General features: G+C 41.9%; 2 protein-coding genes across 2 annotated transcripts; both read right to left on the reverse strand.

Annotated features, from left to right (window-relative positions):
• Nucleotides 1–653: 653 nt before the first annotated feature.
• On the reverse strand, nt 654–21767 carry LOC142079781 (collagen alpha-1(XIV) chain-like). Its single transcript, XM_075144528.1, has 8 exons — nt 21711–21767; nt 20746–20858; nt 20280–20401; nt 14448–14564; nt 13142–13285; nt 9737–9823; nt 2411–2443; nt 654–778 (listed from the first exon to the last, which is right to left on the reverse strand). The coding sequence occupies exons 1-8, from the start codon at nt 21765–21767 to the stop codon at nt 654–656; spliced, it is 798 nt and encodes a 265-aa protein (XP_075000629.1).
• Nucleotides 21768–44915: 23148 nt separating this feature from the next.
• DEPTOR (DEP domain containing MTOR interacting protein) lies at nt 44916–121128 on the reverse strand. Its single transcript, XM_075141231.1, has 10 exons — nt 120879–121128; nt 120593–120688; nt 92909–93087; nt 90750–90873; nt 84814–84992; nt 70974–71159; nt 70218–70352; nt 67063–67133; nt 66293–66397; nt 44916–46453 (listed from the first exon to the last, which is right to left on the reverse strand). The coding sequence occupies exons 2-10, from the start codon at nt 120676–120678 to the stop codon at nt 46325–46327; spliced, it is 1194 nt and encodes a 397-aa protein (XP_074997332.1). The 5' UTR covers nt 120679–120688; nt 120879–121128; the 3' UTR covers nt 44916–46324.
• Nucleotides 121129–121896: the final 768 nt, after the last annotated feature.

Below are 121896 nucleotides of genomic sequence, written 5' to 3' on the forward strand. Positions count from 1 at the left end.
AAGTAGTAGTCAAAGGATACAAAAGCTTAGCTATGTCCTCCAGAGGAATTCATCTGATGAACTCCTGGAATAAGCATTGATCATCTACAGCACAATGAGCTAAACTTTCCAGACAGTAAAGGGGAGTTTACCCAAGAATTTCCTTGCAACAGAGTCCTCCTGTAAGTCCTCCAGTGACTAACAAAGAATTTCTAATGTACAAAGCTCTGTACGGAGGCTTACAGGTTTATAGACTAGCTTGGAAACTTAATGGTTGCCTCTCATCAAATTCTACCTTCTGAGAAGCAGAGAAACCAAGATGGCTTGGATGGGGTACCCTAAATTCATATGTCAAAGAAAGCAATGGTATATTCTGACATATCTACTTCATCTCCTGTTTTTATACAGATATTTGCATCACCTGAAGTTGAGAAAGAAGATGGTGTCCATGAGGAGTCATATAGAAGAAGAATGGAAAGCCACCACTCGCATGGCACAAGTTAAAAAATAGTCACTGTCAAAAAAACCCACGCTCCGCTAACCTAGCACGGTTGGGGGCCTGCTGATAGGATTGCTGGGCAGGTTCTAAGTGGAGTCCAGAGCAGAGATCTTTTAGCACCACATCAGGATGGTGATCTGACCAGCAGTGAAACCACCAGACTGACTGCAGGCATTTAAGTGAGAGTCCTATTGGCAAAGATCAGACGGTCAGGTGCTGCTTTCACGATCATGGATCGTCTGCTTGGGCTAAAGTTGGGCAGAACAAAGCCAAGAGAGTCCAAAGCCAAAGTGACAGAGTCTGAAACCAAAATAGGTCTATAAAATTATTCCTGAACTAAGCAGCTTCAGAGTGGTCAGAACAGTGTGGTGAGGAAAGCATAATTATAAGTGCTTGCCAAAGCTTTGTGGTGGTCCAAAATGTTCTGAGAATGCTGCAGCATGGTCCAAGCATTCCCAAGTCTTCTCAAGGGAGGCATGGGGATCTGAGGCCACTCCCCTAAAGAAGTATAGATAATAGATTCATGTTTATGTTCATATTACCTTTAATTGATTAGCAAATGCTAGAACAAGCAGGTATACACCACACACACAAGACCTATTCAGGTCAAAGGACTGCATGTCACTGCATGCCACACAATTTTTGGTAAAGATTACTAAAATGTCAAGATGGTAAGCACAGAACTCAAAAGTACACTGAAAAAAAAGCAGTCCTGAAGTAACATAACAGCCTACATAGAACATGTGTCCTCAGCTCTGAGGAAGTTAAATGACAGCAAATATGCATCTTGTTTCATACATGATAAGGTAATCCATCCACATTCCCCTACAGACACTGCAAAGATGAAATATTCAAGTCTCAGTATGATGTATATACATCTTTTAGGGAAATGTAGACAGCCTACCATTTAGACAAATGCAATCAATAGTTCTAAACTTCACTGTACTTTTTGATGCAGACTTCAATTTACACATGTCCAAAAATGAGCCCTATCATACTGAAGTACTCCACAATGTTTAAAGAGCTTACCATATCTCCAAAGTAGGAAATGCATCTGTCTCTATTCTACAGCATCTAAGAAACTGATGCTAAAGACTAAAGGCCAGGGTTATGTCTACACTTTGTAATGGAGGATAAGGTAGAAGTCCTTGAGCTAGCTAGTTCTGAGCAGGCTAGGGCATTCACAGGGAGAGTGCTGTACTAGATAATATAGCTGCACTGCTATCAGTTTTGTAGAAAACTTGGTTGCATCCAGTTCAAGCAACCCTTCGATATTATAGTGCACTGCGTTGGAACAAAAAAAAAAAAAAGTAAGCAGAAACTTTAATTAAAAAAAAACACCACTGATCAGCAAATACTAATCATGAAATTATCAAAAGACACAAGATACCTCCCTGGTGACCTTGTGCTTTACCTATTATGCAGCCTCAGGCCAAGTAGTTCAGTGTTTGCTTCTTGTATAAGTACAGCATAGACCCAGAAACTAAACATTAATTACAGGGGTCTCATCTTGCTGGTATCTTCCAAGATCAGCAACACTTTTTTATAACTTTTACTCACATTTTTATAACTTGTACTTACTTCATAACATGGTCTGTTCGTGGTTCAGACTGGTGGGAGCTACTGCTTAGGGGGTAACGAGACTTACGGGGTACAGGAAAGAGTATCTGGGGATTGTACAAGATTTATTATGATATGTTTAGGGGCGGAACCAAAGGCAATGAAAGGGAGGGATCAAGGTAGTTTGGGGAGAAACAAGCATGGGAAAATAGAAAGATAAAGGGATAAAGGTGGCCAGTTACATCTACACAGGTGGCCAGTTAGTACTTGTTTGGCCAAGCCCTGTGCTTGATCACCCCAGACCTATTGAGACTAGCATGCTCAGTCTTGCTACTGGTTGGGTCTGGGGCCATGGAGCTGGGGCAACCCTACCTGCTTCTACTGGGCTACAGGATTCAGTGATCCCTAACATAAGACAAAAAAGAAATCATATTGACAGTGGAAAAGCCAAGTACTTTCCAATAAACTTTGCTTTTACCCTCAGATTGCAAAAGCAGATTAATGTGCAAAAGCTGAGAAGATAAGGACTGTTTAGGAAGAACAGAATGGCACTGGGGAAAAATGCCCACACAACATAGTTAGGATCTCTTTCTTCTGATTGCTCATAACACAAGAGCTAAAGTGCTTTCCAGAAAGCTCAGGGAAACACTGTTAGTAAGCCCAATTATAGGTTGCATAAAGACATAGTTAATGAGTTCCATAGCCTAGGAGTTCAGTGAGTAATAAAAAAATAGAAAAATGTCATGACTAAAACCAACATTTGCAGTTACATTAGCCAGGATGAAGTGAGTAAAACTATGAAACACAGCCAACAGAGCAGAAGTTCAAAAGGTATTCATTCCTGTGGCTTAGTCAAATACCTCACAGCACTCATTTCACACTGTCTAGTAATACTTACTGAAGCATCTGACATTAAATAAACAGACAAGTTAATAAATTAGATAATTAGCCTCTTCTGCTGAATAGTATTTTAATATACCTCTCTGCAGATTTTTTCCTACTCTGCTTAAACCGTGCCATTCAACAGCTACAGAGTGAATGTCAAAGCTTATTTGCATCAAAGGTGATGGCAGTATTGGAAGAAGAAAGCAAATCAGTGTATTTTTCAAGTTTACTGCACCTCTCATTTCTATCACTATCCGAAAACTGATGTGACCTCACTGCAAGAGTTATAACAGAAACCTCAGATATGTATACCACATCATTTTGAGGAATGATATGCCTTTTGCATTATCTGATAGTGTGCATAGCACTGGAAGAAAAAATATTATGAAAAAAAAAATTCAGAAACATTTACTTTGAAAGATTGTAGAAATAATGTAAACAATAACATCACTAATAATGTAAAATACATTGGGAAGACAAAAAAAAAAGTCAAAAACTATCTCACTGCAAAACAAAATAACTTTGGATATGTCTACACAGTTTTTGCAGGCAGCTGAGAACTCCACGTATTTTCTAGACATAGACCAGGAAGCTAAAAGTTATGTTCACAAGAAAAACTACAAAAGAGACAGCACCAAAGAGACATTGGTTCTGCATGATTCAGAGCACTGGCAGAGCACCTGCAGAAAGAAACTGCAGGCATCCTTATTCCTATTAATACTTAGAAGGTAAGTATCACATGACAGATGGCTTCAGATTTCTTTCTAGGAGACTTTGTGATACTGAACACTGAAAGTGCCAAAAACTTGAAATTTAGTACAATACAACCAAAATCTCTTCTCTGTGCAGCACTGAGTAGTGAAGAAAAAGAGTGGGACCAGCATGTGTCAGAGGGAACTGAGTGAGCAGCCATTCTCCACGATATATATGTACAAATTATAAATATATTTGTATGCATAATAATATTAATATCACTAATAATATTAATATCAATAAAGGTCACCATTAAATTCTTTCAAAGGAAACATTTGTTTATCCTTACAGGTCCTTTTTACCTCTTCCTCAAAAGCTTTTATATTTAAATTAATATACAAATGCAGGAATATCGATCAAATCACATGAAGTCACTATTCAATGTTCTTAACATTAATTTATGTTATATTACCTACATACAGATAATATAACCTGGCATCTACACCTCTGTATTATACTTTGTGGCAGTCAAGGTATGGCATTACACAGCTCATTAAAAAGAGCTTCTGCAGTTTTCTTCCTATCTCTGAGGCCCACTATGATTTCTACATTATTTTTCACTCACCCAGTATCTAATTTTTCCATTCCCAAGTTGTCCTTTCTATACCCATTACCCAACAGATTAGCTATAAATTTTCTTTCCTAAACTTCTGCCTGCTTGTCTCAGTCTTCCATGATGAGATCTAGCTTTTATTGACAGTTGATTCATCCTAGAGCTTCCTCCTGTATACTCTGTTTGGGCAGGGAACTGAGGAGCAATACCCCTTTTCTTCGGTCATCCAGCTGGCCCCACACTGGCCCAGGCAGCTCAGGCAATGTTCTGCCAGTTTGGTTCTGGTATGTGGTAAAGGTGACTCCATCAGAAAGAAGCATCTAAGGGATTTAAAAAGCTGCAGTTCTCCCAGGCTTTTTAACAAGGCCACATGTCACTAGATTTTCATAGGAATCAGTAAAAAAACCACACCTGCTCCTAATGGACTTGCTCCAGGGATGAAATGCAATTTTCATTCGGGAAGGTTGAACTAACCAGCATGTTCTGTGCTGTGCAGTGAAGATCTCCGACCTCCCTAACAAGTCATACTTACTATATGACTATATTACATGCACTTTACAAAGAGAAAGTAACTGTTACATTGCATCATACATAAATCACACAATCTTTTATGGGAACTTATTTCTCATCGTTTTAATAGTCTACACTCTGTAGAAGGTTTATCCTGCGAAAACTTGATTCAGAAGAGAAATCTGGTCTACACATGCTCTATGCTGCCCTAAATCATCCCGATTTGAGATTTGCGTAAGGGAATTTCTGAACAGGACAGGTTTAAGATTCTGTAAATGCTTTACTCTAGTAGAGCATTAATAGAGTGTCTCTTGTATTGGGTGTTTGTGCCCAGTCTGGCAGCAGGGAGGCTGCAGGGGTGGCCTTTTTGAGAAGAGGCCAGGGGCTACCCTGTGCCTGTGCAGAGCTGGTGGCACCTCTGAGAAAATATATTTAAGAAAGGGCAGAAAATACCAGGCAGAGAAAGGAGGAAGGTTAAAAAAAAAAAAAAGAGTGAGAAACAGCAGAGGGAACCCCAAGGTCAGAGGAGGAGGTGCTCCATGGTGGAGCAGATATTCCCTGCAGAGGACACAGACTGGAGGAGAAGAAAAGGTGTGAGAAGAAAGGAATGGCAGAGAGAAACCACTCTGTCCTAATCATAACCCCTCGACACCCCTTTTGCACTGCTTGCTTCCTCTCTGAAGGGACTTGGACTGAGTGTAACCTGCAGTGACAACAAGGGAGGAGGAGAGGAGTCTGGGAGGAGGGAGAAGGTCAAGTTGAGCCTGGGAAAGCAGGGAGGAAAGCTGTTGTTTTAATGTTTGTCTTTTTTGTTTCCCACTACCCGCATTAGCATCTTTTTAAAAATTATTTTAATTGGCAATAAATTAAGTAAATTTTCCCCCAGTTGACTCTGTTTGCCTACCATGGTAACTGGTAAGCAGTCTCCCTGCCTTTATCTCAACCCATGAACTTTTTCGTTCCTGTTCTTCCTCTTTTCTCTCCCATCCTGCTGGGGAGGGGAGCAAGCAAGCAGCTAGGTGGGATTTTGGCTGCTAGCCTAGGCTAAGCCACCATATCTCTCAACTAAAAATCCCCAAAATAAAGTCCACAAGCAAGAAAATAAAACTGGCTCTCAGTGCTTTGTTGGTTTTATTTAAATGGGTGGCTAAAAACATTTCAGACACGCAGAGAAACACTCTGCAGAGAAAGGATATAGTCGCATATTTGTCACAGGATATAGTCAAAACACTGTGATTCTCCCCTCCCCAAAGGGATTTGATTAGAGAATCACTCGTAGAAGCTCTCTGAGAAACTGTAAAACATCTGAGAAGGCACAGAATGTATTAACCCCTGTCGCTGTACAGAAAGGAGCTTTGTACATGAGGGAGCTGGAGAAGTGCCAGGGTACAAGTACTCAAATATCAGCGTGTGCTGAAAGAAGCCGAGTCTATGAGCTTTATCTCAACAGAGAGAAAGAGAAAAGGCTTCTGACATTATGAATATGAGCGTGCACAGCAGCGATAAATCACTAAGCTGAATACTGACAGGTTCTGAAAAATATAGAAAGGAGATTCAAGACTTGAAAGTGGTTGTGCAGAAGAACTAGACAATTTCTGGAAATCAAATATAAAGTAAACTTTTGATGGATGAGTGCTAGACATTAAACCTGAATTAATTTGGCACAATGACATTACTGGGTATACACTGGAGCTTTGTTTGAGATAAGAGCATAGTACTTCGAGCAGGAAAGGAAGGAGTAAATCTTTTCAAACTACTTGAATGGGCAGGACACAATAGATGGAAAATTTTAATCTAGGTTACTGAAGCTGCTGGAAAAATTACTAGCAAGCCACACAAGCCACTGACAGAGTTCCATAGACAGAGTGAAACCCCAATACAATCTAATTTAAGGACAGAATTAAAAGGTAGATTTGGGAGTTTAGGAGAAGACATCCACACCTCCCAGCACTACCTAGAGCCTCAGACAGCTGGTAATCAAATAGCAGACAGCACTGCAGAATCAGTCCTCCAAACCACAGTTGAAAATAAGAGTGAGCAGCTTTGAAACCATCTGGAATCATTAATACAGAAATCCATCTTGTATTTCTTAGTGAAGAGCTGGTTTCTATGAGTAGAAGGGTTATGGTGAAATCTTTGTCCCACTGAAATTGAAAGTGAAATTTCTTGGTTTTATTATGTGACCCTGAAGAAAGTATATTAGCTAGGTATTTATAAACAACAAATTTCTATGATAATGTGCCTTTTGTGCCTATCAAGAAAATCAGCAGGACACATGAGTTATGCCCAAACTGGACGTCGTATTATTGACAGAGTCCACATGCTTTTTCATACACACTGACAAGTGTATTGTTGTGCTTTATTAGTTTTGTCCCAAAACATGGATTTTGGATTTTCTGGCCTACTAAATGCCAAATCTGCCCTAATGTTCACACTGGAGAATTTTGCCAGACAATTCTCCATGACTGATGACCTTTGCCTTTCTAAGGCTTGCAAAGACACTCTAGTTTCTCCTTATATAAACATCTTTCTGTAACAAGTGGGGCAGATGTTCACAGAAGGCACCTCCTTACATCAAAACTTGACTCTAATACTTGCAGAAATAGTGAAATAGGCTTTGCTATTCTTTCAGTCGACACAAGAGCAGAAGCCACAACCACTGACAATAACAATCTGGACAATGGTTGCTTTCAATTTGTTTTGTGGGCAAAGACTGCTCTTGTTTTCAGGTAAGATATTATACTACCTAATAATTTCTTTTGTGCTGTTAACTACCAAGGTCTTACCAACTTGATCAAGGGTATAACACAGCCACAGAATGTATCAGGGTTGCTATTAAATCCATCAAATTTAGCCATATACTAAATTGTTATGAAACCAATTAACTGATGGCCTGAATTCATTTGGTCATACTCAAATCATTTCCTGTCAAACATCTGCAGAGGATCAAGTTGTTCTTCATGGTTTTGCCATAAAATTTTGCTCTTATTTCTTTAATCCATTTCTTTCACAGACTCTTCCTTATTTTTTTTGATCCAATTTCAGTGTGAGGTGGAACGGTCTTTATATATTAAACTAGGAAAGTTTTGATACCATTACTTTTTGTGTATCAGTTCTGAATTCACTTCTATCGCAGCTACGCATTTTTTGCTGATGCTGTTATTTCTGCACAATGTTTTTGCCTGGACTCTCACCCTACTCCCACTGAAGTCATTCAGTTGGAATCTCCATCACTTTGAATAATCATTATACTGCGCAAAGGGAAGAAATATGCAATAGCTAGACAGTAGGAAAAAGGTCTATTACTTTACATTAAAACATAGCTGGGTTGGGAATAGGGCTAAACAAAATCAAGAATTCATAAAAGTTAGCACAACGTTTTTTCTTTTTGGTCAGTTTTGCTGATCGAGAAGTTTGTAAGTTTTGCATTTCTTTGAAATACGTATCCCAGTTTTCTAGTAAAACCTGCTACAGTAAGTGTAAGGCAATAGTTTTTCACAAGTGCTGGATGGAAGTGTATTTTGCTCTGATGCAAACTGCCCTGATACAACTGAAGAAGTTTAGATGAGTAAAAACTTGTGTAGAGAGGAGGAAAGCGATTGAGCTAAAGACTTCACAAGTAAACAAGAATCCTAAAAAGGGAGAGACTGCAAATCCAATCTCCTCTTGCCAACTGTATTTTTGCCCCTACTCCATGAAAACGCATAAATCCTCTCCCACAGTCTGGCAGACACTTTCCTCTGTCTGCATTTAATCAACATTTTCCTATTACAGGCCCAGTTTTCCCTCCTTCAACTTTTATCACTTGTCCTTCATTAAGAAAACAAATCACATTTTCCTTCTTCAGTTCTCTCATTTCTTCCAAGTCAGTCTTCCTCTAGACATGAAAGAAAGATCACCTATCCACTACCCCATCACACACTAGCAGGTATAACTTGCTTCTTTAAGTGTTGTAAATACCACCTAACGTTTTCCCCAGTACACTCAATGTGATGAATTCAAGGGTGCTTTGGCTTGAGAAATGCTGTATGGAAACAAACTTGCATAGTATTAATAAATACAACATGACACAAGTATGTATGGTACAAAGAAAAACCCACTGAAGTGAGAAAAATTTGCATGGGCTTCAAGGAGCTTTGGGTGAGGTCTTTGATACTTGCATTAGTAGGAGACAAAGCTAAAAGGGACGGGAGAAATGGGATCCTTGAAACTGTCCAATTTATTCACAGAGAGACTATTTAAGGTCATTTCAAGCTATTCTCGTCTGTGCTTGTTCTGTATATCATAAACAACCACTGAAGGGAATAATTACTGTTGGGGTTACTTCATAAAGATGATGCTATTTGAATTTTAGAATAACAGGAAATAGAGTTATATATTAAGCTTGAAATATATTTTACTGTCCATACTAGACGAGCTTCTCATGACAAGCAATATCACATTTCACCAGAAGATTGGCTACTTGCAACCGGAAAAAAAGAATTCCTTTTTTTTTCCCCTCAAAATATTTTAAAATGTTTTCATATATATGACCTACATTAGGACAGAGTTATCAAGTTATTATGTGCCTAATTATACAATAACACCAATTTGACCTTAGGTGGGAATTACTACTGCAAGTCTGTCTTGAAGCCAAGATGATATGAAATTATTATTATGTATACACACACACGTACACAATTCTTTCACTACTCAAAGTGCACCCAGTGGGGAAGTACAGACAACATGATTTTTTTAATGCAGGTTCAAATACTGCTTTTATGCTATTCATGGTGGTATTTAGTGCTTACTGTATAAAGTGGTAAAGCAAAACACAGAACTAAAAGCAATACGTCTGTTGTAGCAATATTCCTAAAAATACTGATTTTTCCCTTCTGTTTAAGTCTGGTTCCCAGGTTAAAGTACTGACTTAAAGAAAATCTATACAATGGCCAAGTTAAATAAAAAAGTTGATTATTTTCAGAATATCACACAAGTCATATGTGTTATGATCTGACCTTCTGGAGCTGGTTTACTCGCATTTGTTTTTTCTGGATCCTTCACCTTGGATTTACTTGTTTCTTTTCTTCTCTCTATATCTTTAACTGAAAAGTAAGGGGGGAAAAAAAAAATCAATCAAACTAGAAACAGTGCAGTCAGAAGCATGTAATTTTCTTCTTCCAGATAAAGAAGTTGCACACAACATCTTCCGATATGCTTAGGTAACTAGTGACTATTACTGGGTTTTCCCTCCCTCCCTTTGGATTTATTCTTTTTACAAATCTTTCCTATCATCATTAAAGTTCTCAAAAGTGACTCTCCTGACACAGGAGAGTCCAAACACAGTCCATCTGCACCTAAGCCCAGCCTGACAAGATCCAGCACTGGAAATATAGTCCAGAAAATTGGCAAAGCTAGCTGGGGAAAGTCCAGCATTGCAGAGTTCCACTCCAAGTCATTCAACACAAAAGCACGTAAGCCAGCTGTTACGTTATCCTCTTTAAAGAATCAGCTTAGATCCCATGCCCAAATCTGTGTACAGGGCACCAAATACTCCCATGAGAGCAAAGTTGCTCCAAAACTCAGACTTCAACAGTTTCCTGTCCCACAAACGGGTGGGATACCTCCCTTATTATGTCCCAAATCTCTCGTAACAGCCAAGCAGAACCCACCTTGATTAGCAATTCCTAATAATATATTAGTAGCCAGTATCACTCTACTCATAGTCTGAAAGATTCTGGCAAAATCATTGTTAAAGTCACATATTAGAAAAAAAAAAAAAAATCCTTTCAGAATTTCCTTAGAACACTAATTGGTGTCAATGCCCCAGCTGTCTACAACGGCCAGGAACAGCTTAAAAGAATGAAACAGAGAATATCTTTCATAGAAAATAAAATTCTACTCCAATTAAAATCTTTAGTTTACGTAGAGTTGGAATATGACCAACATTCATCCAAGCAGGCACTGAGTCTTCGCCAGGATCAGTCTCTCTGTGCTACATAGTTCAAAAAACACTGTGAGAGGGTGAAAGAAGGTTATCTGTCTCTTGAAACATACGATATAAAATAGACAAGTATTCTGTTTTACAGAAGTGGAAGGAAAGCCAAATGGATTTTGCTAATTGACCCAATAGTATATGGAATATCTGAAACAGCCAAGAGCGCTCTAAGTTCCAATCCAAAATATAATCACAAGACCATCCTAAGGTCTTAGGAAGACAACAAGCCATTGTCAAACATCTGAGTGTGACCTTCTCAGTGTAATAACCCTCTGCAGAACCTATAGCCCTCACACTCCAGGTACAGAGGTAAAAAAAAACTGGTGAAAAAATAACTGAAGTTCTGAATCCTCTCCTTACTAAGACAGCATGTGTACATGTAGAATCATAGAATCACAGAATCATTCAGGTTGGAAAAGACCTCTAAGATCATCGAGTCCAACCATCAACTCAACACCACCATCATCACCTCTACCTTTAGCGAACGGTTGTGAAACTGATTCAGAAGCAAATTCAGGTCCACAAGTTTGCTGAGGAGTCAGCTTTTACCAAGGTAAATCTTGGTTATTAGCTGGGTTACAGATAAAGCCACGATGACACCAGGTCTTACTCAGAAGTCTGGGTTTAATCCTTACCTAGACAAGTCTTCAACTAAAATAAGAGAGGTGAAATTACCAGAATAATATTTGTCAAAAAGGATGCTACTGCTTAGCCTTCTAAGAGCATTCCTTTGAGAAAAGGGTAAGAGCAAGCTAAGGAACTGCTTGATGGCCTCCTCTAATGCTATTGAGCGGAAAGTCTCCAGAGAAACAGTACAAAAGTCTGCAAATGCTCATAGGAAACAAATCGGTCACATCCTGACAGAGATTTCTGGATTTGGGAAAGCCATTTCTAACTGTCAAAATTCTAACCCCATAGGAAGAATAGACAAGAAGACACTAGTTTTACTCACATATTTACACAGACAAAAAAACTTATCTAGTGAATGTTTTTACAGCTGCATATTAAAAGGAAAAAATTCCCCAGTGATCTTTGCTAATTGCATACTATGTACAATAACTTACAAGCAGCACTAGAATAAGAAAATATACCTGGCTATATAAAGAGGAATACTGTTTTAACAATAGAATTTTATTGTAGGCTTAAGAATTCTTTGTACATCAGTTACAACTTAGCAGCATTAAAATCATATTTTCAGTGCACTAAACCAGAGGATATTTTTAAAGCTTTGTATATGTTTGACCTTTTTTCATCTTAAGAATTCATGACCACTTGTCAGAGAAGGGGAAAAAAACATAGAATACAGGATAGCAAAAAAGAAGGATTCGTATACATGCTATATCTGGTTTTACTCATGCAAGGCATCATATTGTCAAACGAAACTCCAGCCTCATTAAGTACTACATGTTTTCACCTGCAGCAAAGAAAGAATATACTAAGTAGAACATAACCCCCATATTAATTCAAGTTGCCAGCTCTACTTTTCCTGAAGAATAGAGGTAGTTTAAAAAATAGCCACACCTAATATTATAGAAGTTGGTGTAGCTTTCTGTGGGCTGCTCTTTAATGCTAAAGTAATCTGTGGTTTTGCGGGTTTCCTAACCAGGACAGAACTTAAAGTAGTAAACACACCGTTGCAGTGATGAAAAGCTAGAAAGACTCTGACACACATCAAGCAGTCAAGCATATTTTATCTTGTGCTGGTTCTAAGAGAAAGGTGGTTTAGCAATGACAGTGAGAAATATCCAATGTCAAGGGAATTCAGTAGGCTTTCAAACTGTACTCCCAGACTTTCACATTTTTGTCTTTATCGACTATATCTCCACTGATCATATTTAACTGAACTGTTTAAGATGCAGATCAAGACAAATCATCTAAGACATATATATCACTATGATATAAACATTAAGAGTATGTGTAGGTCAGATAAAAAAGTCTTAAGCATAATTTGTAAACATATTTGACAGCTGAAGACCGGTAAGAATTTAGCCTTTCATAGTATCATTGAACTAGCAACTAGTTGCCAATTGGCACAGCTGTAAGAATGTTTTATTAAAAAAGTTGGACAAAGGGAAGGAAATTTTTTAAGTTTCAGAATATAGCACTTCCCTTCTTGTTTCCGCTCACTGAAGATTCTTTTCCATGAGATACTGGCTAATTTCATAACGGAATGGGGAAGAAAGGGATTCCAAACCAATGGAAACAAAGATATCCCAAAGCAAGAATCTCCTGTGCAAGAGCGACTGGATCAGTTCAGGCCTCCAGCCGTATATGTACCAGTTAAAATCTGTGGCTCTGATTAGCCTTTCACCACAGAAGAAACTGTTTTTTGATTGTCCCCCTTTCTGTCAGACTTTGTTATAATTTCATCAGTTATGTTAAATATCTGATAAATTCTGCATGTCAGGCATAAAAAGACACATACTTCTGAACTGGCCTTGTGCTGGCTTACTCTCCTTGTCTTCACTGAATGCAATGATCTGAAGGGCATAGTTTTGATCTGGAATAAGACCTTGAATAATTGCTTTGGTTGCAGTGTTTTGAAGAATTAGTTGATTGGTTTTTCCACCTGTAAGAGAAAAGACAAAAAAAACCCACAAATACTTAACTTTGTTTGCTTTTCTTACAGCACAGTAAATGTAATGACTTAAAACTACCTCAAGCTCTACAATGACCCAAGTGTTCCCACTTTTGGGATTATCCATACAGCCAGGAGCCCAGAAAAGCAAGAAGTCAGGCAGCCTGACCAAAGACACGGACCAGTTCTCTTAGATAGAAACACTCTAAGACCAATCAATCAGCCTTTGTATCTGGTCCTCATGGAATAGCCACGATGTCCAGCAAAACTATTAAGAAAAAAAGAAACATTTGACAAAAATCTGTCAAGTTTGGTAACATCATGCCCACAGGCTTTCATAATGCTCTGTGATTGGCTGCCAGTTCTGACCCCATCGTACCCATGTCATTTCTGAATATCCTCTTTGCCCACTTCCTTTGGGAAAGGAAATTCTTATACATAAATACAAATATTAAACATTTCTATGTATACATATATATATAAAGATTGTATACAAATATGTATTTTAGCTGTATGTTAAAAGTGTGTCTATATCTGAATTTAAATATGTACAGAAGTAGTACCTCTACACAGGTAGCCTGATATAGCCACTTTGTTGCCTATCTTTAGATTTCAAGTTTTCATTCAAAAAAAACTTTAAAAGGTTTGTGGTTTTTGTTTTTTGTTTTTTTTTGGGGGTTGGGTTTTTTTGTTTTGTTTTGGTTTGGTTTTTTTTTTAAGTTTGGTCTAAAACCTTTTTGGTCTTTTCTGTGGAGCTCACTATGGGAGAAAGCCCAGGGAGATCCACCTCAAAGCTTTGACTGAAATAGGGTTCCTATGCTCTCCCTTGAACACTTCCTAGACTTCCTTATACCCCACTGGAAGAAAGGTAAAGACAGATGATCAGTGACAATTCCCAAGGACTACATATGAAGCATAACTAGCATCCACCCACTTCTACTACCTTAAGCATTCAATTCCCATATTCTGTGCCCATAACCACCCTCCGGCGAGATCGATTTCTCTCTTCTGTTGACCAAGCCAATACTCCATTATCCACAGCTTGCTCACAGTTCCTTAGTCCTGAAGGATGACACTAGCCTCTGAAAAGCTGTTCAGCCTTAGGAAGACAGTCCTTTCACCTTAAGAGAGAACATACAGACTTTTGTTTTACCTGAACTTGGAGTGACAAGAAGCTTATATCCAGTGAATTGCCCTTTGGGGGCTTTCCAAGAGATCTGTACACTGTCAGGACTGACTACATTATATCTTAGTCTTGTTGGTGGGGACACTGCAAGTGGGGAAAGAAAACAACATTTTAAATTCAAATAAAAAGCAACCGCCAATTTTTAACAAACATAAAAATAAACACGTATAAGAAGACAACACAAAATTTTAATGATAAAGGATGCAAGTTATTCAAAATGTCACATACATCAGTTTATTAGTTTGTAAAATGACATCCCCAGGTGCACTACTTCCCTCAGACATACCTTTTATTTATCTCTTTATAAAAACAAACTAACAACCTAACAGCAAAGGACAGAAAGACAAACAGTGTTAGATGTTAAGACTCTAGTTTAGCAGGCAAAGCTGGTAATAAAAATGCTCTTTGTTAATATATGGAAATGAAAATTGCTCTCCTTGTTTACACTGAAAATATGCATTACCTAGCCTCCTTTACCTCGCATTATCGTGGGCATTTCCCCACATTTACAGTAACTCAGGGCCAAATTTTCAAAGCCTTGTGAGAACACAATAACCAAGAGGAAAGATAGGCATGCACAAGGCAGAGGGAACACCAGCTGCCCAATTTCCAAACCCGGCCTAAGCAGCACACAGACTTGCCCAGCTGCAAGCACTGCTTCGGTCTTATCAAGACTAGCAGGCATGGAACAGGCTAGTCAAGAATTAAACAGGGGCAATCTGGATGGTCAGCGAATCTGGCTTCTATTTATATTGTGCCATCACCTAGGTTTCAAATAGAAGCAGCAGGTGAAATGAATAAATGCATGAAATGATTGAGAAGGAGGTGATATTTCAGTGAAGCCACACACAGAGGAACAAATGGAAAATCCACCCTATGTTGTTACTGCAATATCAGCAACTTTGTGTCTATGCACATAAACTAGTTTTTCACAGCTTTGCATCCCTCTGCTCAGGCAAGCTCCACTGATGCCGGACAACACCCTACATAGCATTTCTGCTCTGCTTCAGGGAGCCACATCCTTCCTTCACAGCCAACAATTGAAGCAGAGCTGCTAGGTGTGCAGCCTATGGTATCCAAGGCTGTCAATAAGGGGAAATCTTCATACATTTGAACAGGGTTTGGCTCACAGAACCAACTGATCTAGAGGGAAAGGCAGCCAGGGAAGCTACCCAGAGGCTGAATAACAGAAAGGGATAGAAAAGCTTAACAAACTCCTCCATCAACCTTACCCCTCCTCCTCCCACTACCTCCACAGCCCTCTGAACCTTCTCCTTCATTTTCCAAACCCTTGATGTCTCTGCCACTACTACCCTTAAGGTTTCTGTTAGTAAGTCTAAGAAATAAGGGGGGAAATGGCAATATCTGCAGGGGGGAAGTGGCAATTTCTTTTCCCCAGGGCCCACGATAGCTCTTAATTGACTAGGCTCATGCCCATGGTTTGTTGGTCCACCAGATATAATAACCCAACAGTTCTCATGACATTTCTGAGAGTTAAGGTTTACAGCTTACGGAGCATCTGAGTCAACAGGCAGAATGTGCTAGCCAACAGTCTCTGGCCTCTCATTTGACCTGCTACAGTCAATGCAGCTCTGGCACTAGCAGCAGCCAAAGACCTGTCCTGAACTGATTACTTTTTCCTACGTGCTTCTTTTTCCAACAGCTTGGGGGAAGAAAGTAGAAGGAAAGAGGCAGGCTGTAGTTTTTTGAGATTTGGGGTGGCGTTTTTTTCATGTCATCTACCATTAGAAACATTTTGGGTCTTAGAAGTAAAAATCTGGAGGTTTAATACGAGAGATGTATTCCCTTGCATCCAGCCTCTCAATCGATTAGGGACAGTTTTGCCAGACCAAAGGCAGGTTCTGCAGTTCTCTGCCTTGAGGGACGTAACACCAGAACACAGAAAAGAGAGTACATAAGCACCAAGAACAGCTTAGTAACACCACATTCTCAAAGACTTCCCAGAACAAGCTCAAGAAGAGAGGCAAGAGGACAGAAACAGCAGGTAGCACACCAATTCCACACGCTCAAAACTGTTCTGATTCACAGCACTGGGCTTACACCCAAACAGTGCGTTTCCCTCGTTGCTGGGCACAATCTTATCAGACCTCGTCTTCAGACTGCCTGTCACCTCCCTGAAGTTTAGAGAAAGAGAGGCTGCAAGCAAGAGCGTGTGCAGGAATCAGTGCAAATACAAAATCAGTTCTTTGAAAATTTGGCCCTCCTATTGCAAAATGTTTTGCTGGGCAGGTTTCTGCAAGAACATTCAGCATGCTATATTTGTAATAAAATGACAGAGACTATGGCAAAAAGTTTTGAAAGCCAAGCAGACTGTAGTTATGGATTACAGCTTTTAATTCATTCTCAAGATTCATTCTGTCTTTGAGCTAAACATAAGTCACAATGAATTGGAGCCGAATGAACCAAGAGTGACAAATCATACCTAGAAGTCTGCAAAATATGCAATTCCTTTTATTATTTATTTTGTCTAAGGAATAGCGAATAAACTTTTGAACAATGACAGTATGCAAGTGTAAAAATGCTGCACATTTTACCAGGATCAAGTAGTAAATTTGTATGGGGATTAAGAGGCAGAGCAGAGAGCAACAAAGTAACACCAAGGATTGACAAAAAAATCATGTCTTAGAATGTCAGATTTCGTTTTCTCTGCCATCTTCTTCCTTTCCCTGTCATTCCATTCCATCCTACTTTCAACTTAACAGTTTATGAAAGCACCTTCTAACAAAGAAGCATAGTTCTGGCCTAATTGCTATTAGCCATCACCAAACCAGGTAAATTTTGGGAGCCCCTAAAAAACAATCACAGATCTTACAAGCAAAGAAGGACACAATCACCAAAAGTTTTTCTGTTTACTACAGAGTTACAATGTGAAAGACTAGAAAAGTTGTGCCAGAATAGTCTTTACATAACTAGTCAATTTTCACTGGGTACTTTTTGCATCAAAGGTGGCAGTGCAGGGGAGCGGACAATCCCACACAGCAATTAACCATAAGAAAGAAAAGAATTATTCGCCAGACAGATACTCAACTGTGTCTTAGTTGTGCAAAGACTAACGTTCTGGCACAGAAGAGTACATATAGCTAAGAAGTTAAAAATCTAACACTTGAACAGACAACAAAATATTTATGGGAATTACTACACATTCACCAACCTGAAGAGGATATCTTTATTTCTTTGGACCTTTATTGTCTGTGGAACAAAATCTCACTTCTTGCAGAGAGGGAAAAAAATTAATCCAAGCTGAGTCAGTTAACTGATAAAAATCAGTAGCTAGAGCTTGTTAAGTGGTTTTACAGGAATGCAAAAGTGAATGGCCGTCAGCAACATTAGAGCAGTCACCCAAAAGAAAACTACAGACAAGTTCAAGGCTTCGGTTTATGTCACCAGCTAAATTAGCACTCCAAATACATGACTCTTGTGGACAACTAGGGAAAGAGTGTTTTGAATTATTCACTATCTTAATGGAAAGGAAAAACACCATAATTTGCATATGTGCAGCTCTCTAAGACATCCGGTAGTCTAAGATTGGATACTAACTAAACCAACTAAACCTTGTGGCTTCCAGTTTACTTTGTCACAAGAATTGAACAAGTTAATATGCACAGCAATTACTTAGCAATTACATTAGTAACACATGGAAATTATTGCTACACAAAGAAAAGTTTCCATCTTTAAATACAGAAGGAAAATTCTTAAAGCAAGTTACTTTATGAATAAATGGAAAATTCTAAAGTATTTGTCTTGCCCAGCACCATTTTTTTTGTAGTATATGAGAGCATAAGTAGACAGAAGCTAGATTTTTTTGTTGCTGTTGTTTAAGTGACGTTATGCTGAATGAGAAAGAAACAGCAGTGATGAAGGACTAACTGTTGTTGAGTAAAAACTGAATGGCACTATGTGGTTTATAAGGCATTCAGGTAATAAGTGAGATAAAACCATGTAACTCAACACAGATAAATCCTCAGTTGAAGGAATAAGTTGTAGCTTCAGGCATGTTGACTTCAGTCTCCCAAACATATTCTCCTTTCCAAGAAGTCACATTACACACCTTTACCTGAGCATCTTTGCCAAAGGAAGGAAACACAAGCTGGAACTAATACCAGCTCTTCCTACACCCTGGCAGAGTATACAATTTCTTAAAACAGACAAACACACTGTTAGTGCTGTATTAAATTGTAAATAGTTAGCCAACTGGATGAAGAGTTTACTGCAAGGGGTGGCAACCTTGAGAAAAGAAAGGATTTGAGAAACATCTTACTACTTCAAGTGTAGCAAGAGATATTTTTATTCTGTGAACATGGAATAGAGACTTCATATCACCTCATTCAATAATATAACAGTAATTTTGGGCCAAGGCAATAGTCCACTTAGCTTAGTATCACACTGCTGACAGCATTCAGCAGCTGATGCTTGCTGAAAGAGTATAAGAACAAGGGAAGTATTGTTCTTTATTCATCCAGTACACCAACTCTAGCTTCTGATGGTGTGATGATCGTGGAAGAAACTCTCTCTGACCTTCATTTCATTGTATTAATAGTTTGAGAGTTTTCTCCCTTATATATGACTGATTAAATCAACCTTTTTTTTTTTTTAAAAAAAAAAAAAAGAGTGGGGGAAGAGTATGTTTTCCAAGCTCAAGGAATTTTGCAAAACTTTCTGGAGATGGATCTCAATCCCCAATCCTGTTTCACAAATCTTAACCATATGTATTAGGACTGAAATACACAGAGAGAGAACTAAACATATGCTTTGCTTTATTGGCTCATTAAGTCACAAACATTCTGGACCTCATTTCTGACCAGAATTGATGTGTTGAACACTGGGAACATGTATTTCTTCATTCACCTCACATCGCCCACATTAAATATTACTGCTTACATGTGTCCCTAAGCTCTGGGAGAGGCTTGTAAAACTCTCACAGATTCCCAAACATCCAAGATGGTATGCTTCCCCAGTACTTGAGTGCCACGCAGACTGGACAGCACTGCTACTTGCATTTACCAGAACTTGGAAAGCTTCAGGTTGCCACTACTCTCTGAATGTGCTCATGAATAATGCATTATACAAGACGCTTTAGAAGAGACCCAGGATCAAATTCTGCTCCCAGTTATGCCTATGCAGTCTCATATCAAAGGGATTACATAAATATAAAGTTGAGAGAAATGTCTTTCTTTAGAAATCATAAAAACCCATTGGCATTCTTCCCCAAGCAATAGGATAAATTTTCTCTAGAAGTCAAACCACTGTCAATACAATCCAACGAATATTTAAGCCTAACAATCTCAGCAGTATCTTTTAATACAAAGGAGATTTAAAAAAAAGCTGCAGAAGTAGTCTGTGACGTTTAACGGTCCTGTGCAATACTGTATATTGTAAGTGTTACAATAGCTACTCTTCCAACAAAGAAAAAATTCCATACAAGCTTAGTATCATAGCTAGTCCTTCAAACTTACTTGATTACATAGAGGACAGTCACAGCAATTTCTGATCAGTACTTTCATGTAAATAAGAGTAAAAAAAAAAATGTTCCGTATAACTCATTTTGAGACACCTGAATTTGCAAAAATATTTACGCTATTTGAGATAGTAGGTTCAAGGAGCACACGTGAACATATAATTCTACTCCCCCTCTGAGATCAGCAGCAAAGCTCGTGCTTCATTTCAGTAGTACTGGATCCACATCCTACTAAGAGGGAAGTAACACTTGCATTTGGAATAAGAAAGTCTATTTCTGCACATCAGAGTGTGAAAAGCTCCATCTTTTTATTTATGACTTACCTTGGCCCTGGGCATCACTGATGAAGAAAGCTGTGACAGCTAAAAAAGCCAAGAAGAAACAGCTCTGTATCTCATACCGACAAAGCATCTTCTTCCCCTCAATACACACACTATCAGCAGGTCTGAAAACACATACAACAAAAAGACTTATTAAACCTGCAAATATAAGGCATCCACTTTAATGAAAAGTGTGGGAAAAATCTGGATTCCATTAAAAAAATTAGGAATTTGCCACAGACATCAGTGAAGCCAAGATTTCAACCTGACAGCAGTTTTATAACCAAAGCATATTTTCCCTGAAAGGGACAAAGAACCCCATTTGGGCCACTCAACAGTTCTCAAAATTCGGCCCATGTAAAGAGAAAATTGATATTCTTTACTAAGCATACATGAGTATTGGAAGTAGTGTGTGCTATGCATAAGAAGGTAAAATGAGTATCTCTATACAATCCAGTGTTGCAAGCACCTTATCAAGATACCTGTGGTAAAGAACTCTGAAAGTCTCGATAACAAAGTAGGACTAAAACTGTTATCTACTTTATATCCAGAATGGGATGTTAAATTATGTATTTCAGGATTCTGCAATAAAAAAAAAAGAGATGAGAACTGCCCTGCAAGCCTACCATAAAATAGCAAATGCGTGTACTCAATAACCCCAGTGAAATAATAATTGATCAGTTCAACTGAGCAATTTTGCACATCAGTTGTCAAAAAAGGCAGAACTTTGTTCTGAGGAAACACAAGTCCTCTTCTCACTGTCCTCTACAGCCTACTCTATTTTTCCTTTTTCTATCTTACTCAACTTACTCTGTGCTCTCTGTTGTACTACCTGCACTTACAGTGACTAAAGAAGACACAACTCAAAAGGCATGCAGGGTATCAGCTGAGTAAGCACTAATTCTATTTGTAGGTAATACCACGGTCAAAAATATTTACTCTAACTTTATCAGTTAGGAACATCAACTCTTTAGAGTGCAGCACTATATGAACACTCAAAGTAGTCCTAGGTGAACTAGTTGGGTTACAGGAGGCAATTCTGGTGCCAAAGAACAAGTTCCAGAAGGAGGTAATTTATCTGTCCGCAGAAGCCAGGTTAAGAACAGTACAAATTTCATTATCTAAACTTGGCCTTTAACACTTTCCAGTACGGTTATTCAACATATATAGAAGCACCTCTCAAGATACATCAACATGTTCGTAACATCGCACTTACAAAAATTTATCACTCAACTTTACTGCACTAGTTTTAGTCAATTTTCTGGTCCAGGAAGAAGAATTTTTGCTGCCCTCTCCTGTTAGTATTTTATGGGATAATTAAGTTAAGATAATTAATAGTAGATTTCTTGCTGTCAACAAACAGTCAGCATTTGAAGGTTTACTTTGGTAAAATTTAGTTTATGTATTTCTGTGTTGCAGGTCCCTCCCATTTACCTCCTGTGTCATTTCCTCTAATACTCCGAACGTACCATCATTGAATTTGCTTTCCATGTTTTTATTGTATTCTGAGGAAGGCACAAAGCAAGTGGTTCAACCACTATCTAATATAAAAGGCAGACTGAAGTACCTCAACCATTATTAAACAGCTAAGAGAACAAGACCTACATCTCCTTCTCTCTTCAAGCATTTACAATTTGCCATAGTTATCCCAGGACTTGCTAGGTCTACTGTTGCAAATCCCAGTCATGAATGCTTGATATGCCACCTAGAAATGTATAGGGGGTTTAACCATTGTGAATTCTATCCCCACAGGAGGTTACCTAAGTTTTAGCCAAATAATCAACAAATTTCACACTACTTAAATATATATTTTGAATCCATCTCTTACAGGATAAATGTCTCAAGACAGAGGCAAATAGCTGGATCCAATAACAAAGACGTCCACCAGAAACTTAGGTATTGCTACGCCCAGTTCTTGGGACACATCCTCCAGATGGAATACAGAAACCCGAGCAAAGTGCCCAGGCTTCCTACTACATGAACACAGAGAGTCAGACACCCAAGGACTGGATCCAGACGAGTCAGCAGACAGTTGCCTAGTGACAGGCAATAGGAAGAACGAAGAGAGTTAAGTCTTAAACAGTCTGAAATACATCCCTTGTGTATCTCACATTGGGCGTCGATGCTTCTCCCCTCCCTCAGGAATACAAACTGGAGCAAGTAAATGTAGACTCTCCAAAGAATAGCATACAACTTATTCTTCAATGCAGTCACCACTGACGATGTGTGGATTTCTTTGCATGTAATAACCCAGACATTAAAATATTCAGACTCGGTGGCTCAATTCCCCATCTGTGAGATTTGATATAAACCCTCCTCCCAAATAAGGGCTATAAATACTAACTGACAGGTAATCCTGTGTGGAAACACTCTCTACTGCTGCTTTTAGAGAAAAGCCATTGAACAGAGAAATAAGATTTATTGGGATACATACAACCAGTGCTGGATAAAGTAGGCACAAGTTCACCTCTGCAATGACCCGCACTTCAAGGTTCACTTAACTAGAAAAGGCAACCACCAGTCTGCAGCCACCTTGTGGCTGACATCATCTGGGAATAAAAAGAAATATCCTATTCCTCCTGCTTTTTATATATTTCACCTTTTATTAACTATTTGGTAAAAGAGTTATCTGATAGAATAGCCCTGGCAGCAGAGACCAAACCCTCCCAAGCCAAGAGCCCTGGCACGGGGTGAGCCGCGCTCCCCCGTGTGCTCACAGCTCCTCTCCCGGGTGGGCTCCACGCCGCCGGCCTGCCCGGGACGCCTGCGCGGGCCTGGCAACAGGGCACCTTCTCCCGAGAGAACCACCTGCCTTTGAGACCTCCCCGCCCGAGACAAATCCAGCGCACATCGTCGTGCTCCGCACCGCCCTGGCTGCAGAAGCGCACCCAGCCCAAGCGGGTGCAGAGCCCTGGCAGAGCCCTGGCACCCTTCCCCAAGGCAGGCAGGTTAGCGCTGCCCTCCTGACTGGCAGCCCGGGGTTTATTTCTCCTATCTCGGTGGCTCGTTATGGAGCGGCGTGACCCTGCGCCCACCCGCAGCCTGGGAACAGGCACATGTTTCTCGGGTCGACGTCCCGCTGGGCGAAAGGAAGAGTGTGACCTGCCCCGGCACCGCCACGGCCGCGAGAGACCCGCCGGGCCGACCGCCATGGCGGCCGCCCCCACACGGGAAGGGCGGGAAGGCGGTGGAGGGGGCCGGCGGCGAGGCGGAGACTCCGTCCCGGCTCTCGCAGGCCGTGTCCCGGCTCGCGCAGACCCGCCGGTAGTGCCACGACCCGGCGCGCGCGTTTTGTTCGCCCCTCCACAGCCCCCGCAACAGGGCTCCAGCCTGGCCTGAGGGGCCGCGGCTCACAAACACGGCGCCGCGCCTGATTCCCCCACCTCCTCTTCGGGGCGCGCCCCGCCACCTGCGCCCACGGGCCTCCCGTTTGAAGGCGAGTTCCCCCTCCCCAAGTTAAGAAAGGGACAGCGAGGGAGTTCGTTGCCTCCACCGAGCTGAGGCGAAGGACGGGCCCTGTGAGACCCAGGGGCTGCCCGCCGCCTCCGCCGGCAGGGAGCGCAGACCCGCCGGCGGGGGCGGGCTCGCCTGCCCGGGCAGCCAGCCGCTAAAATAACACCCTCCAGGCGCCGGGCGTGAGGAGCCGCGGCGAAGCGATCTGCCTCGACGCGCCGCGGGCGGCAGGATGCAGCCGCGGCGGGACGCGGGCAGCTGCCAGACCCTCCGTTTTAAAGTGTAACTGGTTATTTTTAAATTATGATTATTTTTTTGCAGGAGTTTCTAAGGGGCTCCCCCTCCCCGCCTCAGGCTCGCCACTTTCCCCCCCCCGCCATCTCCTCCTCCCTCACCCAACTCTCCCTCCGGGACTCCGCTCCGGCCGCCGCGGGGGAGTCCGAGCAGGTGGGTGGGAAGGGCTCCTGCCCCTGAGCCCCACGGGCTTTAACTCCCCGGAGCCAGCCCCCCGCCCGCCTCGCCCCAGCCCTCGAAGGAGACGAAGCGGAGCTCACACCGACCTGCGCGGGCATCGGCGGGGGAGCAGCCGGTGGGGGTGCGGCCGCTCGTTTTCACGCGGGGCTGTGGGTGTTGAGACGGCTGCGGGAGAGCCGCTTCCCTCCCCTCTGGCCGCTCTTCCCCTCGCTGCGCCGCATCTGATAAGGCGAAAGGGTAGCGAAAGGAGGCGGGCAATTATAGAGCTGAAGGTGGAAAGAAGGGGGGAAAAAAAGAGGCATGAGCGATGCCTGAGATCCAGCCCTCCGCCCCCGAGCCCGACCTCCGCGGCGGGGGCGCGGCCAGGTGCGCGGGGAGGCAGGGCCGGGGTGGGCTCCGGGCTGGAGGGGGATTTCAGGCAGCGTTACATATGCAGGTGCTGTGCTTCTCAGTGTCCTCTTTCTTCTGGTTTTGCTGCCTTTTAACTGGTTTTCCTCTCCCCGAAGTTCCTTGTTCACTTCGTTTTAAATGATTTAGAAGGTGCCTACTCCGCAGTACGGCTTGGAATGCAAGTATACCCCAGTGCCGGGTATTGCAATGTGTGGATTAATGATTCATCGGGGAAATATTTATATTAAAGCGTTCCAGCACTTGTCTGGCTTAGTATAAACCTTGATTAAAAGCATCGTAGTATGTATGTGCATTTTTGCCATATGCATAGGCACTGCAATGGGGACGTGAAATTCCAGAATCTAGATTCATATAGAAATATCAGTTACCCTGTGGTATTCCCTACTGAATTTACAATCAAGGCTACGACTCACGAAGTTTGTAAGTCCCAAGAATTTAAGAGGTGAATGAAAATATTCATTACAATGTGCCTTGGTCATCTGTATAAAATTACAAATGAAATCACTGAAGGACTTCAGTTAAGAAACAACAGGCGTAGGTTAAACAGAGATGTGCATCCCTTTCTTAATGTAAGTAGGATCCCCTTCCAGGGAAGAAGGCGGCAGCAAGTCTCAGGGAGATGACTGTGACTAAAGTCTGTAAAGCAGGACCTTCTGTTGCTGAGTAGGAATTCCCAGTCCCACAGACTCTTGTCCAAAGACACAGTGTACAGATATCTTTCCACTGAGACTGCAGAAGTGTTTGAGCTTTAGAGAAACTCTTTAAGACCAGTTGTTTTCTATAGCAAAGGTTAAAAAGCATTCCTAGATCTAAAAAGCATCTCCCAGCTCTAGGAATCTGGGAGATTCTGTCCTCTGCAGTTATTCTACTGCCAGCTGTGTGCCAACACTTTGTACCAGTCAAGAAGAGAGTAGCTTGCAAGCAATAAGATGTTCAGCTCATTGATCCTAAATGCGATACATTTTGTACCTTTTCAGAGCCTAATTTATGTATTCAGCTAAACAATAATGTCCAGAAGACAAGGAAGCAGATGGATAGGTCTATTTGCAATGCCCTTGAAGCCTCAGTAAATGTAGAGATAAATCAGCCTAATCCATGAGTGCTTGCTGGCTCATGTATTTCAGGGCAGGACAAGGAACAGCCTGCCAAAGGGAGAGTCTGGCTCCATCTCGCTCTCTTTTTTTTTTTTCCTCCGGATTTATAATGTAGTATGCAAAGTCCGTGAGCACCATCCTGTGGCTGCATCTAGTCAGAGCACTGGGACTCACAGTAAAAAGTCTTGAGGATCCCACTGGCCGATAAATAGATTCTGTAACTCTCTGCAGCCTTCAAATGACTTTATACTTCAATTTTTAATCACCTGTTTGCATCAGCAATGAAACTAATATTTTAAGTTTATGCAAAGTATATGCTTTCAAGGGTAACTCAGCTGATTTTATTAATATCAGTTTATTTTCCTGATTTACAATGCTATTTTTACACTATTTGTCCACTTTTTAGAGTGAATCATGCTTGTTACCATTGAACTTTACTCAGCTTCCTCTGGAAAGGTAGATCTCCTTGCATAATTACAAGGAAGAGCTCATGTTCAAAAGTTGAAGCTAAAACGTAAAGCTTCCTTGAAAGAGTTCATATAAGTTGCACATCTGGAAATAGAGTAAGATCACAATATGCACAATATCAATGTACAAACGATTTACCAATGTCTCCTTCTTGTCTTCCTTCAAAAAAAACTGCAGAGTTTTGAGAAGAAATTTACTGAATGTGAATTGGCCCCATGAATTTACCTTCTACTATTTTGAATTGTGATTTCAAAAGAGCAACAATGATTTACAGCCACCACATTTTAAAAGTATTCAAACCAACAAGATTTTGACCATCCTTTGCTTGGCTAGTATAGATTCCACAAAATTTCTATCAATAGGATTACATGGGAATGATGTTGAAAACACAGCTGGAAACAATTCCACTAATCCAAGGCCAGTGCCACAAAGAACAGAATTAGCACAGGCTGGTGAGCTCGAAGTGAACTGGGCTGAGCATCTAATGGTACGATTGAACCAAGTAATGGATCACTGACAGCAGTTGTGGGAACTGAACAGAAACCAAAACAATGGATATTTTGGGTGGCGGTGGGGAAGAATTACGCTGTAATTATCAATCCTCGGCTTTTTAGATTATCTTTCGCTTTTTAGGATATACTTAGAATATTTTTTGACTTTTTCTGATATATTACTAAATGCAGTGTTAATTGTGGTGCCATTTTTCACAAGACTTTTGGGAAATAAGAATATCAAGTTTGGGGGATATTTTTAAAAGGCAAATAATTGAAAACTAATCAAGTGTTGTATTCTTTTATTACAATGATGTTTTTAAAGGTGACTAGTGTTTTTATATCCTAAACTAATATACCTTACAAAGAGATGTACATTTTTAAATGCCCTCTTTCCCCTAGCATCCAAAAATTCCAGTCACATTCAAAGATTTTGACTATAGATATCCATATTTGCGTGACTTGAACTAGTCCCTAGGCCTAACAAAAATTCCTAGGAATTCTTTTTTTTTGCTATTAAAAGAACTGAAGAACACAAAGACAGAGGTAATACTTGAGGGAAAGCATAGCTGACTTTTGCTTTAAATTTTGTAATTCTTATTAAATATGATGGTACATACAATGCTCTTTGGAAAGTGGTTTGCCAAGATCAGTCTGTCAACGCTTGCGATAATTAAGTGATTTATGAAGTCATGTGCTGAGAGATCGGAGAAAGACTTAGGACTATGTTCTTCCCCAATTAAAAATACAGAAAAAATATTTTAATGAAAAATGCAATTGTGGTACACCATCTTTAACGTATTAGCCATGCTTGCTTTTTAAAGTTTCTTGTCTTCAGTAGTTAAAACAATTTCACAGTTATTTTGTGATATGAATATGCAGTGAAATGACTTCTGAAAAGGGTAGCTATTTTTTGTGAATTTTTTTTTTTTCTAGTGACTTTCTTTGTGCTACAGCAGTTTCTCTGTTATCAACCCCACAAATGTGGCTTTTTACAGCTCTATTTTTAGGCAGGAACTGCCAGAATAGTCCAGCTTTGCTTCGTTATCGGTCGGCATGTCTGATGAGTCATTTTCATTTCCTTGAAACTTTTTAGAAGATTTCAGTGCTGTCAGCACTTTAGTGAGCTGCTAGGTTTATTCATCTGAAGTTTATTACACATAATGAGGTAAGTGAAAGGGATACATAGGAAGCCAGATTGATGCCATGGCCATTGAAGTGTAACTGTTCATGTTTAGGTTTGGTCCTTCTCCTTTAAATGTGCAGGAAAGGGAGCAAAACTGGGCAAAGGGAACATAAGGAGATGGAAAAATACAACTATTTCTCAGTTATGTATTTTTCTGTTCATCTGTCAGAACGAGGATTCCAGAAGGTAACAGGAAGAATGACAAGTTTAGTGTTTCATAAAGTTAGTTTTTCGTTCTGCAGTCAAATTAGATCCCTTTAGATTTGTGCAGTGAGATTCATCTATCCTGGGTTTACACTTCAACATCTAAGCTAGTTGCTGAGCCCTTTTCTGGCCAATGCTGAGGAACAGACATAGCTGTATGAGCCTGGAGACATGGCCAGGAACTAAGTTCCCTCTTCTTAGCCTCTGACAAGTGTAGCTTCTCCAGATCCATTTAGGGAGGGAGTTCAGCCACACGTAATAGTCCTTGAGCAGCAGGGAGGCTGAGTTCAGCCTGCCGAGAAGCTGGAGCCCCAGCCATTAATTCCTGCACCCACAGCCTCCTCACAGCTGCAGTGAAAAGGCAGTCCACCAGAGAAGTGACGTTATCCTCTCTGATGTGCATATGTGCCTACACGGTAGGAGCTCACCTTACCTCACTGGACAGGGAGGGCTCATGTGTGCTCATTCTCCCTCAGGCTGTGAGGTGCAGGAAGAGTTCCCTGGTCTCCTGCTGGGCAATGTTCTGGACCCATGAGCATGACACAGGATCACAGAATCATTGAGCTTGGAAGGCACCTCTAGAAATCATGTAGTCCAACTGCCCCTGTTCAAGGAGGGTCAGCTAGAGCAGTTGACCAGGGCCATGTCAAATTGAGTTATGAGTATGTCCAACAATGGAGAGTCCACAACCTCTCTGGCCATCCTACTCCAATGTTTGACCACCTTCACAGTAAAAAAAAGAAACAACAACCCCAATGTTTTCTTGTGTTCAGATGGAATTTCATGTATTTCAATTTGTATCCATTTCCTTTCACCCTGTTGCCTGGCACCAATGAGAAGAGTCTGGCTCCATCTTCTTCATTCCCTCCCATCAGGTATTTATCCATATGGATAAGATGTCCCTGAGCCTTCTCTTCTCTAGGATGAACAGTCCCAGCTCTCTCAGCCTCTCCTCTTTATGAAAGATGCGCCAAGCCCTTAATCATCTTCATGGCCCTTCACTGGACTCACTCTGATGTCTCTCTTGTACTGAGGAATCCAGAATCCAGACGAGGCCTCACCAGGACTGGGTAGAGGGGAAGGACCACCTCCCTCAACCTGCTGGCAGTGCTCTTCCCCGTGCAGGCCAGGAGGCTCTTGGCCTACTTTGCTGCCAGGGCACATTGCTGGCTCATGATCAACTTGTCTACCAGGACCCCCAGGGCCTTTTCTGCAAAGCTGCTTTCCAGCCAGTCAGCCACCAATGTGTACTGGTGTCTGGGGTCCAAGGGCAGGACCTTGCACTTCCCTTTGCTGAACAGGTTCCTGCTTCCCCATTTCTCCAGCCTGCTGAGGACACTCTGAATGACAGCACAACCGTCTGGTGTATCAGCCACTCCTAGTTTTTTACCACCTGCAAACTTGTTCAAGGTGCACTCTCCACCATCAACCGGTTCATAAATGAAGAGGTTAAACAGTATTGGCTCCAATCAACCCCTGGGATACATCACTAGTGACTGACCTCCAGTTGGACTTCATGCTGTTGACTGCAACCACTTGAGCCCAGCAATTCAGCCAGTTTTCAGTTCCCGTCACTGTCCACTTATCTAGCCCGTGCTTCATCAGTGTGTCTATGAGGAAGTTATGGGAGAAAGTGTTACTAAAGTCAAGATAAACAACATTGCAGTCAAAATGCAAAGTCTGTAATCACTGCTCCTGCTTGCTCCCAGACTGCATGCTGAGACTTCATCAACCGGCCCGAGACAGCGCTGCAGTTGACGGGCAAATCCTGGCAGGCTGCTAGCACAGAGGCAGGGGCACCCTCAGGAAAGAAGACAGACCAGACTTTATGATGTTTGGATCTATCGGCAGCTGGAAATAGGTAGGCACAAATACAGCAAAAGTGAGCACAGATTTCCTTTCACTGGATTACGCTGCAGTGCAGATTAAGTTGCAGCCCACCAATGGTACAATATAACGCAGTGAAGGAAGGGTTCCCCCCATTTTTTACTGAATAAGCAGAAGACCAACAGATTCTGGCTGGCTGTGCCAGAAGTAATTTTCTTTGGAATGAAATCCAGGCTGAAATGAATATTTAAACCCAGTAAGAGCTGGAAGCAATGCCATGGTGGTCTCTGTAATATATACCTTGAGTAATGAATACAAGAGATGTCTGGAACAAGGAAGAATTCCTTTCCAAATAGTATGTATCTTAAGCTATTGCCTAAAAGAAGCAGAGCTTCTTGTTTGTCTCCTATTGAGCTTCTTGTCTGAGCTCCTACCCTATACAATCTTGAATGCTGTAATTACACATCTCTGGTCAGCCTCAATCTACTTTAAGCACTTTTCTAGTACACATGTCCATGAGAGTAAAATTCTTGACAAAAGGAGTAAGATTTGTTAAATGCTGTTCAATGATTGATTTTTCCAGCTTGTCAATTAATGCAAAACTATGAATTTTCAGTTTTTCTAATTTGCAATTTTTAGAAAAGCATGTCTGTTCATCAGACTCTGAAAAATAATTAGAGTTGTATCCTAGAATAATATTGCATGACAACACACAAGTTTTTTTTGCCACTGAATAAACACCTGAACAAAATTCTCCTTTAAGACAGCAGTTTATATTGCTCACAAATTTTATTCATCTAAACTGTTTCCTTTGTTCAGTTTTAAACAGCCTGGTTCTCTTTGCTGCTTTTGTTTTAAGGGATTTGAAGTGGATGATGAGATTCAGAATGGGTGCTTTGTTCCCCTACACGTTTTTAAGCATTACAATTGAAATTTTCAAGAACAGACTTAATCTTCCAATATTTATTTAAGCATATGTTAAACATATAAAGTTAGCTTTTCCTGAGTAAAATATAGAATTGACCTTAGCAGAAATTTTATGAAAGAGAAATGGTACTGCGACTTGTATTTGTCGAAGAAAAAGCTATTATGGTAAAAAATTGTAGCCTGTGCTTCAAAGTAATTTTATACAAAATGTGAATGGAGAAAGCCAAGAGAAATATGAATATTTCGTTTGTTGCAAACAGCTCAATAAAATTACCCCCACGCAAATACTTACTGAAGAAATTCAGTATGCCTTCCAGTTTTACATTTCAGGGGCATTTAAGCAGCTGAAATAACTGTCAGTTAATTTTTCCAATTAATATCAATACTAAAAATCAGTATACTGGAAATCTCACTTTATCAGGTACGAGAAGAATTTACAGCAGTTTTAAACATGTTTTCCAGTTGTGAAGCAATAACAGAGGGGGGCAGTCTTGGACAAAAATCTCTTTTGTGTATTAACAAACCTCTACCTTTCTAGCTTCCGTGTATCCAAATTCAAGTACTGTGTCTGCTAAATAAACCCACTTTAATAGTTCCCGTGCTTTGATCTACACTGTAAGAGTTGAGAAATGACCAGCTGTAAAGACTTGTATTACTCAGCTTCTGTGCAGAAGGGTTCCACCCAGCCAAAGCCAACTCATAAAGCTCCTCTACAGAAAAGAAGGTGCTACCATGGGGTGGACTGTGGTGCTGCTCAGGATTACTGCTAAAGTCATAGAGTGTACCTACACTGCAAGAGTATGTGTGACTCTTGTCAATGAGCTGTCCCTAAGACTGAGATGGCCATTTGCTGTCTCGAGATTTGCCAAGAATTGTTAGGATAAAGAGAAGAAGGAGGCAAAGTGTTGGTTCTGCTCTGCTTGTGTTGCAGAACTAGCTCTCTCTGTCGCATACGCACCCAGGAAGTGCTTGGACAATTCCCATTGAACGTGAATTAAGTGTCTTAAATATAAAGCCAAAAATAACAGGAAATTACACAGGAGGAAAGCAAGTGTATATACTAGCCTTAAACAAATAGCTGGCAGTAATTACACTCCAAAGCGATTGATCTGATGACTTAAAGAATTGCAGAGTATTGTGACAAAGAATGTGAAAACTGTAAAAAGGAGAGGCAGTAGTCTACAACCACAAAAAGCAGATAAGATCTCAAAAGCTTTTGGGTTAGCCTTTTTTTTTTTTTCACCTCACTCTCGACGCTCAGAGACTATATTTTATGCAGTTGTGCAAGTTTTTGCAGCATCTGGATCTTGCATTGAACATCACCTCAATCTATGTTCTTCACAAAACCCAGGTAAAAATGGGACATTCAGCAACACTCCATCCATGATGCTACTCCATTTTCCAGTATTTGTTCGTTTAACTGTAGTGACTGACTTTTCATCACAGGCTTTTTGACAAAGTACTGTAATCTGCATGTCATCTCTTTTTTTTTTGCTATTTCCTTTAGATTATCAAGTTTGGGCACTATTGCAATCTTTAATTTACTGGTGGTGTCCTTCATAAATGCTAGTTTAAATGTTCTTGTAATATTGGCACTGGCCGCAGTAATGTTCTTTATCTTATGCTTCACAGAAAAAAGCTTGTCCAGGGCCTGTTTAAATTAGCCCAGTGCTTAAGGTAAGTCAGATTACAACAGGGCCTCAAAGAGCACGATGTTTCTTCCAGCACAATCTTCAGAGACACTAGTGGAATAGTGGATGTTCTTCACTATCTAGCACAAACAAAATCTCTGTGCCAAGGTTTGCAGTCTTGGAAGAATAGCCAAAACATCTGCTTTAGGCCACTGGGCATTTCATGATGTTGATAATAATAATAATAATAACAATAATTCAGCACATGGGAAGGGGTTACTGCTGTTTGGGACACCAGCCAATCTGTCCCTTCAAATATTAGCAAGGTTTGACTTGGAGAATTAGTCCTTAAAATCTGGAAGCTCTGAATGCTTTTGCACTGAGAAGCGAGCATGTGAGTCCTTGTAGTAACAAAAAGTATGTTTGTATTTTTTCTGCATATGCTGGTTCATTAGAGCTAATATTAGCCTGTGTGAGAAACTGGGTATACAGACAATTAGACAGCAGATCAATTAAATCAAGATGGATCATGTTCCTATTCTGTCCCGTTCAATTCTTTTTTCCCGATGCCAGCCAAAGGAATGACTTGCCTCCCTGTCTCCCATATAGCACAGGTAATCTCCATGGGGGAGTCAGACTATTCTTTGACTGACATGAATCTTTGGAAAGCTCCCCCTCCCATCTTCCCTGCTCTCCATCACTGTTCACACTGCCAGCCTGGAAAGCCTACCTGGGAAGCTGAAGAGGAGGAGAATGGGGTTTTGGGGCAATGAGCCTTCCTCAGTAAAATAATTCTTCACTAGACCTAAGATATGCAAACGGTAGGAGTCTACAATGAGGACTTGAATCTATGATAAAAGCAACTTGATTGGGATTTGACTGTATTCCATTAAAATCAAAAGCGAAACTCATTGCTAGGGAAGAGGGAGGATAGGATCAGGATAGGATTTTTATTTTAAAGAGAGCTATAAGCAGCTTTGAAATTCAGTAGGCTTCAGGCTCAGCTCTCACACAGCTCTCCCTGAGCAGTTCTCCACCAGGTCATGCAGAGCCATCCAGAGGTCTGTCCATTAGCTGCTTCTGAACTGTGTCAGTAGAAGAGTGTCATGGTTTAACCCCAGCTGGCAACTCAGCCCCACACAGCTGCTCGCTCACTCCCCCCGGTGGGATGGGGGAGAGAATCGGAAGGGTAAAAGTGAGAAAACTCGTGGGGTGAGATAAAGACAGTTCAATAGGGAAAGCAAAAGCCGCGCACACAAGCAAAGCAAAACAAGGAATTCATTCACTCCTTCCCATCGGCAGGCAGGTGTTCAGCCATCTCCAGGAAAGCAGGGCTCCGTCACGCGTAACGGTGACTTGGGAAGACAAATGCCATCACTCCGAATGTCCCCCCCTTCCTTCTTCTTCCCCCAGCTCTATATGCTGAGCATGACGTCATATGGTATGGAATACCCCTTTGGTCAGTTGGGGTCAGCTGTCCCAGCCGTGTCCCCTCCCAGCTTCTTGTGCACCCCCAGCCTCCTCGCTGGTGGGGTGGGGTGAGAGGCAGAAAAGGCCTTGGCTCTGTGTAAGCCCTGCTCAGCAGTAACAGAAACATCCCTGTGTTATCAACACTGTTTTCAGCACAAATCCAAAACACAGCCCCATACAAGCTACTATGAAGAAAATTAACTCTATCCCACCCAAAACCAGCACAAAGAGGAACAGGCAGTAATGATGCATTTTGTTACTGACATCAACTGTTAAGCGTAAAGGTACATTTCCTAAAATCACGTTTCTGCCTTTTTTTACAGAGTGAAGTAATTTTCTTTGCATTATATCTGCTGATAGCTTTAAAAACTTGTGTAGTTATTGCCTGCACTCTAAAGAAAAAGAGAAATAACTGGAAAAATTGAAGAATAGCTTTGTTTCTCCAGTATGCTACATTCTTTATATATTTTATCTTTCAAAAAATATTCCACCCGTGGCCTTTTGCCATGTTCAGAAAGTATTACAACCACAAGGCAGGGCAAGTAAGTTCAGATTACTATGTACATTCTGTTCATTTTCAAAAATTTTCCTCATAAAACTTATAAAATATTTCATGGTAGGTAAAATTTTCTGAACAGAGGAACAAACAGATGAACACCGTAAGAGTGCAGTGCCATGATTTATTTCTGGGTTCGCAGGATTAGGTGAGAGCCTTGTGTGCCACACTTAAAGTAACTCATTAAAATAACTGCCCGAACAAGATGGTGCTTTAATGATGCTGAATAACCACCTTGTATATCAGTGGAACAGCATAATTCTGTATTGGTAGTAGTCACAATGAGCATCCACTCTCTTTTTTGTTGTCTTTTTTTTCTAGAGTGATTTAGAGAATCATCATAGTCAAATCCACGCTTCTTACATTGAATAATATTGCATATTAAACCAAGGCTGCATTTGGTCAGCAAGTCCAGTTCGGATTTACAAAATAAGTTCCTAAATATGAGTTCTTTTATCTTTCTGCTGTTAAAATCAACCTGCCAATAAAAGGTCAGACTGTAATTTTGCGTCTACTTTTATAGTCAAGTGTCATTTTTGTATAGTTAATGGAATTATTCCTGATTTTCAAGTGGGTAAATAAAACACAAGCTCACCATAAATATTTATATTCACTATTGTCATTTGCCTAACTGCATTCTCAAAGAATATTCAACACTACTTGTTAAACTAGTGTTAATTTTCTTCACTTGCCTAGTGAGCATGTAAGATTTATACGGCTTTCTATATGTGATTAATGTCAGTAATAAAGTTAGAATTATTGATGGAGGTAAAATTAAATATCTGAACTCTTCATAATTCACAGTCCTTTTACATGAGCAAAACCCACATATTACAGCTGTTATAGTTCAAAGGATGTTAACCTGTTATATTTACTTACAAATTCCTACTTATGTTGTTTTACTAAAAATATGATATGATCTGTAGCAATACTCATTATTTAGCTATGATGTTATTCCTTTGAAAAGCCTGTGGGCTTCTCGACGCTTGCTTTTTAGCAATAGGCAGGAATGTGCCGGACAAATCAAGCCCTGAACTGAATGTGCTATTGAGGGTGTTTTGTACGACTGGCTTCTCTACGAACCGCAGACTGTTTTTGTGGCTTTGCCTGGGTAAACACGGCTCTCGCTGCACGGCGCTGGGCCGGTTGCGCAAGGCGGCCTGCCGTTTGGCCTCCACATCCTCCCACGCGCCCGGGGACCAGGGTCCGATCCAGCCCTCGGCAAGCTCAGCTGGCAGCCTGCCGAGTTTGGCACTGAGGCTTGCTGCAGAGGGAGCCTCTCCCTCGGAAGGGTTGGGAGGGAGAGGAGCTTGGAGAGGAGCTTGGAGAGGACCGTGGAGCTGAGGAGCCTGTAGGTTGGCTGCACATGGCGGGTACCTGGCACACTGGTGACAAGACCCTGCCAAAACTGAACATACAGGGTTGCAAATAACAAATTTACAGCTACGGAAGATTCAAAATACATTGTATTGGGTTTGCGTGGCAAGGTTTTGGTAGCGGGGAGACTACAGGGGTGGCTTCTGTGAGAAGCTGCTAGAAGCTTCCCCCATGTCCAATACAGCCAATGCCAGCCGGCTCCAAGACGGACCTGCCGCTGGCCAAGGCCGAGCCCAGCAGCGACGGTATCCCCAGGATAACGTATATAAGAAGGGGGAAAAAAACCCTGGGCAACTGCAGGCGAAGAGAGGAGTGAGAATATGTGAGAGAAACAACTCTGCAGACACCAAGGTCAGTGAAGAAGGAGGGGGAGGAGGTGCTCCAGGCACCGGGGCAGAGATTCCCCTGCAGCCCATGGTGAAGACCATGGTGAGGCAGGCTGTCCCCCTGAAGCCCATGGAGGTCCACGGTGGAGCAGATATCCACCTGCAGCCTGTGGAGGACCCCGGAGCAGATATCCACCTGCAGCCTGTGGAGGACCCCGGAGCAGATATCCACCTGCAGCCTGTGGAGGACCCCACGCCAGAGCAGATGGATGCCTGAAGGAGGCTGGGACCCTGTGGGAAGCCTGCGCTGGAGCAGGCTCCGGGCAGGACCCATGGAGAGAGGAGCCCAGGCTGGAGCAGGTTTGCTGGCAGGACTTGTGACCCTGTGGGGGACCCACGCTGGAGCAGTCTGCTCCTGAAGGACTGCACCCCGTGGAAGGGACCCGCGCTGGAGCAGTTCGTGAAGAACTGCAGCCCGTGGGAAGAACCCATGTTGGAGAAGTTCGTGGAGGACTGTCTCCTGTGGGAGGGACCCCACGCTGGAGCAGGGGAAGAGTGTGAGGAGTCCTAAGGAGCGGCAGAGACAACGTGTGATGAACTGACTGCAACCGCCATTCCCCGTCCCCCTGCGCCGCTGGGGAGAGGAGGTGGAGAATTCGGGAGTGTAGTTGAGCCGGGAAGAAGGGACGGGGTGGGGGGAGGGTGTTTTAAGATTTAGTTTTTATTTCTCATTATCCTACTCTGATTTGATTGGTAATAAATTAACTTAATTTTCCCCAAGTTGAGTCTGGTTTGCCCATGATGGTAATTGCTGAGTGATCTCCATGTCCTTATCTCGACCCACGAGCCTTTCGTTATATTTTCTCTCCCCTGTCCAGCTGAGGAGGGGAGTGACAGAGGGGCTTTGGTGGGCACCTGGTGTCCAGCCAGGGTCAACCCACTGCATACATAAAGGGTAATATTTTTCCACAACCACGGAGCCCATGGGTTGCAGTCAATACAAGGGACTGCCGTCTGTCTGCATTAGAGGGTGTGTGCCTTGCTTCCCCCCTGAAGTCTCTGGAGTAGAAGGGTAGTGCGGCAGGCAGCAAACCAGCCAAGAGAGAGCGAGTTTCAGCTCTGCTTCTCCACAGGCTTCCTGGTTGTATCCAGGTTGCCTGTGTGAGTTTTACCTTCTCTACTGTGGATCTAGGATCTCATCTGGTGACATCTGGAGAATGGTGGATGTGGGAGTGGGGGGCCTGAGGATGTGCTGCCAGTCGTAAAACCTATTGAACATGAAGATGTATGAGCCAGCTAGTAAGGCATACAGTCACAGGTAACTACTGGTGAGGTATTCAATACTGATGACCCTCTAAACACCTATGTATGTGGGTTAACAGGTATTTTTGATGGACTTTTTTTTTTACGTCAGCACCTAAATTCTCTATAAATTTCACTTTGAATTCCTCATTTGGTTTTGGACACTGCCTCAGTCCCCCGTCTGCTACAGGGGGTGAGCAGAAGCTACCCTTGTACCAAGGGCTGAGATGTCAAACACTGAGATACGTGACTGACTGTGGTGCAAGGGACATAGTAGGGAGAGCCATCACTGAAGCATATGGGAGGTATATAAATACTTCAGGACACCTGAGAGCTACAATACCTGTCATATTGCACGCAGTGGAATAAAACTCAGGTTTAAGTGGAAATACTCAGCTGCTACTGCCTCTGTTCTCATCTGCTGTGGCTGCAGTAGCTGCTGCTCCTTCTTATGATCTCATTTCCCTAATGGGAGCAGGTTGCTGCCTTGCTGTGAGTCCTTGGGTGAAATTAGTTCTTCTCAGGACAACTTAAAAAGAGTAACACCCAAAAAGCAGGAAGAGTCTGCTGAAACATGCAGAGAGTAATTATGTATGATCATTTATACATACAAATTACAGCTCAACTGACAAATGGCTCTGGTTCCCCTTGACTAGCCATAGACAATTCAGAAACAAAGCTGTACTTGGGTGAGAGGCCACTTTGCATCTTGACAAAAAGCTAAGAGGAAAGGAAAAGGAGACACATTTCTTGGGACATTTAATAATAGCACATCATCACAGTCAGTTCTGCATGATACAATTGTGCAACGACTTCTCGGAGAATTGGCTGGATAGCCAGGAAGTCCTTTCCCATCAACAGCGCTAATTGAATATGCAGCTGGGTAACTCCGATAAAATTACCAGCAGTAAGACAGTTGAATTAGCTGATATTAAGTGGTGGTTATTAGGGTTGTCATTCAGTTGTTCACTCATAGGTGTTCCGTGTGGTTTGAAGTATCCTACAGTATTTAAGACATCCTCTGGGACTTAGTCTCTAGATGTGATTTCAAGGGGCATGGGCTTCCCCATTGGTCCTCTCCATCCCATAAGAATGTCTCAAATACCCTAAAGCATCTTTGATGGCACTCAACATTTATGTGTGCAACAGAACCAAGCCCCTGGTTTCTGAGTTCAGATTCCAATTAGGTAAGTAGAAGTAGATGCTGTCACCCTGCTGCGATGCTTTTTCAGATTATCTGCAGATCGGGGGAAAGAGCACTGCATTAGCCCACGTGCCAAAGGTCATCTTTGCAATTACAAGCCCATTGTTAGGAGTTGATCATGATAACTACTGGAAAAGGGTATCATCAAAGAGCCTTTAAAATGTGGACAATTCGACCTTAATTATAAAATTTTTATTCCTGTATTATGTGGCTTCCTGAAGCTCTGCACATTAAGACAGCATTGTCTGGTTTTTGCAAAAGAAACAGTAATCAGCAGGAGTTAAGGTAAATGTTTTCTGGGCCTTCATCTTCCAAATACAATTTCCAACTGAACCAGAAGAGAAGATTTTTTTCTTTGACTATGTAGGAGATGAGGCCAAGGGGATTTATATTTAAATGGTCTCTGGAATGGAATACTGATGCTGCTATAAGGAAGGTGAATCAGTAACCCTCAGAAAATAATCTCTTAGGAGAATGAACAATAATATGATCATGCAGATACATGTATGTAATGAAACAAAATTTTAAAAGTGTAATACATATTTTATCATGAAAATTGAACATTTAAGAGGGTAACTCGGCACTTTTTTATAAATGCTACTTTTAAGAATATTTTGTAATAGATTATTTGCCTGCTGGAGTGTAATGGCAAATTAAAAATAGAATTTTTTTAATATTCAACAGGATCTTGTTGATTCTGGCAAAACAAACAAAGCACACACACATACCAAACTGCAGTAACAAACAAAAGGGTGCAGTTAGTTATCTTCAAAAAGCCACTCAGCTGACAACGCTTATAAAACAAAACAGGCAACAGGAAAATGTAACATTAAGATCGTAAATACTTTCATGTGTCTTCCTTTCCAAGTTAACCCGTAAAAGCTAGTTAGTTCCATCTGCAATATTTAAATGAGTTTTAAGAAAATCTTATCTTGTTTCTAGATATACTTTGCAGAAAGCAAGGCTGTTAGGGCACTTTGAGAATAGAAATTAAATGGATTCCTAATCCTGCAAACTACTAAGCACTTCTTCCAAGTGGAATCACTTAATATTTCCCAGGCTTTGCTCAACATCATGCTTAATTAAACTTTTGCTAATAAACGTAAAGAGCTCAGTTTAGCCCCATTGCTGGCCTCCATTGACAAAGCAGTTGTTCAGTCAAGCCTGCTTATCTGCATGTGTATTTATTTTTAGTTGATACCTGCAGTGTTTGCACATATATATAAATATTTTATAAAGATTTTAGAAGTCAAAGATAAGGAAAAAAAATTTTAATTACTTCACAATGTAAATGAAAATTGTTTCTTTAAAGGAAATGTTTTGTTCAGGTAGCTTGTTACATTTGAAGCGGAAATATTTCACAAATAAACATATATCTTCACTATGTTCTTATCTAGTGCATTTTATGCTTGAATGTTCTTAAATGCAAAAGTGTTAATTACAACTTTGTTCTTATTGAGAAGACAGGGTTAAGAATGTAAATTGTAAATTTAGTCATAAAACTACAATATTTTTCTCCTCTGTGCTGCTCTTAAGAAACATAACAGGACAGAACCTTTCCATACTACACCCTATCACTGCACCTGCCTGAGGATCCTCTTCTGGGTTCAACAATCATCTTGCCTCTAATTTAAAACCACCAAGAAGAATTTTTTTAAAAGCTAACTTGATTTTGTTTTGCAAAATCTAATGGTTTGTACATACTATGTATTTTCCAGCTACAATCTAGTAATAGGCATCATATTGCAGGTTTTGCTCAGGTAAAATTTTCCCAGGGAGACTCAGTGGAGGTTTGCCTGAGAAGTGCAGGTAAGAACTAGTATTCCCCGAGTTATGCTTGGGTGCAAGCAGGAAAGTATGATTTGTGTTCATCACAAGTTCCACTGCAAACCTGAAGGGGAAAAAGGAACATTTCCTAATTGGAAAAGCATAGAATAGAGGGAGAAATTTTTTTTTTTCCCTGAAAACTCTGAAACCTGAAGAGGCAAACATAAATACTAATGATGATTAAATTCTTCAGTCATTTACAGTTTGCAGTGAAGACATGAGTTTATGTGGTTCTAAGCCCAGCTATGGTTGGGAGGTTGTGCTCCAGCCGGGACCTGATGGAGGGAAGGAGCAGAGGGTCTGTGGTAGCTCATCCACAGTATGGGAGGAAAACAACACTCTTTGGAGGTCTCTCACCTTTTCCCTCCGTAGTCTGAGAAAGCCCATGAAAGCTATGACCCATACTGTGTTATGAACCATATGAAGCTTTGTTAAGAGTAGGTATGGTGGTATTTTATACCTCGAATGAATTTTATTCCATCATTATGGTAACTTTGTCTTATTTTGTTCTCTTACCTTAAGGCTTTGTTTGTATGTTAGTTATCATTTGATAATAAAGCAGCAGCTAGTTCACCCATTTTCCTGAAATCTCAGGCTTGATAAATAAGCACTGCTAATTTATGAAAAGCTAGTGATGATGATCATGATAAAAAGACACTCAAAAACAGACTAGTGAAAATGACAAAGCAAGCAGGGCCACCAAGACCTTCAAGAACCAATTTTTGAGCTGGAAGCAGAAAGCAGGACCATTGTTAACTATATGGCAAAAGGAGTAGAAGAATAGGAAAGAAAATGAAATATGTCCATAAATCACTGGTAGAGGCAAAACAGTCTGGTGGGCACGGGCTGTTCTTTAGACCAGTGTTCCCCAGCTGGGCCTGCTTGGGTGCATGCAGCAGCAGCAGCAGGAGCATTTCCCAGCAAAGGAGGTGTTCAGCTGCCCAGGCATGAGATAAACACATCTTTGAAGTGGCCTGCATGCCCCTAGCTGTCCACGTACAATAATCTAGAGACCATTTTGTAGAAGTCTCTGGGCAGAAGTGCCTTAGGAACAGAAGCAACAAGTTGCACATAAAAAGAAGAGAATTTCCTATGGCTCTAATCACCCGCAAATTGGTGGCATGGGATGGGACAGCTATGCCTGTATGGCAGCATTTTTATATAAGAGGCAATATAACGATTTGTGCTACCTAACATACAGTGCCTGCTTCAAACGCATGCTCTTGAAGCTAAGCATTTAATTTTAAGTGTGTGCTTATGCAACTTGAGTTTCAACAGTACTGGAAATTCACAGTTCCCATGGACAATATGAGAATGGATACCTAAGTGCAAAACAACAGCCATTTTTCTAGAGGACATTCACTTTGACAGTGATAGCTATTCCCTTCTGAATATTTCTGAATTTTGCTGAGGAATGGCAAGTATAAAGGCTACGTATCTATACGTGAAACACTGTCTTTATAGTATAAATCCATTATATCATTGAGGCCTGTGACATTCTTTGATGTTCCTAGTTTAAAATGAATGTGTAAATATTTATTTATGTACAAGTTTGTAGAGAAATCTAATGGTTTAAAATCACTCAGCTTCCCTGGAACATCAATGATATTTTTATCTGCACTGTGTGTATACAAAAAGAATTAGTACATTGGCAGTTAATCCTTCTGTTTTTATAAGTAACACATGTAAGTGAAAAATATAAGCCACATCACTCACCAGATAAAGAAAGACAAATTTTAAAAATGTGATTTATGGAAACCTTCAATGCCAGTTTTATTGTAAAAGGTTAGAAGTTCTCTCACTTTGTTTGAAGAGTGGTGTGGTCTAGCTTTACTTATACATGTGACATACACATGCTTTTTCACTTATACAAGTGGTCTAGTTCTAATTATACACTGGGAAGAAAATACTCGTAATTGCAACAATTGATTTCTCAGTCTGTCTTGCATTAAGCAAACATTTTTGCAAACCATATTGTCTCAGTTTTTCCTGCCTCTAAAACTACAGTAATTCTTATTTAGCAAAACTAACATTAAAAATTAGTTTTTAATTCCCAATGTTACCTGAAATTATTAGAACATTACCCCATAATCTGATCATTCTGTTTCCATCCACAGGGAAAAGGAAACCTCCATGCATCATAGCTGTCAGTGCAGGTGGAGGAAGAAGTCAGTCACTCCTTCTTCTTCTTCCTAACCCTCAGACTACGCTCTTCGGCTATGTCTATGTTAGTACATCTAATCGGTACAGGGACCGTTCTCTGGTCCTGAGGCCACGTGGCACAACACAGTCTGCACCCCTACGCCCAAATTCTGATCTCATGTTATTCTCTGAACTACACTCGGGCAATTTTCTCAGAGATTTAGACCATGCTAAGGGGACACGCTGACCGTTAAACCAGAAATTGTGGGACAGTGTTTGATACATCCCTAGCGCTCTGTAGTAATTAGTGAGGATATAACCGGAAAAGGAAGAAAATACTGAGACAAACATTCCTCCTGCATGACGTTTTCCTCCCAAACCTCTTCCAAAAGGTAATCTCATAGAAGAGGGTAGCAGGACAGCCCACTGGTATTGCAGATGCCGCTATGACACCACTATGTCTTTTCGATGCTGACGATTTTATTTTCAGCTTCTACGGAGACCTAAAATGCAGACAATCAAATTCTGATATACTTGAAGTGGATAACTGCATTATTTCATGAGTGAAATGCCTTCCATGGGACTAGCTGTGGAACCAGTTGTGTTCAATACCATGTGATCAATACACATGGTATTTGATCTTGATAAAGGTAATCAAAATTATGTATCTTGTAGGAAATAGAAGAAAAATAGGAGAAATATGGCACTGAATTAATGCTCCAATTAGCTTAACTGCTACTTGAATTTAATTAACTATTATATTGCTTGAAGATGTTCTGTAAATGACTTGCAAATGTACATGTGCAGAGGAGTGGCACTAATCTGTGTTATTAAGGCATAAAGATTTATTAGAGGATCTCACAAGATCTACAGTAACCAAAAATGCGATCACGTAAGAGCATAAGTCTTACAAAAATGCCTACCTTTTTAATGAAGTTATTACTGCTGATGCCAGGGTTTTTTTCCTTTCTGGTTTCTTGCTTCAGTCCACCCTGTGATATTCATGCATCTCTTGAAATGCCTCACTTCTGTGAAAATCTTACATTTCCCCTGGTACTTTGCAGGAAGCAAGGTGCTCTATTACATTAAACATTCTGTGCCCTTTGAAGTGCATGAGAGTTTGACACTGACTCCGATGGGATGTCTCGGAGGATATGTATCCTATGTGCAGACAAACTGCAATTTAATTGGAAATGATACATTCCATAGTCTAACTGTTAACTTCGCATCCTTTTTTCCAAAATCCAAAATTTCACTGCAGAGATAATTTGAATACCTTTGTCACATTGAAGAGGGAAAGAATTAATTAAATTCCGGATTGCCAATCAAGTTGAGAACACAATATGGAAATCCCCATTAAACAGCAGGCAAGTAATGGTGCTCAAGTTGTGATAGAGAGTAATGTATCTTGCAAATGAAAATGCCATCTCCAATCTGTAACATAATGATATGCACAGATTTCTCCCTGCCCCCATCCCCACTCTTTTTGCTCAAGTCTAAAGTGCACTCTGTAATGCATTATTAAGCTAAATTCTGACCCAGTTTCTTAATTATCTGTAAGCTACAGGGAACTTGTAGCAGAATATTAACTAAGGCAAGAGATGTAAGACAGAAGAATCCACAATGGCATTAGAGAGAATCATTAGCATTTTGCTAAGAAAATCCTTCGCATTTTAATATTTAGCCTCACCTAACATGTAGAATTTCTATTTTAAAGCGGTACAAAGTATCTACCAACCAAGCCACCAAAACAACCCAGGCAAAAAAAAAAAAAGGAGAACAGAAGTATTTGGGGAAGCATTCCTGGATTCACAAAATCAAAAACCTGTAGCATATTGACATTTCTGGGACAACAGGATTTTTTCCAACTGTTCTTAGTGGATATCATCCACAGTTGTTACAATCTCGTATAACATTATGTGCTGAACTATTTATTTTGGATGAACTCTAATCTGCTATGGGTTATATATGTGTACCAAAATAGGGATAAACAACTGTCATACTAAATGACACTTTGGAAGAATGATCCAAACGCTTTTGTGCCTGGTTAATCAAGTTAGCGGTTTTATACCTCCCTGCACTGCTGCATATTAGTGGAATATGAGAAGTTTTCATGGTGAAAAATCAACCACGGATATCCTATATCAGAAACAAAGAACACATGGACTTCTACCTACAAAGCTGCAGGCATATGTGATTTTGAAGACTTGCTGGGTCTCTGATGTAAAAGTGTTTGAGTCAGTGAAAAACATACTGCAAGAGCAATATATTTAGTGAGAACAATTTTTAATATAAAACATATTTCAAAATTATTTGAGGAAAAAATACTTTCCCCACCCCGTAATTGAAGGATTTGTGGTATGCTCATATAGAAAGTCAAGCTTCAATTGTAAAATTTAGACAGCAGAGAAAGTCTGCAATATATATTTATAATCTTGTGGACAAGGATGTATGTATTCAGTTCAAAGATCTTCAGATCTTTCAGATGTATTCAGATCAAAGAAAACCCATGCAGTCCAATTGCCATCAAGCTGAGGAGTCACCTAACTCAGCAGAATATGGCATTTGTATATACATTTTTAAAAAAGATCTTTCATGAATTCATCAACGAAAAAAACCTACTGTTTGAAAAAGAGTGAGAGTCAGTTAAAGACAATATTTTATTAGTAATAGTGTCAAATGCAACTCATGTGGCAAGTCTGTAGTTTGCAAAACATTTGATGATTGGAAAGTGCTAACAAGCTTAATGTACATTCAAGTACATTGCTTCAATTTGAAGTGTACTTTCTCTACTGGAGCATCTGGATGTATCATTGCTAATGCTAACACTGTGAATTTCCCACTTCAACCTGCCAAATTTTCTTCTTCTAGGAATAAAGGTGTCCAAAATTTCTCCAAAGTGACAAACGACAAGACTGAGACACCTTTCCTTACAGAAAAGGGAAAAAAAATCAAGATCTTACATTTGAGCACCTAAACCAGTGCGTAGGCATCTAAACAAATTTTCACAGGCCAGATTTTGCAAAAGTACTACACACTTTTCCATTTGCATGATCTTCTATTTTTCTTTCTAGAATAATCTGTGTATTCGGTCAAACCCAAACATTCATACCAGAGTATTCCCTACAGAGAATGAACCTTTTTTTCATGCATTTGCAGTTCCTTTGTGTTTGATTGCAATCAAGCCAGCATTCAGTCAGCTGTCCCTCGGCCCAAGGAGAGAGTGACTGCAGCAGCACATGCTCCTGGGACAAAGCTGGACACCAGGAGGATGTTTACCAACGTAAATATGTCATGCAAACCACATGTGACCCACAGTATTTTGTTCTTTCATCTCCTGAAGTGCTTTGATCCAGTGGTGGACTGTGAGGAAGTCTGCATGGCCTCTTAGGTGGGAAACCATTCTGACTAATGCAGATGTGGCTGGAGAGACACCTAAAGGGCTTAACCTTGTCTCCGTCGGGCAAAAAGAAGTCCTTAGTGAAAATATGCTGGATCTATTGTTCATTTCTTAGCGTAATCACCAGTGCTGTCATTGTTAAATGCAAGAGAGCCCCCCTCCCCTAAAAGCAAAATCATCTATTTAGACACAGCAACGTTCTGCCTCCTTGTGTCATGCCGCTCCATGGTCATCGCTATTTCTCTCACAAATATGTTCAGTAAGAGGTTTTTTCCTTCTCAGGACTCTATTTCTTCCATCACTTCCATCACAATCGTTCGAGGGCCAGTCAGGATGAGGTTGCTCACTGTCCTGTAATCCACGTGGAGAACGTTGAGGCCGTTGACAGACACGACAAATTGGCAAACCTGAGGAGAAAGGCAAGCAGCAGAAGTTATGCATCAGACTTCTTTTGGTAAGGTTATTTACACAGACATACTATCAACTCCTGGGCATACAAAACCTCCAGAGCTCTTCATACCATCTCATTCAGCACTCTTAAGAAAAACACTTTTCTTAGAATTAATTTTCCGTAAAATTTTTTGAAATATCACTGCAACTTTCAAATCTGTGGAATTTTGAAGTCCTACATCGATCATTTTTCTTATAACAATGATATTTTCTGATATCAATGGTGCTTTGCAAATAATATGGGGCAAGACAACTCTGGCCATTGCAAAGAGTCTGTTATCCTTAGTTTGTCTTAAACACTTTCATAGAACCCATTTTAGACAGCTCTTGGTAGTCACAGTGAAAATATGCATCATGTTTCCAGGCTCAGGGCAAGGTCTGGATGATGACTTCACTAGATTCAGTGCCAGAACCTCCACCGGTACAACATGAACCTAAAGGATCCACATTCTAGGAAATAATATCATGGAAGATGAAGTCAGTACTAGCATGGATTAAAATGTCACTGCCATTTTCAGGAGGTATTCCTACACAGATTTAGTTCTTTCTATTTTTTTATGTGAACAGTTTTCGGTTTTCTTCAGCAAGTACGGCTCATTAATTAATTTCAAATATGCTAATATTTTGTTTTTAAAAGACGTAACAAATTCAAACATTGAAAGTCTTCTACCATCAGAGGCTGTTTTCTGTCCGAAAAGTCTTGATGGAAATATTCTGACCAATGCCACTGTATATCTTAAAAGAGTTAATCAGAGAAAAAGTCATATCAGCATTGTAAAAAACTGATGAGGAAAAGAAAGATAACAATACTGATTCCTCAAAAACATTAAGCCTTTTCTGTATCTAATCATAGTATTACAGTATTTGGTAAAAAGGCCAAAAATGTATAGTGTCTAGATCTGTGTTTTTAATAATAAAAATATGGAGCCTAAAGCAACAATAATATCATCCTGATGTTTCAATGAAAACAATACATTCACCAGAAGGTTACCTTACTCATAAGTGATCTTGAGTGAGTACCACTAGAAATTTTCATGCTTTATTTTATATTTTTACCTTTCCTATTTAGGCAGAAACACAACACAGAAATGTACGCAGAAGAGGTAGGAAACAGCTCTGCTGTCTTCCGTTGCTAGCTCTGAAACAGATTTTCTTGCAAGCCAAGTCATTTAACTTTTGTGCATCAGCTACCTTCCCTCTCAAGTAAAACGTGGTGAAACTCAATTCATATTTGTGCAAAACGTACAGAACGTAGCTATCGATGTTCCGTTTAAGGAAAATTATAGAGGAAGCAAAGCCAATCCAAAAATGTAACATTTCATCAAAAATGCCACTGAGCAAAGATTTTAGTCTTTGCTCCTTAGAGCCTCTGCACAGAAACACGGCGGCAGCAGCCCCTGAAGGGAGGGCAGACCCCTCTCTTGCACCTTACCCCTTCAAACTCAGAACTCTTCTGCAGAGCTGAAGATCCTGGCAGTCAGCCTTACTGGTAGCCTAAACGATCATCAAGGTATGGCAATCAGCAATACCACTGTATTCAGCACTGGTGAGGCCGCACCTCGAATCCTGTGTTCAGTTTTGGGCCCCTCACTACAAGAAGGACATGGAGGTGCTGGAGCGTGTCCAGAGGAGGGCAACGAAGCTGGTGAAGGGCCTGGAGCACAAGTCTTATGAGGAGCGGCTGAGGGAACTGGGGTTGTTTATCCTGGAGAAGAGGAGGCTGAGGGGAGACCTCATCGTGCTCTACAACTACCTGAAAGGAGGTTGTAGCGAGGTGGGTGTTGGTCTCTTCTGCCAAGTAACTAGCGATAGGACAAGAGGAAATGGCCTCAAGTTGCACCAAGGGAGGTTTAGATTGAACATTAGGAGAAATTTCTTTACTGAAAGAGTGGTCAGGCCTTGGAACAGGCTGCCCAGGGAAGTGGTGGAGTCACCATCCCTGGAGGTATTTAAAAGACGTGTAGATGAGGCCCTTAGGGACATGGTGTAGTGGGCATGGTGGTGTTGGGTTGACGGTTGGACACGATGATCTTAGAGGTCTTTTCCAACCTGTATGATTCTATGATTCTATGATTCACTTAGTCAACTTCCATGGCAATACAGATGTATCTTTCCTATACACTCATATGCTATATTTCAGCAGAAGTAGCATTAGGAAAATGGTTCAGCTTTTACATACAGACAAAGCCTTCTGAATTTTAAGGATTTTGGTTGAAAAGGTAACCCATCATCCTCTGCAGTGTGCCTCGATTAGTATTTAAGAGGCATGTCTATTTAGTTTAAAATGCAGACTTTTACGGTATCTATAGGGGTCTCAACTCCCAGCGGTATTGCCTAACGCTTTCTATGGCCTTCCAAGATTGTATCAAGTTTTACTGAATTATAGCTCTGGCTCCAGAATAATATTTGGGTTGATTTAAAACAGACCTGCAGAAATAACATTGTCTCTTCTGGCTTAATGCAATTTTTGGAAGTTGAATGGCTGACGCTTGTTTTACTGCTGCATATTCTCAGACTTCTCGAGTTACTGAAATCCCAATGCATGGGACTCGTGTTTGGCCAGGGACAGGCATGCAAGCGTGTGATGGATAAATCTGCATGCCGGATCATGTCAGGGGCATTTGGGGGCCTCCAGGGACCGTTCCTGGCAGAGGAACAGACTTTCCAGACCGGCCAGCCACTCGCACCAGGGCTGCAATGGTGTAAATGTGGACGGTACAGGCACCGCAGTACTGAACAGCAATCTGGATACCAAAGAGTGAATTTCTTACGCAAAAGACAAGAGTTGACATGTCTGCATTCTCAATGTGTTTGTTTTAATGTACGCCCTTGGCAATATTATTAATCAGCAATGCGTATGGGCTGAGAACAGCCCTCTCCGTGCCGTCCTTTGCACTGGATCCAAATGGCTTATTAGTTTCACCATCTCCAGTGGGTAGGATTACATGCAAAAAGTCCACCCAAGCCAGAGGAGAAGAGAAATGTAGAGAGGAGGACAAGGCACAGAAGAGAGTACTTCTGTCCTAAAATTGCATGAAAAGACCTGTGAGGAACAGGAGATGATAATAAAGAGTCAGTCACCCTGGGGGCAGAAAGCTCTCTCCATGGCCATCACTTGGCCAGTGCTCCCAAGGGCTGAGTCTCTGCAAATTCCAGATCCAGCTCCCTCAGGGAGAAAGAAAGGAGGAGCCATTTGCTGTGTCCTCCAGTCCTGACGAGGGCAGAGAGGTTTGCACAGCCTTCGGTATGCTGAGTGCCCTCGACTCACACAGTCGTCTTCTCCCCACCCCGGTTTTCCATCCAGCGCTGCATCCAGCAAAGGGAAATGAAATGCAGCGCTGCTTCGTGCATTTTGGCTGTCATCAATCCTGCCCCAAAAAAGCCCACATCGTGCGCTGCTCTCTTGGTGGAGTTACAAAATGAGCGAGAGCGAGCGAGTACCCACAAACCAGCCCTGACTGAGTATACTGACCCACATATTATTATCTCAGGAATTTTCTTAAGGAGACTGGTTTACAAAACCGCGATGATTTAATGTTACATTTATAAAAACACATTTCAAAAAGCTGTAAGTGCTCAGCTCATAGCTACAGCTGTTAAGGGCTTTGTAACTATAAACATGTAAAATTTCTCTGTTGGTTTCCACACATCAGTAACTATAATAGATAATAAACTAAAGCTATAAGAGCCTCAAAGAGCCTTTTATTGCTCATTTCCTCATAGCTCTCCAAGGAGCTTGACAGGAGATAAGCATCCATTTTTATCCCTCAGACTTCAAGAAATGACAATAAATTCCGACCATTTTGTTGGTCAGGATGTGGTGATCTAAAAACCACAGAAACAATAACAGTTAAATAAAGGAACACCAAAGTGAAAAGACTCCCTTCATTAAATTTAAACATTTGAATGTTACAGTAATAAACATTTATTGTTAAGTATTTCAATTTCCCACCCTGGCATACGGCAGCCCACAGAAGTAGGGACAGCAGACAAGGCACCTCTCTCTTCCTGCAGGTTTTCACTGGCACATACAGAAGGTTTAACCAAATCCAGGTGTTCCCAGGAAAAGGAAAACTTCAACTTTGGACTTACATTTGAACAGAAAGCATCTGGGAACCTATCGCTTAAAGAAGTTTGCGAAGATTTGTCATGCCATTTATCATCAAACTGAAGATGGCAAGAAGAGGAATTATAATTAGTTACCATAATGTTTAATGGCCAAAATCAGGACTGTGCTGTACTTGGAGCTGTACAACCCTTCCTCCCCCTCACTAGTTATTGCTCTTCCCTCCACAGCAAGCTTTGGCTGCCGGCCCCTCCTTGGTCTTGCCAAGCCGCCCTGGAGATGTACATCCACACTCCCTGATTTTCCTGCCAGGAGAATTGCCCGCCGGCCAAACCAAAGCCCCGCTCCCTCGCAGGGAGCTGCCTGCACTGGGGCTGGACAGCTGAGCCAGCGTTGATCAGGAGCTGCGGTCAGAACGACTGCGGGATGCTCCCGAGGGATGTCAGAGACCGGCTGCAGGCATGGGCGTGGAATTGCACAACTCCCTTAAAGCAAATTATTGAATAAAAACATTGCATACCTGTCACTAATTCTTACTTAGCGTTCTGCCTCAGGATGATCTTAATATTCATGAATGCTACAGGAATATTATTTGAGGATAGGCAGCTAGCCTAGACCCTCGGATATTCAGATGCTGTTTGCACCGTAGGCTTTAGTCACCTGTCCTCGTGGAGCCAGGCCTTGCTTGCCAGACTTTTTAAAATTTTATATATATATAAAAAAAATCCTTTAAAATTTCCTTTCTTTTTCCAGGCACACTTTTTAGAAAGGTGCTGTGAAACATCATGAAGAGCTGGAAATTCCCACCGCAGAATTTGCTTTAAGTGACAATTGCAAAGTTCTTTGGGACAGCCCTAAAAAAAGCATTTAATTTTACAGATGCAGTGAGAGCGACCGTTCATCACGGGTTGCAAAGCAAGTAACAGCTACGCAGAGTCAATAGATATTATATCTCAAAACAGTAGAATAAGACCATGATTACAGAGTCACTTTAATTTGACATAAATTTTAGAAAAAGCTTGGGATGAAGAGGAACACAAATGCCTGTGCCCGCATAGAGGAGGCAACGTGGCTGGGGCTGGGGGACTGCCCTTCCCCACAGCGGCGAACGTGTGCGCCCATTGCAGTGGCCGTGGGTTAAGGCTCTCATTCTCAATGGATTTATCATTTACATTTCGGTGTCAGGATCAGTGTCCGGAATCCATTCTGCTTTTTTTTTTTTGCTAATTTCTTTTAAGAAAGAGAGTGTAAACACTATTACAAATACAGTTCAAATAGGCACCGAAGAAATCAATGTTACCAGATACAACATAGGCTTGAAATTCTTGAATACAAAGCTAGATTATGCAACGACACATTAAAGATAGTGGCAAAAATACTGTTTTTCAGCAGTACTGATATTTTACCCAATTATCTGGGCAGTAATGGGACCATTCAGGTTCTAAGACTGCAAAGCACAAAGTCTCCACCAGCACACTTGAGTTTTCTCCTCCAACAGCACCAAGGCCACCAAACGGCAAGGTTTGCACTGGCTGTTTGACACTGATAGCTGCTCTGGCATCAGGTGTTAACAGCGTAAAGAGATGCTGAAAACATTGCCACCAATTCATTTCCATTGAAGGTGTGAATATTACTGTACATGTGGCAACTGCATGAAGGAAAATCTGAAAAAATGCTGGAGAGAGAGTGAAAGCCAGCCTTCTACTAATCTTTCGCCCTGGAGCAGCCAGGATTTCACCCTGGACTCTGCGCAGATCTGAAACAGATTTCTAGCAGCTGGCAGCTCAAACCAGGACCACGTCCTGCTGCAAAGCAGATCCCTTTGAAACCAAGGTACTTCAAAAGTTATTAGCACATTGCACAGAAACATGCAGTTGTTGGGAAAGCTGTGTGTGAGTCAGGGCTGGCTCAGTCGTCCACCATGAGACAGACTCGATTTAACCCTTTGCTCTGGTGGTAATTTGTACGCACACTGATTTACATATAGCTGTCGGAGAGTTTAGGACACGCTCCCTTGACTATTATTTTTTCTTATCATCTGATGTGACGCCAAAGTCACACAGATAATTTTTACTTTAAGACAAGCCATTCCCAAAATACAAGGAAAAATGCATTGGTTTCTTTTTGGTCTTTTTTTTTTTAAATCTTATTAGCATCAAATAGGAATGATGAATTAAGGCAAATGTAGGAGTTATTTTCAACCCTGGAAAGTTCTTCAGAAATTTTCCTAAGAACTAAAATAAAAGCTTCCAAGTATAACTTCTTTCAGAGCTGTCTAAAGAAAAGTGTATTTTGACAATTTTACAGAATAAAATTGATGCCAGAATTGACAATATAACTATTTCAAAAAGAATAGTCCAATGTCAGTGTTTTTGCTTTTCTTCTTGCTAAAGAAATTTAAAATGAAATCCATTACAGAAACAGCCTGCTTACATTTCTGTCATTTCTCAATAATTATAAATAAATGCTTTTTTCATGTCCTACTAATCCTACAGGGACAAGGATCAGCCGGCCAGTTTGAGTAGCTCAAGCTTATAATTGTTTCATTATGGTATTCTGAAACTCACTGTGATCTTCCAGAGGACAGATTCTTCATGTATGGTTAGCAACACCATCTATTTTCTACGTGTAATCTGCATGACAGACCTGCGAGATCCTGATTTCTATTAAATATCAGGCCATGCCGTCAGTAAGAACCCTTCCTTACAGGCCCCCATGCAAATTGGGGCTGAAGGATTAACATTTTGAATTGTCAGTGACCTGGAGACATCTTAAGCAGAATACCCGACAAATCAAGCTCTTCACACTTTACAGATACTTTTTAAAACTCTGGGCCAGTTCTAAGATAGAAAACTTACTGGTTGATTCCTGTGGTATGGCCACAGCTCTCACCTGTGAAGGTTACTGAACTGCTGAAACTGAGAAGGAAAAAGCAAAGCAAAAAAAGAGAAGATATTCTTTACAATCGCTTGTTTAAAAAGGCGAGATATCTGCTTTGGCTTTTCTTGTCTTGCTGACAGATTTCAGCAAAATTTGGAGAAGGCTCAGGTGCTACAAGGATGTAACATCTGAAACACAGCTTTCCAGCCTTCAGCAAGGAGGAAGGGGACAGCCAAGCTTCCAACATTTTAAAGGAAGAGTTATGCTTCCAATGGGATTTCCCCCCCCTCACATTCCCCTTGCTCCTCTGGGGATGCTGGGAACCGCTGCTCCCATTCCCGCCTCCCGAGCACCGCTGCGCTCTCAAGCAAACAGATGGAAAGCAAGGCGTCGTTTTTAAAATCTAATTTAAATATGAAATATGAAGGAGTTGAGAAATGAGCGAAAGTAAACACTTACTCCCATCTAAGGCTGTTATTTTGTCACAACAAAAAATTACACCGTTTCTACTTCTTATTGCAGTTACCATTTAAAAAGGAGCTATTTACAAGCGGGTAACCACGCAGGTTTGCCCTGCCGGTTGTTAAATCCCTTGAATAAATCTTCCGAGCTAATTACCACATCATCACCTTCTGCCTCACACACCACACCACGGGTTTGTACACAGAACCCTTAGTGACAACACCAGAGAATGAGGTTTCCCTCTCCTTAGGGTGAAAAGAACTAATCTTACTTTTAAAAGAAATGTGGAAAAAAAGAGTTTGTTTATTACGAGCTGGAGCAGTAACCTCACCTGGGACCCCACAACCCTTTCTGTCGGCAGAAAGGGATACCCTCAGCCTGAATTGCCACGGACTCTGTGGATCCGGCTGTCAAACCTCTTCCAAAGGGGAGGAGGGTTCGTAGCAGGACATGGTGCCTGCACTCCCAAGAGGTGCCCCTGTCCCCTTCTGCTGGCTCCGGGGAGCAATGCGCCAAAGCCAGGCACTGCTCGCTTTTAATCTTGTGCCAGCAAAAATAAATAAATGAAAGGACTTGTCTCCAGGCAAAATAAGTTCCCTGATGTGCCTGACATGGTTGGAGGAAGAAGGCGATAGATACATATCTGGCTGGAGGCAAAGGGAAAGAGGGAGATGAAAAGGAGGTGAAGATAGGATCAACCTTTCTGGCAGCAGCTTACGCTTAGATCGGTAAACTGAAGCTTAAGTTTTCGGATAACTTAAAGTCCCAGTGAAATCAACGGCAAGGTGGATGTTAGGGTAGAAGGAACAAGCGCAGAGAAATCTGAGGCAGGAGAACAACGGCGGAGGAGAGAGGGTGCAGGAATCAACTTCTTCTTTTACCCCCTTACACACACAACCTGCATTTATGCTGATACAGGGGCTCTTCTATTTTAATAGGTAACCCATAGCCATAAAGCAGAGGAATCCTCGTGCTCAGCAAAGAGCCCAGGCCACAGAGATGCTGAACACGCTGCCACAGAAGAGTCTACGACACAGCACTAACCTTCTTAATAAAAGCAAACACAAGTATTTGCTCCCACTCTGCTAAGCTTTACATTGTCATGCTGGAATGAGGAAAAGAGATGAAAATCAGAGGTCCTAAAAGTTATATTTCCAGTTAGATTTTTATCTATATCTTCTTTGGTTTTGTTTTTTTTTTTCCCCAATTCATGCAATCTTGCTAGGATTAGTAAATCAAAGTTGGAACCTAACAATTCAAAACCTACTGCATGTTGCTGGAAGGTTAAAAAATCATGCAATGTCCTTTTCTACATAACTGAGGTTACTGGATGAAACAGAATAAATTGCAGCTGTGTGTTGAGCTCTGTAAATATCTCTAGCAAATATGTAATTGGCTGTAGAGTGGGTGGTGTGGGAGTAGGCAACTATCCAGGTCTTGCATAAACACAGGATTTTCCCTCCAGAGGGATGCATTTCTTGTTCCATGTTTACACCAGTGTTAAGCTGGCTCACTGTCCCACCAGTGGGCTAGAAACTGGGTACCAGCAGAGCATGGTACAATGCATAGCAGAGAAAACCAACTCCATTTAAAGAATTACAAATGTAAGCATGTAATTCTGGCTTTCCATCTTGATCTGTGGCTGCGATCTGGTATGGTTGGTTTGCCTGAGCAAGGCTTCATTACATACTACTTTTTTTTTTAAAAAGGAGCTGAATTTTTTATAGTATTCCAAACTCATCAGTCTCTAACTGAAAAAAAAAATCAGAACTTAAACAACATAAAAACTACACAACTTAAAAAATTAACAAATACATCTCATAAAATAATATATATTTTGTAACATAATATAATAAGTCACCTGATATAAAATAAGTCATAGATTCTCAAAGGGCCGCATCATTGATTCAGACAGTCTCTCCCTCTCTCCCTCCCCGCTGATGGGCATCAATGGGAATTTCAGTCTTTTTTTTTCACCAGGAATAGACTGAAACCATTGCTGTGGAAACTCCACAAACAGAGTGGACAAATTAGAGGGGGAAAAAAGACGACCCATGAGAACAACTCGTATTCTGGGGTGGGTGGCTTTTGGTCTGCACGCAAGTCTTGACTCTGCAGTGGCAGAGTTTCCCCAATGGATTGACTGAGCGGTCAGACAAATTCCGACACAGCAAATGGGAAATACTCATGTAGGTTAATTAAAGCTATCCATAGATACCTGGAGGATAATAACAGTAAGGACATGGCCCTAATTGGGAATTGGTGTGTAAAATGATTGACTTAATCTGAGTCCCAGCGAGAAACACCCACAGGTAAAGCCGAGCTGGGCTGGGCCACGTCAGGAAAGCAAACCAGTGACTGCATGCTTAACTTTATAGGCATTTTTATTGTATACTGCAATTTGATACCCACCACAGAACAGCTCTGAAAATGTTAAGTAACTCCAATGGCTAAAGGTGAATGGCTCTGGGTGAAACACTCCATCAGTTGGAGCAGAACATGGAGTCTTAGCTTAGAAAAAATATCTTTTTATGCTTGGCTTGACCTTTTTGTGTTCTTTTTTTTTTTCTGGTATATCTATACCTAAACCAGAGTTGCTTAAAGAAAAACACACATAATGAATAAAGAACTTACTTAGAAACCATATATCAGTTTACTTACAAGGTCAAATATAATTAGACTAAACTAACTAAATGGAGTTCGTTTAGGGCCCATATTAGTTAAAAATAGTCCCTAAACCAGCCCAAACAAGGGAGTTACAAGGGCAGTCAGATCTATGCAGGGCACCCTCAGCACCCTCCGGTATCAAGACTGTAATGAGCAGGAACGGTCTGCGCCGTTTGAGACAAACAGCTGCTCTCTGTTTGCACAGACAGAAGTGCAATTGTTTTTCCATGTGTTTGACTAGCTAAACAGAGCCTTGGCTTTAATGCAACATGTTTCCCGAATCATTCGCTTATATCATGAAAGGAAGGCAGCTTGTGTCTTGAGCACCAACAAGAAAAGACACGGAGAAGTGCGGGGAAGGGTCTGCAAAGTAGGCAGCCGGGGAGCAGCAGCATCCCCGAAGCGCTCTGGGCAGAGAGCTGCGGTAGCCACGATGCTGTAAACCCAGCAGCATCTGAGGAACCCTTCAAGGCTTCAAGTGAAATGGATATTGCAACTACACCTAATAATACAAAATGCTTTTCATCCTCAATTGAGAGCAAAAGCAGTCCAAAATGCCAGCATTTTGCTGTACTGGCCTCTAATTTTATGTCTTCTTTATAGACACCTAGGGTATTTTTTTTAAGGTTTCAGCCATTCTGCAGCAATCCAGCAGTGGAATAAGTTTTTCAGATGACAGTCCTCTCTTTTGAGAGCCTGGACTACCTAAGAGTGACCTGCAATAGCCTAAGAAAGCTCAAGCAAGGGTAAGATCCCAGCTGTTCTGGCTGGCACTAAATCTCGCTGTTCAATGGGTTATAGACCACGCTGGAATTTGGAAGCTGTATCAAAACACAAGCACAGTCCTGTTTTACAGTGCAGCTGAAACCAAGACTGCTTTCTCTCTTTCTGAATGGCTACAGCTGTAAGATTCAGAAACAATCAAGAAAGCACTTTCATAAATGCAGGGTGTTCAGATATCTGGGTTATCCTGCCGTAAAACACCACTTACTCGAAAAGAATTTTTAAACTTACTTTTTATTAAAATAATGTGACTTAACTCAAAAACCACACTGACCTCCAATTACAAACCTGCAGACAAATATTTTTTTCTGAATTGTATTTGCTATTGATGAGAAGGAGCCAATGTACAGACACAAGTACAGTAGGTCACTTGTTGCCCAACAGCATTTTAGGTGACCAGCCTACAAACAAGTTCAATTCTAATGTCAACTACACTGCTGTAAATGCAGAAGAAAGAGCTCTGAGGTATCATGAAACTTTCTGTATTTGCATAAGGTTTCAGTTGTTGTAAAGAAAAAAAAAGTCATTTTATTGCCCAGTAAAACTCTCTCTCTGTTAAAAGAGTCTTTAGAAAAAATCACACAGAGTTATTGGAAATCTAATACTGTTCTGTAGGCCAAAATTCAGGTCTGGGATAAGCAAGTAAAACCTTGCTAAACCTGTGTCCTGTAAGTTTAGGAGAAAAAAAGGAAATTCACTGTTAAAGGTGAAATTTATACTCAAAAAGCTAAACCAACTCCTTTTAGATTTTACATAGGAATTCCCACTGCCTTAATTCCTTTCTCCATAGTGACTAACTGGGTCCTGTTGTTCAAAACCAGGACTGAAAATCAGAAAAAGAATTTTTCGCTGTTTTCTTTTGTGTGTGTAGTTTGCGGTTTACATCCTGCTGGAGTGATGTTTGAGCACTGCGCTACCCGTCTGCATGGGACGGGATCTTTCCCATATTTTCTATACTTCAGGGGGCTGACTTTTCACACACAGAGCTTTGATTTCTTTATCATATAACAGTCCCTGATAACCACAGCAAGCACCTAGTCTCTAGTCCAATATAAAGCTGGCTGATTTTTTTTAGGTGATTTTATGCCCACTGACTCAGAAGAACAGAAGCCCATAGTCCACTGAAGCAAGCGCAGTCCCGCACCTCATCTACTCGGTGGTGACTGTGCACTTGGAGACATCTGCACAAGGGTGGAGTTCACTTAACCATCCAAAACAACTTCAACAGAAGTACTGGGGCCTTGGAAGAGATGCCTTCAAAACAAACTGATCCTTAAACAACTCTGTGGGAAAAGAAGCAAGGCAAGCCAAGGAAACAAGCAGAAAAATGGAGATCCACCAAAAAAAGTAGGAATGTAGGATGAAATTCTGACATGTCTGAAGATGACGGGAGCTTTATCATGGCTTTAAAAGAACCGGAATGTCACACTTAGAGTCTAATGATTTATTAGTGGAAAACAGAGCAAAATGGAGGAGAATTTTGGTAAAGATTAGCAGAGACTGGAATATGGTAGCATTGGAAATAGAAAGTCTCTAGCCCTAGAACAGTTACATCCTGGGCAGGGATGGTAGGGTGGTATGTCACAAAGAAAGTATTTGGAGTTAATACGAACACAAATTTCTGATCAGGAGGGGAAGAAGGATGGCTTAGGAAGAGGACAGTTGTACAAACTGAAGTTTGAAACCCAGTGGAGCCTGTGCTGGTGTAACATTGCTGCACGGGAGTTGGTAGATCCAGTCTGTAAATTTGGACCTACGTGTTGCTCTGAGACCATACGCTGTGAACCACAGCCCCAGGAGACAAGGAAACTTTAGCAAACCTGGAGGTTTTTTCATTTGTACTGGTACCAAAATGGATCTAGTCATCAAACATTTAATTATGTCAGATTTGTTGGCATTTTCCATCCATCTAATCCCACAGTACTTTACAAGAATATCTATGTATTCTGGTAGGAAAATGGTCAACATAGAGTTTCAGAGGGTTTGTGACAGGGTAAAGAAGAGAATCCAAATCCAAATTGTGTCTTCCAAGTGGCCACCATGGGGCAGGTTCCACCAGCAGGCCAGCGGTACAGTGTCTCTAAGACAGTTTCCTGTCACTCAGAGAGGTCCAACAATGGTAGGGCTTCCACCACAGCAGAGGAATAAAGCAGACTGAGTAGCTGGTGCAGCAAAGGGGCGGAAGAGAGACTGATTCACAGCTCATCCAATGCTGCACCGGGATTCCCAATGACGAGGGGAAAGGGGGACTGCTGAGAAAACATTTCATGATTTCCATCAACCTAGAGACACTGTGCTAATGCAAAAGATGATCAAGGCCATAAGGACTCTGTTGTTGCACTAGTAGTATTCTGTAATGAAAGCAAAGGAGAGATTTGCCAAACCTTGTCTCCTTTTGGCAACCAGACAAAGTTCTGGCAGTGACACACAATGCAGCTCCCAAAATCATGTTTTCCTTCAGTAGGAGAAACCCCTAGCTGGTGAGAGGGCTGAATTTACAAAACTCTCAGACAAGAGGAGATGGGTGCAATGCAGCCTGCTGCCCATTGCTCATAGAACTATGTTACTACCGTAATTTTGATGGCAATAATTGCAGAACAGTTAGAGTATCAAGGTTTTAGGGTAAGTCCAACCTATTGAAAAGTGGTAACAGGACTCACTCTAAAAATTTTGGGAACTACTCATTGAGGTTAATTAAACACACCCACTGGAAATGGAAACTTTGGGACAGTTACAGAGGCATCACCACACCTCTACAGCAAATTCCTTGAGCAAATGATGACCACAGACCAAAAAGAGGAGGCAGGCACAGAGTAGGAACGCCCAGGCACAGATTCATGCATCAATGGGGAAAGTACGGTGACTGCTATACACGCTGTTAAACAGTTGTCAAGGACAATGAACCACTAATCCATTTTTCATGTCAATGGCAGAGTTGAGTATTTTCACATTCACAAATATTTGATCTCTTCCAACTTCTGTTGAATCATCATGCTACTAACACAGCTGCCTTACTAAATTTTTCTTTAGAGTCTTTTAGAAAGATTTCTACTAAAGATCAAATGAAAACAAAAAAATAGCATCCACACTGTTGACCATTATGTTCCTACTAAGCTGTTAACATGTCCTAATGTGACAACCGCTCTTCTTGAGCATGACTTACAAGATGTTCAAGGCTAATGGCTACCCTCCTTAGCTCACTCCCTCCAATCTCTGTGACGGATAGCAGCACATAAAATCTGAGGTTCTGGTTACAGCTGCATAAAGTGAAAGACAAAGCGACAACTTGTTTGAATTTTCTTTGGTTTTGCAAAACCAGGGTTGATTTTATGGTAAAATATCAACTCTGATTTCTTAAAATTAGATTTCTCTAAAGTTATAGCTGCTTGAATATAGCTTCTACATTTCTATGAGGGAGAATGGACCTTTATGTTATAGTTTATAATTAAATACTATCAGAAAATGAGGCACTCACTTATAGAGACATGTTTGAAACTTATATATACATCCATATTCAAGCCCACAGTAGTGGCATTCACCGCACACAGAGCTATGTGCATTTAGCTCTGCTGCTTCTCTATTTATGGACAAGCTATGAAAGCAGTTTGTCAGCAACTTTTTTTGAGTGTTCACATTACCAAATACATTCATTCTGAATTCACTCTAATGTAATTATCAAATTCAGCAGCGAGCTGATAACACAGCTAAAGGAAAATACCAACCTGCCTCAGTGTTTTCATGCTGTAATTGAAAACAGATGGCAACTCGTGTAATTTATGCTTTTCTACAATCAGTAACATGTTGGTATAAGATAAGAATTCTAAGACTGAATTGCATCTGCTTCAACAACACCATATGCTAGTGCACAGTATAAATATTTATCCAAACCTACTTCATCTTCTCATTTAAAGCTCAGTCACATGAGATAGTGAAAGTACCCTTTGGATACCTTCAATTAGCACTGAAGCATCTCCCCAGCGCTTTAAAGGGTTGGAGTCCCAGCACCAACACTGAGGGATCTTCCCTTTCCTAAGCTTCATGGACAGGCTTAAATGGAGCCATGTTTGTTGTGCCTTCTTTATACAATATAAATCCCAGTCTTCAAGCTCTCGCTAGGCTGCCTTTAGGAGTTAAGAAGTTTCTCACTTATGATATCCAAGCTTCTCTACTTTTCCTGCTATCCTGTAAAACATTGGAGATTGGCCACAGCCATAAATGGGATATTTTTTCCTGGGGAATTAATTTTTTTAAAGATTTTTAGACTGGTTTATCTTGCTTGTCAGTTAAGCAATAACCAGTTTTGAGGTCAGATTGGCAAGGACCATGGAGTGGGTTTTGTATTTCTCTGCAGCATGGGGTACGTTCAACCTCCCGAGAATTTCACAGTTCAAATTTCTTCCTATTGCAGGAATCGAACGCATTGGCAATGCCTCTGATATCACATGCTTTGGGGTTGGTTTTCTCCCGACTTGGCACCTTATAATGCATGGCTTTTAGTCCTTTATGTTACAAGCCTGTAATATTTTATGACTGTGGCAGTATTTGGACTCTGTGGACTAATCAGATAGTACCAATGTTCCTTTGATTGCAGGGAGACTGGGTTTGATGACCTCGATGGACCTGACAGCAATCTGCTCCACAAAACAGTGGCTACCCAGTTACACTCAAGATTTGGCTCTTATTCTGCTAGCGAAATCATTTGAGAACCTGGACCTGAAATAATCATTTGTGAATGTAGAAGACGATGGCACAGGCAGAAAATTTATGAGGCTGACCTCCTCTCTGCGCCAGCTTTTAAAGATCAGGAGAGCAGAACCACACTGAAATGATCCTGGCTGTATACCATAATCCCCAAGCAGAGCTCAAAACAGAAGGGGTTGGTACCAGTGACCATACGTGGTCCCCCCAAACTCCCTGCGACTAACTGAAATGAAGAAGAACTAGAATAGGGTAGAAAAGCTTGAGTGGCCGTTGGCAATTTGTACAACACAAAGACCTCAGGTCTCCGCTATAAATACTAATTTGCTCATAATCAGTTTAAGGAGACAGGTACTCTTTAGCATTCTGCAAAGGTTAGAACTGGGCACTGATCTCTCCGGCCAAAGGGAAGAACAGATAATCAGCAAAACGAGTGAGTATTTGTCTCTTTCACAAGCCTCACACTAAGTTAGGTCTGCTCGTTTTGCCACACTCTGTTGCAGTGATGTCACACTAAATAACAACATGTGATGCATAATTTAAGTCACTGGTTTGAAGTCAAGTTGTGTAACTTTTCAAAGAATACTTGTACTTTAAAAACAGAAATTAACTTACAGAATAAAACACTGAAAAAAGGGGGAAAAGAGTTTTCCTGACAACAACTGGCAATATTTAGCAGTGTCATCTGCAGAAACCTGAATTTTGCAGCCAGTCAATACTGAATATTAAAGCAACCTGGGAACTTCAAAATCCTGCTGTTCCTGTCTTCCACTGCTGACGACAGCAGACAGCAAAACAGAGCTGCAAATAACTTAGAAGTACACATCGCAACACTGACTCCTTTCATAGCCCCGCGTCGCCTCCAGCTCCCCCTTGTTAATGTGCTTACAGCAACCACGCTCTTCACAATGCTGTCACAGGCAACCGCACTTCGACAAACCACGTCTAAAAATACTTTAATAAAGCTAATTGATGAGATATTTATTAAATTATTTGCTCAGCTTCATACGTGATACCTCGGATTGTAAATGGTAATCCTATTTACCAGCCCCAGAAAAGGTGTCATTACTTTTACCATTACACCCTCTCACACCTCTTCAGCAGACCATGCTAGTAGGGATTTTCTCAGAATTAAATTGTCTGAAAATCCCCCCAGAAGAGGATGTCCCGTATAACGAGATGGCAAGTGCTGCCACGCAGAGGTGCGCGTGTGTGACGGAGACCCGTGCATCCCAGCCTCCCAGCGCCATGCCCACCCCTCAGCCGCTTTGTGTGGTCAGAGCTCCGTCCCAAGCTCATTGAGATTTCTACCGAGACTCCCAATTCACAGCGCTTTGGAGCAGGCCGGGAACTCAGCCAAGGTCAGACTGAAAGCAAGACACCACAAAGTCCTTCAGGTACGTGAGCCTGTAATGTTTACTGCTTTATATAATACACAGTAGAGTTTTAACTGCACAAAGTGAGGTCCTACGATGAGACTGTAGGCAGCAGTCCTCTCTCAACAATTTGTCCAGTGTAATGCAAAGACAGGAATATAGAGCTCTTCAAGAGAGGTAAGTGCAAAATCACAAGCTTTACAAATAAAGACACTTCCAAAAAGGATTAAACTAGATACATCTCCTTAGGAGGAAAAACCCTGCTGCTCCTGCCAAGAACTCTTCTACAAACTGCAACGCCAAGTTTTGGCTCTTCTTCAAATTCTTGCCCTTTTCATCATAGCCAACTTTCCTTGTTAGCGCTTCTTTGGTGTAGTGCTCAGAGCAACACTGGCAGACAAAAGCCTCTTGCACCAGCCCACCAGAAGTTACCGTGCCCAACGGTCTATTTTCGAAGTGCCCCTTCTGCAGCTTCCACACAGGGGAAGGTTTATTTTCAAGGAGCTGTCATCTAAAGCCTGTCATACGATTCCTTTAAATTTGCCAGATTGAAGAGTTCTGTAAACAGATGGATTAAGTGACATAGATTTTTAAAAATTTCAAATACTGCACTTTAATTTACATACCTATTGCCATGGGAACACCTCAACAAAACCCCTTATTTTCCAAGAAAACTGGCATTTCTACACCAGGGGCTAAAAGTATTCAGCGTTTCTGAAAATGGAGCACCAATTTTGGTGTCTAAACAGGGACTCTACTAATATATGGCCATAATGTTTTATGTGCAATTCTGCTCTGAAAAGTGATTTTATATAGAGATAGCACCTTTGCAAATAATCAGACCTGTCATTTGTGCAAATTCAAGGCAATATATCCCAGTTTTACTGTCTAAAATACTGTTTGCTCCCCTCAGTACAGCGGACTATTTTACATTCTTATGTCTTGAATGGTTCAGGTAAACCACTGTAACCCCATCAGAGTACATTAGCGCATGGAGAGCACGAATGGAAGACACAAGGACATGATTTGGTACATAAAACCAGTTTCAGAGGTGAAATGTGAAAGAATCCAGCTTAACTGAAACATCCTAGTGTGTCGTTGCAGAGCTGTCAGCATGAAACCAAAAGTAAAAACAAACCAAGGGCCCACTATATTCAGCTCTAAGCTGCTGTGTTCAGAAATGAAATCTCTAAGATTATACATATATTTTTACAAGTCAGGTTTCAGAATAGATCTACTTTACTGCTAGCTGCTATATTCAGAAAATAAAAGATGCTGTAAAGTACTAAACGCCCAAATTCAGGATCTAGAACATACACATGTTCTAGAATAAATTGATTATTTTTAAATTTAAGTCCTTTAAATTTTAGGCAGGATTACTTTTCGAAAATGATACTCTTTATATGAAAATCGTAACTGCATATTATATTTAGGTATTGTATAAAACATATAAAAAATTCCAGCTCCCTCAGGAATCAAGCCGTTTGCCAGCAGGATGTGTCAGGGTGCTGCCTGCACCAACAGGCTCCGCAGCTGCCATTCCCTTTCCCAGGGGTTTGTCTGTCCGTACTCAGAAAAAGTCAATGTTTCAAAGACAGCACATTCTTACAAGTTTCATGAAAAAAACCCAGAAGCCAGAGAGAAGAAACTCCTGTAGTGCATTTGCTAAGGAGGGGGCCGTGGCAGGTCTGGCATCGTGCGATGGGCAGGATGCTCATCTCTGGAGTCGTGGCAGCGCACACTGCCTCCAGCCTGGTGGGTGTGAACATACGAGCGAGAGACAGCTGGGGTGAGTGTGATGGGAAAGGGAAATAAATTAGAAGGCAGGACAAAATTCGCAGCAAACTGGGCTGCACGTGGAATTACATCTGAAACTTTCATCTGTGTTGTTACCATACAATAAAACATGACATAAGCTGATCATTTAATCTTTGTGTCTGGCCCAGCCTGGACACTGGAGTAGGCGTAGCAGTTAGCTTCCCTTTCTTGCTTTTATCTGTAGTTGGCATAAGCTCTGCTTTTATTTTTCCCACTTTACAAGAGAATGACTAATTCACAGATATTTGCAGGACGTGATCCAAACCCGTAGGTAAGTCAATGGGCTTTGCATTAGCAGTACAAAAGCCTTCACAGGGAATTTGTATTTATTTATTCCTAAATCGTGTATGAAAGTACTTAAACTCTTTATGAAATACGAAAGTATCATACATTCCTCTTTCCAAAATGTCTTGAATCTTAACTGCTTTACAATGAACAACAGGTTACGCTAGCTTCACTTTTAATAGGTATGTCTGACTTTGCCTCTTCCTATTGTCCTTCCAAGTCCTCTTTGGTGGACTTGGCAGTGCTAGGTTAACGGTTGGACTCGATGATCTTAAAGGCCTTTTCCAACCTAAACGATTCTATGACTTCTATGACTTCTATATAGGCAAAGTCCAGAAGCTGCATACCGACAACCTCCCTCAAGAGGAGGGAGGCTAAATTTGTGCAGAGTTGGAAAAAGGTGAAAATAACGAAAAACCCCACCCCAAACCCCACAAAAATAAAAACCAATCACCAAAACCAGCCAACCAACCAACCAAAAAAAAAGAATCCAAAAAAGAAAAAAGATCAAAAAAGCAACTTGGAAAGGGTAAATGAGTTTCATGTGAAAAAGGCACTTGAAGAATCTCAAGGACAGAAGAAAAGAAACAGGAGGAGGATGAAAGGCAGCAGAACTTACTGTGTACAAATGCCTGAAACTGAGACAATGATCCTCAACCCTGGAAACAAAAGCACCTCTCCCTCTCCAAGTACAGGCAGCCCAAGACCGTCACTGAGAAGTATAAATACCCCAAGTAATTTGTCCCACTTTGAAAACCCACCTTCATCCCCGCCGCGGCTGCCGGCCCGCTGGGGTCCACAGCCTGGATGTGGCAGGGCTTGCTCCCCCGCACCACGAAGCCCCAGCCCACCGCGTCGCCAACGATCTGGAAAGAGAAACGAAGGATGTGATCACCTTCGGGCAGCTTGGTGAAATTCAAGGGGGTAACATCTAAACCGTTCAAGACATAATTTCAAATCTCTATACTTCCAACACATAGTAAAGGACGTTGTGTACAGGCTGCTATACCACTCATGGGAAAGGCTCTATCCAAATTATTCCTCTTGCTTTTAATGAACTTTTTTTGTTGAACTAGGAGGCTGTAAAAAGCAATGCTTCCAATGACTAGCTTCAAAAATGTCTTTACAGAAAGGCTTTCTCTAATAGTGAATATGCATCAAAATTTCTGTCCCATGATAGTCTGGAAAGACCTAAGTAGAAAACTTCATTTTGGGTAGGTAATCCATTCCTGCAGTGCAAGTATTACCAGAAGCACAAAGTCTAGATGAGTTTGTATAATACAAATGTTATTGGCTTTGTGTAATTTTACACTCCATTTACGTCAGCAGTACTATATTGGCATAAAGACAGGATAAACAAGTGCAGAATCAGACCTGAAATGTGTGGAAGTACTGATAACGGAGTTTGGGATTTTAAAGTACAAACCTTAGCAAATGCAAATAAGCTCTAATTATCCCATCAGAAAATGTCTGTTTGGATTATCTTATGCATACAACACACAGAAAATAAAGAAAAATACTGGAGACATACCGTAAAAGTTTTTCTTACGTATGGGGCTCCAGGCACCAAGAGCTCATCGGCAGTCACGGGTCTCTTTAATACTGTGGAGGTACATAAATGAATATTCAGTATAAGCATTCCTCTAGAGTTTTTCCTAATAAATAAGATACGGTGGGATTTGTATTGGGATACAATATCTTTTTGGTCCCACTTCCCATACACTATTTCAGTTCTTGAAGACTTGCTTGAAAGTAGTAAAAGAGCCAAGGAAAAGACTGCAGAATAACTCTGAGTACAAATGATGAGATCTTTGGAAAATCAGGGCATTTAGCCAACAGACTTTGTTGTCTGCAATCAAGATCCACTAAACACTATCAATCACAAACATCGGAAGTGGCTGTTCCCGTGTCCAGTGTTGAAACAAGTGACCGACCTTCCTGGCAGGGAGCAGCTTTTCTTCCTGGATTGCTCTGTGCATGTTGGGTGCTCTCTGCTATTTCATCTGAGTCGTTTTTTTCCTTAAGTAAGAAGAAAAATCTGCTTGAGTCAGGAATTATCCCAACAAAGAGATTTCTGCAATTGCAGGCACAGACATCTAACCCCAACTTATTCAGGACAGCCTAGGTAATCTATAGCTGGCTGGGATTTTACACGAAAGGAAATACCAGTGAGTTGCTGCAGGTGATTCCCCATTGCCTTGCTATGTTATTGGGTAATTTTCCCCTGAACAAAGTAAATTCTGCCACATCAAATCGATACCATTCTGCATACCAGTTTTTATGTGTCTATAAATGCTTCACAAGATGGAGGACAATGGGAAGATATATGTTGTTCACCATATTTGCCTGCTTCACTTTGAAAATTACGGCTGCTTTTCTTTTAGTGATACATAATTTTGACGATGTCTGCCTTTTCAGTCACAGGTGGAAGATAAAATTTCCCACAGATGGTATTCCAAGACATTCATGAGTTTCTTAATGACATTCATGGGAGCAGGGAGAATTCTAGCATGCAAACCAATATGTATTTTTTTTCTTTCCCATGGATTTTGACAAACTGTCATTTAGCCAGCGTTACACTTTGCAGAGCATGCCTGGTCAACATAAAAAAACTGAATGATTATGCTCATTTGACAAGTCAGAATCAGGTAAATCATCCACGCAGGAGTCCCTTGCGTGCCTCCCTTCATTATACCTCCAGAAATGTTTTTTGTTTGATTTGGGGTTTTTTTAAGTGCCTGCCTGCAAGAAAACTCATCTGACAATATACCTCTGCCTTGTGTTTATTAGCACACAGTTCAGCTCTGGTTCTGGATAGCAGGAAAGTATTTGTGAAAAAAATCACTTTATAGTCCAGCAGAGGATTAAGAATTCCTCCATAACATTTACATCTGACAGCCTTATGTTAACCTCTGTGAGATGATGTGTGGATCTTTACTTGTACTATGGGAGAAACTACCCTACGTTGCCCATAATTGTATGATTCTTAACAATAAGTCTGTTTACAAGTCCATTGCTGTCTTCTTTCAAATATGAGTCTGTTAAAGCTATTCAGAGTTTGAAAAATAGCCCTAAGGGAGAATTTCTTTTAAAAAATTAAGAATTTATGCAAGGGCAACATCAGCCTAATCTTTCTCTTCCAGTGCTGTGTAATCAGCTCCATTAAAATAAACTTGTTCTCACTACTCGTGGGTTGACACTTCGTATATAATCAGAACCATAAATGAATGGAATAGTTGTCATACTTCATATAACACACACATTTATGGATAGCGCATGAATGCTGCTTTATCTGTCCCAGAAAGTTTTCCAGGATGTAATTAATGATGTACTGGATCCAAAGAGCTCTCCATAAAAAATCTATCAGAGCATTTCTGGGAACTATACCTAAGAGATATTTTGCCAAAACATGACAATGTGGCCCTCTTCATATACGGGCAAACACATTGCATATAGGGGTAAACACATCAGAAGGTGGTGCCGAATGCCCAACAGCAGCGTCCTCCAAGGATGCAATGACCACCAGCCCTGAGAGCCTTCCCCCAAGCTGGACAGCAGGTCTGGTGTAGGGGGTTATGGCTTCTGCAATCATACTGAGTCCTTCAAATTATTTTAATTTAGAGCCTCATACTGAATTCCCAGCAGAGCCTAAGTAAGAGGGAAGGAAATGTGCTAAAAGGAGAAAGAAAGAAAATGTCCCCATAACTATGCCCTTCTTTCTGATGGCCACTCTGCACAGCAGGAATGAAATGCACTTTAGCTCACTCATTTCCAGAGTAAATTGTCAATGTTTTGAACAGGATTCATATAGTGCTTGAGGCACTCTCTAGTAATACCAGCATCCCTTGGAAAGCAAAGCTTACACATATCCACTGAAGCCTTCTCCCGTTGTACAACGCTCCCCACACTGTCAGCACAGACCCGGTAAATTTGAAATAATAAGGAGCACAAAGGGCAGCAGGGACTCTGCTTTGAAATTCAGGGCTGTTTCTGAGGAAAACAGAGAGGCTGAAACAATATCTATCCTGGTCTCTTTTCCCCTTCCCAGATGTACAGTAAGAAACAATTTTAAGTGAACTGTGGAAGAATGGGTGTGTTTAACCTTCCGGCATGGGATAGGAAATCCTTTCAAAAGGAAAGTAAGGTTTAACACTACTTTTACCTTCCTAAACAGACCGGCGTAAGACCTAAACAAATCAAAATGTTGAAATGGTCCCTGACAGGCTGAAACAATGCAGCCTCTTTTTTGAGAGGCTGTTGTTTTCTGAGTTGTGTTATTTCATAGCGACTCAAGCGGCCACTGGATAGTTAAACTCTCCTCTGACTTGCACCAAAGGAATGTCTCTAGGAGGAGATTTGAAACAGTTCAGAGCTTGGCAATGAAGAGGCAAATCTGGGTCTCTGACTGCATGTCCTCCTAAGAGATAAACTGCAGCTCAAACCACAGTTATGGGCTTGGTGCAGAGATTATTGGAGGCAGACGTCTGGCTTGTGTTCAGCAGGACTTCAGGCTACAGGATGATAATAGTCCCCTCTGGCCTACAAAACGTGTGATGCTGTGAATTTTTAATGTATCTTTGAAAAGATAAACTTAGACACGATGCTAGGCATTCTTCATGTCGCCTTCTCCCCAAACAGATGTCTGCGCCCTGTCTCCTGTGCATCGTAAGCAATGCTGGTGCTCACCGGATTTGGGGTTGCAGAGCACGGGGGGACTACTGCTGAGCGTTGGGCTACTGCTGAAGTACCCGCTGCTGCCACAGCTACTCATGCTGCTCCTCCGTACTGCCGACACGATCTTTATCTCCTTGGTGGGACTCACTACAAACAGAGAGAAAGGGAACTGGTATCAATTATTAAACCCACTTCCTTGGTTTCTTTAAAACAACAGCAATAAGCCACACTTTCGCTGACAACACTGGGAAGGGGTTAGTGTGTTTTACATAGTTAGAAGAGTCACTTGCATGAGCATGATATACTCATGTTTACTGTAGCTAACACGATGGCTCGACTGCTCCCATTGCAGTGTCTTTGAGGAAGCATTTCAATATAGGGAAATAATTTTTTCCATTTTTCCTTCTACTTCCCATTTATTCTTTCAGTTCTTGCTAGATATTGCTGTACAGCACTTTTACTCTTCTTGAAAACTCCACATAGAATATATAACTAATTACTTTGGGCTTGGAGGGATTTTAACCAGTCCTGTTTGTCTATGGACACTGATTTTTGATCAGCATCTGACATACTATTGATACAGGCGCAAAACCACCCCAGGGAGCTAAAGAATTGGTAAGTCAAGTGAATGGACAATCCCTATAAACAGGGATGCACAATACCCTGCCCTGCTTTTTTCCAAAAAACACTGAAACCCCTTGGCCAAAAAAGCATTGTTTAACATCCCACGGAGTCGCCCTACAGACAACAGTATAGTTGATGAGTCACCTGAGAGAAAACTGGTGTGTTTTCTGTTGTCATGGTTCTGCTTGCGCAGGCAAAAGGGGCTGTCATGGCTTTCTGGCATCAAGCGAGATTTCTCAGTGAGGAGCTCCATTAATCGCCGCCGCCGGCGGAAATTCATTCTGCACTGGTAAAGCAAGTTGCTGTCCATAAAATGGTGCTTGTTGGACACTGGAAAAAGAAATGGATAGAAAGTCTATGCCTGGTAGGACTGAAATCAGACATACCTGTCTGCAATGTGGGCACTGCACACCTTGGTGTAAGGGAGCAACACCCGTGGCTCTCCCCTCTGCAGACTCAGAAAGAGGAGGAAGGTGGTCAGCTTCACGCGGGTACCTTCAATATACACGCTTTTATAGCATCGATATCAAAGTAGGAACTTTAGTGGTCATTGCTGAGAGGAATCTTTTACAGTACCTTGATTAACGACAAGCACTTCTTATTGTCAAGTGGAAATGGAAGTACTTTATCTTTCCGTGACAGGTTGCATAATGGTCCATCTCCACACACGCTCCCTCTGTACGCTGTTTGGTGCTGCCGGTCACTACAGACCAGACATCGAGTTTTTTGTAAATACATCAGCCTAGGGCAGTGCCTGGGAGCTCTGACTGACTACCTCGTTCGGAGCTACAGGGCAGCAGAGAATCGGGACCTGTGTATTTCCTCTGTCTTGTTCACCACAGACACCGTGTCCCAGACACTTCCTGCAGGCCCCTTCCTCCCCTCCGCACGGATACGCAACGTTTGGGAACAGGCACCCGGCCAAAACCAATTTCTTACATAATGAACAGAAGTCTTAATTACAACCTGTTTTGACACCGAGAGCAAATCCCAGGTTGCTGGTGTCAGAGCAAGAGCGCAGAGCCTACCCGCAGACTGCAGCATCACCGTAACGTCTGCGTGTTCGCTGCCACTGACGCTGCATCTTAATAGCGATGAAAAATGCAGCAGCTGGATGGAGCTCTGTGCCAGGTCTCAAAAGTGCTCTGACTCCTTCAAGGGCTTGATCGCAGAAAAGCCTTTTGGAGTACTCCCTGCATTAGTACAGCAGCGTCTTAAATAGCTGCAGTGGATGTTTTGGCTGCATTTTCTCCATCTTCACCTAGCTCCTGTGATCACATTCCACAGAGATGATTTCCCACCGTTGACCTTTTCCATGAAGGATCTAGATTCTGGATTTACCTAGTTTATAAACTGCATTTCTTCCAATATTGAGTCATAAGAACTGGTGGGTTATACACATTTACATGTAAAGTGTAAACAACAACATAGATATGCACTCAGACAACAGCCAAGTCTTGCGCTTCATTTGACCTCAACCTCCTACCACAGACACCGAACTTTTGCCTTGCTCTTGGCTCTGTCCAGCACGTGGGGTCCAAAAGCAGAGAGCCCAAGGTGCTACACCAGGTCCAGAGCCTGGAGCCCTGCTGGCCCCCTCTCCCTTTGTCCTCATCCTCAACACACTCGTTCTTGCTCTCATCCCTTCTTAACACCTCCGTGTGTCTCAGATTGCTCTCCATGAGCCCCACAGAAGTACACCAGCTATATGATAGCCTTGTAAAAAAGGCTGTATTTAGACATAAACTAAATGTCCAGTATGTCGTTTGGTGCTCGTGAGCTGAAGGAATGGCCTCAAAGAGGAAAAAGCCCAGTCACCTCCTCCAGCAGCTGGTCTCAGAGAGAATATCCATGCCAGGGATGCCAAGTCATCCAGACAATAAAGAAGACGCCAGTCCCAGCCACGGCCCTCAGGGCACAGCCCTCCATACGGATACAGAAACTGCTATATGGGGTCAGACCGTACCTCCGTCTTGCAAAGAAGCATGTCTCTTGTCTGCCTGGGCCACTGTCAGAGAGGGGACACTGTCTGTACAAATGGACTTTTGCCTTTGGAACACAAGGCATAATCAGGGCACAGGAGCTTTCTGAACTGCATGTTTGTGCCCGAGCTGCCACGCAGACTGTCTGCCCCAGCGTCCCACAGCGTGGCGTAGGCTGTAGGGCACTTCTTAGAGTTTTGAAAAAAGGTGGAGTTTTGAAAGTCTACCTTTTTTCATGAATAAAGCAGAAAGGTCATGCCAGTCAGCCAAGCTGTGACGTTTCAAGTACCATCTACAGAAAAAAACCCTGTTACCTAGATTGCCTGGTTCTGTTGAAGACCTTCAGAAGAGCCAGTGCCACCATTTTGGTGCTGAACCTGTTGTTTCCTCAAATCAGCCGTATGCATCCTCCATGAGCAAAATGGCTTTGCTAAGTCAAACTTAGCATTGCAAGCAATTCGTTACTGAGTTCTGACATGTTAATTATTGCAGGCGCACACTACTGCTGTGCTCTTCACTTTGGACACATATAGTATGCAATACTATTAAACAATACTTACTAACGATCACTATTTTTGAAGAACGGAAATAGAGGAGGAGAGATTTGGAGACTTGCCTACATCCACAAAAGGATTTGCTGTCAGAGGCAGAGTTAATACGTAGGTGTTCACAGCTACCAGTCTCATTTTCAGACCACTGACACAGTAAGTAAAAGTAGCAATATCTAGCAATATCCTGCCACATTATTAGAATAACCTGACACAAATACAAAAACCTTCCTTTTCTTTTTTTTATGACATCTTAAAGAGTTCCCTGAAACTTAAAAAGACAAGCTCTACTTATTCAGCACACTACTGGGATTCATTACATTAAGTGAAAGAGGGCCCCACAAATACTCCCTTGGAAGTAGAATTACTGTTGTCAACCGTTTGCAGTATAAGAAATACCAGTATGGTTTCTGATTCAAGTTAAATATTATGGCACTAAAGTTCTTCAGTAAAACTACTCTGTTCTGTTTGGGTCATTAACTGAAGTGCTCTGCCAGCCTTCGGAAATGATGATAATCAGAGATCAACACACACTCGTGTTGCAGACATTGTAAAGCACTCCGAAATTCTAGAATAATCATTGACCATGAAACTCCATAACACAAACTTTTTTATGCCAAGATACTGAACATATTTTAGAATAACAATACTTGTTTTGACTGAAATATTATAACATTATATACTTAAAATAGCAAAGCTTAGGTCTTACATTGAAGTAATTCATCCCTGCTGTAACTATTTTAGTCCATGGAAGGGTGAATTTTTATATAATAAATGAATACAAGTGGAAAAGGTAAGCCCAATGACTGTATGTTGTAGAATATTTGTATATGATTTACACAACAAAGGATTTGTAGCCAGAATGTTTATGACAAGTAGTATTAGTACAGAATCTGGAACGCCCATCGATCTTCAGAGTTTAATTCCTCATTTTTATTGATAGTTCACATTTCATGCAAGAGTGTTAGAATAACAGCGTGCATCCTCCATTTGAGCAAAAAACGTATTTGTAGCACCATGTAACTTTTTGCATATTCCTTGACTAAAAGGTAGTATTTACATACATTTAAGGAGAAGCTCAAAAAATAAACACGAGTGGTTAGCTCAAACTGCCTCCTTGAACATACATCATCAAATAAAATATCTCACCAAAATTATTGGTGTGCCCCATGGGGCTTTTTTTTTTTTTTTGAGTCATCAACTTTCTGATACATTCGTGATTTGGGATGGAATGTCCATGCCGGGACTCTGCCTAAGGATGAGCGTATCTGGAATGGTGCAGAAAAAAGGGATTTCCACACCATGGATCAGAAGGAAGAGGTTGCGGAGGGGGACGCAGACACTGGGGCAGGCTGTCTCTGAAGCTCTCCTCAGGCGCAGTGGCTGACTTTCAGCATTAACCAGGAGGAGCTACGCATGCCCCCGTCCTTGATAAATCACAACTATGTGAATGCCGGATGCAGAGCACGCACAGAAGGTTGTTTTTGTTATGCTTGGTACATGCGGGGTGAGAGGTGCTAGTGCAGGCATGGGTGCTCAGCTCAGCTGCTTTAACAGTCCGTGTTTTGCTGCAATCAGCAGAGAAAAGTGGGAGTGAAAAACTTGCAGAATGCTGAAAGGACTGCACAGACTTGCTCAGGAGGGATTTCCTTAAAGGTAATTTAGAGGTTGTTACCTTGAGCTAACGTGGAGTGTTGACTCAGAGGCAGCAGCAGATAAATTCATGGTGCTCTCCAGGCATCTGTCCCTCTCGTGGAAGTTGCTGCCTCCGGATAGGGACTGACTTAACTACTCCTGAGTTAGTTCACTGCCCTTCATAATGCAGCATAGAAAAGCAAACTGGCACCCCTTTCAGTTTGTCTTAAATTATCAGGCCATGGCTGACCTGTATTTGTACATGATGAGGGTGATGTAAAGAGCAAGGTGGGGTGACTTCATAGGTTTTTCATTCCAATTTAATTCATCCAGTGCTCATGTGGCAACATGTTCATGTTAGGATGTGCACCTTATGAAACAGAAGGAAACTGTACCAAAGAGAGTAAAGAAAATATATGGTGACTGGCAACCTCCAAAATCATAAAAGTGCAAAAGAGTATTTGTGGTCCTGGAGGGAAAGGCACCAACGGTAATTCACAGTCACCGATGTCAAATTTTGGAGGTACAGTTACAACCCACCAGTCTAATCTCCCACATACACAGGCCACAAAATTTCTCCAGAAACAGGATTAAAAAATACATTTTAATCTTACAATAGCTTACTATAGTTTAATCATACTTTAAAGCAGGCTGTAATGACCACTTTACTCTTCCCCTTACGAGCTGATCAAGCCTTCAGTTACTTTCCCTGCCAGGCAATAAAGATTTAACTCAAGGCTGAATTTGTTTAACTTTAGCTGCTAATCCTGGGATTTTGTCACACCTTCATCAGAAAATTACGTAAGATCTGGTCAGAAATCTTTGTAAAGAAGCCTGTGAAGTGATGAAGCCAACTCTCAAACATATCTTTGATCAGCTGAATAAAAAACACCCCTTAAATTCTGACTTTTTTTTTGCCCTTCTTGAGTCCTCTTCAGACTTTATCCTTCCTAAAATCCGGCTATCAGAACTGCATGCTCGCAGTTACAACTTCACGCCCCTTCTGTTACTTGCTGTCCTCCTTTTTGTACATCTCAGGCTCACAGTAACAGTTAATACAACTGTACTGCACAAAAAAACACACTGGGAACAACTTGTGCCCTGTACATCTTCCTTTCCCTGCACAGCGTTGCTTCACCCCAACGAGCGGAGCCTGCATTCTCATTTCCTAGGCGTATGGCCTTCTAGTTATACTGTTAGTTATAGGAAAACACACCTCTTTTTGGGTAATGACCATTTAAGGAACAGAGTTCAATTATTTGTTTACTGTCTCATCTATCCCTAGAGTTTGCAAACTTCATCGGCAAGGATTTTAGATGGTTATTCGCCATTTACATTACTGTTAAGAAGAGAAAAATCTGATTATTTATTTTGGCATTTGTCTGACTGGGAGCACATAATACTGCGGCGTTAGTGGTTCTTGTGCCTGGCTGCTTCACAGTTTCTGTCCAGATGCATAAAACATAAATTGCAATGTCCATGCAAATCTTCTTTCAGCTTCTGATTCTGACATAAAATCCTGGGAACTGCACAGGGCTCAAACAGCCTTTTCTTTTCCTATTTTGCAAGGAGGCTGATGCACAGCAGAGATATATAGAAATACTAGCTCTACATTCATTTCATAGAACTGAGGAGACTTTAGAAAGTACAAAAGCCTATTTTAATAAGTGGTGTGACTCATGCCTTAAAAATCAGGCCATTTTCATAACTGGCTTTTCCCCCAAATTCCTCCCACCACTTCAATTCCCCATGATTTTTAACGCTGATAATCTGTGTACATCTCCACCGCGGTGATTAATGCTTTCTCCCAGCTGAAAGCTGCGGTTCCCAGTAAGCCACATCCAGCTGCTCCGCACGTCCTCAGAAACACCACGCTGTCACCAAGCAAGCCCGTGGCTGGAGCCGGGGAGCGGTGGGAAAGAGATCAAAGTTCCCGGAGGAGCCGGATGAGCAGCTTTCCTCAAGAGAGCGGAGGACATGTTGAAGTGTGCGCTTGTTTGTTTGTGTGAGCGTGCGCTTGTGCTGGGGTTAAGAGGAAGAGGTTATAAAAGCATTAGCAGAGTATATGGAGTTTTCAGCGCTGGTATGTCACGTCTTTCCTCACTTAAAGACAAAAGCAGCACTGAACTCTTTCCAGTGGTACACAACACATTTCCAAGCCTTTCTCTGCGTGAGGCAGCGGCCCCAGTCTATTCGCGAGTATACTTTATCTTTTTTACTGAGGTAGTCTCCTCTCTTAAAACCACGTTAAACCCAGTTCAAAGCTGCAGGAGATCATTCTGGACTTTCACTATTACTGGCTGCAATGGTCTGCGCCTTCATATAGCAAGTCACAGATGAGCATACCAGTTTTGACCTCTGAGGTGGTAGGACTTTGCCCCAAAAGAGCTGACGTACGCAGGATGATGAGACACGTGCTGGCGGGCTGCGGGGAGCGACGGGGGCTGCTGGTCTGTCTGAAGGAGGGGCCGGCCCGGCTTGCTCCCGCCAGCTCCCAAAGCGGGCCCAGGGAAGGGTCTGCCTCCAGCCCCGCGTCCTTTTGCTTCCTCACTCCCCTCTCCTAAGCAGAACCGGTGTTTAAAAGGAAAGGAAACAAATCAACACTGTAAAATAACAGTTCCTTAAAAAATGCTTCTCTCCACGGATCGCACACAGCTTGCTGAGCCCGTCTCCTCTGTGCCAGGCCTTCTGCCAGCTCGGTTTCGGTCCCTTGCCAGAGAAGTGCGTGTGTCCACTTTGGCTTGCACGGAGCCAGGGTGAGCCCGCGAGCCTGGAAAACACCGACCAGCTGCCGAGACCCGCACAGCCGGCTCCCGGGCTTTCGGCTGGTCCTTGCCCCGGCTCCACGCTGCCCACCTCTGCCGCGCGACCCCGCCACTCCCGCCCCCTCCCTCTTCCACTCCTGCCTTGCACCGACGCACGTGCGGCCGGAGGAGAATAACCGACACTTTATTCTGCATTGGACAATGCTTTTCCCACTCCTCTCACAGCCTTCCTGTTTTTCTAAACCTAATCTGGCATCTGCAAATGCATTTTAATAATGGCACCTATTCAGATTAGTTTCCTTTTACGCACTGATGAATTCCACCTGCTTGGAACTCCCCCAAATCAAGGAAGAGAGACTACAGATGTTCAGCGAGCACAGGGCCTTGGCTCTTGGATTCCCTGCACCATATAAACACAACGCTCACATTTCCACCTTTTATGAATGTATATGCTACGTAGACTGCAGATAAGCCCACCTGAGAATGTACTCAACCGGCACGTTAAACTCTTGGCAGTGCAGCTGTACTAAATGGTATTGTTTTCTCATTTGGATTACAAGGAATTCACTTTGAACGGACAACGGATCTAAGCTTGAACGGCTCTCATTTCCACTGACCCGCTCGTACAAAACTGCACGGCAGATCCTGGCACTGAAATACAAAATCCAGAGAGCTGTTCCAGCTCATCCTAGCTAAGTAAGCGTGTCCAGAAGTAAGTAGGTCCTGGACTACCTGGAAAAAAAGCTGTGGTGTAATTAGAGAATCATGTCTCCTGAGCTGTTTCAGTGAACTGAACTGTGGTATACTCATGTAGTGCAAAAAAAGTCTAGACAACTTTTATACTGTCTTTAAAGCATCAGGATTACGATAGACAACTGTCAAAAGTTCCTTGGGAACTGAAAGACAGAATATCCTGCTCTTATTAAAGTGGTATGTTCTGCTCAGTGCGTTAACATTTTATTTCAGCTGCCTTAAAACAGGTATGCAGATAAGTGTTTCTATATACATTTTGTCTTTCCAGTAGGTTTGCCATCTCTTTGCAGTCTATTTTCAAATACACGCGACTTACTCTAGCATGAAAAGCCAGTGTTGAATCACATGCATTTCAGCAGTCTTTTCAGTTTGTATACGACGATTTATCATCTTTAATTTAGCAAGTTTACAGAACATAGCCAACTGCTTTTCTTTGCTTCCAAATAAAGTATGGAAAGTACAGTCTGTGGCAAGGGAAGCAGGAGATGAAAAGGCCCATCTGGGTATCTTTTTTCTGTTGCAGCTGTTAAAAACTGAAACCCATTCTCTGTCAGAAAAACAGAATTCGGTAGTTAATATGAAAAGAAGTCTTCATATGTGATTTACAGAATGCATAGAGTGTGCGGCTTTTTCAGAAACCAAACCCATTCCTGATTTAGATAAAGACAACTGCAAGAAGAGCACAATGAGAAGCTGACAGAATAGGAGCTGGAAGATTACACAATTACATACGAAGTTCTTATTCTCTGACTTTCCTACCAGGGCAAAATCATGAAAAATATGCGAAGTGGTCTCCAAATTTAGCATAAGCAGTTGAATTACTGTGGGTGAGGTTACTGTCCCTGTGTATGGGAACTGCCGGAGAAGAACTGCCACGCAAATAAACAACTGAGTGCCTCTGCGTGGCATCCTCTCAGGGGGAACCGGGCTTATAATAAAAACAAAGTTGTGTTGCAGGACTTCAAAGACTAACTGAAGGTTTGCGTTTTACTGAGATAAATCAAGGCGCCATCTGTAAAAATGTGATGTTTTATAGTTTTTAGCATGGAGTATACACGATGAATGCTTGGATATATCCAACAGCAGATGTGATCTATGTGTTAATTTTGGAGGAGAAAGCCTATGACCATTTAAGTCAAAGTTTTATGGGATGGTTCAATGGCACTTATAAATTGCTACCTGCGGTCGATATTTCCAAGAAAAGGGGTTCCAAAAAGAAATCTCAAAATAAGGAAATGTATATTTCACATATATGGCAAGTTTTCACTTACAAAGTAAGAAATGTCAGCTAATCATAAGCAATTGGACATCTAAAGTAAACGTAACAACACGTACTTTACACTTTACAGAAATTTTAGATGAGAAAGGGAAAGCTTTTCAACAGAAGCAAAAGAAATAATACTCTGTTAGAAATTTAATTTACTTCCACAATTATAACACACTGCATCATGTATCTTGATGTTTAAAACTAAATGCGCTGATCGTCTTGTTAAAGGAAATTTTGCTGTATAAAGGTACAGAGTCCTTGCAAAGAATATGGAAAATTAAATATATGTTTTAAGACTTTTCTGCAGAGACGGGGAGATAGCATATGTCAATATTTACTGTTCTCACTAAGTCATTACAAAATGTTTGTTTTCATCTCTGAAAGTAATTTGCACAGTGGAGTTTTGCTGATAAAAGATTAACTCTTGAGAGGTGGTAAGCACCTGCTTCTGCGCTAAGCCAGCAGAACATGTGCGTGCCTTGAATGCACCACGTCTGGCCAAGTGCACTTAACTCAATAAAACTTTTTAAAGCTGAAAGGTATTCTAAAGGGGGGTGGGGACAGAAGACATTTATATCATGCCGAGGACATCTTACCACATATTTACTATCATTATAAAATCCTAGCACTGATAAAATGTTTCAGAGAAGATACCTGCTAGCCAGTCATCTCCAAAGGAGATTTTTCCACCCCTCACTCATTCAGGAAAGCAAAGTCTATGGCCTTTCCAAAACCCATCACACGTGTTTCTTTGCTTCTAAGGTTGGGAATCTGCTTCCCGCCCCCCTGGAGCAGAGCGGAGAGCCAGGCAAACCGCGTCGGGCTGAACCGTGCTGTGGTCGCTGCCTGGGGAAGGTGCTGGAGGGATGTCAGATCCTGCGTGTCAGAAAGGAAATAACACCAAGCGCATGCACTTGAAGGTAAGCAGCAGCTTGGAAAAACAGCAACAGCAAAAGAGAGGGAATGTGATCTGGCACAGCAAGGCGAGTGCTGCTGCTCAGACCTCGACTTCTTGCAGGCTCTATCAGGAGAGCGACACATGCCGTACTGTCTGCAGGACAGGGCAATCGCTACGTGTTTACACTCCACAACATATTGAAAACTACTTCTAAATGTGCTATGGTTTGGTCGCTGCCACAGAGGAAATGCAAATATTCATCTTGCAAAGTGCAGGTGTTATCCTAGGAAGGCACAGGTTTCTCTTAACGGTATTAACCAGATTTTAAAATGTAATAAATAAGTAATAAATAAGTAATTATCACTTGAGATTCCAGATCTTAAACCTTTCTGCAAGGCAGGCAGATGTTTCTCCATCCCCCCAGCTTCCATACCCAAAGAGAAGGGCAGGAGGACTTATCCTGTCATGCCAGTGCTGCTCTGCTGCTGGGGCTGCAGGTGCAGGGCAAGTGCTGCAGCAAGCGCCATAACCAAGTATCAGCCAAAAAATGATGCCACAAAGAGCTCTGTGGATACCCTCGTTCCTCCTTGGACATCTCAGTATCTCTGTTTTCCAGACTGAGCAAGGGCTGTGACTGTGTGTGGATGTTAACGCTCTCCTCTGCCTGCCCCCCAGCCCATCCTCGCTTTGGTCTGATCTACCCTGGAGCTGGCAGAGAACTTCCTTCCTCTCTTGCTGCACGTGAATTTTGACCACAGTAACTAATCTGTCTCACCATTTCCATATGAAGAAGAACTAGGAAAGATCCAGTTTCCTGGAGGAAAGTCTTATCTATTAATATTACAAAGCCCTACATACCTCACCATACTAGAAATGGGCTTTTCTACAGCTGAGAAATGTGCACCTTTTGTTCCTGCTCTTATTGAATATGCATCACCGTGTTTGTAATTCTTCACAAAATCTTTATTCCTATATTCTGGCGAAGACCATCAGTGTTCGCAAACGCAGAATAACTACCAGCAATTACACTGCCAACACAAGCCTTCAAGAAATGTACAGTGCATAATACCCTGCTACCCGTACTTTTTTTATTCCATAGTACCTGGGGATACCAATCCATAGGAAAGGACATCTGGCTCCTACTGGTGAAAATGGTGGTTTGTGGATTACGATTTGTATGCGCCGTGGGATTTTGGAAGGAAGCAATTCAGCACTTAAGCACGTTTCATCATTTTCATGTGTGGCGGGGGAAATATGTATAGTTATATATGCCCAAAGAAATCAGGAAGATTATTTTTAAACTGAAACATTTGATGTTTTTACAGCATTTATAAAATTCCTCTTAAACCGCTGTTTTCCTTTTTAAAATTAGCATCAGTGTTTGTTTCCTGTGTGAAACCTGGTTTGTGTCTGACCAATTAAAGTGAAGATAAATGTGACAGGAAGCTGTTTTGAATACAGTACCTCAGCTGCAGGATAGAGCTTTGCCGAGTAATTGAAGTGAAAGTCAGTATCAGTAAAAATAAATTGCACAATTCAGTTGCGGCTGGAAAATTACTACTGAGATGGGCAACTTGATGCCAACTATTTCTATTACTCTCTATTGCATTAGGCAAGGTAATAAATACTTCGCAAGAATAGTGCAGCAAGCTTTATTTTATTCCATACTATGGATATCAAACAATACAGCTAGCAAAAGATTGCCTTTTATTCTCCACTTCTGTGTAGTTGAGAGTCTTTCTGCTGGTTCTGCCAACAAAGATGCCAATTAGTGTCAAGTAACATTTTGGTACTGCTGATGAGATACAAAACAAAGGGAGTATAGTATGGTGAAATGAATTTACTGTACTAAGAGATAGAAAAATACCAAAAATACCTTTTTTTTTTTTTTTTTGATAATTGGACCTAGAATTCAGTGAGATGGGGAGAAAAAAGAGAACACCACTCCTGCCATTTCACAGTTTATATCCCCAATTCTGTACTGGGAGTTCTCATTTCGAGCTCCCTTCTTAGAGGAAACCAGCATTACATAAACCTTCAAAATGCACAGATTGTATCCACTTGCTAAGGTGAACCCCACACCAGCTCTGTGTTAATTCTGCTAGTACTTTTATCGGTATTCCTAACCCTACCCAGGCAAATTGTTTCAGTGAAATCCAGAGGAGAATGAAATCTCCTGTTTAGGAGCATGCACAAAGCATATCCACTTGTAAAGACAAATCTCAAGGACATCATTCAGTTTTATTTTACTTCCAGCACCCCCATCAAGTCACTGTGAAATCCCCACTGAGTTACCTTTGCCCTAATAAAAGCTGAGTGAGGAAGATGACGGTACCTTGGAGTGAGAAGGCCACTTCCTCAGCAATCAACCAATTCCCAGCACCCCGTTTGCAGTCATTTCGTGACTTTCAAATCTCTTTCTAACAGGGCGCTTTGCATCTGCTCTTGCCTGCTAGAAGAGGATGGGCAAGGAATAAATCTGCAAAACTGGCCAGGGCAATCCATAAAGGTGAGCGGGGCCAGGGTTGCTCAGGAATACCCCCAGAAACCCGGCCTGATGGGGGCAAAACTATTTCCCTGCCAAGGTGCACTGCTGAGCATTTGCCTTAGTTAATGAAACAACAGTTGATCTGCAATAAAAGCCACATCCTGACTTTCTTAGCTCTGCAAAGATTTCAATAGCAAAGTAAATCCAGCTTTGCACCAAATGTCAAGTCCTGACTTTATTTCCTCTGCAAAAACATCAATAGCAGTGTAAATCTCACTTCTGTCTTTTTTTTTTTTTTTTCATTTTTTTAAGGAAAGTTTACCTCGTATATAATACACAGAAAATGCTTGGGTAAAAATAGGAATGAAATCATTGCTGCTATAAAGAGGAGGGGTGGCATACCTTTCCTGTCTGTCAAGCTCCAAGCAGTTGGCACCCTATAAATCATAGGAAGCACAGGGGTAATTATAGAACTGGAAGCTGATTACTGTAAACATTCAGAAGCAGCTCCTAGTAATTGGAAGCTAAAGATAATGTGAGCGTTACAACCACGAAGGAACTGTGCAGGTCACTTACACCCCCATTCTTCTCCACTCCTTAAAACTAGGTTTTCTTACAAAGCAACAAGCAACCTAGTCAATCTAGCACCTTGTATATTAACAACCTGTTAATATCGTGAATTGTTTGTTCTCTGTCAGAATTAGTGTTGATGTGACAACATTCGGACCACCAGGATCTGGTTACTTTCCCGTTGTGCATTAAGCAATGTAGCTAAGAGCTTCTGCCAGCTTGTTCTGTCATCTCCTGGCACCCCTTCATCACTCCCAGAGGCACTGCAACACGTTTATGGTGGAAAACGCCTGGTCACAGAAAGGCAACTTGCACTGAGAGGAGATGATGACAACATATAAAATGGGTTTTAGTGCCAGAGGTGTTCATGTCTTCGCCCTCCGGGCAGTATGGAGAGAAATCTGTGTCTCTTCCACCCTTAACAGAGGGAGCTCCTTGGTGAAGGTGCATCTGCCAGACACATTGTGCTGGACCATGAAGAAATATTTGATTCCTGCCTCAAAGAAGTTACACCATCAGGACAAATATAATAACACTTCAGCCGAAAGCGATACCCATTTTCTTGCCCAAACATACTAGAACGAGTCTGCAACATGACCAAGAGGGAAAGCTTTTTTTCTGGCATCAGACTGTGCTCTGCTCCTGTCCTCAAACAGGAAGATATACAGAACCTGTCATTTTTATTCTACATAGAGAATTTAGCTTATTTATGGCTCTAATCCCTACTTGATCCTTAGAAAGCTATTTACCTCAATTATACATATTGCTGATAGCAAGTTCTACAAGTTAATTATCACAAGTGTGGGAGAGTTGATTTTCATCCACATCCTTGTGTTGTTATTATACAATCCCAAATTCTAGCTGTATTCTGCATTTGAGGCAGAATTTTCAGAACTAATACAACAAGCTTTTGAAAAAGTCACCCTTTTATTAAATAAAGTTACCTAGACTCTTATCTGAAATTATTTAGAACTTGGACACATTATGACCAAGAAGACAAGAGCCCCTCCACATGATTTGAGCTGAAGAAAGTGCTACAAAAAGTGTAGCTTTTGCTACCTGGCAATAAATTTCTCACCATGCTGTATAATCCCGTGCTCCAAAAGTCTGCGGCCAAGCTGCTCTGCTTCCGTCCGCGTCGTGGCCTCTCCTTCCTGGATCAGCCAGTCAATGAACTCCGATGCCACGAAGGTCCGTTCGTACTTGACTCCTTCCTCTTCCCTGGCTTGCAGAAGAGTATTTTCAGAACTCATCAGCCTGGTATGGGGGGGGGGAAATATTGGTAGGGAAAATGGTTCTTCAGAAAAGCAACTCCAGATCTATTCTGGCAAATCTCACTGATATTAAGCAAACACATGTGAACTTTTCACTGACTTACTAAATCTTTCCTCAAGCTATCAATCTAAACTTAGGATGTGAATTATAACTGCTTAGTCAAGAAATTTAGGCTTTATATCCCTGTCTGAAGTTAATGCTTTCTTGTTTTTTCCCTAAAAGAAAACAAGGTTTTTCAGTTTCACATTTCCCCTATTTAGTTCTTTAGTTTCTCTAAAAGTTACTGTATAATCAACTTGGAAACAAAATTAGCCTAAAAGCCCCAGATTGCAACTAATGTTTTCAAAAATTCCTAATTAATTTTTACAGTTAGCAGGACTATGCCCTGAAGTCACTTAGATGGTTTTGAAAATTCTCCCCCTAAGCTCTAAAACAGCTGCAGAAAAATTCAAGAGGAAGAAAAAAAAGTAGTTCTGTGGTCTGGGTGGCTGATAAATATTTAGCGTCCAACACTTAGTGATGCAGCTGCAATCGGTGAGTTACGCACCTGAATACATTTTAACATCTGAGTGTCAGAGTCTCTGTGCCCCAGCTGGCTCCGTGTAACACCAGAGTTCAGAGGAACATCCTGAGGTGTCTCTAAATCTCCTAGCAATTGGCATGGACCTAGCACAAAGATACTAATAAAATTCTTCTCCATTCAAGTAACCTACGCAAATGACACAGTATTAAACAAAAAAAGAAAAAAAAAGCCTCAGTATTTTGTTAATGCAAAAGTAAGGTTGAAAGCTTGAAAGAGAAGACAGTTTGAAAGAAGAAATCAGAGTCACTCCCTTTTAATACAGAATCCCTTTTTTTTTTGTTTTGTTGGGAGACTGAGCACCATAGCCTCCTTATTTACTAATTTCATTTTTCTTCATAATTATTTTATTTATTATAGGCTAATAATAGGACTAGTGGTAAGACTTTCAGAATAAGAGTTCAAAAATGGAATGGTTATTTTTTCCATGTAAGACTAATAAGTCCCCTCCCTTCACCAACTATTTTGAAATTAAGGGCACAACTGAACTACAACAGAAATATTCTGGAAGTGCTTAATCTTTGCCCTTCTGATCAAAAATAGGAATTTCATGTAAATCCATATATGAGCCATCTCCTTCTTAAACTGCCAGCATGTCCACAGTTCATGGAATATAACTTCACCTCCTTTGGGAGGCATCAGAAAGATCTGTGCCATAAGAACACAGAGGGAAGTTTCATTTGACATTACAATGAAGAGGTTTGACAGGATCCAGCCCCTGTTATTTCACCTGAAAGATTCATTCCCTTGACTTTAACGAGAGCTAACCAGAAGCCTGAACTGACTGGATCTGACCACCAGGCAGCAGACCATCAAACCAGGCAGAGGCGGCTCAACCACAGCTGTATGTCAGTGGCAGATATAACGAACTGCTCGTTTAGATGTTGGTGCATCATTGCCAGCACCTCTGAGATGAGTAAGAACTAAGAAAGTCAAAATTAGCTGAAGTCAGGGATGAGGCCAAAAGAAAGAGTATGTGCCACAGGGGACAAGGGATTGACTCCAGAACTCTTGCAAAGACTTTGTTCTTTTTCGTATTTTGCTTCACAAGCATCTGCATGGAAGGCAACATTTTGTCCCACATGAACCACATCTAATACACCTAAGACAGAGCTCCAAGTGACCATCTTTAAATGTGTCTCAGTCACCAGGCTTTTTTCCTCCCAGAAAAAAAAGCAAACCCAAAGCTCGTGTCTTTTCGTACCATCTGCTGCATGGTTACCCGGAATTGGTTACCCAGGCTCTGCGGGCACCAAGTAGAAAATCCTTAGGATTGTGTTAATTGTTTTTTTATGAGTCTATAATTAGTTGACCAGCTCATTGAAGTCACAGATAGAGAGGTCCTTGAAAAAGTGATGCTAATCGTTAGATTTTTACAGAGACACAAAAGAAATCTGGAAAAATATCAAGTGGAAAAACACTCAGCTTGACATTTCACACCCTTCTGCGTGTGCCCAGAATAGCACTGTGAAGGATTTGGACTTGTGAACAAACAGACACAACAAATTGACAGTTTAACAAACCCAGAAACAGCAATACATAGACTTACATCGCTAACTGAAGTAAATCACTGTAACTCCACGGCTGTCAACAAAGCTGTACCAATTCACACCAGCCAAAAACCTGGCCTTTCATTAGCCAGAATCGGAAACTGCCTCTATCTCTTCCGTTTCTTCTTGTTTCAAAAAAACATGAGGCCATACATGTCAAAACATATTATTTGCTAAAACTGGTGTTATCCTGCATTAAGAGAATGTATTTAGCCAAACACTGAAATTCAAACCCTTTTCAAAAGAAAATTTTAACCTTGTTTTATCTAAATAACTGCACCAGAGGATAAATTTGAATTAACCACTGATGAGTTAAAATGAAAGTGATTCAAAGAATGCAGTCTCAAAATTATCTGAATGATTTCCTGAAATTAAAACCATAAATCTGCACTTCTTTCAGTGTGAAATCTGGTTGAAAAATCTCAGTTGAAGTCAACATCATGAGATGACTTACAGCTCCTAAACCCGACTGCACCAGAAACAAAACAATCCTCTGTGCCTGACCAAAACCTACTGAGAATTGCAAACATTATAAAAATAGGATGCCTGCACAACTTGATTCTTTTTTTTGTTAAAGCTATGAAAGGTCTGTGCTGGATTTGTTTAAGATTTGCAGAGAGGGTTTTGTTGAACAGCAAACATGTTTATCTCATTTGATCTATTTGGTCAGTCCTGTAGAGTATGAAAACTGATACCATCTTTGGACCTAATAAACTATTCAACAATTTTCAGACAAAGCTGTAGGAGAACCAGTAGGTTTCATCTCTAGCTATAAACTTGAAACTCAAAACATGTTCACAGAAAGGATTACCAAAGTTTGCAATGATGTGCAGGGAATCTGAGCTGATTTATGATTTTCAGTGCAAATGAAGGGAGAATACAATCAGAGACTGATTTTAAATCTTCTAATGGCACAAAGTACGGCCACTGAAGACGTCCACGGTAGGTGAAGGAGGTAACGCCACAAGAAAGGAGAATCCAGGGTGCAAGAAGCTTTATGGTCACACAGAACGAAGAGAGGGAAAGGGAGCTCCTCGCCATGGGGACCTAATGTTGCCACGTCCCAGAACAGAGCACAGGGCATTTATCCGAAACAGCTGTCTGAATGCAGGGAACCTGCCTAAAGCGTCCATTCCTCTGCCCATGCAACAACCTGCTGATCCTCCTAAAGCATTTTACTGATTTTACCCATTGAGCAAAGAGCCCATTCACCCAATCTGAGGGTACCAAGGGACTGATGTTGGATAACACGTCTGCAATTTTTGGCAAGCACAAACTACGCTGGCTTCTGAATATAATGGTACTCCAGCCCTAATGCAGTGGGTGGAGAAGAGCAGGAAATAGTATTATAATGTCTATCTCAAACTAGCAAAGCCTAGTGAAGATCAGCAACATCTACAAAATTAGACACAGATTTTTAAAATATGTTGGATTCAGATAGATTTCCTTTGGCGTAGTTGCATTTCTCTTGAAATTAGGCCTACAAGCATTTTGATAAACAAGTTGAACATACTGGTAAGTCACTTCACATCTATACATGAATACTTTTCTCCAGTTGTTGCCATTTAATAACTATTTTAATTGCACTGAATTAATATTTTCTTTCTCAACATTATAAGCAAACTGATATAACAGATATATTACACATACACACATTTCATTGCAGAACTCTTTCTGTAGTAGTCTTACTTTCAGTATTAGATTTTGAGTTTAAAATGCATCCAATGAAACTGTGAAGGTGTTGCTAATAACATGGTGCATGGACAAGGGACCTAATGAAACCCGAGTGCTCTGCACACTGGATTTGCTACAATAAACAAAGTGAAGCCCAGATAGCCCAGGTATGCGTTCTTATCTCCCATGAATATGAAATATTTCCAATGATCCATGGAGAATTTTGAGTAGCTTTGACTGTCACAGATTGGTTTTGAAATGCCATGTATTTTTAATCTATACTATATTTAGCACTCGGAGCTGGTTTTAAAAGTTTCTGAACCCTTTAGGTATGCTGCGTAGGAGCAACCACCTCATGAGGATGCAGTTATATTTAGATATAGGTGCTGCTTTTGGCATTAACTCCTTTTCCAAGATGGGAACAATCTATACTGTTATGAACATTTTTCTGCTAGTATAGTGTTGGACAAACTGGACATTAGACATTGGTTTGGAGATAGTTCTTCACGCAGAGAAATGGGGATGGAAGCAGACACTGGCAGAACAGATTCTTCCCACCATGGCTCCTTTCATGCAGAGGACTGTTATCAGCCTCACCAACAAAAAATGATTTTGCTCACAGAAGAATAGAAATAGAAATACAGAAAACAAATAAAAAAAATGGTTTGCTACATAGACATGCTGATCAGCTTTTCATAGTATGAGCCAGGCTTGCAGAGTCTAAAGGAGCAAATGCTGTGCTTAGTAAGGCACAGGGGATTTTGGAGATGAGTGACTCAATTCATCTGTCCCAGTGCACCCAATGAAGGATTTTTTCCAGTGGTGTAGTTTCTTGTGTCTTATACATCTTTTTTTTCACTTGAAATAGTCACCGTCACTGAGTCTCAGGGAATTTTATATGATGGGTGCAACAAAAGGAGTGGCATTTACAATTATTGGTTTATATTTCAGTTTAATTGCTCTTTTACCAAATTGACCTTCAGAGCCTTCTAACCTTGAAAACAATATTTATCATCAGCTTTTAAACTTGGGATTGTCCTGAGTGCTTTTTTCTAAGAGGGAAACAAAATTACTCCAGCCAGAAGACACAGCACCTCTCCCGGCTGCTGCATGCTTCTGCTCTAACCAAGCAGGAGAGTGGGTGGGATTCAGTCTGGAGCAATACTTCAAGCTTTTTGGTAAATAACATATCACAACTTTTGCATTAGTTTGTAGCATACGCCAACATGCATTTTATTCACTCTGCTTGAAAGTACCGCGTGACAATCTCTACATCCTGAATCAAAATGTCATTAATTATGGATTGGGAAGTATGGTTAAGCTGCCTAGTTATTTGACGGAAGTAATCCAGTGGGATATTCAATATCTCAGCATAATCATCTGTTTCAAATCTTACTTAGATGTTCTTGGCTGGGATTTTTTTGAAACTACATTTAATATAACCTTTCTGATGTAGAAGCTTTGCAGGCTGGAACACTGAAGATTAATTTCACCTATTATTTAAAATCATACCTCCTGGTGAAGATATGGAGTCTCAACAGATATGTAGCCACTTGTTCAGTACATGTTGATGTACTAAAGGTTTAGGTCTTGTGACTACAATTTTACACAACAAATCATCCATTAGTAATTATTTTTACAAAATAGAGTTCAAGGGCTTAAATTTACATTGGGTTCTCATATAGGATGTATTTACAACCCAGAACATATACGAAAATGCAATTTCCTTTTAAAGAAAATGCTACAAGTGAACATGGTAGAAAAGCAGAAGGGAAATGGGAGAGAGAGAAGGGTTGCCAAATACAGTCACAGGATTACCCGGATCCATTCCTGCATGATTTGAAAGACTCTGACTATTCAAAAATACATTAACAAGTATTATTTGCCTCCTGTGGTACTATTAGCAACACATTATGGATACTGAATGCAACATACTTTTCATACAGTCTTTGTCCTCTCATGAAGACCTTCACCTCATTGTCCAGTGGAAACGTCCCATCGTCTTTTCTGAAGCGGTAGAACAGTTTGACATCCTTGAACTCCTTATGCTCATCACAGACTGAAAGGTAAAATAAAAAAAGTTTTCATAGGAATGTTGAAGGAGTTGAGGATCCGTTTAGCAGGTATCACTGCTGAACTTCAAAGCAAGCACGTATAGAGCCTAACCCCCTGTATTTCTGAGCATACAACTTTATTCAGTTCTAATAACTGATGAAAGGCTGGAGATAGATAACTTTCAGATAGGTAACCAAATCTCGAGGTGAGGGGGACAGGCGTTCATCAGTCCTGTGAGTACTACTGCGAACACAAAGAACAAAAAAGCATCCATCTGCTATATACCCGTAAAACCTTTTGATGAAAACAGTCTGTTAGCTTGTTTGTTTAAAAGGCCACCAGTGTAGAACATCCAATAATTTAAGGATTGGCAGACTTCTTAAAGTTACTTGTATCAGTTGAGTGATGCTGTAGGAAACTTGATACTCGCTGCAGAAACAGTCAAAATCAAAGCCTTCTGCCCTCTTAAAATTGTCTCAATCGCTCTGCCATGCCAGCTAGCAAATGGTAGCTACAATAGGAGCACATGCAAAATGCTAAATAAGGTTTATAAGACAGCAGCTGAGGATGGGCTCCTGTAAACACAGAACAGAGTTCCAGCAAGGGCATAAATTAATGGGAAAGATATCCCAACCAAGCTGCTCCTAGCAGAGTTGCCAGCCCACATATGTGGGCTCACCTTCTGCCCCAGAGGAGCAGGCACTGGTACCCCTTTCACTTGACACGGGAGTTGAAAGGATGCTCTGAGCATCCCGCACAACCTGATTGAACCTGTCTGAATTTGCCCCAGCTCACTTTGCAATCAGATTTATTAAATTTGAGTGCAATACATGATTTTTTTTACGAAACACCTGCTCTATGTGTAATATATACAAACATATATATAAAATTTTTATGGAAGTTACAGTGTGCAATTGGATCCTGAGGTAGAAAACATTTGAAAGTTGTTAAAGCTTTAAACAAGCATTCAGCAATAGAACATCTATTGCTCAATTAAATTAAGTCACTCAGGCATCCACGCAACTCTTCACTGACATTTTCTCAATAGAGGATTAAGTATTCACATTTGAATACCCTATAATTACTTTATTCTTTAACTATCTACCGTGAGTCCCAGTTTCCATAACAACACAGAATTTTAATTTAATAGCCGAGCAGAAGCTGTAGAAGTGGCACTCATTCAATATGTGCATTTCTTCCTTTAATTAAGGTGTTGTTAATGTATTGCAGATAGCAGCAGTATTGCTGCACATACAGTGACACCTGCATAAAGTCAATATTCATCTGTTCGCGGTTGCTCTGTTTTCTCTTAAAAAAGAAACAAATGGTACATTTTGCCTTTTTGAAATGGGTAATACTATACGCTTGAAATCAAGGCCTTGGATCTTCTTTGTTTGGGTGCCTCCTAGCCTTTTTGTGCACCAAAAGGCAACTAAATGCTACCGCTGAATTGGAAGTCTCCTTTTCATCAGCGTAAATTGTTATTCAAGAAGCTGAAAGGAACAGATCTCAAATAGACAACAAGTTTAGGAGAAAATTAATCAGGGCACAGTTGGACCACTAACTTTCTTGCAGCTGTACCAGCACTAATGTTTGTGCAGCTGGTGTGAGGGACAGGGCCAGAGAACTAATCCACGTGAGAAAAATGATCTTCTTTTGCCGGCTGATTTTTCAGATGGGTTTTTCAGCTGGAAAACTGTGCTCTGGGGAGCAGGGAGGTGAAGGCAGCGGGGAGAGAGGGGACAGGATCCAGCTGGGACTGCTCTGGAGGCAGGGAAGCAGCAGCATAGCCTCCAGTAACTTCCCCCCCGTGCTGGCATGGGGAAGGTCACTCCACACCTCTTCAGCCTCTCCGTGTCCCTCGGGACACAGGGGACCTTGCGGAGCAGCACGGTTCACGTGAGATGCTCCCTTTCTGGCAGCGAAAGGATCCTACCTGTCCTATACTTGGTTGAAGAGCAGGAGTGGGATTTCCCTTTGTTTCACAGCAGTCAATAAAATTTAGCTTAGAACTTTTTAGCATCTGGTACCGCACTTACCATGGTGGATAATGCTGTGATCCAATAATTTCTGCACCAGTTTAATTGCCGTCTCTCGGTCAGAGGCCTCTTTATGGTCAATCAGCCAGTCGATCAGCTCTTTGGCAACGAAGCAGTTCGGGTATGTCTTGAGGTGGTGCCGCCGATCTTTAATGACCTTTTCTTCATGCAGTCGGAGCCTGGGGGGTCAAATCACCTTGTGAATATTATTTGCAAAGAGCCTCTGTAACTTAGCAAGATTGGGACAAGCGTGGAGCAGAGGCACCCAAGCCCTGCTCGCAGGAGGGGCTTTGCAGGTGTTGGGTGGAAGAGGAAGAGACTCGGTCACACGTCCAGCGCTGGCGCCTGACCACCAATCCGCAGCAACCATTTGTTACAACTTTAAACCTCGTACTTGGAAAAACTGGTTTTCTGCCCACCGGAAAAGATTAAAAAATGAAGAACAGCACAGCATACTAAGTCTATTAAAATACTTCCTGTAGGTCAATTAAACTGTCAATAATTTGGAATTAATTTTCCCACATTACCACTAATACGTTCCATGTTACTCTTTTATTTTGTGGTATCACTGCCGTAGATTTCTTTTTTTTTTAATCATCTCATTCATTCCTTTAGCTGTAGTTTCTTCCTTAGTTGGGTAACTGCATTTTGCCTCCAGCTGCACAACAAGCATTATGATTTAAAATTCAGGCACAAAGCTGTTCCAACACAATGTTATCTAGCATAAAAAAGTTGCCTCCTCCTCCAGACAAAGGAGAACTGATTTCTCACTTGGGGAACTGTTGGTAAATGCTATCTATCTGCAAAATCTCCCTCATCATCTTGAAAGTATGTTGGTTGGCTGGTTTTGAGATGCTTGGGTCAGAATGCAAGACCCTGATTAGAGTATTACCTTGTTAGTAAAGGTTCTGGGATTCTGCATCTTTATTTTTAGTCATTTTTTTCCAAATAAACAAAATTAGTAATATTATCAATAAATTAATGGATAGAGGTTTTTAAAAGTTTTTTAAAGTTTTCTGCTTTCTTGTTTCCATTTTAATTAATAATTTTAATAATTCTGGTTTTGTAGCGCCATGTCTGTACAACAGTTCTGAAGAAAGCATAGAAACCACAACGCTTGGGCTCCTATCACAAACAGAAATATTGCCGTTCATTTCCAAGAGGCCAGGATCCTACCTTGTAAACACTCTCACTGACTTCAAAGAAGTTCTGAATAATGCTATAATAATTGTAAAGGGTACAACTATCTCTCTTTTCTAGAGAGGATGACAGCGGGGAAGGGTGTTACCATGAGCCTCAAGTAGCACAGAGCAGGAGTCCAACCAATTTTCCTTTCAATATGATTCCAGTATGAAACAATCGTTTCTCTTTAGAATCAAAGAAAGGGAAAATATTTGGCTGAAATCAGCGAAGAAAATATTATTGGGGCATTAGACAAGGCTTATGTAGGCTTCTACCTAAAAATAGCAGCAAAGCAATGTTTTTGTTTTGCAGCATTTAGCCTTGAACTACACTGGAATGGCCAATCTGTGATATGAATTCAAAACCAGCTTTGCAAACATCATAAAAAAATGAAGACTTTTATATTAAAGATACTGATAAATCAGATTAGTATTCTGGAAAGAAGTGCTAGTAAATACCCCATGCGTTGTGAAATTCTCTGGGCTAAAATACCTTTGCTTAAAGCATATTTTCCAGATGTGCTCTAACAGCTGTTGCCGTACTTAGAAAGAAAAGCCTACACAGTTTTAATTATAGAACATGCAGTTATCAGTATGTCTGACTGAGCTTTACATTTAAAATATATTCCAGGTTCTGTTAATGTTTAACCAGTTTTCTGACGCACAATAATCTGCAAGAACAAAAATATGAAAAGAGCGTATAATACCTATGCAGATGGCTCGACCCAGCTTTCAGTCATCAGTCTAAATGGATGGAGTTCATCTGATACAAGTGAGAAACCCACTTCTATGAAATTCTTTGTCCAAACATCACGTAGGAGTGTGCCAGGACTGGTCTGGCATTCCACAAACAAGCCAGTAGCCAAGAGCCCCAGAAATGCGTATTTATGTCTTAAATTCTGACTGAAGGCTTTCCTGCAGTTGGTAGGCTTATAAATATTTCAAGTTCTCTGTCATGTCAAAAAACACAGGTTCCCACTACAACCTTTTTCCTCACTCAGAGCATTTATAGGGTCTCTCTCTATACCTTCTCGCCTATATTCGTAAAACTCATAGAAATTTCATTATCTTAATTATCTCCACCCTCTTGCCAAAGAGGATCCAAATTTGCTAAGAAGTTACGAAATCATTAAGTCAAACAGAGCATGACCACATAAGCCTCAAGAAACCTGAAAAACCAAATTTATCCACAATTTCTAAATGGAAGTGGGAACTTTTTTCTGCAGTCTATAGCAATTTTATCCATACTGAATTATGTTCAGGCTAATTTATGGAATAAAGAACAGAAAGGGAATTCAGATTGTCTCCCTGGTGGTGTATGCTGTTCTCTCTGTCAAGGCTCCCTCACCTCTACAAACCTGCTAAAAATCAAACTGTATGCAGGAGAAGTAGCTCAATAAATTGAAATTGTACCTAGCGTAAACTACAAATACAAAAGCCTCAGGTGAAGTTATTGAGCATACATTGCAGTATGCAAATCAAAAGTTTCAGCAGGAATTCTAAAAATGTGTCCATGTTCAGAAATATTTATCAGGAGTCAAATCAAATGGGATAAAAAGGAAAAAAATATAGCGGTGAATGCAATTATACACTGGAACCAACGCTCAAGTGAAGTGGTAAATTCTTTATCCCTTGGCATTGGGAAACAGGTTTCTCATCGAAAGACCTTCATGTTTTCCCTTTAAGTAATGTTAAGCACTTTTCGACAGCAAGTCTGCATGATGACTGCAAAAGACCTAACTTGACACCAGCCTCTCTCACTAGAAGTTCTTCTCAAGAGCTGCTTAGCTCACTGACAAACCCTGCCTGGTTTGAAGGGAGAAGGGGGAGAAGAGAGAGGGCAAACAACAAGGGGTGATGGAGGGACACCTTGATTCAACAAGCCTTTGAAAAGTTGTCCCTCTTTCTACAACTTAATAGCTTAACACCAGAAAACAATGTTGTGTGCACCAATACATCATCCATATGTAACTCCATATATTATTCAAGATTACCTGCCGTATTTGGCACTTGAGGCCACAGTGTCCCCTACCTGCAGAAAACAATGTGAGAACTAAAGTGTTTGAGCAATTGTCTGTGAACTGTAACAGGCATATGCAACCCTTTAATATTTACAAATTTATATCTATGGCTTTTATTCATGCTTACAACAAATAAAGACAGTCTGTATTTGCATGCGTGCGTGCCAGAGCAGTTTTCCTTGGGACTTGTCTAAACAGGAGTTGCTCCTAATTAACAACATGTAGGGACTCTTGCTCCAAAGAGAACTGCCTTCCCCCTGCGTAGCATGGACCGGGCTAACCCAGAACACTCTGCTCCTGTTTTGCAGTAAACGTGTTCAGAGTTAATCAGGAACAATGTTATTTGTTGAGATGCCGTTAGGCATTTTCTTTGCCAACTGTCAGAAAAGTCATGATAATGGAAAAATCAAAATCTTTGCCTAGAAATGAAGAATCAGGCGCCAGCCTGGGAAGAAATCGCTCTTGCAGCTACATGAAACTTGCATTTTGTTTTCCACCAGGGAAATTACGCGTTTTGAAGTTTCTTGCATCTTTTTCTGAACCAATGGGTAAGGATTTTGCAAAGGCAGTGCCTGCACAAGAGTCTAGCTTTCCTTTTAAGCCCAGAAAAGGCCACCATGCTGGCTGAAGACAGTAACGATGTCACTAACTGGACCATGGTCCAAATATCTCACCCAGCTATTTCCCTGTATTAAGTCTAGTAGTTTGTGCTTGGCTAACATAGATCTTGCAGAACACCATCCAGTCCTGATTTCTATACGTGAAAACACAAAAAGCCTCCTGCTCTTCTTGGTAATTTTCTGAATAATTCATCTACCATTCCCTAGTACATCCTACATAGTCCCTATGTTTATCCTAGCAAGGCTCAGTAAAAATGTGCGGGGAACAGGTTGGTTCCCAACACTCGACAGACAACATGGTATGAAGACTTTCATATTGTGCTCCACTCGTTCATCTCTTTTAACTAGTGAGATACCTTCCTGAAGCAATCATACAGACACACATATACGCATACATATATATATATTATATATGTGTGTGTATATATATATGCATACATATTTGTGTATATATGATATATACAAATGATATATATAACGTGTATTATATATGATATATTTGTATATATCTTAGAGCATGATGTATATCATATATGTTATAATATGCATATATATCATATATATCACAGAATACATCATTATAGAACGTCTTTTTTTTTTAAGGGAAGAACAAAACACCAGTGAAGAGACCATTTAAAATGGAGGTTCTCAGCAGAATTTACTAATTACTGAACAATATACACTGTTGTTGTAATTAGTCATGGCACGAAGCATGTCCTGCCCCAGAGTGCTCAACCGCTGCTGATGAGTTCCAGCATGCTTGCGGCTTACTGCTGCGTTACACCTCGCTCTAGCATATACCCTTGGTTTCAGTGACTATCCCAGCTTGAGCACTGCCAGTCAGCACGCATTGAACTACTACAGTTTTTTCACTTTAAGGTAAATTCCGAACAAAATCATATTAGATCCCTTGAAAATTAACAGCAATATGCAGAAGGGAAAAGCCTTGCACGTGGTTTCTGCCATCTTCAAATTCATTCACAACTTTCATATATTTGGAACTTCTGTCTGAGAAGGATTTACTTATTTCCAAGTAAAGCAAGTCATAATGTCCTTTGTGACAAAAATATAGGGACAGAAAAAAATACCTTGCCGAAGATGAGGACAATTCATGGTGGCTAAAGAGCATGGGTTTTCACACCTCTTCTCAAGGGACATCATAGGTGCTCCATGGGCAGGTAGAATTGCCCCTTTCTGTTGGAAACAGAACAGTTTTGTATCCTCGCAGAGGTCACAAAGTTTGGTTGTTTTCTGAACGTAAGCGTATGATCTGTCTACAGCATGGCAGACAGGCATCTTACTAAAAGATGGCATTTTCCAAAGTGTCTCAGTGACTTAGAAGCATAATTCCCACTGAAGGTTAAAACTCACAGGTCAGCTGCAGATCCAATTCATTATGAAATAAGTGAGCATATGGCGATGTTTGTGTATATATACACACCCAGGAAAATACAGAACTACATGAAATGTCCTTTACGCTAAACTTTTGCCTTTGCACTGTCAGCAAAAAAAAAAAAATAGGTCAGTGACAATATAAACTTTGTACACAGAGGCGATCGTGAAGGTACTCTGCAAAGGCGATGTGTATTGCTGGGACAAGCATTTCCAGCCAGGCTTGCCAAGTCTCAGCTGAAGTGTCAGCGGTTTGCTGCTGCCTGTTCCTCTTTCTATTTATGCTTCAGCTCTGCAATCACTTAGTTCTGTTACTTGATATTCACAGGAGCTAAAATACTCTTTAAAACATGGGGTCGTACTGGAAATAGGATGAAGATATTTCTGTCTTGGTAGCTGTGGCAGAGAAGGAATTCTACCATCTGAAATAGGGTTAGAGAGGGCGTCTTCAAAGCAGCTCCTGATATCAGTTCTCATCACTATGTTTATCTCCACTTTTTTGCCCACAGCCATGTAGTCAACGTGAGGAGATGCCAGAATGCAGAGCCAGATAGAGAGATTTCAGATAAACGGTCTCTTGGTGCACTGCGGAGGAAAGCCTAAAGCTTCCAAAGAAGTGATGGTTCACCAGTACCCTTGGGGCTTTAAATAAAACACCGGGGCTGCCTCTTCTATGAAGTTCTTTTTTGTAAATTCAGAAAGTAATAAGGTCACTGAGCCTGCAACTGAGCGTGCACAGGGACATGCCCAATACTCGTAACACCTTACTAACGCTGGCAGGGGTCAAAGCAAGCTCTGGGGAACAGACACAGGCATGGCTCAGGGTCTAGGATGAAATCAAAATGACACCTCTCGGAGACACTCTTTCAGCCCACAAATTCATGCCAGAAATTCAGACTCATAGCCTCCCTTGTGAGTACTCCAGACGGCAGAGGAAATTAGATCTGTGTGTTTGTATCGATCGGTCATAAAACTGGAGACCACTTGCAAAACCAAAGTTTGGATTTTTAAACCTCAAATGTGTACAATCTGAGCCTGTATCTGGTCTTCATTTAAAACAACACAGCATAATGTTGTTGATCTGGTAAAACAGTGAATGTAAATAGGATCTTTAGATAACTTTTATATCAAGTTTTGGAATGTTTTTGTTGGCATTTTTCAAGGGTTTGACCCTGTAAGGGAAAGGAACGTGTTCAGGTGACTGCTGACTTGCCTCCACTTTTCTCTTTGGACTGTGATATACCCACATGTGAGGGCAGTCTAACTGTATCACCAAATTAGAACAATGTTTGTTCACCCCTCTTTGTCAAGAAGCAGGAAGACTCGGTATCCTGCAAGGTTACAGATCTAACGACACTTTCTCCCCATGTCCACAAGAAGTGGCTAATCTCCCTGCCTGCCAAGCCATTTCATTTTCATTTCACTTTTAATCAAAATCTGTACAACCATGAATAATACTTCCAACTGCCTGCGCACTTGAACCTTGAGAGCTTCTGTCTCGCTGGAAAGCATAAAACTGGGTTTTACAAAGACGGAAACACAAAATGCAGGCAAGTTATTTCACCTGCCCCTAGTCATAAGGAAAGTGGAAGTCTGCCTGTCTCGCTCCGGCTGCTTGCTTTCTGGGCTGAAGCTGTCAGAACTCAGGAACTCACAGTTCTCCTCCTCTATAAGGAAGTCAAACATAATTGTGCTTCTCACTCATGTATGGACGAGCTGGGATACACGCATGGGAGGAATGCATGCAGGTCAATGTCTACGTGATACTACTATGTGGATCTCCAAAAGAACCAATGTACTTTTCACTGAAGAACAAGTCATCTTTGCTTATGTCCATCAACTAGGTTTTATTCACATTATTCTTCTGTGTCTCCATTCAAGGATATTCTTAGGCTTACTAAATCAATAAGTACTGTGGGGACTAATCTTCTTGGGGATGTCTTCCCAAATCTAAACTGAAGACTTCTACCATGAACCACTGAAATTTCAAAGTGCAGACCAGAAACCATAGAACAACTGTTGTTATAGACATCCTTTGACTGGATTAACACAGTAGCCAAAAGTCCACCAACTCTTGTGGACTTATGCTGAAAATCACTCTCAATAAAGGAAGTATTTTACGGATAGAAAACTGAGGAAGGAGCAGTGTAGGTCTCATGGGAGGGCAGTGAAAACCAATGAAATTTGTATCAGGGAACACAGACCTGTTATCTCAGTAACATGGCTGGGAGAGGTGAATGTTCCTTTGAAGTGCTAAATGGGCTAAAGGGGCAAATGTGGGTCAAACAGCCCAAGTCCTACTGCTACAGCTATTTCTGCTAGCACTGCCATTCAGGAACCTGGAGAGACAGACCGGGAACTGGGGAATAGATGCCGGACTACAGGTCTGCATCACTGGAGTCAAGAAGAGGGGCTGCAGCAAGGACACAAGGGGCTGTGGGTGCCAGAAAGCCCTGCTGTGTGACAACCACTCTCTTGGATGCACGTTGCATCCCAAGGGGGTAGGGGAGCCAAAAAAAGCTATAGGCTGAGGTCCCTTATGCACCAAAGCTGACATCTCTTTTACACTTATGCACAGGGAAAAGCTGAATATGACCTTGATACGCTCTTGCACTGCATGCAGCAAGTTTCAGACCTCCTGAGAAACGAGGAGGTCTTTCCACCCACTCATCTCCCAGCGCATCTGGGGAAGAGCAGAGCCATAAGACCCCGAAAGCACCACAGTACTGAACAGGTTTGCACTGCAAACAGTAAAAGGTGTTGTTATCTGCCAGAGGTAACCCAAGAAATGCACAGGAGAACTGAAATTAGCCCAGCGCTTTATCTCAAGTGCGGCTGTGATATTTCTCCCACCCTGTCAATGAGTGACAAATAGTTTTGCTGAGATGTTTTATGGCTTTGGGTAATCCCTGATCTCAAAGTCCTTCCAGGCATGGCTGCTCTCAGCCTGAGCACCACAGACCTGCAGGAGATCTTCTCCCCGGTTTTTTATGCTCCTCAGAGGGGCACCAACTGTTTGCACCCTTTAGCGGTCCTTGGCTGAAAGCAAGAAAAAAAATTTCTGCCTTTGTCGTTAATAATACGTCATACTGCAGTAATATCCCAATTGCTTTTAGCAATTGTTTTCCATCTCTACACAAAACTCTTAACCAATTACTGTGGTGCGTAATCATGAACGTCATTAAGCACAAATAGCCAGTACCTGACAGGTAATAAAATGAGTAATAACATAATTACTACTATGTACTATTGTTAACAAACCCAATTTTATATTGAGGCTATGATTCAGGACTTTTTACTCGCTTCCAACAAATAAATAGGTTCATCTTAAAATTAGTAATTAGCAATACTCTTTCAATATACAGTATTAAAACCATCACAATTTGTTTATCTCTTCCCAATCTAAATGAGTAGCTTCCTTTTCTTCATGTTTAGTACAACTGCATTACTGGGCTTTATTTTTATTTTGAAGGAAGCTATGAAAGCAGTAAGTGAAAAAATACTGACTAGAAAAGGCACTCTGTATTGAATTTCTTTAAATAAAAAAATAATCTTACCACATTTTGGCACTGATTCATGTTTTTTTTTTACCTCCTACGGCTGGCAATACCGCAATATGCAGGATGTTACACTGACAGAAGACATGATTCAAGGGAGTTCTTTCCACTGTCTTCCAGAATTCTGTTGAAATCCAGTGGTTGACCACCAAACTATAAAATAAAACTGGAACTGATGCAAATTTTTAAACACTGAAAGTAATGATCCGTTTCACTGGATCACCTAGAGTTCATTAAATTGTTATTGGATGACCTTCACAGTGCAAAAATAGAAATGGAGGAACAGGTAAGAATATAAAATGCAAGACTGTGCACTAACAACAAAATGCTCTGCTGAAAACTGAGAACTTGGAGGCTGAAAGCAACGGAGAGTAAGAAACAGCTGACTATGCAGTAGCTAAACTTTCACTGACTACAGGCTATCAACAGGCTGAGACCACACAAAAATCAACGGCAATCTTAGGTTGTACTAACTGAGATGTTTCCAGAATTGATGGGAAATCCAGTTGTTCGTGCCATTGTATATGATACTATAGGACATCATCTAAATGTTGTGTATTGTTCATACCATCCTCATTCAAGAATGATAAGCACAAAGAGACGCAATGAAGCAGCGCTACGCTGGTGTCAGAAATGATGAGCCAGTCTCATGAGCAGAGAGAAAAAGATACTGGCTTAGGAGTCTAGCCTTATCTAAACAAAAAGTGAGAGGAACAGAACTGTTGTCTACAAACTTTCAGGCGAGTTAAAAGCAGAGTGCAAGAAAAGCTATTTAAGTGATGCTGAGAGATCCTAAGGTAAAAATTAGACAAAGTTTTGGAGCAAAATTTTCTAATTGTTACTTGAGGAAAGATCTTAAACAACTTTCAGAGAACTGTAATAAACAATCCAAGGGATTATGTGTTATAATATTCTGCAGAAGACCTTCCAGTCCCGTGATTTATAATTACATGTTTTACACTGTGTCGTGGTTTAACAACATTTAAATCAACATTGTGACCAGCGACTATTAAACCAATATAATGAATGCTTATGACCAATTTTAACTTAACACGCTTTGGTCAGATCTGTCATTATCTCAACCCTTCATGCCCCATGTTGGGCGCTAAAAAGGACTGTCGTGGTTTAACTCGGCAGGCAGCCAAACACCACGCAGCTACTCGCTCACTCCCCCCGGCCCCCGGTGGGATGGGGAGAGAATCAGTAAGAGTGAGAAAAACTCGTGGGTTGAGATAAAGACAGTTTAATAGAACAGAAAAGGAAGGGGGGGGGGGGGGAATAGAATATACAAAACGAGTGATGCACAATGCAATTGCTGACCGATAACCAAGTAGCGATCGCTACTTCCTGGAACACGCCTACTTATATACTGAGCATGACATCACACAGTATGGAATACCCCATTGGCCAGCTGGGCCAGCTGTCCCGGCTATGCTCCCTCCCAGCCTCCTGTGTGCTTGGCAGAGCATGGAAGCTGAATGTCCTTGACTAGAAGGGTACTTAGCAACAACTAAAAACATCAGTGTGTTATCAACATTCCTCTCATACTAAATCCAAAACACAGCACTAGGAAGAAATTTAACTCTATCCCAGCCGAAACCAGGACACCCTGATATCTATGAACAACCTTGGAAATACTACAGGGAGGAAGAATATCAGAGACTGGCCTCTGAATGCACTATACCAGGACCCACAGCCTTTCTAAAGTCCTGTTTCATGTCAGCTGCAAAAAAGAAAAGTTCCAGTACTGCCTATATTAAGACATTTGCTGTTTATATTAAAGCTTTTATTAAAAGTATGCAGACATACAGACCTTCTTCACATGCTTGCCAAAGCACAGGAGCTGTAAGTATGACGAGAGTCGTCCGTATTTGTGAGCATGCTTTTGCCACAGGGTATTATTTGGTTTTCATTTTTACTGTGCAAGCATACAATAGTCCTTACGTGGCTGATTGGAAGGGTAGGTATTTAACTGGCCTGTCATTATTGTACAGTCAACACCAAACTAGTGGCAAGATTTCCTCCAATGTCTGAGGGAAATCCTACAACCTTTGTGACATACAACTGTGTCAAAACACGGCTGGGGATCTGCTGTGAGGAGACCCCGTCAGTTGGCTAGCAGCATGCAGAGACGCCAAGGGTCTGGTCTGCTTCCTTGCTAAATCAAAGCACAGAAGCCAGGAGGAGCTGCAATGGCAGAGGATCCCTCTGCCAGCTCCACAGCCCAGCTCTTTTTTTTTGCATTTTACCCTTGGGTGAAGTCTCTATGAGTCTGCCCTCAGCTCGCTTTCCTGCCTCCACGTGCAACACCCACTCATCCTGCTGAGACCCAAATCACCAGGTTTGCAGGAACTTCCAGCCCCTCATTTGAGATCTTGTGAAGCTACCACGAAGAATCTGTCTATATAGTCATAGTCACACTGATCTTTTTAAGCCTGGAATTTGTCTAATTTTATATAGTGGCACATGATTTTTTAAAAAATGTATTTATTGAAATAATACAGAGTATGTAATTATTAAAGTAAATAACTCAAAACAGGATAGAAGCCTAAATAGAGTCATGTTACAGCCTTTTTCAGCTCCCTTAAGTTGTCATGTTTGCTTAAGAAAAACATTGCTTTGAGTGTAAAATATAAGCCAGTATGACCTTCACAGCCAGCTGGAGGCAACAAATCAGTACAGTCCTAATTAACATTCTGCTCATTTATATATGTTTTTCTTAAAGAGAAACCTGTAACATCCAATATGGTTTCACTGCGAGTGCCAAATGAAAAAGAAGAAATGAATCATCATCTACAGAGAAAAAATGAAAAATGTCTTGGAAAGCTATTGATTGCCCCAAACTACATTGAATGAGTTCCAAACACATCTATGCCAAATGGTAACAATGATTTTACTCAACAATTCTGCAACATAACACTACTGTATTCATTTTTTAAACACAAAAAGGATTGCTCTCTGATACAAATGTTTTAATGATAACGAACCATCCTATCTGCTTTAAATCTCTTTCTTTATCTAAGTCATACAAACATGTAGCACGAAGAATTATGGTATATGACTTTAAATGGATTCCTCAATGGCATGAACTTACTCACTGCTTAAATTCTGGCAGGCTAATGAAGAACTTTATCATTAAGGAAAATGTTTTAATAAAAATCCTAGTTAAAGACTAATTCTATTTAAATGATTTTACTTTTGCAAAAATCTAGCCTGGGAATGGTTTCTTTCCATGAGCTCAGCATTTTTCTACATCTGATGTGACATGAACAGATACACAGCTGCTGCATAACCACTCTTTATGAATAGTTCCTTCTGTCAGGGCGCTATCAAGGATCTTGTCTTGTTTGATTAGGCCTTGTTAAATGTTCACAAGTAGATGAGCTTTGAAAAGATAAATATTACAGAAGCGTTCTTCCTCTGATCTTAAGATTAAATGGAAATTTTCCTTTAAAATAATAAATAAATCAATAAGGAGCCCAGAGAAGTTCTGCTGCTCTACTGAACAGCTTGCTCCCACTGCTGGGCCATGTGTTTGCCATTTCTCACTCTAGGCAAAATTCTCTTTCCACACATGCAGAAAGCTCAGTGAACAGGTATTTATGTGGTCTGACAATAAATTCAAACTGTGACTTCTCACTGCTTTAATAACTCAGAACACGCACCCTGACTCTTATTCACCAAGTAACAGCATCAGCTTTACATACGGGGTCAGCCTCAGTTGAATGCTGGTAGACTTAGATTACAACAATATGGTTATGTTTACAGCAAACTCCAAACTCTGGGTCAGGCCTGAACTTGAATCCAAAACACATGTTGCACAGACAGTTAGGGGTAGGCTTTAGATGGGCAACAGGACAAGAGAAGGTGAGAGGTTAGGGCCTGCACTGTGCCTTTACAAAGACTCAGATATTCACCTATCATTGGTGTAAATGTCCCAACACTGTGTGTTAATCCTAAATCCAATTCATTGACTTAAGACGAGCCTTGTCATCGCCTGTCCTGAAGAAAGGCTGGATCTATAGGAGCCTGGGTATGGTTGCTCCTCAGATGGTGTCAACAACCACGGTTGGGCAGATGGACCACGGGCACTTCTTGTTGTAGCTACCCAGACATGTGAAGGCATGCTAAAGAGCACGCCAAGGTTTAGTCCATTACTCGTCCTGGCTATCAAAGCACAACACAAACAGTGCCAATTGGGTCTTAATTTGAACGTAACTACAATGCTGAATGCTGAACTCCACAAGATTTCAGTCCATATGTAAATAGGCTGTGCATAGATGAACTGCTGAAACTGCAAAAGGTTTGTGGCCACTGAAGACATGAAATCACCCATCAAGTGGCCAACACCTTTTTGTGTCTTCTTCCACAGGTCTATCATTTTCTGAGGTGAAATACTGATATTTTACATGAAAAGATGTGCTGTGTACAGTCTTCAGCCTGCAAGCAAAATGGCACAATTTCCAGTCCACTGGAACTTTTTCTTAGCCACTGTATGTTTAAATAAATTATTTTCTCTGTGTTTATTGTGCTTCTCCTAAACAGTTTACGCAATCCTTTTTTTCTTCCTCCTTCGCCCCAGTAATGTGCTTCCCAAGAGTACTGTTGTTACTGGCCTCATATAAACTCAGATGTTCCATATTCATCAGAAAAGAAATCAACACAGAGTACAAACATATTTCATGTGAAATTATGTAGGATACACTGGTGTTGATTTACAGATTTAAGCAAAAAAAGTCAAATAAAGTTCTTAATATATTTGTTTGGAGCAGCTCTAGCCCCTTTGTGGCCAAAGTGAATGCAAGCAATTATCTTTCAACCACCACTGTTTGATTCATTACAGTAGGCCCAAAGTGTACCACTTGGAAAAACCACCACTTTATAGAAACCTAAAACGATTGGATTTTCCCCCATTACGAAATATTTTTAAAGGATCTAGGCCTTGCAGCACTGTGATAAAGCACAATGGCATACAGAGAAAGGAACAAATCTCATTGCTTTGTGTGTGTTGAAAGAAATATTATTATTTTCAAAAAGGTGGGATAATGGTTGGGCACATGCCCGGTTTAATCACATCTTTGTTCACATTTGTAAAGGCAAGGGAATATATCTCATTACCTTCCAAATGGATTATTGGATGAGACACGTCCCTCCAAGGGAAGAAAGTGTTAACAGTGCTAATACCTTCTTCCCTCAACATGGGACTGGAAATCCACTTTCCACAAGCAAAGTTGCAGTTGCCGGACTATGGAAACCCAGGAATTGATGCACACAAATGAATCCCAAACTGGGCTCTTTGTGCACAGTGTGAGAGGATCTGAGAGCGCTCAATCCGTTTGTGGTATCACCGTGTAGGCAGCAGGAACAGAGGAGTAGGTGGATCACCCCGAGATTACTGTTCCTCTTGTAATGCCAACACGACATAGCCAGCAGCATTTCTGGCACTAACCAGTGATCTACTGGCCTTCCAGCATGCATTACTCCGTACACTGCCCCCAGTCTTTTCTCTATTCTCATCCTTCAAGGACTGATATAAAACCAGTATGTCCTAAGTATGTGCACTTTGGTTTCTGTCCCCCAAGTTCTTAAGAAATGAATATACAGATAACCTCACAGACACCTTGAAAAGCTCTCTTGGTGGCAGGAAGAGTTGCGATGTTGGCATCCCATGAATCTCGCGTGATCTGGGGTAAAATCCTGGCCTGACTTAAGACAGCGTGGTCAAGGGAACCAGGTTCTCACCTTCATGTCTTCATAAAAGTCTCAGGTGAAACTGAGAGATTTCAAAAGTTCTTGGGCATTCATTTGGAAATGGATACATTTCTCATCCTTAAATTTGCTTGAAAAGCTGGACAATGTGAAAGGAGTGGTACTGTCAACCACTGCATGCGTTGTACAAACTAACCCAGCTGATTTTGCACTGAAGTAGGTTAGGAAGTATTCTCACAAGCCCTCCCACCAGTGCTACTGAGTGGATAATAATCTCTGGTTACCAGCCAGTTACAAAATGCTGATAATGTCAGCCACCACAGTTTAAAGAAGACATCACACCATGCCTTCATGAAACACAGAGTAATTCAGGTTGGAAGGGACCTCTGGAGATCATCTGTCCAACCTATACTGAAAGCATGCCCAGGCAGTACAAGTTGCTCAGGGTCATGTCCAGGCAAGACTTTCATATCTTCGAGCTTCTCTGGGCCCCTACTCCAATTTTTTACATATGCTCATGGTGAATAATTCTTTCCAAATGTCTAATTAGAAATTCCCTTGCAAATTTTGCCTCCTGCCTCTTGTCCTATCCCCATGCACCTTGGAGAAGACTCTCTCCCTGTTTCCCTATGCCTTCCCTTTTAAGTAGTAGCAGCAGCAAGATCCCCCTGAGTCTTCTCTCCTCTAGGCTGAGCAGACCCAGCCCTCAGCATCTCCTTGTACATCATGTGCTCCTGGCTAAGGGGTCGAGCGCATCCGACACATCCAGCCCACCCCCACCCTGAGAACCAGCCCTCCCTGGGGCTTGCTCCAGTGTGTCAATGCATTTCTTGTATGAAGACACCTTTTTGCTGTCTATTTTAGATAATTGCATAATTTTGCATAAATTAAGGTTGCAATAATAAGCTTTTAATAAACCTCGTTTTATTTCTTTTGTTCAGTGTGCTTTTAAGAACCTACTTCCATCGCCTCGTCTAATTAGACAAGCAGCAGTATGATACCAATGGCTCCTATTATGGAGCCATTTTTCTCATCAGAGATCTACTTATTAATTTAACCTCATCTATTTCTACCGTTTCCCAAAAGACTTGAAAGGTCTGAGTCTGTCCAAATGCTATTAGTTTCGAAAATACTTTAATTGTCCAAGACAAGTCTTTAAGCCTCTAGCCCCAAATAATTCTCAAAATGGTACTTGTACAATCTGTTTTGGGATTTGTACATGATGATGCTACTTTGAGCTTCTTCACATCACAATCTCCCTCTGTTTGCACTGACCAAGCAATAAAATAGCAGTTTAAGCTAGGAGTTACTCTTTCTACATCTTAGTAAAAATAAACTAATTTCAGCTAGAGGAAAGTATAAGTTAATTACATTCCGAGCATCAGGAAACAATTAACAGCTTTCTATTATATCACCCTGATTTCTAAGCTATACAATTACATGCTACTGCAGAAAAGGATGTGTGATTATCAAGAGACGGATCTTTTCTGCAAAAAATGAAAGGAAATTGTTCCACCGCTGACAATCAGCGCTATAAATAATGCTTAGCTAATATCTTTTCCGAAGTCATTTCCATTATTCGCAATCCTAACTTTGAGGGACCTGTTGGCCATGTGTTGTCAGATTCTCCTCCCAAAGAGGATGACTGTAAGTGCTGGACTCTCATTCCTCTGATCCTCAGACAAGCACTCACAACTTCAGCTTCCTGTGAATATTCTGCAATACTCATTGGAATTAAACTAAAAATCATTGTTTTTACGAACCATATTGTAATTATGCCTTGCGTTTGGTTTGCCTCTTAAATCAGAGCTGAGAATGGTTTGTGGAAACACAAGGGAATACACAGGCTTGCTTTAAGCAGCCCCAACGCTCTGAAGACACGAGTAACAATGTGAAGGGCAACAGATACTACATATGAACACTTCTTTTTAACTCCTGCCAATAAACTCATTTGGCCTAATATGCAGGAAAGTGGTGCACACACAGCGGATTGTACAACAATTCAGCTGACTACTAATGCAAACATTATGGCAATATATCCCTTTTGGCATGGCCCTTAGCATGAGAAGCAATGACACAAACCCACATAAACCTCCACAACTCCAAGTCAAAGGCCATTGTGCTAGATGGCAACTGTGTTACTGGGGATGGAGAATCTTCCCAAACCAGGTAGATTATATATGATCCATAAGAGATAAATATGATAGTGTTAGTGCTGCTTATCAGCAGAAGAACTTTGGTCTCTGCAGATTACTCGTGCAATGCACCTCCAGGACAGCTATACCTCTGCCCCAGAAAGTTCAAGTTCTGTTCCAAGTTCTCCTTCCCTATTATCTTACACCTCAAGGCTTCTTCTATGCACTGTCCTTGCAAACATCGTCTTGTCTGGCTCCTAGCTAGCTGGAAAGATAGTTTCCACAGCTCTTGATCTCACCAATGTTGCCCATCTGCCTGATTCCTTCCACTGCCTCCTCCTCTTCTGTCACATCAAACACAGTATTACCATGCTTATCTTCACGTTCAAGCTCCCATCTTTGCTATCACCGTGTCCTGGTTTCGGCTGGGATAGGGTTAAATTTCTTCCTAGTGCTGTGTTTTGGATTTAGTATGAGGAGAATGTTGATAACACACTGATGTTTTCAGTTGTTGCTAAGTGCCCTCCCAGTCCAAGGACAGCTCCCGTGCCTACTGACTGAGCTAGGTACACAAGATGGGAGGGAACATAATCAGGACAGCCAGCCCAGCTGGCCAATGGGGTATTCCATACCATGTGACATCATGCTCAGTACATGAAGGGTAGGCGTGATCCAGGAAGTACCGATCGCTACTTGGTTATCGGTCAGCGTGGGTGGTGAGCAATTGCATTGTGCATCACTCATTTTGTATATTCTATCATTATTATTATTATTATTTTCCCTCTTCTGTTCTATTAAACTGTCTTTATCTCAACCCACGAGTTTTTCTCACTCTTACCCTTCCGATTCTCTCCCCGTCCCACTGGGGGAGGCGGGGGGAGTGAGCGAGCGGCTGCGTGGTATTTGGCTGCCTGCCAGGTTAAACCACGACACACCGTCTCTCAGGTGGTGTTGGCTTTTGCTCTGACTGGCCATTTACTTCCAATTTTGCCATTTGGTTTTAAATCTTCAAGCGAGCATCTTTGTGCTTGCTGCCTTAATACACAGGAGGCACCCTCACCCAAACAGCCGCAGAGCTGCCTGGATGTAGTCCCCCAAATCCAGCCCAGTATTGCTATGATCTCTACCAAAAACTTGACATCTTAACAGGGGTTGGGCAGAATGGATGAAAGGGGTGGGAAGGGCTCCTGGGCTGGCACAGCTGTACTTTAACATCAGGGTTTGACTCCATGAGAAGCCAATCTCACTGTGGGGTCCCCCAGTAAAAGCGGGGGTCTGTGGAGCTCCTCACCGCCTGACTCCAGGCCAGCTGACCTTATCCCTTGCCCTGTCATTGGTGTTAGTCTGGCGCGACGGTAAGGTGGCTGAGCTCCCCAGACTGCTCACCATGGGGCCAGACGCACACCAACGCAGGGGCACCAGGCCAAGCAGCAGGAGCCCTGGTCCAGGGGAGCTGGGCTGCCCTTTCCTGCAGCAGCAGCTGGACACACCGGCTCAACGCCGCTGTAAAACCCACAGCATGACCTACAGCCCCCTGGTTCTCCACAGAAACCAGAAAACTCTCATCTGCCTGCAAATCCCTGTGACGCAGCTGTGGTAGCCCATGTAATCACCCACACAATCACAAGGAAATGGAGAATTACGGCCTTGTTATGTGAAAAACAGCTTCTATATTTGCTCTGAATTAGCAAGCCTAATCAGGCATATTTTTTAATTATTCGTAAATACACCTTGGAGATCTGAATGCATTTACTGGATTGAGGCACTGTTAAGAAGCAAACTACGAAGACTGTAAAATTACAGGGCTGATAATTAAGGTAGGGGGTTGCATTCTGAAGTAGTGTTGTCACTTTGGTAGCACTGTGATGTGCTGGTCGTATAAATTACATAGTACAAATTTCAAAACATGTGAAATGTCAATATTTGTCTCTATTCATGCACAATACCCTGACAAGAGTGCAGAAGTAAAGGTAAAAACCTTGAAAAAGAAATAATCTAGGCAAATTGCAAACATAGTTTCTGTTCCTATCTGGTAACAACATGTGCACTGGGCATTTAAACTCAACATGATTTTTATAGTCTGCCTTCCTCTGGAGTCTGAAATTTTTTAATCGGAATCCAGCAAATGTTTAACCCACATTGAGTTTAGGCAAATTAAGCACTAGGGGGTGGACAAGCAAACCCAGCTGTGGCTGCGGCCACTGTTCCCTCTCTCCGTCCTTGACCACGCATTTCTGCCAGCTCCCTCACCCCAGTGCTGGCACTGGTCTGACTTCATGCTGAGCCTGTTTAGAAAGTTAAATTTTTCTTATTTGGCTTCAGCTGCTTTAGTTCCCTGAACTTCTAATCCCAGACGAACACCAGTGCGAAGTGCAAGGGAAGCGGTAAGAGCGGGGCAGTAGCAGCCTGCAGTTAGATCCACTGTATCAGAAAACCACAACCTTAAACTGTAGTTCAGTGACATGGGGTAAGCCAGCACCCATTTCTCCCCCCGTACTTCTTCAGAGAAATCTTTTATGTGGTTATGCAGTAAATCGGTTTGTTAAATTGACCCAACTGAAATATCAGCCACCCAGTAGCCCTGCTGAGCGCTTCCCCAGTGCAGGTCACCATATGGTGATGGTCCAGAGATGCTTAACCCGGTCCGAAGGAGGGGAAGCACAGAGGAGGGAACCTATGTTGGTGTGGGTACAAGAAAGAGAGGACCACTGCGTTCAGTGGCAGCACTAGCTCGAAGTCTTAGCCATCCAGGCTACTAGCTCCTCTCCACTTCTCTAGCTCCAGCATACCTGGATCCCTGCGTAGCTGTACCATCACAAAAAGCCCAGCTGAGGAACAGAGAAATAGATGTAACAGAAGCACATCCTGCTGATGATCACTGCCTGAGGGTCCTTTGGCTTCACAGGTTTCTCTAGAGCCTGAGTGAGGCTGTGACACAGTCTGTGGGTTATCTTTTCCCTTTCTCCATGCTTCCATGCAACTCAATGCTTCAGAGTTTTAAAAAAATAAAGGAGCAAGACTGCACATTATTTTACTTCCACTCCTGCTATATAGCACTCTCCTCACAGTATAGGTTTAAATATTTTATTTTTCTTTCACTCTGAAATCAGTTTTATTCTTTCTGCTGCAAGGAACAAAAGCATATTCACAATACAGTCATTTCTCCTTAAGGCCACAGGAAAAAATGTGGGATTCAAAGGAAAGGTCAAATCTCCAAACAGTTAGAAAGAAATTAAAAACATTAAAATTCATGACTGCTGTTGATATTTATGAAATTGATTAAAAATCCCTTCTCAACTTTCCTTCTGCTAGCTAGTGGAGGCAAACTGCCGTTGTAAATCCGCCTCTCCATTCTATTATAACACCAATAGTCTTAGTCGAATCAGTGACACTAAGGATCCTTGTGAGCCTGTGTTCAAATAGGTTTAAGCTGTATTTAACTCTAGTGGTTTATACATTAGAATTGTTTAAAATATATGGTTTACATGTCCTGCTCTTGCTTAAGAAAAAAACAACAACCCATACTAACATGTGAAGTGCATCTTTCACTCAACGATCGCCAGTGGTTCTGCCGAGACCTGAAGTTTTGCAGTTTCTGTCTTTATCAACCTTTAGAGCCTTGATGCAGTTTTAAATTCAAGGACCAGGTACACGAACCAAACCTGCTTAGCTCTTGCTTCTTACCCAGCCTTTCAACCCCTTTTCCAGTTCTTCATCAGTTTAATCTCTTCCCACAAAAGTTCATTCTGAGGAGATGACTGTATTCAACCCTGGCCTTGAACACAGGAATAAAGTATCTGTCAGTTAGCAAAAGGACTCACACAAGCCTGCTCTGCCAGGAAAAAAAAGGCAAAAGACTTAACACAACCACAATACAAGGGTTATGAAAATAAAAAGCAGAATAAGTGGCAAGAAAGGTAGAAGGGCCCAGAGCCTCAGGAGGGAATGTGTGTTTCTGAGAGCGGGCCCTAAGCCAAGAGCTACCACCCAAGCCAGCACTCAGTGCCTGGACACTTAGTGATGGGGATGAAGAAGTCTATGTCAGGAACTTAGCTGGACTGCGGAGAGGCTAACGTTTGCTGCTGTGACAATATCCTTCACTTTCTTAAGTATTACATCACAGAAAGCACTAAAATTCTTTAAGTTTTACACTTCAAAAAGTACTGGCGTCTACAAATATAAAAGGAGATGCACTGATTCCTCCCTAGTCCTGTCCATTTATCCCATACTGAAAGCTGGCTGACCTCCCTCCTGGCTTCAGTCTGGTCTCTCCCTCTACAGATGTGACTTTGGAGGGAGAAAAGAGCAGATCCTTTCCTGAGCACGGTACCCAGAGCTCCCCACCCATCCCAGCACACATACTATCACCTCTGCATCTCCACACTTGGGAGGTGTCTTCCTCAGCGCTTTGGGGATGCCACTCTTGGGCTTGGTGTCTGACCTCCCAAACCAGAAATCCCAATCCCGACAGAGTCCCACTTTGGTTCCCCGAGTTTGGCAGCTTCACACAGACCCTCCCTCGCCGGCCAGAGCCCACTACTGCTGCAAGAAACCGCTACCAGTTGCAGCCAAGATTTGTGCTGCAAGGGCTTTATTTTTATTCAGAGCATACAGTGCCTACCCCTGCTGGGACTTGATAAATAGCTCAAATTCCCAGGCGCTATCGCTACACAAATAGTAAATAATAATGACAAGTGATAGGAGGACTTCTCTGTCATGGTGCCAGCCTATGGCCGCTGCCCCCACAGGAGCACGGATCCTATAGTAAATGCAAAGCTAGATTGCTTTTGGCACATTAATTCTGCCTTCCCCGCACGAGCATCAACGTCAAAACAGCTTCCTTCACCTGTTGTTGGGCAAAACGTAAAATAAATAAAAAATATTCTTGCACATGCTACACACATCCAGGATCCTTTGCTTGCCTGCTGATCTCTGCTAACCTGAGACAAAAGTTAATGATTGACTCCATCTGGAATGGAATACATAAAATATACAGCACAAACCACTCGTACAACATCCGCCTTCTTGTGTACATAGCGAAAGAGTGATCGCTATTTGCACATGCGTTGTTAACTACTTGATCTCTGAGTTGTGCTTGAGGAAAGCTGCTGACGGGAACGACTGAATTATTAAAAGGCATAGCTTAAAGGAAAGAACTGAGCAAACAAAAGCCTTAAGTCTTGATTTCTAGAAATGTTGAATAGCCACAGATTTTACTGAAGGACACGAGAAATTGAGATTCCTGGCCCAGGAATCATATACATATACGTATACACACACACACATATATATGTATCTCTGCATACATGCATGCTTATATATACATATGGGACTTGATGTCATTAAAATTAGTACAAACAAGCAAGACTGAAACACATGAGAAGGTGCATCAGGTATCAAATATTCTAGAAAAAATGAACATATAAATTTGAGAACATGCCTTTATAAAATGACAATAATTTATATTATTTAAAATATATAATTGAAAGTGGTGTGATAGGGTAGAGGTAGAGGGAAACTTCTTGATTTCAGGGCACTTCATTTTGTAGCTTTACCAACCTTCACTTTGAAACCTTTTCTTTCAGTGTATTACTCTGGTGGAACCTCACAGAGAAGATATTGCCAATTTTTTGGTTGCTTGATTTTGGAAAACGAATTAATGAAAGTGAAATTATTTGGACGGAGAGTTCTGGAGCACTCTGTTCCACAAAGATCTGATGATATAATCTCCTGTGTCTTATCTGCCCTGAAGAAGTCAGCAGATAAGAGCCTTCTCAAGTGAGACAACTGAAAACTATTTTTTTCAGGGTTAGTTTTGAGCCCAGTCAGTAGTCTTGGCTAAGGGAAATGCAACCACTGGTGGAAAACTAAGGAGGTTGCAAGAACAAGGTGTAGGGGGTAAAAAACCACATCATCCCTTTAGGTGGAAGTACAGTATTGGATTGGCTTAGGCAGATTACAAAATCTCATCTTAATGAATTCTGTCTCTAAAAATGGCATATACGTTTGTTTAATATCTGAAGATCAGTCAGGACCTGACTTGAGAGGAAGTGACCTCTAGACAATTCTGTATCTTAAATCTTTATATTCCTTTTAACGTATAAGCTTACACAGTTGTAGTAGCGCATCACTAGAGTGTTAATATATTTTCAAACACAGTTATAGCATTTAATAAATTATGTAACTATATGGTTAATATATTTCTATATTATAGCAATACATTAACGCTAAGGCTCTCTTTATTACATTTCTCTAGAAACTGTTGTTGTCATGTGCCCTGGGTTCTTTGCACCTTAGAGTGCCAATGAAGTTTTGAACCCTATCACCGTGAAAAAGGTTGATTATTTATTGCTCAGAATAAGAAAAAAAATGTATGGACCTGTAGGTGCTATCATCCTTCAGAAGTTAATGACTCTGAAAGTTATGCGCTCCAATATGCTAAGAAGTTTTCTTAAAGTGATAATCTTCCTGAAGTGAGACCTTTGGAAGACCAGTGAAAACTGGTTTTGAGTTGCCTTGCAGCTTCAAAATGTATAGCTGTTTACCATGTAAAACCTCTTTTGTAAGATGAAACTCATATACAAACTCTGATAAAAAGGCAAAACAAAACTGTATTTTGCATTTTGTCTCTTCTGAAAGAAAGAAAAATCTCTAAGAAACATGTTTCATGTTTCCCTAAGCAGAAGGAAAGAAGACGCTGAATTGTAAGAACTATTCTATCAAAATCACTGGCTCATCTAACAAATTTCCTAATTATTTACTCAACTATTTAACAGAAGTGTGAATCGGGAAAGGTGTTCCTTCTTGTAAAGGCTGGTGATAAAGAGGTATCCAAAAGTCTGCAGAGACATTAAATGTCATTCAAGTTACACCTACTACAGAGAACTGCACCATATATACAATGGCAATTTCTGATTTTTTAAAAAAAAAAAAAAAGGTGCTCTTTTAATATTGCTGTTTGGTCAATTGAAGCCTGAAGACATCCTGAATGACTAGGCAATTTTCTGCAAGAAATGAGGGAATCTTGGAAGACACACCAGATTTCGGTGACACTCTGGCATCAAGAAACAATGAGCAGACAAGGAAGATTTCAGACACCCTTGACTTGTAGGACAGGCAGCCAGCATGTACATCAAAACATGCCCATTGAAATCGCTTTTGGTTGCCAGAGGCAAGATCAGCTCTAACTAAGTTAATGCTCAAACCCAGAGATACTTCAATCCTTCTGCCAAACAGTGCTGCAACAGGCACAACCTGTTGCCTTTGACCGACCGGGAGGGAAATGAGCTTGGAATTGCTCTGCTTCTGATAAAAGTCCTATCGACCTCAGTAGTGCCGTTATAGGTTCCCATTATTATGCTTCCAACCATGACTATCTGAAGCACTAAGGCTGTGACACCTTCCTTCAGGCACACCCAGCAAGACCAAGGAAGCTCAGGGACATTCGCCTCCCCAGGGCTGTCCCCAGGCAGGTGTTTGCAGGCAGGGACGTAGCAGGGTGGAGGCTTCAAAGGGCTCTCCCAGTCCCAAGGAAGCTCGTGATCCTCTCGAGCACAACTCACAGTTTCTTCAGGAGACAGGTCCACACTCACCACCTGTAACTTATGGGCAGCTCTGTTGCAGCCATCCTCAGAAGAAAGAGTTCAGCACTTAACAGCTACAGGGTCTCTGAAACTGCAGCAGAACAGAGGGAAGAGCTGGGTTTTCGGTGGTTGGAGCTGTCAGGCAGCCAGAGCCCCAGCTGTTTGTCGTTGAAGGGCTGTCGGTGTCTGGAGAGCCCGCAGCTGGATTGTGCCCCACAGCTCTCGCCTTCCTCTTGCTAGTCTTCCGCATGGCTACGAGAAGCTGCCAAAGGTCTGTCCTGAAGTGCCACACTGCTGAGATCTTCTGCTTTGTTTCATGGCTGTCAGCTTGATAATTAGAAGGCCAAACTTCAGAAGTCCTCACTTTAAAAAATATGTTCTCGTTAACCAAGAGTTAGTTAGGTATTCACTCAGCCAGCTACTGGGGTTAGAGGCAGAGGATACTACCAGATGTAAAAATTTACCACGTTAGCTAAAATATAGCTCAAGGTCCTGTTTTTTTTTCCATAAATCACCCCACCTATGGACCAGGATTTACATCACGGCCTCATCTCCCACAAACTGCTCATGACCGAAGCTGGTGGGTGCAAGCCCAGTGCCAGCATGTGCCAGCAGCCAGCTCCCGGGGGAGAGACAGAGCACGCAGCGGGGCAGAGGCTCCTGACCTCGCAAAGGAGAAACACAGATCACGAGCAACCGAGGGACAGTAACAAGGAGAAGGAAAAAACCCTTCGGCCTCGTCCTCTCCCTCCCCTAGCCCTAGACTCTGTGAGGGGAAGGGGGCACAGGGCTCCCATCCCCACCGCCGGCACTGCCAGTGTGCAAAGCCAGGCTCACCAAGGCGCTGCTCAGATGACTTCAGCCCTCACTGCATGAGGAGGTCCCTGCCAGAGAGGGACAGATGTGCAATAAACAGGCCACAGGAGCGGAGGCTATGAGGCAATGCATGAGGCTGGGGCAGGACAGGCAATAGGAACTTTGTAAGGAATTTAAATCAAGCAGCTCTCGTAAGTCTTTGAGTTGAGACACACACTCTGTTTGGTCTAGTACAGGAGTGCTTTACATACCTACACTTGGTTGGTTTTGTGTAAGCAACACCGTGCTCACAGTTTCATTTTACACTTTTACTCCGAAGTTATGTGTTCATCTTGCAGTATGCAGCACTTGCTCCTATGCACTTTCACCCAAATACACACATAATCACCTGTCTGGCTGCATCACTCCTGCTGAGGGCTTATCTTGCATTTGTAAGCATCACTAAGAATAGAGTACGGTATGTTTCCTTGAGTGCATGTGTGCTGGTTTTCTATCATCTGTTTGCCTGCCCCAAAGTCTGCTGAGATAGCCTGTCTTTGATCCTGAAAACTCTCCACGGTTTCATTTAGCCTTAACTATTATACACTTATCTTGGACAGGAAAAGGGAAACTTTAAATGCGGGGTTGGCTAAAACTTGTCTACCGGCCAGTTTTCTATCGCATATTTTGTGGCTTTTATTGTCTGGAAAACTGAAGAAAACTAACCCTTTGCATAGAGTATCCCAACAGAGAAACAGAACAAAGCTAACAAAAAATTGGGGGAAGAGAGACAATTTTGGGTGCAGTTTCACAAGACAGTTCCAGCTGACCCAAAATGGGAGATCTCACTACTTCTCCACCACCTCCTCTTCTTGCTCCTAGCTCCACATTCCCACCACCTATCTTCTGTGGGTTCTGGCAGTAGCAGATCGGAAAACTAACCTACCCACCGGATCACCACATTGGATCTGCTCCCAAGAAGTGCAAGAAGTACACGAGCAGGCATGAAGGAGGAGGTGGGACTACACAGCCAGGAGTGGGGAGTAGGAATAGGGTCAGGGGGAGAGCAGATCTCCCCGTTCAGCAGTAGCTAGACAGCATGCAGGCTGAGTTGTTCATGAAACCACAGTCCAAGGAGATCTAGGCCACTTCCTACAGATTTGCAAAGGAATGTCCATAGGAAACTTCATGGGATGGGGAATAATTATTTTGTATCTGTAGATCATCCTGCCCCAAAATAGCACCATGTTTCATTACCTTAATAAAAAAGATGACAAATGTCATCCCTGATTGTGAGACTAATGAGCTGATTCTAGGAGCCAGATTTGTTGAAGTTTCCTGTCTTCTCCTTAGGGAAAGATTGCAAAGCTTGTGCTTTTACATTTAAGTATGAAGTATATAGAAAGACTTAACGTGATCTTAATAGAAATTTTGTATTAGCCTTGAATCTTCAACTTCTAGTGGGATAAATTAGGAACAGCAGGATTCACATCAGGGACTTGGATGAACAACTCAGCACTAAGTCCACCATGCGGAACACGCATGCCAGTGCACCCTGTCACCCTAGGTTTCACTTTGAAGAGGAATCTCAAGCTTGGAGCAAATACCGGTGTGTACTGGAGCCAGACCACTAAAACGTTTACTCCCCAACATGGGTATCACTGGTGTGCATCACAAGGTGTCAATGGTCCTCACCATGTGAATGCGACCAGTAACAACGTCAGTGTCTGTACTAGCAGCAATGACGGCACCTACCAAATCAAGCAACATTTCTACCATTTTGCAGTGTTTGTCTGGCATTTGAGCAAAAAGTTCAAAGAAAATTGAAGCAAAAACTACTGGGAAAGTATTCTTACAATCTCTTTCTAGTTACACCTATAACACACAATAACAATAGGATTTTTCTTCCTGAATCACAAGATATTCCATCAACACAACGAAAGCCTTCAAATTCTTTTTCTCCTCTGTAGTGTATGGGTACAGATGGCACACTAAATACATCACAGAAATTAAAAATTAACTGAGTCAGGCATTTTTGTTAACGGTTTCTGTGCTGCACACAATTTCAGTCACACAGCACTGTTAATTGCTGCTGGTGCTGACAGTAGGGATCCCCTTCCATCTGCTGGGACCAGCTGATGCAAAATAAAACCAAGCCCTTAGAACAAGGAGCACTTCTGCAGGGTCGCTGCCCGGCACCGCTACAGGAGCCGAAGCGCAACCGGAGTTTGTGAAGGAGCGGTTCCCTGCGCTCTGCTTATTTCTCGCTGAAACGCTACTGCTTAAGGTTTGTTTGGGTTTTTTTTTTTAATCTTTAAAGATGCAACTCTCCTTCTGCATCGCCTGATGGCTTTAGAGATCCAGCAACCTTCCCCCCGGACGCCTCCTATCCCACGCGGGGGAGCAAAGGTGCCCGGGGCAGAAGACCCCCGAGGCGGTGACTTTCCTCCCCGGGCTCGCAGCGCCGGCTGCCATCTCCCCCCCTCCGCCTCCTCCTCCTCCTCCTCCTCCTCGCTGCGGAAAGCGGGGCCGGAGCCCGGGGACTCGCTGGAAGCAGGGCAGGTGCAAGGGAAAGCCCGAGGGGACAGACCCTCGCCCTCCGCTCCGCAGAACCCCCTCCCGCCTTCAGGGGGGCTGCTGCGGACCCCCGGGTACGTGTCCCCGGCAAAGCGGGGGCAAGGCACCGCTTACCGGAGCTGCTCGCCGGTGAGCAGGACCTCGGCCATGTGCTCCAGCTCCGCCGCTTTCTGCTGCATGCTGCTCATGCCCTCCTCCATCGCCGCCGGCCTGCGGGCACAGCACCGCCGGGTGAGGGGGGACCGGGGACCCGCCGCCGCCCGCCGCCCCCCCCCCCCCCCGGCCGCGCTGGCCGCACTGGCAGCTCCGAGGGGCGCCCCCCGCCCAGCCCCGGCGGCTGCAGAGCTTGTCGCCGGGGTGGGGGGGACAGTGGCTGCCTCCCCCCGCCGCTTCGGCTCACCTGAGCGGGGCAGGTCACTTTTCCCCTCGGCAGGCTCGGATCCCCCCCCGCTTCCCGTGTGATTGTGTCACAGGCAGGCGGGGAAACACAAGGCTGCAGCCGCCGCAGCCGCAGCCAGGCTCGCCGAGGCAGCAGCGGCCCCCCCCGGCTGTCACACGGCAGGGTCGGCGCTGCCTGCCCCCGCGGGAAGGAGCCGGCTCCCCGCCGGGGGCTGCGAGCCGAGCGGCTGCCGCCGCCCCGGCGCCCCGCCGACCCCGCTGCGGCGAGGGCAGCTCCACCGCTCCCCGCCGCCGCCTGCCCCGGGGCGGGGGGGCAGGCGGCGGCCGCGCACGGAGAAGCGCAGCGCTCCCCTGCCTTGACTCCCATCCCGCGGGCGCAAAGTCCCCGCGGCCTCCCTTCAACGCGAGGCTGCCGGGACGACGGACTGAACGGAGGAAAAGTGCGCTGGGGAGAAGCCGGGCCGGCTGCGTGGGGTGCCGGGGCTGGCGGGGTGCTGCTGCTGCCCGTTCGGGTACTGCGCGCTGTGCCTTGGCAGGTAGCCTTAGCGGTACGGGGAGGGCAGAGAGGGAGATATTGGTCCGGATTTTCACCCTCAAAAACGGCTGCTGCTCTCCCACCGTCCTGATTTCTGCTCATCAGCTACTCAGGGGTTGTTTTCAGACATTGGTCCCCTGCCCACCTCACCTCTTTGTCTCCAGGCGACAGCGGATGCAGAATTCCTGAGAGGGCAGAGGAGCGTTTCTCTCAGCATTTAGTCTTGGCGATGGGAAGTAAAATGCAAGGTCATGAGCACCGTTTGTCAACATTTTTAATGGGAAAAAAAAACCCAGCCTTTTTTAAAAAAAGTCCAGGAGGCATCTTCTGCAGTGGTCCAACCATGGTTTTCATTTACAAACTCATACAATTAAGATACACCTTGACTGCCCACTCATTGCCTTTATTTCTGCCTGCACATACTCTGTGTGCATGGAAATTGCATATGCTTAAGTGTTTGCAATATTGTCATTGATTCAGGACC

Source organism: Calonectris borealis, chromosome 2 (assembly GCF_964195595.1).
Source record: "Calonectris borealis chromosome 2, bCalBor7.hap1.2, whole genome shotgun sequence".
Classification (NCBI taxonomy): domain Eukaryota; kingdom Metazoa; phylum Chordata; class Aves; order Procellariiformes; family Procellariidae; genus Calonectris; species Calonectris borealis.

Bases quoted from the DNA above. Each gene is read 5' to 3' on its own strand.
- LOC142079781 (XM_075144528.1), bottom strand. From the start codon at position 21,767: ATGGAAAGCAAATTCAATGATGGTACGTTCGGAGTATTAGAGGAAATG. The intron at 9,824-13,141 runs GTATGTGTCTTT...CTTACTTTTCAG, and splicing joins AGCACAAGGCCAGTTCAGAA to TTAAAGATATAGAGAGAAGA. The intron at 779-2,410 runs GTAGGGTTGCCC...TTTTGGTTTCAG, and splicing joins CTGTAGCCCAGTAGAAGCAG to ACTCTGTCACTTTGGCTTTG.
- DEPTOR (XM_075141231.1), bottom strand. From the start codon at position 120,678: ATGGAGGAGGGCATGAGCAGCATGCAGCAGAAAGCGGCGGAGCTGGAG. The intron at 90,874-92,908 runs GTAAGTGCGGTA...TTTACCTTTCAG, and splicing joins TCACAGCATTATCCACCATG to TCTGTGATGAGCATAAGGAG. The intron at 84,993-90,749 runs GTATGTTGCATT...CCCCCATACCAG, and splicing joins GGACAAAGACTGTATGAAAA to GCTGATGAGTTCTGAAAATA.